Here is a 110,720-nt window from a genome sequence, read left to right as displayed (position 1 = left end):
GCTGCACACCACACACTGTACGGCAAAAAAGGTTAGACCCGTGATTTTTTATCGCCGTGTGTGGGGTCTCTCAGGTATGGAAAATCGGCCGACAATTTTAAAATCGTCCCGTGTGAACCAGGCATTAGTCATGACTCGCGCGCTCTCCGCGCCTCTGCCAAACAGTTTGGATCAGACTCAGAGAAATCAATGCGAGAGAGAGAGAGAGAGAGAGAATAGAGTGGACTGTGGAAGCGCACAGCTGGAGCAGAGAAGCAGAACTACTGTTCAGGGTTTCAGGTCAGTTTCATCTGTTAAGATGCTTTTTTGTCTTTGTTTTTTTATTTAATTAATCAAGCAGCAGCACGTTGCTCATCAGTCATCACTCAAAATACTATATAATGGACATCATTATTATCTGTTGTAATGTTACAGTAGGAATTTATCTGAAAAAAAAATCCGATTTTTTTATAGGTTTAGGGGGAGCTACGACAGACAACAACACAACCCTTACGAAAATTAACATTTTAATATTTAACTATAAATCCAGAGAAAATGGTTACTATTGTTTAACTGTGATCACCAAAAATGTAAAATTATTTTACAAATGTATTTATTCAAAAATAAATACAAATCCATTTGCAAAAAAAAAAAACAAGGTTATTTAACTTTTATATAGGCTAATAAAAGCATGGTAATTTTTTTGTAAGGGAAAAACATGACTCGTGTTACAGTATTAGGATTTTTCTATAAAGATATTGTAGTATTGTAGAGTATTGTATTGTAAAGTATAGTTTTGTTTTGTTCAATCTTGAGTATTAAAGTCATGAGAGAGAGGGATAACAGGGCAAAATAAAGAGACTGAAGAGAAAAATGGAAGTGAAGGTGCAGTTCAGGAGAGAACTTTTAATTATTTAGCATGTCCCCAAATTAAAGATTTGAACCTTTTTCATGTCAGGTCCATACAAAAAAATAGTTTTGTCCATGAATTTGTTTGTATGAGTTTGAATTTTCCAGTCTGAATTTTTTTCCCAGTCCGCCCCTCCTGTAAATTAATGGCAAAGACATGGTTTCATTTACTACACATATATAGGCCTACTGAAGCTCGCAGTTTTACTTATTTTGAGAAAACTATCATCATATACAGAGACAGCAGTTTCAAAAAAACACCAATGTTTCAGGAGTTTAGTACACAGAATACGTCACATGCTTATTAGATAACTGTATTTAAGTTGATGTATATGCTTTTATTTATTATTCTTTAAATTTCACAAATTTAGAAAAGTAATCAAAAAGTACTCAAAAGTAATTAGTTACATTACTTTAATAAAGTAATTGAAAAAGTTACACTACTATTACATTTTAAACAGGGTAACTTGTAATCTGTAACCTATTACATTTCCAAAGTAACCTTCCCAACACTGTGAACAACAGGGCCACAGGGTCCACATAAAGAGCCACAGCTCCTAGATGCTTTGCAGAAATATCTTGTGTATAAAACCACATTATTTCAGTGCAAGTGTTCTTTGTGCATTTAGTCGGTATCTCCTTCAGATTAAAAGTCACACATTTAGGTCATTTTGACATTATCAACATCCTGAAATCCTGCAGACTGCATGGAAAACTTGCCTTTCATTTAAAGCCTTCAAAAACCGTTTAACACAATCTACCTTTTTGTCCTTCGTGTTTACTCAATCTCTATTCAATGAACAGATGCAAAAAGGGTTTTATAGTTTAATGCATCTGGCAAATTGACTTAGAGTGTGTAGCTTGAAATAAAAGACCCTTTGGGTTCATTTATATGTCCAGACAGATGTGTAATGAAGTTGTTTGCATTGTACATTTCTCTTGGGTGTCTTTATTATTTTACTGCTCTAAAGATATTAGCATAATTCCCATTAGTTCCTATACAAAGTGCATTTAATGTTGACGGCTATTACATCCATTTATATATATATATGTAAATTCTTTGAAAGTAAAAAAAAATTATGAACAAGCAGGAAAAAATATTTTCATTTCGAAAAATTACACATCCTTTTTAAATTGGGTCAACTACACAACTGCCCCTCAGCCTATTCATATGTTGGATATTATTCACATCTCTTGTTCCTCTCATGACATCAACAGGCTGCAACAGCATTTGTTTTCATACATAATGCATGTAAAACATTGATGCATCATGAATGTTAAGACAACTGGAACCATTGAAGCTGACATTATAGTACAGATGTGACCTGTATTATCTCTGGCTGGACACAATAGCTGGGTTGGCCTTTTAATATGTCTGCTGATTTAGACTTTTCACTGAAGCTAGCATTTGGGAGCTCTGATTTATGTGCTGACCCAGAGGGAGAACATAAAGAGATGGTCAGGGTGACCTTTAGCCATCCATTGCTTTCAGTCCAGCACAGAGGATGTGTCATACTCTTGTTGTCTTTTTGTGAATGAACTAATCAGTTATTGTCATCACAAGCAGGTGCATTGTTTTAATAATTAATGATTTGTCAGGCTAATGAATTATATGGGACATTAATGCTATTCAGTACATGTTCAAATAATTTAAATATTGGATTAAAAAAAAGTTTTAAATATGGTAATCTTATGAGTATTCTTTTATCACAATGTGCCAATTAAGTGAACCTGAGGGAATTCCAAATAATTTCATATTCTCACTTTCAAATTAATTCACATTAACTAGATGTGTCTTTCTTCCATTTCTTTAATTTAAATGTTTCAAATAAAACAAGTTTTGTTGTTTGTTGGTTGGCTGATGCTTTTCATAGTTATGGATACTAAATTAAGTCTGCATATTTGCAATTTCTCTTTCTTTAGGTATATTTTTCTGATAACTTGGCAATAAAAAATATCAGTTCAATGGATTTGATAAATTCTGTGATGTTTTGTGGTTTTAGTTAGTTTGTGTCACTCTGAAACATTCCACCCTGATGGGTAAAATTACAAAAGAAAATAATATTAAAAATATTATCAAAATCTGGAAATAGCACAAGCATTTATATTTTTTTAAGTTTAGAGTTCAAAAGGTACTGCAGAGAACTCCATATGCCTACTGTATAATATGATAATATATGTATAATTTGTGTGTGTGTGTGTGTGTGTGTAAATCACGCTCTGTAATTCCCTTGCCTAGTCAATCCTGTTAATCATTCTTTATCAAATGAATGAGATCTAGTATCCCTCCTGTGTTTAAAAGTGGTATTACATTGACAATTCTTACCAGAACCAGTGTAGAGGCTCCGGACCATTCAGCTTTACTTTTATTCATAATGATGGTAACCTAAACCGCACGTTAAGACAGCTTCACATGCTGTACATAAATCTAAAGTATGCTTAAAACAAAGAGATTTAAACTACAGTATGTCATATCTGCTGTGTTCCAGCTGACATGCAGAAACAGGAACTGGACACTGACTCAAATGGGTGTAATGTACTTTGTGTGGACTTATTTATTTATTCATCCATTCATCTCAGTTATTTCTGTCCTGGTCGAGTTGGGCTTATGGTTTTGAGTTGTATTATTCATTCAAGCATAGCTTCAGGCAGTGTAATCTAGATAGTGGGCTTACCCTTCATACTTCACGTCAATGCATATTTCAGCAGCAATACAAGTGTGTAACTTGGAGAGTCCAGATAAAAGTTGACCCTTTACAGATTCGATTGATGTATTGCTCTTATCTGTACAATCAAAATTGAATAAATTTGTATAATTTAAGAGTTTTTTTTTTTTTTTTTTTTAGTATCATATTTGATCTATAGTGTTCAAATTTTTGCTCATATAATGAGAATATGGAGCTTGAGTAGGGAAAAAAAAGAAAACAGATTTTATTCAGAGGTCCAAACTGAGTAAAATATACAATTTGGTGCAGTTGCTGATATTTCTATAGCCAAAAAGTACTTGTATTGGAAAACAATGAGATATTTATGAAAATATAGCAAACTACTTAGATAAAATGCATACAAATATCAGTCATCACTCCATAATTCCCAATAACATATCAAATACACATTCCTCAAAGGCCCGATTTAAATCACATTTTAACAGCTTTTTCTAAAAATGATATATGGATAATTAAGTAAACCTAAGTTGCTACAGTGTAGTGTGTTCATCTTAAAACATTACTAAAAATATAAAAGTTATTCTTACACAGCAAAAAGACACATGAACCTGACCTGAAGGGGGACATTTTTACAATTACTAAATGGCCTTTTAATTGCTGAAAAGATTCAAAACTTTCAATCAGACAACAGAAGGCATGCAGTAGATTGTGTACAACATGTTTTTCAGCAAAGTTTTGATCATGTTGATAATTTAGAGGGCTTTTGCGTATCAAATATGACACTGTAAGTTTACAGGGTTGAAACTGACTCAGTCTACTAGATGTGTTTGTCGCTGTAAGTGTAAGTCGCTTTGGATAAAAGCATCTGCTAAAGGATTAAATGTAAATGCTATGTACTGTAAATGTTTGCATTATACCCATCTAGGTTATGCACATTACTAAGTAAACTGATTAAAGTAACAGAACATATTGTTTCTTTGGTTTATTTTGCTTCTTTGCCTCCTCTGATAGACTGTTATTTCTTTTTAAGATTTTTTCCCATGGTCAATATGTTGATTGTGGTGAGAAGCATGCCCATTTTCTGATTAAATTGAAATACGGGCTTCAGCAAACTAGTGATAACTGCAAAGCCACCACACTGTATTCATCTCCACTGCGTGAATTCAACAGCATGTTAATCTTTTATAATTAGAACGTGCAAGATAGCTAAATCAAAACATGCCTGCTAGGCCACACTCCACTTTTTCACTGGATCACTTTTCTTTTTTTTTTTTTTGACTTGACACATCTTCACTCCAGAGTGCTTTTATGTAATTTTACGCGGCTCTTCTGACATGCTTTTTCTGTAGGTGCTAATTATGCCAGATTTTATTGAACCCTTGTTATTTTTCTCACCTTTCCTCACACCCAACATGGATTTGCCCAGGGATAGAGCAGCTTTCGTTTAGAGCACCTTTCGTTTCAGTGACAGATCCAATCTGGCTTTTGTGTTCAGCTGAGTTCACATGATGCACCTGTGCAACATAAAAAAGGTCCCTATTTGCTTCTATTCCACACATCTCAGGGTTTTATGAATTATAAATTCAAGGCAAGAGAGAGAGTACTGTATCTTAAATGTTGTGTATCCAAGTTGGTAGCCTACTGTATTTAAATTTGAACTATTCCCTGAAATGTAGAATGCATTTTAATTAGACATATTCCTTTAAACTAAGTACTGTCAGTGATTCTTTAGGGAATGCAAAATGTTTATTCCTTGGCATCACTCAAAACCATTTAATTACCACCATCAATGTTTATTATTATCATCTAACGTTTCTGGAAGTACATGTACCACATGTTGTATGATATAATGGTGGGTTATTAATAATGAAATTTATTAATGTGAATAAAATGTAGGACGGGACTTGATGTTATCCATTACAAATTGGTTTTTCTATCATTAAAAGTTGGTGTTAAACAGTATACCAGAAAAGAGCTAGTAAACATTATGAAATAGCCCATGTGGACAAAGTGAAATCAGCAGTCAAGGAAAGTCATTTCAGAACCATGGAAGAACACAGAAGACATAGAAGAACAAATTTTGGTTCTCTAAAGCAACTTTCAGTGACTACACTCTTTAAAAAAAAGGTGCTTCAAAAGGTTCTTCACAGTGATGCCATAGAAGAACCATTTTTGGTTCCACAAAGAAAATTCAGTCAAAGGTTCTTTAAAGAACCATCTCTTTCTTACCTTTTTATAATCTGAAGGGGCTTCTTTCAACACAAAGAACCTTTTATGAAACAGAAATGTTCTTCAGACGTTAAAGGTTCTTAATGGAGTTCTGTTAATATGATTGATTTTCATTCCATTTTAATTCTACTTCTTTAAATTTAAATTTGAATTATACTTTTTGTTCAAATTCAGCATTTGAATCTGAATCAAAAAGGCTTTCTCAATTCAATTCTGAATGGCGCACGACCCTGGTGATCAGTAAAGCCTCTCGAAGGCCAGTCACTGAATCAGACTGGTTCAGCAACTCGCTGTATTACAGCAAGGTCTGTCACCAGAATATCACTTAACACAACACACTCCCTCACTTGTGCACATTCACAACAAATACTGCAGATAAAGCAGATAGGAGGAGCATGTTTGACCACACATTATGACATAAAAGATTCATGCTAATGTGAAACATGATATACTTCACTATACACACATCATGACATCACTCTCAGATACTTAATGCTCTGATCCGTAATGTTGTTGCCCAACATAGCCAGTAGCCACCGCTGGGGCTCCACCCCTTGTGGTGACATCATCCATAAGAAAGGATGCTGGGAGATGTCAAAAGACTTCTATGACAGAGTTCATGTATGAGTAAACAAGCTCACTGAGTGTTTCTGTTCTGTTGACAGTACGCTGCTCTGAGTGGGACCATCGAGGTCATAGTTGTACCTCATAGAGGGTGTTGCTCATATACTGCACATAAAATTGTGTTCTGTTGCTTTAAGCACTTTGACAATTAATTATAGCAGTTTATTTCAGATATGAGTTATACAAGAACCTTCTGCATGTTCCAAACTGTTCTTTTGTAATTTAGATGTTTTAAATTTAGATCTAAACAGATAAATTTAGATCCTCATGAAAATATATCATGAAACGACTTTAGAGTCTGGCTTTGAGAGTGTTGACAAGTTTGGTCTGAAAAATCAAGACTGGAGTTTTAACACTTTGTCATTCGGTTCTTTGTGTTTCAGCAGGGACTTTGGATAGACTGTTGTTGACATAGGCCAAAAACAGCAGGCACATTTATAATGGTACTTAATTTAGTTTTGGAAATACTATTTGTTTTCTGTTCATTTATATATATATATATATATATATATATATATATATATATATATATATATATATATATATATAGTCCATTAAAGTCCATAAAAAGATGTATATACTTATAAAGCCTATGCACTTCTAATAGCTGACTGAGCATGTTTCAACGACAGTGTCATGGGTTTAATTCTAAGAGAACACATACTTACAAAATGTATGTACACTGTATGTCTACACTTCTTACAAGACTTCTTAAATATTAACAGTAAATATAGCCTAGCTAGTAATGGAACGTTGATTTTTATTTATAATCTTTCAAGGGGAAAAAAAAACATTTTCCCCAGGCATTTTGTTTTGCATTAGGGATGTATACACCTCCCGATTTATAATTTTTATTAAGATTTTAATGACCATCATCAATATCTGACTGGTTTCAATACATATCTGCGAATTATACACACTTATCATTAAACTTTTTCTGTAATAAACCATGTTTATATTAAACATAACATACTTTCTTGTAGTATTAACACAGATTAAAGCTTCCCTTTCGTGATATCAGAAGTTGTTCGCTACTCTTGACAGTAAACACTGTTTTAGTGTGTTATCATGCAACTCTCTCTCAGGGAACAGTCAGTTAAATCAATGTTTGCCCGTTGGGCGCAACCATTCGATGAGCGGGGGAGAATTATTAATTAAGAAACACGTACATTAAAGATCATTTGAAGCTAACAGACTGAACTGAATTATTATTATTAAACTGTAAACGAGTTGATAATATTATATACATATTCTTTAATTACAAAGCGGGGTTTATATATAAGATGGGCGCGAGCACATGACATCCCTTTCCCGTAATTGGTACAATCGTGAAGTAGGTTGGATCGGGTTGAAAATCGCTCGCAGCAAAAATGTTTCCCAGGCTCTGCTTTCGTGTACTCAGACGCTGAGCACTCCACCAGGAACGATTTCGCAAGGATCTTTTACTCAAAGCCATGCGGAATCCAAAAGACTGACGACAACATCAGATCCGAATTATTGCCATTATTCCAGCGCTGAAGTTTTTTTTTTAAACAAAGAAATCAGGATGCCAGTGAGAGGTGGAGGAAGAGTTGCTTATCCGAATAAAAGCGACAATGTTGTAAGTATCGCTGCCTTGAGGAATGTCATGTAACGTTAAAATTTGTCCGAAACAGTTATTTTATTTGTTTGTGGAATAAACACTTAAGCTTTAAGAATATAAGAATGTTTTAACCCACATTTTATATATTAATTTTGTTTGTGATAATAAGGTTTATTCACGGATACTGGCTTCAACCAGTGGAATGCTGCGCTGTGAGCTTCACCTGTTGAGTTTCCCTCAGGGCAGCACTCTCCTGTCAACTTTATTCCAAATAATTTACTTTTTGAACCGTTTCTAATGGACTTTAGATGTGTGTCCTTGACATTTAGAGACGCCCACGTCTAAATACAATTTCATAGAAACAAAACGGGTATTGTTGTACATTTTTAGTGCTTTCGATTTGCGAGTTGCTGACATGTTTGACCAGAAAGTCAGGATTTAACTTTACTTTGACGCTTTGTCGTTTGGTCTCTTGTGTTCCTGTGAGGACTTGAGAGAGATTGTTGTTATATGCCAAAAAAACATTACAGGCACAGGTGTTGTGTTAACGTTCTTTTCTTAATTACAGGTTTAGCTCATTTTTATTCCGTTTCAAACAGCACAATTTGGTATTGAGCGTTTTATACCTCTAAACTATACATTATTAAGCAAGTTGTAAAGCACTATGCATTTTTAGTATTTGGTTTTGGACAACATGAGTCAAAATTTTGGACACACCTACAGTATTTTTTATTATTATCCACATTTTGTATAACCATAAAGTTTAAGTAATGAAATAACACAAAACAAAGTAAAGGAAGTATATACCTTCTACAAAATGATAAACAAATGGAAATTATCTTACAAGTAATTTCTTTAGGATGCTTTTTAAACCGTATTAGAGTTTGAAAGTATGCCAGACACTTGTTGATTGCTTTTCCTTCACTTTCTCCAATATTCAGTATATATTTACATATTTATTTGCATTTTTCACCATGAAAAAGGCATGATCTGGATAAAAAAGCTGTTGTTACTGAGCACATAATGGTCTACAGAAAAATCAATATGGTTATAAAAAATAAATATCTATAGATACAGTGACCACTTATTGCTTTAAATGAAATTAACCCAAAAGGTATAATAAAATCCTGTTTTATATTGGCAGCAAAATTATCACAAGCATAAGGCCTCTGCTCTGTAGCCAAAAAAACACGAGATTTACATTAAGTAAAATTTCTTAATTTTTTTAAAATATAAGGATAAAGATGAAATCATTCAGTCAAGTCTGTCCAAACTTCTGACTGACTGTGAACTTTCCAATAACTCAGTTTTTGCATCAGCTCTAGTATATATGATTTCATATGAGCTCAACTACTATTGCATCAGAAAATAATGTCTTTAAACTGTTAGTGATGCAGAAACTATTCCCGGAGCTCTCTGTGAGTGTGTGCTGGGACCGGGTCACCTTGAATCGCTTTGAGTAAAATTATGGCTGTCTCTCATTACCTATATAGTGTGCTGCCTACGTAGAATGCATTTTGGGGCAAAAATGCAGTCTGTGTAGGCAGCGCACTACATTTTACAACTTAAACTATCTTGCTTCTTATTGCTTTCTTCATCCGAGTGGGCAGCTGATGTTGTCGCCTCAGTGTGGAGGTGTTGTATTCGCCCCAGTGGCCCCCTCATTTGGCTTGGTATTTTCTGTCTGGTTTGGCCCAGCGGGAGACCAGATTATCAGACCTCATTATTTAGGAGTGAAGTGGCCCGATTCTGATGTTAGGATGAGAAGAGTTGTTATAATCACACCCAGACTTATAGCTTCTCAAGAGCCAATCTTCTTATACTCACTCTCACAAACCTGATTTAAAGTCTTCTACTGTTTCTGTGAGCAATATTCAAGTTCACGTAATGAAAGTTTTAGGCCTCGTTTGTCTGTAGAATGTGCACAAAAGCAATTATGCATAACATTTAGATGCATTCAGATGCAATATTAATGTTCTTACGCATGCAAGTTTTTCTAAAAACCCTTGTTATTCCCAAATGTGTGTATATGCTGTAATTTTTTCTCACTGTAATACAAAAGGTCAATTTTTAATCAGTCTTCACAAAGCTTCATTTATAATGACCTTTCAAGCTTTCAAGGACAAAAAAAGTAGTCTTTGAGACTTGTATACTAAATTTCAAATCTTGCTAATTAGTTTGATATCTTTGATCATTCTGCACATTTGAACTGAGGTGAATCATTCTGTGACAAACACATCTACCTGATTTGCATCCATCTTCAGATTATAAATAGACATGGCAATGTATTATTGTATCGTCACCAGTGTTGGGGGTAATGCATTACAAGTAACGCGAGTTACGTAATCATATTACTTTTTTCAAGTAACTAGTAAAGTAACGCATTACTTTTTAACTTACAAGAAAATATCTGAGTTACTTTTTCAAAAAAGTAACGCCAGTTACTTTGTATTCCCATTTTTTGACTGACAAGCCTCCTGTTCCCATATTGGGAGAAATCGGAAGTATGGAGGCGTTGTGTGCGCTTTGTAAACATGATGTTACTGTTGTTCTAGAATAAATGTGAATGTGCATTAATTCATCCCACTCACAAAAAAACAAAAAACAAAACAGATTTAGTATTCATCAAAATTAATCAAAACAGTGAAATGCAAACTCAGAATATGACGCAAACCTGCTATACCTAAATATATTAAATAACACAAATGTATCTATTCCCATTTTATTAACAGTGTCTTTGCTGCTGACCTTTAATGATCCAGTTCAACCATACTAATAATTAAAAAATGACTTTAGATAAACTAACAATTGTGCTTCATTGTTTTTTTATTGCTAAAGAGTGTTGAACCTTCTTCTCCTGTGTTCTACTGTACAGACGTGAATTTACTTTTCCTTCAGCCTGAGGTTTATTCATTACAGTTTTTGGTGTGAAAGGGCTTTTACATTTGCTGTAAATAGAACTTCTTATATTAAAAACAATCAAGCCCTGCTCATATTTAAAAAGTAACGTGAAAGTAACGCAAAAGTAATGTAACACATTAGGGCTGGGCGATATATCGAATATTAGCGATAATATCGGAATAATTTTGACGACGATGTACAATTTGAATATATCGGGAATATCGAATATTTCAAATTCAAGCATACTTTCCCAAAAGAACGCGCCGAATGTCCAAAAAAGGAACCTGTAACTGCTGACTGCTCTACGCCCCTCTACTACGAGAGCTGTAATGATAGCGGTTGCCAGATAACAAGAGTTTAAATCTCCGAATCAGAGCTCCACTGTTACAAGGATACATTTTCTGCCCGGTGTTTGCTTATTTTAAGCAATCTGGCAACCATGCGAAAGTGCTCACTCCTCATTGCGGAAGAGCCGCTGACGATAATCTGAAAACACTAACAAGCTGGAATTGAGCGATCTAATGAAAGCGTCGTTCAGCCGGTCTGTGTTCTGTCGTGAGATCTCAACTGTATTGTTTGCATTTGTGATCGCAAAATAAATGCACTTACTCGACCGCTGATGTTTGAATAGAGAAACATAGGCTATGGCCATTTGGAATTACTATTGGGGAATTTCACTATGTTTACCAGTTTCCATAATATAGACAGAGAAAATGCAAAAGTCTTTGGTATTCATTTATATATATTTATATATAAGAAATAGCTATGTGCTTCAGCAACTAGCTCCCCATCTAAGAGGGTTTTTAGTGTCAGTAGGAACATAGTTTCATGCCACAGAGCTTCTCTTAAAACCACAGACAGTTGACAGACTTGTTCTTAGCTTAAAAACTTGTTAAAAAATTAAAATAAAGTACTTATCCCAGTTGCATAGTTTAAATTGTGAATTGCATGCACTAAAAAGTTGACAGAATGCACTTTCTGTAACTGTTACTTAATTTGCACTGCTTCAGTTACATATAGGCTTACATGTATTCATTTAATAAAAAGCAGTGATCTCTTGGTCTAGATTTTTTAACTGCTTAAATTAGCTGTTTAATCTAAATGTTTTTGTTTTGTTTTTATTTTAATGGGCAAAAGAAAATCATGTTTTATTTTTTATTATTTAAATGCAAATGCAAACATATCGAGATATATATCGAATACCGAAAAAACGTTGACAATATCGAGATATCATTTTTTTTTTGTATATCGCCCAGCCCTATAACACATTACTTTCCATAAAAAGTAACTAAGTAACGTATTTAGTTCCTTTTAAGGGAGTAACGCAATATTGTAAGGCATTACTTTTAAAAGTAACTTTCCCCAACACTGATCGTCACTGATTATTTCATTTGCTGTAGCAGAACGTGACTTGTCAAATGAGATTTGAGAGATGCTGTGTAGGGAAATCATTTCTGCAGGTTTGTCAAATTACTTCTAAATCTGAATATAGTGCAATATAGACTTATACAAACTACTTTTTGTAGTTTATACAAACTACTTTTTAACTTGTTTGTTTGTTTTAACTAAAAAGCTATTGGTCACCATGAACACTGTCATTCCTGACCAAGCTCATTTGTGGGAAAGCTTCTGTCTCTCAACTGAAAATACAGTTACAACCTGAATAAATGCTCCCTCTAGCAGCTTATTTAAATTTGCCATACTCTTTTGGTAAAATGCATTTGCTAGCTAGAAAACTGTAGGCTGTAGTAACTAACGGTAATGACAGTAACTCGCAATTGAGTGTGTGAACCATTGATTCTGATGGTCTCTAGTTATTTATTGTGTTCAAATTCAAGCTGTGCTGCGCAGAGAGATCGGTGTACGACATCAAAGTACCGCGAGAGCTATAAGAGAGCAGACAGTAGTACTTTTGACATCCCACAGTACTTTGATGTCATACACCGATCAATCTGCACAGTGCCGCTTCAAGCTGAAAACAACATGTTAGGGGATGGGCCATGCTCAGTGGCTCCACTGCCAGATAGTTTACTGATGCTAGATAGAGTTTATTGTGTAACCAAAATTCCAATTATAATAAAAAAAACGTCATGCATACTGAGGGTGTTTAAATTATAAACAGCCCTGAAATATACCAAGACTCTTATTTTAAAATGTCTATGCTTTACTATTGCCGGCAGCTCATTCAAGAAGATAAATTATGCTCTCTTATAACCATCTACAATATAGTACAATATAAACACTAAACGCTGTCATAATTTATCTGTATTCACTGACTGATTGCCATGCTGTTACCTTAAAACATGCAACACTCATATTTATTTGATTAAATCGTACTTTTAAAGTTTAACAATCACATTATTCAATTTTATTTTATTTTTATAGCGCTTTTTTATGATACAAATCATTGCAAAGCAACTTTACAGAAAATTAATGCCTATAATATTTAGTAGTAGCTTATCAGTGGTGACTAAGTTTATGTACATATGGCAGAAATGTACAGAAAAATCAATTAAAAACGTAATCAAACAGACAACGGACACTATTAACAGCAATTATTATGATGCAATCAAACTTATACCAAATTTTGCTATAAATTAGGCTGTGTTGCAATTCCTGAGGACCTTTTTTCACACCCATGTTCCTAAATACATGAAATATGTGAAAAGCTCATGCTATCGAGTCCTGATTACTGTTGAAATTCTTTTGTATTGTTTTTAGCATTTTACTGTAGTTTCTAACCGGACACGTCTGGGGCAGCTTGCTCCCCGTGACCAAACATGTGGAGCAACATACTTGAATCCGGCTTAATCCACTAGAAGGCTTTTAATTCTGCATAGTTGCCTCTAATCTCCCACGAGGCCGCTTGGCTTTGGTTTTTCTGCTTCAATCATACCTTTTAATTAGGATTCTCTGTTTGCAGGTATTCATATTCAGACATAATTTCCTCTGATAATAGACAAGCACGTCCTGAACGAGGACAAAAACAACACACAAAGTACTGTAGTCTTGTTGTGTTTGCGCATTATTTTGAAAGACATCCTGATGTTGTTTACGTCTGCACATACACCAGTGCATGTCATATCACAGCTGGTTTATTGCAAACGCTTTGTGTCAGGCACTCGGCACTTCCTCCTGCACAGGCTGCACTGCCGTAGTGGTTCAGACTCAATAATGGTTCCACCTGTCTCTCACATTCACTTCAAAAGATTAAATTAATTAAATATGTGTTAATAATCAGTTTTGATGCCAAAACTGCCATCTCACTATAAATCTAAATGGGGTGTGTGGCAAACAGTGATTGTGTCCAATGTTTCTTGGAGGGGAAGAGCTGTAATTTGCTTCTGCTTGAAGATAAACTATAACTCTGTAATAAAATAACTTTTGTTATTTCAAATAATATTTTTATTTTAAAATATGGACACACAAAATGGCTAAATATTTCTCGTCTCATCAAATTTAGTTATGAATTACGCAAATGATTCATCCTATATTTTTTAATTTTAAGAAGTATTTAAATAAGTTAAAGTAGTTTGTCACTGAATATTACTGTTGGTTTTTTAACATATTATAAAACAGTATTCAAATATTAAATGTTTAGCTACTTAAATATAAAAAATATAATATCTCACACTGAATAAAAAAAAGCATTTCGCTAGGATTTGTGTTTGAACCTGCCTTCTTTGATTTGATTGGCCATCTCAAACATTTTGACATTGACGATCGCTGTTAGACCAATGGCCAGCCTAAAATTGTAACTTTAAAACTTGTTCATCCTGCTAACAAACAGAACTGCATTAAAAATATCAAATATTGAGGTAGACAATCTGGCCATTTTTGATTATTGGGGATGATTTGTCCCCCCTCAATGTTTATGGTGGTTATGGCCTTGTTCAGAATGTCCAGCCATTCTAAATATAAAGGAATTGCAAGAAGAGTTCACACCAGAACTATAACCATAGAGGAATGATATTGTTGGAACCACTTTAAAATGATTTTTTATTTGCCAGCTGATGAATGATCAAAACATTGACAAATAAAAAGAAGCATTAACCGGAATCCATCCTGAAGGATGGCAAAACTGCAGCGCACGTTTATAATTAGAGCTGAAACAACGAATCGATTTAATCGATTAAAATCGATTATTAAAATAGTTGTCAACTAATTTAGTCATCGATTCGTTGCTAAATAACTTTTATTTGCCGTAAGCGGCTCATTTCGTGCATATTTCAAATCTGCGGTGACCAAAGTGTGGCAGTAATGAGCCACCGGAGGTTTTACTCAGCCAGTACAACAGGAGAAGTAGCGAATAGCCAATAGCTGGCCTTGTTTTATGTCACGTGCTTCCCGAACAGCGTCTCTGCAGCCATAGACATCATATGATGTCTATGTCTGCAGCATTCAGCGTGATGTGGGAGTACTTTACATTGAGCCTTTAAAAAAAGAAGAGTAACCTGCACTACTGCACTGTTTAAGGGGACGTTCACATATCGCGTCTTTTGCGCGCTCAAGTTCGTTATTTCCAACACCGCACCGCATCGAGTTAAAAACATCTCAACTTTTCAGAATGCAGCAACCGCACCGCGGGTCATGTGACAAGAACTAACCAATCAGCTTCATCCTTTCCCGTAACAACGTTAAAAGCTCAGTCAAGATGAAAGGAACAGCTGATCATAGTTGTATATGGATTTCCATTTTGAAATAAATTTAGTAGCAGAGCTACTGCAAGCGATTTTTTGAGCTGCAAATCCATTTATCCTTTGCTGAAATTTCCGCGTCTTCAAGGAGAGAGCACGTCATGGTTGCTTAGCAAAGGCAGACGCCTCAGGGGCGCTTCTGCGCGAGCGCTTTGGAAAGAAGGAGAAAGCGGTGCGCCTAGCGTTTTCCACGCGTTTTTAGGCGCGATTTGTGAACGGCCCCTAAGACTTTCATTTGTGCAGATTCTCCAGTACAATGTTGTTTGCAAATGTTTAGTCATAAAAGCTGATAACATTGCTTTTTAACAGTTAACATTTAAAGCTTTACAAACATGTTCTGTGATCAGTTTGTCATTCAACAGTTCAAAATTCAGTCGTGCAGCCTAATTATGACTGAATGAGAGAGGTAAATGTAGATATTTGAAATACACTTTTTTTCTAAATATTATTCACTGCTCTTTTTCACACAGCAGGTTTTTTGTGTGTGTCCTATTTTTTTTTTCTGGACAACCTTCTGATGGATTTTACTTTAAATTGTGAGTTCCATTCAGGTTTCATGCCATTGGCACTTTTTTTGAAGGATTGTTTACAATTTCACAGCAAAAGCTATAAAGCTTTTTCCCAGTAAATAATAAAATACAATGTACTGCAATTTTATTCTGTTTTATCCTTATTCTTCGTGAAAATATGTTCGGAAAGATTCCTTAATAAGCTTTGTTCGGGATGTTAAACTACTTTAGGAGGTCTAAGGACTGCCATGGTGAAAACATTATTTGAAATCTCCTTGTGAAATTTGCTAGAGTATGGGTCAGTGTTCTGATTGCAGAAGAGTTCGACAAAGGATTACTAACACAATAAAACAACTCCAGGTATATTTTTGATGAGGATATGACAGTGCAAAATGGTTAAAATCTCTTAAATCTATGCTGAATGATAAAGGCCATTTATTAATAATTTACTTGGGGGAAAAATGGAAAAAACTAAAATATAAGTACATAAACCGATTAATCGATTAATCGTAAAAATAATCGACAGATTAATCGATTATCAAAATAATCGTTAGTTGCAGCCCTATTTATAATAAACAGAACGTAATCGTGCATCGGTGTGGATGCTAATATAGTCATAGATCTCGTTCTTGTTTTGAAGCTTAGGCGCTTTTTCAAAATTTTAGCCTGAAATAGTACTGTTTTTCTTTGTAGTTTTTGGCAGGAAATGCTTCTAAATGACATGGAACAGTTTGAGCCTCTGTGTTGAATATTTTAGGCCTTTTGCCCTTCTCTCTCAGGGTGTACATCCTGTATACATCCACATTTATCAGTAGTTCAGTTCATGCAAGCTGTGTGATTGTTTGATCTCAGTAGGACACACAGAGTAATGTCAAGATCAGTTCTCATGTACTGTTGTTTCCTTTCTTCTCATCAAAATTTAGTTTAAAAGAAAAAGGTCCACTTGTTTTCTTTCAGATTGACTTGTAAGACATACTTTCCAGAAGTTATTTCCTCCCTGGCCGCAAGGAATAAGATTGGGCTTATCTAGGAACATACAGGATGAGGACAGTTTACAGTTTGCTTCCTCTGGTGCATTGCTTGAACTGTACCACACCCTAAAGATTGCTGACCCTGTGCACAGAGAAAACTCATTACATCCCTACGGCTCTCCAGACGTTGGGCTAATCACTACGCTGATGACAGAGACAGGAAGTGCATCTCTGTTCTCCTCTATCAAATTTGACATGAGTCATGTGTTGTGGATGCAATAACTGTTTTGTAATCCCAGGTCATGCTTATTTTAATTTAAGTTCCATAACCTTGTGATGGAAAGTTTTCCCTCCCATTAAGGGTTTCATCGGTTTGGGGTGTTACTTTAATTTATGGTTTAATTGAATGTACCTTAGTGTCAATTTGAAGCAGATATTATTGCAATTACTTAGTCATAAAACTATGCTTTTTTTTTTAGCTGGAGGGCAAATGTGTTGTCTAGAAGGCCTATTTTGATTTCCCCTGAGAATATGATTCATTAGCGATTGCTTGGTGAGATTACTTAACAGGGCCGCCAGCATGTAACTGTTTTTGAAAAAACAATGATAGAGGACAAACATTTATATAGGCTATTCTTTTTAGTCTTTCAGTTGCATTTTATGATAATTATTTTCATTCGTTAGTAAAGTACTAGTGCTATTCAGAAGTTCAAGTTCTGAATGCATGTATATAGATCTTATTGTGAATGATTCATCCATTTTATGTTTCAGGAAAAAAAAATATATATAAAAATTGATCACGGAATGTTTAATCAAAATGTCATAACTCAATCTGCTGGTGAACAGTATAAATAATGTTAAAGGTAATTTTATAGTTTTTAAAAATGCTGAATACATTTTTATTTGTACATTTTCAATTTTTCATTTTAATTTTAGTTAGTTTTAGTAATAGTAACTTTTTTTTCAGTGTCTGTATAGTTTTTATTAATTTTATTTCTTTTTCTTTATTGTTATTTTAGTTAACGTTAAAACGAAAGTGTTTTTTAATTGGTATTTTATTGTTTTGTTTTGGTTATAAATGTTTGTTTTTATATAGTTAACTACTGTAAAATAACCTTGATGGCAAAAATGACAAACGTCTCTCCTTTGATCTATGCCAGACATCTCCAGTTATTCAGTTTAAAGAAAATTTTAAAACCATTAAAATAAATCATATTATATCTAAATATTTAAATGTATTTAGCAAAAACAATTAAATATTGAATCTGAACTTAGTACATTAATGTATTTTGATCCTCAATTAACCCAATTAGATCTTTTGCATTTATCTATAAAAACAAAAACAAACACTAATGCTTTGGGGATTACAAATATTTGCACAAATCCATTTATAGAGCAATTAGTGTGTGTCAGAGATGTGACCTCAGACAGACAGCAAAAGAGGGGAGGACAGGAGCGGGCCGGTGGAGAACGTGGGATGGTGGATGAATAAAGAGTTGTTTACACTAGTGCACCGAGACACAGGCAGTGAAAGCAGATCATTGTTCCTCCGTAAATGCTCTCCAAAACAATGAAGCTCTCATGCTGGAGAGACCCTCAGAGGAAGAGGGGGAGATTGAGGACTGGAAAACTGTTAAGCCTGCTTACTGTATGTGACATAAAGGTGATCCAAGATCTAAGGGGCTGTTTACACCTGGCCACTTCATGCGTTTTCTCAGATCGGATAGCTATCTGATTTATCAAAACGGTTCCATTTACACCTGGTCACATGAATGTGTTTTTGCAAAAACGGATTTAAATCCGATCTTCAATTCCCGCGCTATATGCAGATTTAATGGAGTGTACGTCACCGAAAGCAACAGATATGAGCTGCATTTTATTGATCATCAGCTAAAATTTCAAAATCAAAGACCGCAATAAGAGAGAGCGGCAACAGCACTGGTAAGATCATTTCGTTTCTCTACTATTAATGATGATGATTGTGTGTTAAGCGTTCGCGACTTACTTTCACTTTGATTTGCGATAGTTTGCACGTTGGTTTAATGAATATATGCTCAGCTTCTCATCTGGTGGTGCGTGTTCCAGTAGCGTCGTCATATCTGGCTATAACATTACATATAGCCTATAACACGCCCTCACACGTTTATTGTTTTTAGCATTTTGGGGAGGAGTACAATTTACATATGTGGTTTTAACAACCAGATGCATTTACACTTGTCTAGTTTTGTCTGGAATGCGGCCCAGACCACCTCCTGAAGTGGTTTGAGCGATCGGATTCAAATCAGTCTCAAATGCATTTCGGAGGGCATTTACACCTGGTCTTTTCACGATCGGATAGCTATCCGATCTGAGAAAACGCATGAAGTGGCCAGGTGTAAACGGCCCCAAAATGTCCACTTGTGGGAAGAAAACTAGTCTTCCTGGTACCCTTATACTATGTGTGTATATGGTGTTATTTTAAACATTGAGTGTATTTTGTCAATTAATGCCTCAAACCAAGAGCGCTACATTATTTTCATGGATTTAATGCAGAGAGCTTGAGAGACATGTTTCCTCCGTGCATAAACTGCATTTTACAAGAATATCCTTCTGTAAATGTTAGGTATTCACGTGAATGTTTCTATTTTGCATGAAGGCTTGTCCTGACAGTCTGCATTAAACTTCAGACTTCACTGAATGAGTGACGGTGCATCCTTGTGCATTAAACAGACAGAACTCAGTAAAGAGGGAGAAAATGTATATTCTGCAATGATATTAATTTAGCTGATATATCTGTTATTAGACGTTAAATTTAAGTTTAAAAGTCAACATGCAATTCAAGCATTTTATGAGAACTGTAAAGGGATAACCGAGTGTGATTTGAATATAATTGTAAGACATTTTTTTACATTTACAGAATAAAGAAATGACCGTAACAGATACTGTGTTCAGAGTGAATGTGTGCGTTTATGCAGAACATTCCTCTATATCTGATAATACTGAGTTTGTGTTTTTACATTTTTAATATTGGGAATTAAACTGGCCTTTCTCCATTAGTCTGTTTAAAATGTCCGTTTAAACTGTGCTTTATTACTTTTTTACACATAATTTACAGCATAGAGATATATTCAACATATTCAACAGGATGGGGAAAATTGTGTTTTGTCAATAAAAAAAAGAAAAAAAAAAAGAGGCTTTTTATCTGATTAATTAATTTTTCTTAAAATCTCTTAATTCAAATACAGTTTGTTATTTTACTTTTATTATTATTTTTTATTTATTAATATTTAATTATTTTACTTTTATTATTATTTTTTTATTTTTTTATTTATTAATATTTAATGTATTACTATATATATATATATATATATATATATATATATATATATATATATATATATATATATATATATATATATAATTTTTTTTTTTTTTTAGTTGATTTAAATTTAATTATTACTTTATCTTGTATTAATTTGAAACTGTGTAAATACATATTTTAATTGTTGTATTGAAGTGCTGCTTCTATGACATCCCTGTTGTCCCTAAACTCACATTATCTGGAACATGAAATGGCTTTGGTGCTCATATATTCCTACACCATAAGCTCAAATACCTCCCTTTCTCAGAAAGCGTCGTGATCCGTCAGCACGTTAGCTGAGAGAAAACAAGAATAAGACCACAAGGTTTGAAATGTCAATAAGAATCCACTGTCCTTAAAAGGACACAAACGTTCCCTTCCCCACCATCCCCTCGCTGGCCTGCAGCCTGTTGGCATTCGACATGCTTTGGTTTTGAGGTTTCTTTTATTTAGTGACCGCTCTCAAATTCCCAGTGGAGCTCTACTCAGTCATTCGGAAACGTCTTGGTATCCCTCATGGAAAACAAAGAGAGGGAGTGTTGGTTTCCTGAGCGGCAGATTTGTGTCATCTGCTGTGAGTAAGAGACTCTCCTGTGTTCATCATATTACCTTTCAGCTCATCATCAGAAAGCCTCGACCTCATTGGCTGAAACCTGCAGTGTGGGCAGAGCCAAGTGCCCTCATATGTCCCTGAGGGCAGATCCATTTTTTTCCCCCTATGCAAAGCATTATGGGAAGTATACAGGTGTAATCTGCTACCTTCTTATCTTTCCTCATTTGTTTGTTTTATTTGAATGCGTTTACTCGGCAAAGCAAAGGAATGTGGATAGCTGAGGATCTCGGATCCACTTGAGAATTGCTGCGCAGGATGGCTGTTAGGTTTCTGCATCAGGTAACCTCTGCAGGGCTGTAGGTGTGCACCTGACACCTAAAGGAAAAGCTTACAGTGCACCTGCTCGTTCTGTGCTGTTTGAAAGCTGTTGTGTAATGGTGCTTTTTCATAGCTGGACATTTGACCTGTTGTAAAGCTCGTCCTGAGCTGCGTGAGATGCAAGCATTCATAGCTGATGCTGGTGTGTGACTATAATTACTGAATCAAGTGAAGCAAAATTCACTTTTGCAAATAAACTAAAACCTGAATCTACTAGATGACTGCATCTGCTAAAGCTTACCATTCTTTTATTATGAATCAATTTTTAAAGGTTTTACATTAGATCGATAGGACTATCCATCTATCTGTCTGTTGTTCAATTGTTTTATTTCATTCTGTCATTCTTTTGCTCTATCTATAATTATATAGACGGTTTCATCGGGGGCACGCGCCTGGACCTAAGTTAACTTCCGGTCTGTGTTGTGTATATCGGTCTGGCTGCAGTGCCTTCTACAAACGCAGTTAAAGTCAAGGTGATGAGTAGACTGAAGTTGGGCTCAGGTGGTTGTGCTGCGGGATGTGTTTCCAATACATTTATTTATTTTTGGAGACTCGCCACAATTTTAAAACTGATCGATTTTCAAAAAGGCTTCGTTGACTAAACATGAGTAACGTTACGTACTGCACGTTTAATAATAATAATTCTTTACATTTATATGTTTAAATATCAAAACGAGGCACAGGTGTTTTTATATCGCTGTATTTCTGAAGGAAGACTTGCATGTTATATGCCTGATAAAGCAGCGTGTGAGCGTACCAGCTCTGCTTTGTTTACAGCTGTTACTGGGGAAACCTCTATTTCTCGCGCTTTATGTCTATGCTTTAAAACGTCTCCTGCTGGCAAAGAATGAATTTGCATTTTCATTAAGTCCGCCTGATCCAAGCGGCAAACATTTTGTTTGTTATCAAAAAATATCTACTCTAGAGGGACTTGGCTGTTGTTATTGATTCTATTTCGAAGTCTACCGGAAGTTAAGTTAGGTCCACAAAAGCGCGCATGCGCAATAACGTTTGTTTATGTTGTTGCCGTTGTAACCGTCTATAATTTATACAACTATGTTGTTCTATAGTTCTGTCGCTCTGTGTATCGTTCTAACATTCTGTCGTTCTGTCTGTCTGTCTCATTCTAGCTGTCTTTCTATCTGTCTGTTGTTCTATTCTTTAGGGAAAAGTTGTATCTTTTGTTCTTTTCTGCTTTAACAATTATATTAAATATATAAAAAATAAAGTTTTAGTTCTTGGTAATTAATAACAGGTGTCATTATTCATAAAATTGCAGTTTTCTTTTATAACGCATTGATGTTTGGGCTTATTATATGTTGTTTGATGGCTTGTTTGGGGTTTCTTTGCTTGCTTTTACCGTCAGCTAATTAAATAACCAGATTGCACGTATCAGTTTACCAAACACAGAGGACCATAAACAACAAATGTTTTGGCAAACAAATTATCTTTCTCGGCACAGCCTTGTTTTTGTTTGTACTTTTTAAATTTATTTCTTTCGTTTCATTTTGAACTAGAGCTTTTCTTTTGGCATTAGCAAATGTGTTGGCACGTTGGAATATACGGAAAACTCTGGAAATCCTGGCAGAATGTTTCAGTAACACATTGCCATTAAAAACAAGTGAGTGTCACATGGTATCCTGAGTGACTCAATTGTACACAATTATAACTGCCCATGAAACAATACAATTGGTTTAGTTTGATGTGCTTGATGGATTTAGTTGCAACCAAACAGAATATACATGAAAACTTGGTTTCTGTAGTTTTGGTCTTTGATTAATGACTAAGTAGAGTCTTACACATACATGTTTGTGGAATGTACACTGTTAGACATTTTTACAATAACTTTTGTTACTGTTATTGTAATTAAGATTAACAGTAGCAAACTGTATTTAATTTACAGTAGCAAATTGTACCGTTTTAAAGTGGATTACTATAATAAATCTAATTCATCAGTATATTACTGTAGTTCATTTATTTTAATATAGATTTAATTTGATTTTATATATTTTTTTAAATAAAGAATTTTATTTGTATCCTATAATGTATGTACTACTGGCATTCAGTTAAAACAGACACAATAATTACAAAAATTAAATTCTTTATTTAAAACATTTAAAAATAATAGTCTTCCAATGCTGAAACCGTTCAAAAACAAGAAGTAGAAATAACACACTTCTAAAAGGCAAACCCCACACAGAATAAACAAACCTCTCAAAACCATAACTTGTTCTCTTACCTGAATTATCAGTCTCCGAGGGGTTGGCATGCTCATGTACGTCTTGATTCTTCATTGCGGTTGCTTTTAAAACACAAATACAAAAAAAAAAAATGCAGTAAAACTTAAATTCCATTATATGTTATTATAAGATAAGCATTGCTCATTAAAAATAATTTTAATTCGGTACGTTAATTAATATGCTGACAAAGTCATTCGAAAGGACAATGCAGATTAACTTGGTAAAGCTAACTCAATGTTAACTGGTAATTTGTTTGTTAGCTGTTTTTGTTTGTCAAAAATCTGACAAAACACACACACAGAGACATACATACATATATTTTTACCTTGCATGCTGGTTATTTTTCTTTCGTAACGTGCATCGATACACAGCGCAGATGTTCTCCGGAACTCTTCCACTCCTGAGGGTTCATCAAACAATTACAGAAATGTCTCACAGTGAAGGGTCAGGTCAGATGGGAAGTGGGTAAAATTAGTCTGTGCTCTAAACATGCCTGGGAGTCTGTCACTTTGAATAGATGTTTGGGTGTGCGTCAAGCGTGGCTTCCTAATGAGCTCTGTTTTCATGATGAGCAGGCTTTGCACATCATCTTCTAACTAATAGTTAGACAACTATTGTTTTGCTCTCATTGCGTACATTAAAGCGTGACCTCTTTCTCAGTGCTGCGAGTTATTTTAGAAAAGGCTCTACAGATTATGCATCAGTGTAAAACTCATTATAATAAGATTATGTGAGCACTGGTTTACATGAACCCTGCAATCCCACGCCGAGATCATGGGAAACATGCCGCTGTTCTGGATTAGATGCCTCCTTGTTCCAGGGATGTAAAATCACTGTGGCAGAATAACTGGCCCATTTTCTTTTGAAAATTTTAGTGAGTGGCATCAGATTGCACAGCAGCAATGCTCTATATAAGGTGGTGAGGTTGGAAACCCTCACAGAGGATGACACTGTGACCTTCAGATCTCCTTACAGCATGTTCTTCAGTGTCAGTATTGTTTAGGGCTGTGCAGTTAATCGAAAAAAATTATTCGATTTCGATTTTGGCCTCCAACGATTATGAAAATACAATAATCGAGATGAAATGATTATTGCGCCCCATTCCGCTCTCTTTTACAGCGCTGCGATTTCGTTCAAGCATAAAAGCCCAATTTCCCGTGCAAATCAGTAAAATCATGTAACGTGACATTTGCAAAATAGGACGTGCTTGATTTATCAAAGTATATTTATTCATGTTTTTAAAAGTTTGAAAGAGAACTTGCGGTGCTCCTCAGGAAGAGATATAGCCTAAGCCCAGAGGCGGAACACAACTCGGACATTTTTCATATATACCTTTGTTTGTCATGTAATAAATGAACATTAAGACTTGAGAATGAAAATACGTGTGTAATGGTAATTTGGATCCATGCGGCTCTTAAAGTGACAGCGGGCTAGGTTTTATTTTACATTTGATTATTCATTTCTGTAGGAGGTTGTACCACGCTACATGAACCTTTTCATATTAACTGCAATAAATACACATCAGAGCCAAACTAAAACTGAAATGAGACATTAAATAGTATAGTGAATAAATGAAATAATCATACTGCTTGATACTTAAAGCACAGTTTGTTTCATTTGTATCTTTTTATTCTGTTGTATTTGTCTTTGTTTTTATTACTGACAGTTTAATTATTTTCAATAATTTTTTGCTTGTTTGAAATTCCACTGGCCTCTGTAATGTATATGTCATAGCAACCTTATTTACAGGAAACAGATATTTGATATTTATCACTATATTTTAAATAAATCACTCGTATAAAGTTTTCGTCATATGACGCCCTCATAATCGTGTTAAATAATCATGATTACAACATGACCAAAATAATCATGATTATGATTTTTGCCATAATTGAGCAGCCCTAGTATTGTTGTGATGTTTGTGTGCTTTAGGATATTTGGCATGCAGGGATGCTGAGATTGTGTCACCAGCAGCCTTCGCTATAACCCTGACCTGCCCTAAAAATACCAGAGCTCCTTGAGCTTCATGCCTCCTGTCCATCTCGGTTTCTTTGAAACTCTTCACTTGCATGATGATGCCTCTTGTTTAAGAATGCTTGTATATACTTGAGCACTAGAGGTCAAAGCAACCCTCTACATTGCTAGGCTAAATTATGTCTAATATTAGCTAATGACTAATAAATTCTCAGATTTTATTCGCCAGTGTGGGAGTTGGAGGATAAGTGAAAGTTTAGCACAGATATATTTTCAGTCACCAAACACTCTCTGACTAGTGTAAACGTAGCCTTAGGGTTGCATTCAAAGGGTCTAATTCTTGTAAATTGAAAAACTAAAAGCTTAAATGAGCCCAATTTTCTTAAAGCTAATTTTAAAGTCGATTTTATTTATTTAGTAATACTTTCATTGTGTTTTATTAGGGTTATTTCAGTAATAATAAATACATGTTTTTCTTTCTTTCTTTTATTTTTAATTTTTAACTTTATTAAAATTTTGTCATAAAAATTTTACTTTGAGTAATTTTATTATGTGGTTTTGTCATTTTTATAGTTTTAACTGAAATTTGTTTTATTACTGTTAGTAACAAACATTTGTAATTTTTTTTTTTATACTTTGTTTTTCATCTAATAATTATGATTTAAGTCAGCTATATTTCAAATAACGAATAATATTTTTTTCTTTTTTAATTTGTAGTATTAGTTATCAAGGACAACACTGCTCTTCGCAGCCCAATTATAGGCTAGGCTATAGTTTTATTAATTCTTAGGGTGTGTTTAAACAACTGAATTAAAAGGAATAAAATTATATATTGTTTTGCGATATTTTATTTTTCTGCGATTTATATATTGCGATCTATGAAATCTAATCCAATTTTTTCTTACAAACAAAAATGGGGTGAGCACACTTACATTCTCATTTTAAATGATTTAAACATCGAAACCATGGTGTCAATTGATTAATATGCTCAAGGGAGAGAGAGCAAGACAGCGCTCGTGTTGTTTGAAGACGGTGAGCGTGCGGCCGGGGCTCTCTCGCTCTCTCGCTCTCTCTCTCTCTCTCTCTCTCTCTCTCTCTCTCTCTCTCTCGCGCGCTCTCTCTCTCTCTCTCTCTCTCTCTCTCTCTCTCTCTCATGCGCGCTTTCTCTTGCGCTCTCTCTCTCTCGCGCGCGCTCTCTCTTTCTCTCTCTCACGCTCTCTCTCTCTCGCGCGCGCTCTCTCTTTCTCTCTCTCACGCTCTCTCTGCCCCTGTTAAACTGACAGGACTTAAAACACATGCAAATGATAAACTTTCACTCTATGATGGTTAAGCTGTGCAATTAATCCACGAATCACATTCGTCAAGGGCCGGGGAGCAGCTGGCCCGTACAGTTAATGAATAACAGATTAACTACGACAGCCTACATCGCACATCCTGCGATGTGACTATCGTTGATTCGTACATCGCGATATCGATGCTTAAACGACACATCGTGCCGCCCTAATATATATATATATATATATATATATATATATATATATATATATATTAGTTTATAAAAATAATGTAATCTTTGTTAGTTAACATTGATTTATTTAATTAATTAATTTTTGGTATGGTATTGGTTTTAGTTCACTGATAACCCTGTTTGACTATTTGTGTTCTCTGTTTGCTTGTCTTGAATAATTGCTTGACAAGAAATACTTCTAGGACTTAATCTAGGATGCATTCATTTAGATAATTGGTGTTCATGCTGTTTATTTATTTATTTTTTGATTACCCTTACATCCTTCAACTGTGGATCTACAATAACACAGGCTCTATTCTAGAAAAGGGGGCGGGGAGTAGCAGCTCATTTGAATTTAAAGGCACAGGCCCAAAAAAAAACAGCGCGTTTCTGTTTCCACTCAAAATAGGCATTTTCTAAATTATATAATGAATGATCAGTGGGGTATTTTAAGCTGAAACTTCACAGACACATTCTGGCAACACCAGAGACTTGTATTACATATTGTAAAAAGGGGCATAATATATATGTCTCCTTTAAATAAATGGGCAGCTGCATACTGTAAAAGAAACAGTGCAGTTGTGAATGTCATTGTTGATCAGTATAATATTGACTCGAAACAAACTTCAACCCAAATAGAGATCGACACACACTGTTATGATGTGCAGAAAGCAAACGCCAACCTCAAAATGACCCTCAGACTGATTATTGGATACCCAAGAACATATTTACCCACAAATGTACTACTTGAGAGACTTTAATCTTTTAAATTTCACTTTTGGTCCTTCACATTCATACCAGGACCCTGCAGGACCCAGCTTGAGGATCGTAAGCACAGATAACAAACACTCGCGATAGGCGTTCGGCCCAGTTTCCACTTCTGCTTAGAGGCTTTAGCCTGGACTCAGATGAGCTTCATGAGGACACGACTGATAAACGTCCAGGAGAAGCTTCCCCTGCATGGGCTGATTTTAATTTTACCCACTTTACATGCGCTTTTTTTTTTTTCAGTGTCCACCATTTAACATGCCTCCAGCTGCATAGTAGGCAATTACTGAGTGTAGTGGAGTTGCTATTCTGAGATGCTAAGTCTCTCTCTTTATGTGTGTGTGTATAATGTTTCAACATCCAATGCCAGAAAGCAGTTCATGGTATCGTTTACATCACATAGCAGGAGGGTAGATGGCTAAGTGAGGTGTCATCCCTGGGAGCACGGAGGAAACGCTAGCTGTTTTAATATTAGCAGAAGGAGTGGCGCTAGAAGAATTCGCCTCATCTCTTGTAGCCTTTTGAACGTGTTTTTATGTCCGACAGCCCTCAACCAGCCACTTGAAGAAATTCAATGTGATATACTGATGAGCCTGGGCCATCCACACATTTATCTCACACCATGCATTTAAATGTGCCAGCCGTCTCATGCCCTACTACAGAACGCCTGATCCCTATCTAAAATGCACGCTGACCCTCTTTATAAACATAAATTATCTAATTTAATACATCTGTAGACAATACTGTTAAAGCCTCATAAAAGGATGGGAAATAATTGGGCATCGGTTAGTTTTGTACCCTAGGTTGGCGGTGTTGGATAATCTGGCAGTTGCTTCTGAAATGGCACAATTTGTTTCTCTTTGAAGATGAAACAGAGCTTCAAATGAGTTGGAATAGAACAGGGTCACCTGGTTTAGGATGCTGGAAAAGGATGTAAACTTGGGTAATGCACTTGTGTTTCTGTACTTTCATTTTGATTTATTGTCTAATAGAAGTGTCACTGGTAATATGGACTTTCTGAAGTGTCTCTTAAGAGCATGCCAAAGTATTCAGACAGTTTTTCTATCAATTTTTTAATGCTTAACTTTGATGACGTTGATGTAAAAGTGCTGACACTTTTACATAATTTCTAATGGCATGATTTTTTTATTTGTGGGAAAAGAACTGTTTAATATTTTAGAGTGGTTAGAGACAACTTTTAATAAGACATGAACATGGCGTAGGTTTAATGCGTTAGTTTCTCAGATCAGTACTGATTCACTTCATGTCAACTGATCCAATTCTTTCTTAATCATGCTTTGTATTACATTTTGAGTTCAGTTTTATTCTTGCTGAATAAAAGTATTAATATCTTTTTTTTTTTTACTAATCTCAAACTTCTGAACGGCATGGTTTTTAGATGGTTTAGATTTATCACAATGTGCCATAACTGTTTTAAGCATTAATTGTAAAATTCATTTGTTATGGGCTGTTATTTGCTAAAATAGGAAGTGTCTATTATTTAAGGAAACATGCAGAAAGGGGGAAATGTTTCATTACAGCAGGAGGCATATGGAAAGTGACAATGAATTTCAAGGAGACCCTTAATCATGTGCTAACAGTTCGCTCACAGCTTGAGCAGAATTCTCTCTGAATTCACAGAGGAACGCAGGCTGTTTCTCTGAGCTTGTTATATTTCATGGTATATGCAGAGAGGACTGTGTATGTGGTGTTGAAAAAGTATTTGTTAAATTGCAAGGTAGAAGTGGTAAAGGGCATTTGCAGCCATTTACATCGTGATTTATCTTAATTTTTGAAATCACACATGAAATGTTTTGCTTCCTGACAGATATCACTGAAATGGCTGTCTACACAAATCACATTTGTCTCTGTGACAGCATTATAGAGTCTAATGCAGCCTCTGTTTGTCATGCTAACTCTGCTAATCTTTTTTGGAGGCTGGGTTTTGTAGAGAAGCGGTGTTGTTTAAGGATGCGTTCACACTTGTAGTTCGGCTGTCAACAAAGTAGCGCTAGAGTGATTGGAGAGCAGAACACTCTTTATTAAATAATTTAAGAATCTCTAATAGGATATCTTTATAGTATTTGATCTCACTTTTATTATATTGCATCTTATGTTGTTTTTTTTTTTTAATACCACAACACCTAGATTATATTGATTTGAATGGCTTCAACAAACAGTGTTTGTACATGAATTTTGCTGGGGTTTTTGTTTGTAATTTATTTATTTATTTGTTCTCATTTAGAAAAAAAATATTACTGCTATAGGTACTTATTTTCACTTTGTTTTCAGAGTATTTATTCTTCCAAAAGACACACTGATTTCTGGATTACATTTTCCAGTGTCACTCCCCAGAGATACTTGTTAAAAGTGTCTAGATTATAAAGACTTTCTTTCTCCATCAATTGTTGGAGTTGTTATCTGAGACAGTACTTTATTTTGGAGGACTGCCTGTCCAGTGGAGCAAACAAAGAGCATCAGTCTGATGATGTCTGTCCCTGTGCTGCTTTCTCTGGAAGTGTAAGCATTCACTTTGCTCTATTTTTACACCCCAGTGTTCTGAGGAAAGAGTAGCTGTGGTCCAGTAAGTTTTTTTTTTTTTCTGTTGGGGATTTATTGTTTTCTCATAGGAAATAATGTCAAGCCTTTTTGCTTTTTGGTCACATGTTAAATTAGTGTCTGTTTCAGTGTCAGTACTAAATAATAGAATCAACCACTTATATCATGTTTGTCATGGAACAGCTTGTGAAGACACATTGTTGCTGTTATTGTTAGACATTATGACATTCCCGTAGTGCTAGCAACAACAAGGTCATGGTATTTTTTTTTTTAAGAAACTAATATTTTCATTCAGTAAGGATGCATTAAACTTATCAAAATATTTATGTCACAAAAGATTATTTCAAATTTTCCAAAATACTGAATTAATCAAAATTGTGTTTTTTACAAAATTATTAAGCAGCACAACTGTTTTTAAAATGTATCATAAGAAGACATTTGTTTATTTGTATATATTTGTTGCAAATCAGCATATAAGAATGATTTCTGAAGGATCATGTGCCACTGAGTAATGGTGATGAAAATTCAGCTTTGCCCCCACAGGAATAACATGCAGGTCTTTTTTCACAATATTACCGTGAAATAAGGTAACATTTGTAAGGTTATGTGTAAATTCATAATCGATCATTACATCTGTCTGATTCGAAAATGCCTAGGCCTGTATAATTAAATTGTACAGTGATGTCAAGCATGTGTGTATTAGCTGCTAGGTGCATCAACAGGTCGTCATCATCTAATAAGTTACTCGTTAAAGACTAGTGCTCGTGCAAATATGGACAGGGACGGCAAGAGATTGTTAGTGGGCGTAAAAACATCTAATCTTCTTTTCACCGCTAACAGAGATAGTGTGGTGAGTGCTTGTTTTATGACCCATGATCTCTTATTGTCTTATGTTTACAAATCCATCTGTCTCTTTCAGGTTTGAGTGACATCAAGCCTACGTCATTAAGAGAATGCTGGGAAATACATAAAAAAGGGGGCGTTTCCACAGTTTCCTCAATTAGTTAGTCTTGTTTCTGCCTCATAAGTGCTTCGTTCAGTAACAAGGAAGTGATTAATCACCCAGCTGAACGTTTTCTTCCTGAAATGTATTATGTAAGAAGTAATAATCAATATTTTTAGAGTTGCAACATAAGTTTGCAAGAGGTTTTGGTTTTGTATCCCATTTAGAACAACTAAATGCAATAAGCCATATTTTGTTATGAGACATAAAAAATATATAAAAAAAATTCTTAAATGTTGTATTTATAGTAAGTTGTTTTTTTTTTTTTTTTTTTTTTTTTAAATAAACTACTTTCAGTTTCGGTTTTCAGCTAAATGAAATGGATCACTGATAAATACTAATAGATAACACTAAAATACTTGTATGCTATGAATACATGTGCAAGTGAGAGCTACCCTGCTAAAGCATTTTTAAAAACGTTGTAAAGTTTCCTCAGCGGTACACAATGTTGAAATATTAAAGTGAATGCTGTTGTCCTGCAGATCGCTGCAGTCTCTTGGGATTTCTTGAGAGAGTGTGTGTGTGCATAGGCTAATACACTTCGTCTGTACACACAAATATGCAGGTATTGATCTGTGTGTGTGTGTGTGTGTGTATGTAAATGTAGGCCAGTTGTGTATTAGGATTACATAAGAAGAGACCCGGCAGAATCATAGTGAGAGTATGAGAGAGAGAGCAGACATGAAAACGGTGCTGTGCCGAAAGTGGGCACGCGCTGTGCAGTCGTTCAGGACTCGCCGTGGCTCCGTGAGTCTTATTTATAGTCCCTCTCTCTCCCTCTCCCTCTCTTTCCTGGCACCTAATCTTCTCCGCCTCAGAGCTTAATTAGATTGGAGGTTGGGTGGCCATGGGGAGAGATGAGTGTGAACTGGCTCCCCTTTGGTTGCTGCGTGCGCCTGCAGAGAGCCCAGAGATGGAGGCGGCGCGGAGGGGCACGAATCGAGGTGCGGGGGGAGACCGAGGAGCTAAGGAACAGCTTCATCATCCTCTTCTCACCCAGGCATGCGTCATGCCTGCTCAGACTGCTGGTGGGGATGGAAAAAAGGCGTTTGCGGTGGCTTGATCCTCCAGGGATAAAACCTTCCATCAGCTGCCACCTTAGAGAGAAGATTGTCGTGTTTGATTTGTACGGAGTTGGTTTGTATCGTGTTAGTAGGCGTGTTTTGTGATTGTGTGCAAAGTTTCGTGTTGTTGTATGTCAGCGAAGCGTTTGGGTTTGTGGATTGTTTGTGCTTGGGGAAATTTGTGGTTTTGTGTTGCGTCCGTTTGATGTTGCTTGTTGAAATAAAACTTTGCGAATTAATGATATGATTGAATGTTTGAATGAAGCATCCTAGTTGGTGTGCTTGAGCCGGTAATGCAGGTGCAGGTGTGTGCGTGTGGACTTCACAGGCTCCTGTCGCATAGCGTAGCTTTTGCTGGCAGTGGCTGCATTACCTCTGTTAATCCATCTGTTTAAACTCTTTCTCTGACTGGGGTTTCTGCTTCGGTCATTACCGTGAGAGGCAGAGGGGAGCAGGTGTTTGGGTCTCTGTATCCCTCAGGTGTGAGGAGTATTTTTGGAGTGACTGGCAAAGCAGTGTTTGTGGATTGATGTGTATGAGTGCGTGTGCTTGGGATTGAATATATATTCACAGTGATTTAGCAATGAAGTTAAGCTACGTTATGTATATAGCTATTTATTTATTGCATTTTTCATTAAGTGGACTAAAGTCATTCGACTAATTTCACAATCCCTCAAGGATTTAAAGGAGTGGGTGACTTTTTTTTTTTTTTTTTTTTTTCTAGGCTTGATTGTGTTTATGGGGTTTAACGTGTTAATGCGTGAAAAAAAAAAAAAGAACCTTATTTTTCACATGATTTACCTTTATTCCACTCCGCTCTATCCCATTTACTATAAATTTGCTGATCATTTCCTGCTTTTATGAAGATGGAGATAGGAAATTGAGCGGAAGTACAAAGTCTGACGTAGTCGGGCTAACATTACACACTAATGGTAAAAAAGTGAAATCGCAATCAACCACCCCTTTAAGTATTTAGACAGATGTCTCATTAGCACCTCTGTTCTTTAACTCTTTTAAACCTAAGTAAATGCTAAATTGGCAATAGAGTTTGTATGTTATTTTTTGTGAATCTGTTCAAACTGTTAGTTTAAATCTGTTCATCAAAACTGCAGTCGTTCATTTGTGCCGTGAGTCAGTGTTTTGTTTTTTGGTAAAATACATATAAACCATATGTTTATTACTAGGTGTAGTTATATTGGTGTAATTAATATATATAATTTTTTTTGTGTTAATTTAGTTTAGAAAACATGCCTTGATTATTAACAAATGCATTTTAGTTGCATTTAAGCCATTTTAATTTTAACAATTTCTACTTATCAGATCTATAAATACCCTTTTAAGCCTAAAATGTTTTTTTTTTTTAAATAGATATAAATGTAAGGATATATGTGTATTATCTCTGAAATGGCTTAAAAAGGTCTTAACAGATCTGTTGGACATATATATATATATAAATATATATATATATATATATATATATATATATATATATATGTCCAAAAAAATAAAAAAGAATCGTTTATCCCAGCCCTAATATATATATATATTAGGGCTGGGATAAACGATTATTTTTTAAACGATTAATCTAACTATTAATTTTTCCAGACCGATTCGATTTCGATTATCTCCCCATTAATTGACTACTAACAATTTATACATGTTGATTTACATATCTGAATGAAAAAAACATGAATTCCTTAACATTGCAATATATGTTTATTGCTCTTAAAATTACAAAATAAAAGACTGACTAAGAATGCATTACTTTGCACTTGTATAGAGATAGCATTCAATAAAACCTTGAAGCCTTGAAAACACATAGCTTACTGAAACAAACTTACTGAACACATAGGGCCTAGCTTACTGAAAAAAAGTTCTTCTTTCAGATGAAAATAACAACAACTTGATGTCTAGCATTCAATAAAAAAGGTCACCCAAAATACTTGTTTAGAGCAATTAAAAGAATACAGTAACCAATGTAAACTTGAGGGCTTTAAGCTAATACAGAGAGTGCTTTTCCAAAAAAAAAAAAAAAAAAAAAAAAAATTAACAGGGGTGGGGTTTGGCGCAGTGGATAAAACGCATGCCTTTGGTGTGAGAGACCCGGGTTCGAATCCACTGTGAGACACCAATGTGTCCCTGAGCAAAGACACTTAACCCCTAGTTGCTCCAGAGGCGTGTGACCTCTGACATATATAGCAATTGTAAGTCGCTTTGGATAAAAGCGTCAGCTAAATGAATAAATGTAAATGTAAATGTAACAGTGGGAGCCAGCAGCCTGTCATGGAGAAAAAACAATCTCCGAATGCTCCACGTGAAACTTTGCCGTTCCGCCCTTTTTCTATCGTGTCTAATGATTTTGGTTAATATGCACGAAGGAGAGGGAGGGAGAGAGAGCGAGAGAGCGAGAGAGCAAGACAGCACTCGTGTAGTTTTAAGACTGTGAGTGCGCGAGCGCACGTGAAACTTTGGTGTTTCGCCCTTTTTCTATCGTGTTTAATTATTTTGATTAATATGCACAAGGGAGAGATTGAGCAAGAAGCGCTCGTGTTGTTTGAAGACTGTGAGTGCGCGCGCAGCCGGGGCTCTCTCTCGTACGTGCCCTGTCACTGTCACTCACTGATCAAATAAGGCTTTGACAGCCGCTAAAAAAAAAAGATCAATGCAGAAAAACCCCTGGATTGGTTATATAATGTTGGACAGAATGTTGATCCAGCCATCGCGTATATTCAGCGCACATAAGGTAAACGTTTTGCGAACGTTTTTTAGAGAAATAAAAACAGGTCGACGAATCGATGCGCATATTTTGCGTCGACGTATTTTTTGCGTTGACGTCATCGATGACCTCGACGCGTTGTCCCAGCCCTAATATATATATATATATATATATATATATATATTAAGCTTTGATGTCTAAATACTGTATTTTTATCTTATCTTATACCACACATCCCTAGTATGTACTGCACACTCTAAAACAAATCTGTAAAAAATAGGGCACAATGCACTGTAATTTAAAGGAATTTTTCTTTATTTATTTTTTAAAGGTGTACACACTATTTTCTATTTTCAGTGTTTTTAATTTGACACTGTATAGCGTTGTGTTTTAGAGTTTACAGAAATGTCATGTGTAATGAGCTGCCAGTACCTTTTCGGTTATTTTATAGAATTTTTTTTTTCTTTGTTCAAAAATCTACCTATTAATCTATTAGCTTTGTCAATTAAGTAGTGTATTTTATATCAATAAAAATACATTTTCAGTGAACGTTGTGTTAAAAAAAAAAGTGTACGTTTGATTTTACAATTCTGTTAACATTTGCATTTGTAATAATAATAATTAATTTGATTAATTTATTAAAAGTTAAAGTATTTTAACTGATCACCCTGCTTTATTGATATCAGCATCAGCTATTAAAAACCCATAGGGGTGGACTGCTAATAAATATGAACCAGGACATTCCTATCATATGGAGGGGAGTTTTATTATACAGTTTTGTTTTTCTTTGCTCAGGTGTTCTGTTGACAAGTGTGGCAGAGGATTTAATGCTTGTGTGTGTGTGTGTGTGTGTGTGTGTGTATGCGTCACATACCCTCCTCCTTGTCACACGTCTAACCTGTTGTATCTGCTTGTGTGGACAGACAGTTCAGACATGTTAGCGTGACGGCCCGTCACAGGGTGTGGTCTTCAGGTTGAGTTTACATGCTGTCCCGGCGGCCCTGTTCCCTCAGGTCTGTGTGGTGTGGACTGCTTCATGCTGATGGGCCTGTTGACAGGAAACAGTGTTGCAGAAACATCTCGGCTTATTGGGACCCGCAGAGTCCTCCTCACAGGCTGCTCTCAGGGTCCTGTTCCTCTGAGACTGAGCCAGGCCAGAGAGAGATGAGAGTCTTGACCTTGTTGTGAGGAGTTTACTAAATAAGACTGGAGAAAGAGATAGTTTTATTTTATTTTTTTTAGGTTAGTTCTCAGGAGGGGGTTGGGTGTTGGTTTCCTGCAGAGATGTCTTAAGTATTGCAGTCAGAATGTTCTTTCAATGTTTGAATTTGAATTCAAATAGTGTGCAAGAGTACGATTATAAAGACTTTGATAAGACCCGTTTAATGTCACTGACAACTCCTGTATTTCCATTTAGCCACATGTTAGCGATCGCCTTTTTCAAGACAAATAAATGCTTTTAAAAATCTCAAGGGGGTATTACTGCTGTATTTTGTGTTGTAGAATAAAACATGAAAATATCTTGAGCTTGTGTTCACCACAGACCTTACTTCAAGGGATGGCTCACCCAAAAATTAAAATTACCCAATGATTTACTCACTCTCAAGTCATCCGAGGTGTGTATGACTTTCTTCTTTCAGACTAATACTATCACCGAGTTATATAAAAAAGTCCTGGCTCTTCCAAGCTTTATAATGGCAGTGAATGGGTGGTATTTTTCAATAGTCCAAAAGAAATCCAATAAACTGCATCCATCCATCATAAGAAGTGTCCCACACAGCTCTGAGGGTTGAATAAATGCCTCCTGAAGCGAATCAATGTGTTTTTGTAAAAAATATCCATATTTAAAACTTTATGAACAATAGGCCTAATCTCTAGCATCCCCTTACTGTTGTAGATGCATACACGAGAGAGTTGCGTTCCAGCGTATGACATAGGAGTAGTGTGAGAAGTGACGAACATGGAAGCGCAGAGGAGAGAGAAAAAACAATATTAAAAATACGAGGTACGAGGAAAAAAATCAGAAGATTTTGATATAAGCCAAGAGGAGACCTGGCTCCTTTGCTCCTGAAAACAAAATCTTGTTTTTTGCATCCCATGTAAAGCGCTGGAACGTGACGCTCTCGCGCACACAAAAGTTAGTGGAAGCTAATAGCACTCTATAGGCCTGTCCAGCTTTAACAAGGACTTTATAAATGTCATAAAAACAGTCCATTCGATTGCATTCCTCTAAATAACTCATCTGAAGCCATGCAATGGTACAATATGAAACTGAAATGTAATGTTTTGTTTGTTGAAAACCTTCCCCACCTTCGTAGCTCTTTAATCCTGTCATGCGAGTTCAGACAAGTTTTGATGTTAGTGACGATTGAGCAGTGATATTTTATGATTTTCATTGACATCAAACCTGATGGTGAATAAAGAAAAATATGGTTTTGAAACAACATGAGGGTGAATTAAAATTTTTGGGGTGAACTGTTAATTAATGCTCATAAATGCATATTTGTTTATTAACTTGCGCAGGCAAACTAGATATAGAGAAAATGCTCAGAATCGTTGTTCATGTTAATATTTGGAAAGTCCTCAGGACATTCCAGTGGCGTTCTCTGATTTATGAAGCGAGCAGTTTTGTGATTTTTTCATATAGCTATGAAACTTTCCATCATTTTTCCAGAACAAGGAGTTGAGTGCTTCATAGAAGCAGCCTGAACTGCCTTCAAATGATGCAGCATCTTTAGCTCTCTCGCTATCTGTCTTTCTCATCACCATCTTATGAACAATATCTCCACTAGCCACCAACAGAAAACAGCCCAGCGCAGGAGGAGAGGAGGATAGCTGTCTAAGCTTATCAGCATAAGGCCCTTTATTCACTTTATCTCTCTGGATTGGTTTTATTTGCTGCATAGCGCATTCTCTGAGCGATTGTGGAGAGCCAAACAAATGCACATGTCCACACTAATTGTATGCTTCTGTAGTAGTTTGAGGGCAGATATCTGCAGGCACAATCCTCCAATTAGACCCACATGCCAACGGGGATGAGGGGAAGTGTGGGTTTGTAAGGAAAAGCTAAAGAGAAGTGCAGAACATTAAAACCAAAATGTAAATAATGTACATTTTACTTAACATGGAGAGGAGAATCAGGTGTAGAAAAGGATATTGTTTAGATTAAACAGAAACTTATTTAATTAAAGGCATCTATTTTAAGAAACTTAAACGGGACCTGTTGTCAAAGTCACTGTGGTTTAACCTTGTGTCGTTATGGTTTAGTTGAGGTTGGGTGGTATTTTAACTGTTTCCAGTTAATCATCAATATTGATGGATATGTCACACCCTTGAGCTGTGTGTGTATGTGTGAGGCTGGTTGTTTATATGTGTCCTAAAGAGGGATATGCAGACCCTGGCGTTGTGTTTAAGGACATTGGCTTGCATAGAGCTGTGAGTTGATATGGATTCAGTCCTCATATGTCTTTATTATTCTTAAGAATAAAAAATTGTGCTTTCGCCCTTGTGAACTGTGGAAATGACAGGCCCATCCTTCATACACACTCTTCTGCCGTATGTGGTAGACCCTGAGTTTGATGCAGTGACGTTATGAGTCGTACCAAATAATGAGGTGTTCACAGGTATTTCTGGATGATACCATATAGCCGGGGGAGGGTCTTCATTTATTGATTTATTGATCGAATAATATTCATTTTCATAATCTCATTTTAAGGAATATACTGGGTTATTTACAACTTTATGGTGAAGTGTGTAGAATATTATAATGTGATAAAAAATAAAATGTACACTACTGTTCAAAAGTTTATGGTTGGATAGATTTGTAAATGTATTTAAAAGCGTCTTGGGCACAAGAAAGCTGTATTGATCAAAAAAACAGTAAAAACTGTAATATAATTTTTCAGTTTCATATATTGTAAAATGACAAAGCTGAATTTTAAGCATCATTTCTCCAATCTTCAGTGTCACATGATCCATGAAATTATTCTAATGTGCTGATTTGCTGCCCAAGAAACATTTCTTATTATTGTGTTGGTTAATATTTTCGTGGAAATTGTTATACATTTTTTCAGGATTCTTTTTTAAATAAAAAAGTCAAAAGGACAGCATTTAAAAAAAAAAAAGAAAAAAAAAAGGAAATATTTGTAACCTTATAAACATTTTTACGCATCGATATTAATGCGTCTTTGCGGAGTAAAAATATTAGGTTCTTTTAATAAAAAAAAAATGTACTGACCCCAAAAAACTGATAAAAATAAAATATTTCTTTTTTTAACCCTAAAATATTATGCACTTCACCTTTAAACTGTATAGATAGAATCTGTGGTATGCTGTTGATTTTAGATAAAATAACAAAGTAATTTGGACTTGCTAATTATGTGTTTCCAATGTAATTGCCACAGATGCTGTCATGCTTAAGTTGTACTTGACCAGGAATATTCCTTTAATGTTATGTGTGCATCCATGTAAATATGAAATAATTCATCCAAGACACTTCGAGGACCAATTTGTGCATGAGCCACTCAACCCTGCATGTCTCTCCACACAGCATCCTGACATTAGTGAAGCCTGTCTGGTGATTAATGGTGCTTTCTTTCTCTTTTCCTCGCAGAGCTCAGGAATGGAGGAGACTGTTTGGGAGCAGTACACTGTGACTTTACAGCGGGTATGCAACTCTTTTACATGAACTAACTCAAACTAGCTCACTCAGTGCAGGTTTAGGAGTTTTACTCTCTAACACAAGTCCCTGCTTTAATTTGTCAATGCTGGATAACAGTATTGATTTCAGTCCAAAAAAAAAAAAAAAAAAGAAATACTTACTGACCCCAAACTTGAACAGTAATGTGTAATCACTTGCACGTTCTTTCCCCCATTTTCTCTTATGGAAATACTGTAGGTGCTCGTTATTTATTGCAGTTCATTTTATTAATTCTGTACCATAGTTACATTTTTCATTCATGTTTTTGATAACTTCTTCTAACCATCATATTATGTCCATATGGACACATGCATGTATAAATGATCACTGGATATTCCAAATAAGGTGTTTTCGTGAAACCTAGTTGTCAATTTACCAACAGCTTATGTGCATCAAAATGTTTTGTTCTTGGGTTCTCTTTGTACATGTACTTCTGTCCATCAGATAAAGTAACCCCCCCCCCCCCCTCTCTTCTCATCTTCTCCTTCTTTTTACTCAAGCACAACAGGATGTGCATCTTTGTGTTCACACACGCTATCCAAACACACGTTGATGCTATCACCAACATCTACATCAGACTCATCCTGGGAAAACATCCCAGTGCTTTGGCATGTCAGATCTCTGGGTTCAGATAAGAATAGACTCATCCCATCTCTGCAACATAAAAGGAAAGATATAAGCTATAAGCTTTGGAAAATATGGGACAAAATGGTACTTAGAAGTTTATGTGGCATATCATGATCTATATCGTTTCTGTGATATTCAGTTACTCAGAAACACAATATAAGCTTTTGTAATATTTCCACACAGATTACATTTTGGCCAGTGATTCAAATACATTTTATGTGCATTGCCGCACAATTTCAGAGCACAGATCAACCAAAAATGCCCGCATAAAATGGTTTTGATTGAGGATCGGTTGACCAGTGTATCTCTAGATAAATCCCTCCAACACTGTACCACTCCGAAATCTCGGTTCTGTCAGGTTTTATCTCTTGAATATATTTGGAGCAGACTGCATCAAGCCTGTGATACCTGCTCATTAGACTCTATTTGTTCAGTTTTCCTCTGAGGCAGGTACACCAGGTTGTTATTTGGCCAAGCACTGAGGTGGAACCATGTCTCCATTAGCTTTGGTATGCAATAGCTTTATGAAAAACTGCACTTTGTTGGCACACAGTCACTGATTATGAAAGATAAATCTTATAAGCACATGGATGTGATTGTGTAACACCAGTGGCCATTTGTGCGTTTCTATGAAGCGATATTAAACACTCCAGCTCTGGGCAGGCTAGCTGTGATGTATTACTGCGCAAATGCGCTATTTTCGCACTGAAAGCGATTTCTCTCTCTTTCTTTTGCAGGACTCTAAGATGGGCTTTGGAATTGCTGTGTCCGGCGGCCGGGACAATCCAAACGTGGAGACCGGAGAGACGTCCATCATTGTGTCAGACGTGCTGCCAGGAGGACCGGCCGATGGGCTGCTCTTGTATGTAACACTCACCATGCTAATGCATACGTGTTTAGCATATTGGTAAACCATTATTTTACACTAGCATAGGGAGGTTGATAAGCATTGAGTTTGCATGTAGAGCTCTTCAAAACAACATGAAATCAAATATAACCATGTTTATGGTCCTTATAAATGTCCTTGGTGTTTTAGTGCATGCTTTATTAATGCATGTTATTCAATTATATATTTAAATAATTGAAAATTGCAGTGCTTACATATTTTTGTAGGCCGACCCCAAAGTTTGTATCACCCTGGTTTCATTGACAAAAACCTGATAAGATTTTTTTTTTATTGGCTTTTGGATAATTGTAGAAAAAAATAAGCTCTATGACCAACAAAAGTTTATGATTCTTTCAAGTTTTGTTTATTATGGCAGTCTTCACAATTTAACACCACACAATTCTGAAGCCTAAATCCAATAGTCAGAAGTCAAAAGCTAAACGTTGGCTGTAAACTAGCATCACCACCACTGAGCTTCTCACAATTCTCTCAGTCTTTCTTTAAAAACATAATTTCTAAAAGTTTAAGTTTTTATTATGCAGAATTTAAAAGACATTATGGAGGTGAAATGCATTGCAAGTGCTAAGTGTTTTAACAATGAATGTGTCAGTATTTAGTTGTTTTGGTTTTCTTTGTGGACAGTGAGAATGACCGTGTGATGCAGGTCAACACCGTCACCATGGATAATGTGCCTCATTCATTTGCTGTGCAGTCACTTCGGAAATGTGGGAAATTGGCCAAAATAGTAAGTATTTTTCAAGTTGACCTTTATGAGAGGCATTCTGGAATATTTCTTACTTTGGATACTAGCATTGGTTAGCAGTGTCAGATATTAACTTTTTTAATATGTGAGGGCCAGTATGTGCCTCCTGGAATGGATTATTCAGGGTAATTGTTTTACGTTTATGAACATATTTTTTAAAACCTATTTTTAACCATCAATTTATGTCAAATATGTGAATTTCAAGAAAATTAATATGAATAATTTTTGTAATTAAAATTGAGCTGAAATAAATAATAGATGAAAAACTAAAAGGTAGAAATTAAAAAAAGAATAAATAATAAAAGGGGGAAAACATACAGAATTAATCAAACTTATATAAAACTATGATATTATATAAATAATGTTAAATTAATATTATATTAATAATATATAAATTAAATTAATGTAATTGATGTTACCTATGAATTAACATTAGATAAAAAAAGTAATGCAAGATATCACAAATGCATAATGTAAAATCATAAATTCTCTACTCAAATACATTTTAAATATTCAGCATGTACATAATGACAGTATTATCTCAGGCTAAATTATTTTAAATTTATATTTTATGAATATTAAGAAATCTATTAAAAGTTCAATAACACATTTTTTTACTACTACTAATAAAAAAATAAAAAAACATGAATTTTTCCTCCCAAACTGTTTTAGCCGTTTTTTTTTTTTTAACACTTTTGGTTGCTTTTTTGCTCTGCTACTTGCTGTATATGTAGTTTAGTGATTTCTGTCTGTTTTAAAACATGTTAATTCAGCCTTCAAATGTATGTACTGCAAGTGATCCAAGATTAAGTAATGATCATACAGTAAGAGAAATGTTTGCTTTTAGATATGGTCCTTTTGATAACAGTGGGCTGAATGGAAGACTAATTTTATCCATCGCTCCCCACAGACTGTAAAGAGGCCTCGCAAGGTGCCTGTTCTCAAGCTTCCACCATCCCCCAGCGCGGATAGCCGCGATTACAACATATCCAGCTATTATCCCGAGGACAACCGCAGCGTCCACAGTGACCCGGACTCTGATTACCCTCGGGGAAACGGCGGCCTGGGCTACCCCCGTGAAAGAGAGCACGACCGCGGCCTCGACAAGAGACGGATAGACTACCTGGAGCCGGATTACCGTAGCCAGGACTACGACACCCGGCGGGAATTGAGCAGAGGCAGGAGCGCGGAGAGATCGCCCAGCTCTGACAGCGGCTATCGCAGGGACGGTAGCCGGGGCCGGACACTGGAGCGTGGATCCAGCCCAGAGCCTCGCTATCACAGGCAGCACAGTAGAGGCCGCGGCGGAGGAGGAAGCCCTGCCGGAAGCTACGGGAGGGAAAAGGGCTATGACACGCAGAAGTATGACACCCGTTCGGATGATAAGATGATCAGGAGTCACAGCAGGGACCGGCTGCAGGATCGCTCACCTTCACCCAGCAGAGAGCGAGCCAGGGGAAAAGACAACTATGAGCCCCTGGAGCCACCCATCAATGTGATGCTGGTGAAAAACAGACCCAATGAAGGTGAGAGTTGTGGGACCTTGTCACTTATAGCATATTTTGATATTAAAGTTAGGTGACTGATAAAAAAAAAAAAAAAAAATTCTAACTGTTTAGAAGGGGCATATCATTCCTTTTTTTATTACTTTTTTCTTATTACGGTTTTCTTTCCACTGAGGTCCGAGGTTTCTTTGCACCAAAAACCCTTTCCACTCTTTCCAGACTCTTTGGTTTCATGTAAATGAATTATTATTTGGATGTATATCTTATTGCCTTATCCATGTAAATTTGATTTCTTGACAGTCAAGTGTAAATAGCTCAGTCCCAATAACAAGTTTATCATTTATGGGCTTTATTAAAGAAAATACTCAAAGTTGGAACAATATTTATGACAAACACTGACAAAAAATTAGCAATCAAATCAATTGATCAAAAGTGACAGTAAATCACTTTTTAAAAAGTAAAAAAAAATACAATATTTGAAATAAATGCTGTTCTTTTAAACTTTGTTTTTATCACAGAATCCTGAAAAAAAATCACAGTTATCACAAACATTTAAAGCAGCACAACTGTTTTTAACTTAATAATAATAATAATAACAACAACAACAACAATAATAATAAATATTTCTTGATCAGCATATTAGAATGATTTCTGAAGGATCATGTGACACTGAAGACTGGAGTATTGATGCTGACATCAGCTTTGACATCACAGGAAAAAAAAAACGTTTTAAAATAAAAGAAGTTATTTTAAACATAACAGCATACTTCCATACTACATCAATCATTTTTATCTCAAAAGAGTAAAATATGGCTTGATATGACAGTTTTACAAGAGCAGAGCTTTTCTTCCTGCTCTAGAGATCAGGTCAGATGCTGTGGAAATAATACACAATATAAAAGGACCATATGATCTTTTTCTCGGTTTCTTTTTTCACTCTCTCGTGTCCTTTCACAAGGTTTCCTCTGGACCTCCACACATCCATCCTAAGACAGTTTGTCCTCAGTGGAGTTTGATGATATTTAAATCTGATTTATTTTTGAAGGCCCTGACAGATTTCAGAAGAAATATATTCCTGTGACTCAACATAAAGCGACCCGTCTCTTTTGATTTTCTCACCAGCCCTTCATAATTCACAGCCTTGAAGGGCAAAGTGGGTAGCACAGTTTATTACCAGATTATCTTGCCTAGGGTTGAGAAATTGGAATCGGTTGTTGTTTGAGAACTGGGTTTAGTTTTTAGAACAAAATTGGAACTGAAAGAGTTTCATCATGTTCAGTTCTGTAAGTGATTCTTGTATGTTCAGCAGTGAGCTCTGATTCTGCTCATAAGGTCAATACTCCACATGTTCAGTTTCCATTTAAATTGTTTGTGGTGTTTGATCCATTTTGAGACCATTAAACTAACAGCTGGAGGGATTGCTGTGTACTTAAAGGGTCAATGTCATCATGGCTGTTAGGCTCATGTTAGGCTCATGTTCGGGTCATGATAGAGGTGCTGCACAGAACCAATGTTTCGTTCTGATTCGCTGTAGAGTACGGCCTCCGGCTGGGCAGCCAGATCTTCATCAAAGAGATGACCAGCACTGGATTGGCTGCCAGAGACGGAAATCTCCAAGAGGGCGACATCATTCTCAAGGTGCCTATCAGACCCTCCACACAACAGCCATATTAACGCATCAATTCTGTGAAATTGTCATAAAATAGCTGGATTTACTCGTGCTTTCTTTAAATACATATATTTAATGGCAGATTCATGTGGATGATGACAATATCTAGAGCACTATTCACAATCAGTTTGCTTAACTAAAGCTGAAAAAACCCCTATATAAATATTACATTTAAATGGACAAAATAAGCATAAATAATATATACATATACATAATATTGGCTGATGGCTAATGTAATGCAGATACATTAAAGATATCACACAATTTAAAGACGAATTACATACAAACAATTCATAAAATACAATATATTTACATTAATTGACAATACTTTTTTAATTTAATATTACATAATATTTACAGAAAACTAAACTTTGTAAAAAAAAAAAAAAAAAAAAAAAGATAATATAAAATAAAAATATAAATAATTAAAATATTATAAAAATATAAATGTGTAACTTGTTCACACATATTCTGAATATTATATTTTTATATAATTTTTTTTTTTTAATGTTGAGAACTGTTTTTTAGATATTGTTATTTAAGTTAACATTTAAGGAACATTTCATTTTAATTAGTAATATTATTTGAAATGACAGTATCAGGGGAAGTTTATCAGTAATTATGATTTATTTTGTTGAATTGAATTAATATCAGAGTTGTTAATGTAAATGTCCATCAACCATTCAAGCATCTCAACTCAAACTCCTTAACATCAGACTTAAACCAATAATGATATGTCTTTTTTTTATTTTTCAGATCAATGGGACGGTGACGGAGAACCTCTCTCTGAGTGATGCTGGAAGGCTGATTGAGAAATCACGGGGCAGGCTGCAACTGGTGGTCCAGAGAGACCACCGACAGATCCTGGTGCGCATTCCTGCCCTGGCAGACAGCGACTCGGAGCCTGATGGTAAGTTCCTCCTATCACACTGCATTTGTTAATAGACTAGTCTTCATTACAGCGTTTCCTGAGCCGTGGTGCTCACCCTCTGGCTGTTTGCTCTTCAACACCACACTTTAATTAAAAGCAAGTAGCAAGAATTGGACCTGATAAATCAGATTAGCAATATCATGTACACATTCGCTAGGCGCTTAGGCTGTAATAAATTACCAGTAATTATGCATGTCACTATTAATAGACTTGAAATGAGTGTTGAAGCACAAAACCCAATTTGTCACTGTCTGTGTCAGAGCAGGGTTATCATCCAGCGGCACAATTACAGATGTGTGTCATGGATTTAATGAGTCTGGTCATCTATAGAGGTGATACAGCGTTAATGCTTTCAGACACGGGTTATAAAACTTCCTCTGGCTGTAGAGTTATAGATTAATAGTATATTTAACAGGAACGCATATAGTCATTTAGAAATTACAAGACTGTATTGTCAGATGTAGACTCTGTCTTTTTAGCCAAGAGCTGAGATTTACAGCCCCCATTTATATCTGCTATTAACATCCGTCTTGGGTGATCTGCCCACTATTGGACCACATCAAAGACAATATAGTGAGACAAACCATTTATAGAAAAAAGAATGGGAGGAATCGTAACACTATATACACAATATAGCAGCTGTGTTAAAGTCTTATAATTCACATCATCTAAATGGATTCAAATAGTTTGTAAAAAAAAAAAAAAATGTATATATATATATATATATATATATATATATATATATATATATAAAATTAGTTTTCAAATATTTGTATTTATTTTTTTAAACAATGTTAGTAAAAAATAAATGTAAATTGATTTAAATAAAATCAATGTTCCATTTTAATTGTAGTTGAATCATTGTTTTTCTATTTTTACTAGTGTTTTATGTATGTTCATATAGTTTATTACTTTTTATTTCAGTTTTAGTTATTTTGTTACATAAAGTTAAACTAAATTAAAATGAGAAACGTAGCTGAAATAGTTTTTTAGTATTTTATTTTATTTAATTAAAAAAAATTATGGTTTTAGTTTCAGTTTTAGCTTACTATATTAACCCTAATTTATTTATTTGTTTAATTTATTGTTATTGTTTTGAAAATACATGGACATGTATGCATGTTAATAGCAGTTATCTTAACCCTGCTTTCAGATACATAGACACCATTGTTTACACTTGCACATAATTAATATTTTAAGGCCAGAAAGATGCGCTTAAATGAGAAAAAAGCTAACTGCATTCTTACAACAGAACTGTTATTTTTGTGTTCTCTTTTTACAGATAATACAGTTATGTCATACTTTTAGCTGATGGACCGCAGAGACACAACAAGTCTGGTTGCCTTTGACTTTTAATAATGACTGTGCCTCAACAAACCTGTAAAACTTTCACACTGTGCTCTTATATTTTTATGCTAACCTCCTTTTTAAATACCTTCTTTAATCAATAAATAAGTCTACTGAATGTTATGTCTGTGTGGTGGTGACTTATTTAATCTTGGTGGAGAAGCTGTGTCTGGAAGGGTGTCACAGTCTCTCAGATGCTATTTCATACTCTTCAGCTGTTGTTAGGGTGGGACAGCTGGATATCGTATGGCTTTTTCTGACCTACCATCTTCGAGGTATTAATTGCAGGTGGAAGGAAGTACATTTCAGTACAGAAAAATTATCTGCTTGTCGAGTGGGGCTGTGTGGTACAGATTAATGCATTTCCACTGTACGGCACATTCAAAGACGTTGGAAAATGAGTCACTGTAGGCAGTGTGTGTGCTGCTTTGAGCCGGTTGGAGAAGTAGAATCAAGATGAGATTTACACCCTGCCATAAAAATGCAGCACGTACTGTTCATTTCCTTCGTACGCGCCATTGTGCACTACTTTTTGACTAGATGATGTGATTGCCGGCTTTCAGCTATTTCCTAATTTTTATTGTTCATTGTATTCAAGAAGCCTTGACTTTGGTAGCATTCATAGATAGCAGACAGCACTGATTTACAAAAGTATGAAGTACTATGAAGGGGAAGAAGTTTTTTTTTTTTTTTTAAATTTAGTTAGACATTTATTAGAAATAAAAATGTGGTTTCTTTTAAGGAAATAAAATAATACCAAGGACATGTTACAAAAATATATAGGTAAATTTTGATTTCATGTTGTCATTTGTGTGGTATTTTTATTATCAGTCACTACAAAGTCTGGGAAATAAAAGGAATATTTACAATATATATCACTATTATTATACTGGTACAGCTTTTTCAAATAATGCTTTTAGCTTTTTTTTGAGGGTGTGATTTAAAAAAAAAAAAATTACATTTCCTTCATATTTAGTAATAAATATGAATACCAATACATTAATATTTATATATTCTTTAAGTTTAATGTTTTATTTAATATATAATATTTATAAATTTTATAGTCTGTGTTTGTGTGTGTGTGTGTGTGTGTGTGTGTGTGTGTGTGTGTGTGTGTGTGTGTATGTATATGTATATACACACACACACACACACACATTTTAATGAAACTCCTTTTTAGAAACTCCTTTTTAGATATAATTTTTTTTTTTCATTTATTTAGTCATTTTTTTATGGAGTCCCTCTGGGGAAAAATTGTGACATTTAAAGCAAATACATAAATATAGAGGTATCAGATGATAATTTTTTCCAAATAATATCACCCAGCCCTTACCTTTTCTGTGTGTATGTGTGTGTATCATACTCTTTGTCAGTCTCTCGGTTATATTGTGTGTGGGTGTGGGTGTGTGTGTGTTGTCACAGTAGTGCTCTGAACTAAATCAATGATGGTGGTTGTAGCTGAAGCAGAGGTCCTGGCTGTGCTGTATTTGGTTGTATTCAGGGAATGTACACACAGCTGTCTCAACTCTGTGGTTTGTTCTCCCCTTTTTAAGAGGCAGACTGTAATTTCATCCACCCACCAAACAGATGGAAACACACCTCTCTACCCCACAGCCTGGAAAACACCAGCTCCCTGCTCCTCCCTGATAGTCCTCAGAAACTACTTTTACATGCAGCCTGTAAAAAATCAAAATGAAAAGCCTTCAAGCAAACCATAAAAATAAAAATAAAATTGCAGCTTTATCTAAATAAATTAAGAATTTAATTTAGCAACATGAAAACATGAAACTTTTTTGGGATCATTATAGATAATTTATAAAAACAAACATTCAGAAGTGATGCTGACTGTCTTCTTTGCAGGAGTCAAGCCTCTCTCTTTTATAGTAACATGACACTTAATGCCTCTTTTGCACCACATTGTCAATAATTTAGTTAGAATATATATCTCACACATGTAAACATATGTTTTCATCATATTGCAGATTTGAAGGTACATATAAATAGTACAGTTAAATTGAATTTAATGAGGAACCAAGGAAATGTTGTGCATGAAAACAAAGTAGAAAAAAAATTATATATATATATATATATATATATATATATATATATATATATATATATATATATATATATAATATCTTATTGAATGCATTTTTAAAAAATTATAAATAATGTAGCATATATATATATATATTGGATTTGTGATCCCAGATTTTCATTTATCAAAAAAAAAAAAAAAAGTTGTGCATTATACTGTATCTTTATCTCCAGACAGTGCTATGAGCATATTTATCACTGTTAGCTCTGAGCATTAACCCCCTGAGTTCTGAAGCAGGTGGGCGGCAGTGTCCTTTTGCTCTGTTATAGATGGAGAGTGTTGTAGATTTGGAGAACACTCGGCACTCAGAAGAGCAGAGGAGTTCTGTTAATGCACTGGACATGTACTTAGATCACCAGCAGACCACAAAGTAACTCTTTTCTTCTTCCCTGGCCGTCACTACTTCTGTCTTGCTTTCTCTTTCAGGGCGATACTTCATTTTCCTTGCTCTGCTTCTTGTTAGTTTTACTTGTAATCGAATAACTTTCAACAATCCTGGACAAAGTAAAGCTCTAGAATGAGAAGTTAAAGGAATAGTTCACCCTCATGTTGTTACAAAACCTGTGATACTACTTTTCTTTTGTGTAGCAAAAATTTTAATATTAAGTAGAATATTCATGCAGGAAAATGGTGAGTATGGTCTGAAAATGAAATGAAACTCAAGAAATGCTGCAATTGATTCACTCAGTTGAACTTGAGAAGGTCTGATTCATATGTAAGTCATTCTTTTGAGGTGATTATTTAAAGAAGAACAGGTCAAAAATAATGTAGAAGTAAGACAGCATGATTCGTTCTTGAATCGTAGTGATCACATCCTCAGTTGTTTTACTGACTCTTAACTGCTAAAAAATTAGTTGGTAAAGGCTTCTTCAGTTTCTTAAAATTTTATGTTTCACAGTAGAAAAAGTCAGCTTTGGAAATGACATGAGGGTGAATAATGCTGACCCAATTTTTTTTGTGAACTATTCCTTTAACTGTCAATATAGTGTAGGTGTATGCAAGCACTAGCTGCTTTTGAATACAAATCTGCTTTCCAAGACATTTTCTATAGATGTCACTTCCTGTATTCCTTTTTTCTCTGCCTCTCTCAGGGTGTTTTGTTCCTAAAGATTAATCACACCTGTCCGACACACCTTCTGCCTCTGTATAACGCTCTATTAGTCTCTCCACAACAGCTTTATGAAATTCTGGGTACTTGAGTCACGTAGGCATTGTAAATCAGCGCGATTTGGGTTGTGTGTTTGGTCAAACCGCATGGATATGCTGTGGTCAGAACCACAGTATACAGTATATAAACATAAGTGATTGTTATAACGGGGCAGATCTTGGCAAATTAACACCAAGTCATCAGTAACATGGTGGTCTGTTCTCTGTGGTTGTGGGTCCATTTACTTTTGTCTCTTCTGGGCCTCTTCTCTTTTCTGTCCTAGAGGTTGAAGGAAAGTCCATTGCTTCTCATTGTAGACTCTGATTTCTTTCAGATATTTCTGAGATGGAGTCGTACCATTCCTACTCACCTCAAGATGACCAAAGGTCACGCCAGTCTGACCTCTCCTCACACTCTTCCAATGAAATAGCGCGAGAGAACGCCAGGTGAGGACCGCTTGGAGATCAGCTCCTGATATGTTCAACACGTAATGGGGATGCATTATACAATGGCTAAAAAAGTCTTTGGACATTTAGATAAGTAGTTCACAGAAAAAATTTACATTTTCTGCACAAAGATAAAAAACTAATGTTTTGTCCATGCAATGAAAGTCAGTGAGGTCCAGTGTGTGATCTGGATGAATATCTTTGCATTAAATAACAAAACATCAAACTAAGTGGTACTTAAAGAAAACAACACAAGCACACCTTTCAGTCAGTATATTTAAAAAATAGTTTAAGATATTCAAAAACTGGTTGTCAAATGTTAGTGGAACATGCATGCATCGTGTTCAATCTAAACTGTTATATTTTCAGGGAAGATCCGCAAAGCAGATTGGCAAAGAGTGCTGTAACTTCCTCTCCTTATAAAACTCAAGAGAAGCCACTTCCAGCCAAGCAGGAGAGAGTAGAACCACAGGAAGAAGAACCATCACCATGTAAGAACATGAATCTCTATATACCCCGTAGTCAAACTGGTAGATAAAGACCCGCACTGTTGATTAATTGATGAAGCAGAGGATTGACAGAAACTGCAGCGTTGCATAGGTTAAAAACAATGGTTAAAAACGACTTTTACCTCAGTGGAACATGAGGTAAACAAGTTTATGTAGGTTCCCCAAATTTGTCACTAAAACTGTCATTGTTAAAGAAAATAATAACTACATAAACCTATAGTAACACAACTAATTTATTTATAATATATATAAAAAAAAATAATAAAAAAGATTAATGAAAAATTATTTTAAAAATTTAAGTTTTCTATTTTAATATATTTAAAAATGTAAAATATTCCTGTGATCATTTATTTTGTGTCACATGATCCTTTAGGAATCATTTTCTGCACAAAAAACATTTCTTATTATCAATGTTGAAAACAGTTGAGTTACTAAATATTTTTTGTGAAAACTTTTACATTTTGTTAATAAAATAAATGTCACATAAATGTATTTACTGTTTGATCAATTTAATGCATACTTGCTGAAAAAAAATAATTTCTTTTCTTTTTTTTAAATCTTACTGACCCCAAAAATTTGATCAGTGTATTTCTTTGTTAACTTGCCATCGGCAGGTGTGATTTAAAAGAAAAATTGTCTGCTTTCAGTTGTTTCAGAATTAAACTGATATTAGACCATTTTATTATTCAATGTGCAGCTGCAATAAAGACGACACCCAAGATCCTGCTCAGACCGAGCCCTGAAGATGAGGCCATTTACGGGTGAGTGGATCCTGTTAATATCCCACAGGTTCAGCCCTCCTCACACATGATCCTATTCACTGAACTAAGATCTTATTCACTAACCAAACAGTTCTTATTTTCATTTAGTTTAACTTAAAGGGACAGTTCACCTTCAGTTGCTGGTCCTCATTGACTTCCATGTTATGGGGGGGGGGGGGGAAACACAATGCAAGTCAATGGCAAGTGAAGATGAACTATCCTTTTAAGTACTAAAATAACCAAAACTTAAACTAACAAATGAAAGGTAGACATAAAAAATAAAAAACTAAAACTAGTTTGAAAACTTGAAAATATGAAAATAAAATCTTATTCAGAATACCATCTCAAGCTAATAAAAAATAATATTTTGAGCCTAATGGGAACATTGTGACTTTGCTATAATTCCTATATATTCAATAATCAAAACAGATAAATTATCCAAATTGATTCTATATTTATATGCACACATTATGCAATGGTATATTTTTAAAAGTTTACATTTTTGCATAATATTTTTTTTTAGGATTGGTGTGTTTTTGTCACATTTTTTAAAACCTTTCTAAAATGATGTCACAGGAAAACCTTCTCAGTTAAGATTTGAGCAAATCCCCAACTCTCGCTCTCTTTCGAAGGCCTAACACAGTGATGGTGAGCTTTCAGAAAGGAGAGAGTGTTGGCCTGAGGTTGGCTGGAGGAAATGATGTGGGAATATTCATAGCTGGAGTTCAGGAGGGCAGTCCGGCCGAAGAAGAGGGTCTTTGTGTAGGGGATCAGATCATGAAGGTACTGCTCTGATCATTTTGGGTTATCTTGTTTCTGACGTTATAATAATCAAGCTGTTTTTATTACTTTATCTTTCAATCTTCTGTATGTAAGTGACAACTCTTATGATTATATAACCTTATTATGCTTATTATTTTGGCTTCATAATTATTCAGAAATAACCCAAAATGGGTGGACTGGGTAGGGATGGAGCTTTAAGTTAACATTACGTCAACATACTAGTGCAGTGTTCCATGTTATGATCCCTTTAGGAGGAGAGAACATGCTTTGAATTTGATTTGCATTTGCCACATTTTCTTTTCAACGGTGTGTGCGTTTGTGTGCGTTTGTGTGTGTGTGTGTGTGTGTGTGTGTGTGTGTGTGTGTGTTTGTGTGTGTTTGTGTGTGTTTGTGTGTGTTTGTGTGTGTTTGTGTGTTTTCTGTCTCTCCCTAAAGGTGAATAACGTTGACTTTCGGGGCATTGTGCGAGAGGAGGCCGTGATGTTCCTGCTGGAGATCCCACGGGGTGAGGTCGTGACCATTTTGGCACAGAATAAGACTGAGGGTGAGAGCAAGAATACATGAGCCAACAACAAAACGCACAAATCTGCGGTTGCTTCACTCAGGAAACACACAAATATTTTGTACGTAGTTATCACTTGGCACACCTGTATAATTCTATGCCTATGTACCATTATTATTATTATTTTTTTTTTATATGAGTTCATTTATTTTTATATTTGTATCTTTATTTACAGCACCTTTAGTTTTTTTCATATCATAGTTTATTTTTATTATATATTTTTCATATATTTATGTATTTTTTACAGACCCTTTTGATTTTTATAATAATGTGTTCATGTGTTGTTCTTTATAATTTTATATGTGCAGCTAGATTTTATTGTAATTAGGTATTTTATTTATTGTTATATTTATTAGTTTATATTTTTAATTTTTCTGTTTATTTATTGTTTATTTGTTTAAACACCTTTTGTTTTTATTATAATTAAATATTAATTTATTTATTACCGTGTATCTTTTAAAAAATATTATATTTTTATTTGTTTGTAATACCTTCTGCTTTTATTATAATTAAATATAATTTTATTTATTATCTTTTTTAAGCACCTTTTTAATAATAATAATAACAGCAATGAATTGAATTATTAATAATAATATTTTCCACATTTTTCGAAATAATAATAAAAAATAATAATAATACTTTTTTTAGATTTTTTTTTTTGCTTTAGTACAATGACAATATAAATACCAATTATTTTATTCTTATACAACATGTTGTCATGATAGCTCACGCAGTATAAACAGGTCTTAAAATGTATAGCTACTATTATTTTAAGAAGGAGGTCCTTTTGCAACAGGATTGTCATACTTGGGGGTCTTTGGCATTAAAAAGTATAAAAACAGCAGTAGAACTAGTTACCAATATTACATCACTGTATGTGTGAATGTGAATGTGTCCGGAACTGTTCGCTCTTCCCCTCCCCCTATACACACAGAGGCCTCGGCTTGTTGCTCATCACTACAAAACCAGTTGTAACCAGTTTTGGCTCTTCCAGGGACTGCCGTGTCAAGTGCCGTCATGCGAACATGTGCACAAACATACCAAAATCCAGTTTTTCATGTTTGTGAGCTTTGTTTTCTCTTGCCTGTTATGTGAGGAACTGAATGTCTGGCATGAAAACCCCATGCTGATGTTTATTGGGTCAATCCTGATAAAAACACATCTCTCGAAGTCTTTTGGATTTGGAGTCCAACCAAAAACAAGTTCCTAACCTCATCACAAGACAGCAGGACGTCAGCACTGACGCGGCTTTCTCTGCTCTATCCCTCTTTTTCTGCTGTCATGCCATCCTTTCATCGCTCTCTCTCCCTGGCTTCATCTCTATTCCTCTTACTCCATCTCCTCTCGGTGTGGGTGTCTCATGCGAAAGCGAGGTCTGGCGCTGTCAGGGGTTGAAGCTCTTTTGTTGTGAGCTGAGACAGATGTGGTGTCAGAGCTTTAATCAAGAGGGTGACGGCACCACTGTAGAAAATCTGGCCGCTGAAACTTTTATCCTTGACACCGTAAATCCTAAGTCAGATAACATTAAAGTTCACAAATTATAAAATTACATCAACCATGGAAATCTTACATCATATTATGATAAATTATTGAATCGGATTGGAGAATTTAATTAAATGCCATCAATTGAAAATTCATTAACAGAATTATCAGCATTGGTTTGGAGAAGGAGAAAGATTGAAAATCACTTACAGCATAGAATAAATATTATATATAAATATTAATAAAAATTACTTTGTTTACCAATGCATTTATATGTTTTTATTTATTATAATGTATATATTTATTTGTTATTTATTATTTTATATTTATAGTAAGATTTAATTATAATGATGCATTTTATGTATTGTTATATTTACTTATTTATTTGTTTAACTGTTATGTTTAACTATTTAATTGTTTATCCATTTTTTGTATTTTATTTTTGTCTATGCATTTAATTATTTTTACAGAACTTTTTAAATTCTATTATAATTAATATATTTATTTTTATTTTGTCTACTTATTTTTTCATTAAGCGTTTTAATTATTTTTTTATTTACATCATACTTAGATTTTTTTATAGTAATGATGCTTTTAATTTTTTTATATTTTATATTTATTACATTTTTTATATTATTTTTTATTTATGTTTAAAGCATTATTTTTTCTATATATATTTATTTTTTAAATGATAGTGCTATTAATTTTAGTCTTGTTTCACATAGTCTCTGTCTCATCCTACAGATATATATTGCACAAAGAACTGAAATGCATTTTCAGTTGACCCTAAAACATTGGCATTGCTTGCATCATGCTCTACTAGTTAATGCTAAGTTTAGGAGTTTATGCTTCTGTTTTGTGTCCTAGTTTATAAAGACATCTTGGTGTCCGGTCGAGGGGACTCATTTTTTATCCGGACTCATTTTGAGTATGAGAAGGAGCTGCCTCACTGTCTTGCCTTCTCCCGGGGAGAGATCGTCAAGGTGGTGGACACCTTATACGACGGCAAGCTGGGAAACTGGCTGGCCATCCGCTTGGGCAAAGACAACAAGCTGCTGGAGAAAGGCATCATTCCCAGCAAGAGCAGGTGAGAATGGAGAGGGGTGGAAAGTCTTTGCATGAGATTAAATGACATGTACAAGCTAAATGCCTTTAACATCAAATGGAATATGAAGTTGTATTTATACTGGACATAAGCAGAAAGCGGACTCTGCTCTATAATGACTTATCGCTTTCTTTGCATAACCCTGCTGCTGCATAACCCCTGGTCCTGTACTGATCAGAGCGGAGCAGATGGCAAACGTCCAGAACACACATAAGGGCTCAGGAAGTGACAGGGCAGACTTCTGGAGGCTACGTGGTCAGAGGGCGTCCAAGAAGAAAGATATGCGGAAGAGCCGAGAGGAAAGTTCTGCGGCCGTCTCCACCCGCTTCCCTGCCTATGAAAGGGTGGTGCTGAGAGAAGGTGGGTGCTACAAACCAAAAAGAGAGTATGTTACAATCACCCAACAGTGTGTGTGTGTGTGTATTGGAGATGTTCTGTGGTCCATTATGGCTTCGACACGTCCAACGGATCATGTTTCAGAAACGGCTCTCTGTGCTGCTTCGCTAAAAATAGGCGCTTAGTCTATTTTTGACTGACTATTTTTGAGGATCTATTTTAAACGATGAAGAAACAGCTACAAATCTTTTATCCCTGTCATTCATAACTGGACTTGTCATTCATAAGTGTATTAACTTTGCCTGTAGGATACAGAATGCTAATTAATGCTAGCTAATTATATAAATAACAAGTGTGTAGGGAGCCTTAAACACTGTGTAGGGACCCTGTTAATCGGAAAACAGCCAGAAAATACATCTTGAACAACTGATGCATTGGATGGCAAACATTGTAATCTACTTATCACAGTACCTGTATCATTAACACAGCTTACACACAACATTAGTTACATGTCTGAGTGGCTCGGCCTAACAGCACTAATGAAAGTCTCTGCTTACCCACACAGACAGCTGAGGCATTTTTAATACTTTTGAAAAATGGGCTCATCACTGAGAAAGATTGCTCTCTACACACTGTTCAAGAAAAATTACACAAAAAAATCATCATGATTTATGTGACCAAAACCACAGTCAAGAATTTGAAAATGTCTGTTTCGAATCGTCAGTCAAAACTCTCCTCTCAATTAATCCTTTCTAAACCCTATTAACATGAAGTGTTTATTACCATTAATATAAACCATTTAGTATTTTAGTAAGGCTAAAACATATTTCCTCTGCTGTGAAACCTTGTTCGTAAGCTTTGTCTTCTCCCATAGCGGGCTTCCGAAGGCCGGTTGTGCTGTTTGGACCAATCGCTGATGCTGCCGGTGAAAAACTGTCTGAAGAGCATCCAGACGAGTTTGTTATTGCCAGTGAGTTCATGCTACTGTCTCTGTGATACCATCAATAATGTCTGAAGGGATGCTCACAGATTGTTTTAGACTCTTTAATTAATTAAAGAGTAATTAATTAATATTAGCAACATGATGTGATGCTTTTGAAATTCTGTTTGGAATAATAATAAATTATAATTTTTCATATATATATATATATATATATATATATATATAATCATAATAATAACAACAATTATACATTTTTATTGCTAAGTTATTTTATAAAATTTTATTTATATCGCTTTTTGGGTCAATCCTGTTAAGTAGTACCTCTATCATTTATAATCTAAAAATATAGTTAATGTGTCTATAAATATATATATATATATTTATATATATATATATATATATATATATATATTTGGGATCCGTAAGATTTGTAATGTTATTGAAGAATTATCTTATGCTCATTCATTTGATCAAAAATACAGAAAATATAAAATGTATTTCTGTGTTGCACAGCTGAATTTCCAACAGCCATTACTCCAGTATAAAGCGTCACATGATCCTTAAGAAATCATTCTAATATGCTGATTTATTATTAGAATTATCAATGCTGGCAACAGTTGTGCTGCCGAATATTTTTTTGGAAACTGCGATACTGCGAAAGAGCAATTATTCAAAATATAAATCTTTTCTAACAAAATAAATCTTTGCTATCACTTCTTAAAACTAAATAAAAATTAATTTCTTAAAAAAAAAAAAGAAGAAAAATGTACTGATCCCAAACTTGAACTGTAGTGTATATTGTTAGAAATAAATGCTCTTCTTTTTATCTTTTTATTCTTCAAAGAATCCTGAAAGAAAAGTATCCCAGTTTCCAAAAAAATATATTAAGCAGGACAACAGTTTACAACATTGATAATAAATCAGCATACTAGAATTATTTCTGAAGGATCATGTGACACTGAAGACTGGAGAAATGATGCTGAAAATCCAGCTTTAAGCCAAAAGCCAGTGCTTTAGCTAGCATTACAATAAAAAGTTACATTGTACATGTTGAGTAAGTTTTCTTAGTTGTAGTTTAATAATACTCATTGTTTGTGTTCAATGGCACACCAGAAACTGAACCAAAAGATGCAGGGTCAGAAAAATCCTCCGGGGTGGTTCGTCTCAACACTATTCGACAGATCATTGAACAGGTAACGGAGTATACACACACAAATTACTAATCAAAACTTACTGCATTCTTTTGTTTCACTCAAAGTCAATAACATAAATGTCCATTTAAGCTGTGCATATTTTACCTACGTTCAGCAATGACATATTCTTTCACTGATGCAGGACAAGCATGCTCTCCTGGATGTCACCCCTAAAGCTGTGGACACCCTGAACTACACACAGTGGTACCCAATAGTCATCTTCTTCAGCCCGGACAGCAAACATGGGGTGAAGGCGATGAGACAGAGGATCATCCCCAACTCGAACCGCAGTGCCCGCAAACTTTATGACCAGGCTCTGAAGCTCAGGAAAACCTGCTCACACCTGTTTACCGGTCAGTCCTGGGGGGTCCAGACACCACATAAAAAATAAAACGCTCATTATTTTCGCAACCCTGTATTGTCTCAAACAGTGTTTGGTTAAGTTACTCAAAAAAAGTAATCCACTACAAATTACTAATTACTTAATTAAAATTGTAATTTGGTTACATTACTGATTACTGCATTTAATTAATTTAACTAATTTACTTTTAAGTTACTTTTTCAAGTTTACTTTACATTATCAAACCTAGAAAATACACTATAAAGTGTAACTCATAGTTCTTTCATTAATTTAATAATGACTGATAAAATACACAAGCCTATTATTTTTATAGCCTACACTCCCAATATCTACAAAACTTTTTTTTTTTGCTTTGTAAAATATGTAAAACAAATACGGTGCGCTTTCTGCATTGAGTCTCTGTGAATATCTTCCTGAAACGAGTCACTAAAATGAATGAAAATGACCTGAGAATTACACTATATCTAAAGAAAGCTTGAAGTGTCTATTATTAAATTAAGTCATGTCGAAAACAAATATTCTCTGTTAAAATAATCCATATGAAGCCAACGCGAGGTACAGTTTTCCCGTCTGAGCTCACCTTTAATGTGTCCATGCACATTGCGCACTATAAGATAATCATCTATGTGAAACCAGGCTTGGTCACAGCACATCTGTATACAAAGAAAGTTAATCTCAGCTACTTTTCGTTTTTGGAAGAAGATGCGTTGTGAGGAATAAGCCTTGAATTGTAGCAGATGATCTCATTCTAAAGAGTCATTTATTTACTTTTATTATTGTTACTGTGACAAACTTGTGCACTTTCACTTTTTTTTTTTTTTTTTTTACCAAACTATAATGCCAGAATGAAATATGTCGAGTGCAACATTTTAAAATATGATAGATACAAATTGAAATACGACCTTTCATTGCATCTAATTGTTGTAATTCTCTGGTGATTTATTAAAGGGCATACTGACATGCAAAGCATAATTTTTACTTTTCATAATTTTTAACACTGTATTTGTAACTTAAGTAACATAATTTTATTGGCATAAGTAACTGTAATCATAAATTAAAAATGAAACGCATTTACTTTACTGTGTTACCAGGAAAAGTAATTAAATTACAGTACTGGCATTACTCTGTAATGCGTTATACCCAACTCTGGTCTCAAACCTGTATGACTTTCTTTCTGGAACATTAAAGTCTTATAATTAGCTTAAAATTGTAATTATTTTATTATTAACTTATTTTAATGAAAGATCATAGCATTATAGAAGTAAGTTTTGCTTGACTAAGCATGTACATTTGTTTAAAGAAAATATAAAAATGGACTATTAAATGATTCTCTTTAATAAAATGCTTAAGAACTGAATCCAGGGAAAGTGCAGTAAAGAGAAGCTATGGTGTATTGTGATTGGCACATATCAATATAAACTGACTTTGATACAGATTCCAATTTGAAAATCTCCAAATGATTAAAGCAGCTGATGGGAACACGGTGAGATAAATAGATCAGGCTGAATCTAGAGAACAGCTGACCCAAACCTAAAGGTTTTGATTTCCTCTCTCTTTCTCCCTCCATCCATCCCCCATCGGTCTGTTAGCTGTTATCGATCTGAACTCGGCTAATGATGCCTGGTACGGCAGTTTGAAGGAGACCATACGAGTCCAGCAGACCCACGCTGTGTGGGTCTCAGAGGGGAAGGTAAAAACAATGGACGATGTAGTTCTTCACCACCTTCTATCCACTCTTCAACCAAACCTCTTCTTAAAGGCAACATCAAACACTGTTTACAAACCATTGTGCTTCTGCCATCTGAAGCTTGAGATGAATCACTCATATTCCTCAATTGTATGTCACTTTGGATAAAAGCATATAATAATTGAATAGATGTAAATGTGAATAATTAAAAGTAGATATGCAGCAAGATTATCCCAATATTAATTAAACTAGGGATAAAGCGATTACTGGTTTGGTGATAAATCATGATAAAATTCCCCACGGTTAGTTTTACCGTTTCATATTTTAATAATCATTAAAACCGTATTCGATTACCATGTTTTGAACAACTCGGAATAAATAAAAAGTGTCCAGCATGAAGCAGAGTTTTATTCAAGTCCCACGTGCGCAGAGCAGGCCGAGTAGTTTCGTTTTGTGTGAAAACATTGAATATGCATAACCTGAAGTAAATTTGGATCAGTTGATGGAAAAACAAGTTTATGTGGATTATGCATTTAAACAATTTAGATAAGGAATCTAGAATAATTTATGGAGCAGATAAAATACAGTTAATCATTTAAACTACAGTACTACTACTACAAAACTACAGTAAAAATATTGGAAAATTCCCCTATGATTACTGAATTATGTTGTCAAGACAAAAGGTTTTCATCTTATACAAATATGAAATATTTAATTAAATGAAAAATTAATGAAATGCATCTAAAATATTAACACGTGATGAATCATGTACAGTACAGAAACATGTAGATAGATCAGGAATGCGCATTAAAAAATAAATGTTTTTTACGTTGACTTTAATGCAACATTTTACACCATCTCTTTACTTTAAGACTCATTCAATCACATTTTCCCACTTTATCTTTCCCAGTATTCCTGAATGTTTTCCTTACAGTTAAGCCCATAGATAACCTGCTAATGCATGCCTTCCTTTTCTGAAAGTCACGATAGTCAATCCTCCTGTTTTTCTGTGCTTTTACTGTTCATCATTCTTCGGTGGTGCTCTACAGCTTTCGTTCTATTTTGTTTTTGTGTTTTCTTTTGTTTTCACTCCTCTCTGTACACAAGATCCATCATGTGTCTCTTTTAGCGTGACGGGACGGAGGGGGACCTTGACGTTCATGACGATCGCATGTCATATCTCTCAGCCATGAGCGCAGACTATCTCAGCATGGACAGCCGGCTGACCAGCGACTATGACGACACGGCGGATGAGGGCGGAACTTACACGGATAACGAAACAGACGAGCCGCTCGATCGCCAGCGCGTGTCGGCCATTAGCCGCTCCTCTGAGCCAGTCATGCCAGAGGAGGTTAGAGCACACATGCACACATTTAACATGTATATAGGTTTCCCACTGCCATGAAAACCTGGGAATATCAGAGAAATTCACTCATATGCATGCATACTAATTCCAAAACATTGTTGGCTATTTATAATGCCCAAAAACACATATGGACACATGCATATTTCACACTGATTTGTCGAACTGCATGCAAATGCATTGACATCCACACACTTAAACATGCTTGCTGCAATAGCATCCCTCACAGTTGCCTAGATCAGCACTAAGTCAGCTATGTATTCAAGGAAAAAGGTCGAGCCGGCAGGGAAATTCATTTTCATATTGAGAACAAGACATCAGCAAACACTTGTCATGCATGCATTACATGCTGCAAATGCAAGAAGTGTATGATAATGAGTTTACATGGCTAATCACATGGATTTCATGCTTTCCCAAAACAGCTAAACATTCAGTGCGTCTATAAATGCAAAGAGCAGACTCTTCTGCCCTCTTCTGTTAGATTTTGGTAGTACAAAATTCTTGATCACTAAATATTACTGAATAGAGTAATATAAATGATGATTAATCTAGCAAATATCATTATAAGGGTGTCTGTTGTTATGAAAAACCTGAAAATATCAGGGAATCAGTGTTTTAATTGTTAAATAAAACTAATTTTTTTTTAATTGAAATGTAATAAATAACAAAAAGCTATTTTTAAGTTTAAACTGAAGTACTAAAATAACTAAAACCTAAGTAAAAATAAAGTTAAAAAATATATATTTATTCGTAATATGTTTTTTATATTTTTTTGGATATGATTACATTTTATTAGATATATCAAATAAAAATGACCAAGGTGCATAATAAAATTAATAACAAATGTTTAGGCTAAATAGAGATATTTTAAAAAAACTAATAAAAATTTAAAAAACACATAAAATAATTATAACTAACTAAAATTAAAAAAAAAATAAATAAAATGAGCTTTTATAGTAGCAAATATTATAATAAATAGTAAAAAAATACTTAAAATATATACTATAACAGTAGAGAAGTAATGCTAAAGGTTTGTATAAAGGGCATTAGAAAACATAATTAATAAGTTGTTTTAAAAATGCTTATAAAATAAAAAATCGAATAATAATAAAAACATATTTTTAAAGCCTTTTAAAGAAATCACAAAGAACTGGAAAAGTAAAGAAAATGAATTGGTCAAAACAAAAGTGTGGCAGCCTTTTGGATGGATGTTAAGTCAGAAGCATACTATACTGTTGGCCCAAGACAAACTGACTGTTTGTTTGCTGTAGTGTGTGTGCATGCATGAATACATTCCCCAGCCTAGATGTCTTGCTATGATATCTGAATACTTTCTTGCTTTCCCAGATCCTCAGGAAGTCCAGCCCAGAGATTCGAGGTCGTATTCCGCGAATGGAAAGCAGAGAGATGCTGACTGAGGCTAGTCCACCCTTAATGTCCACCTTCCTGTCTGACCCTGCAAAGGTGAGCTCATGTCATGCTCCCCAGTGGCTTTCCTTTCTTAAAAACAGCATTCATCAAGATATTACAATAGTGTCAAAAATACCAGACTAGGAAGACTAGAAATTTGCTGACAGTGGATAAAGAACATATTTGGACACTTAAGCTGCACTTTAAACGGATGGATTGCATTGATATTTTATTATGTGACATGTATCCATTAAGTTTACCGATACTTCACAGAGACTCTTTGCAGTAAAGATTATAAACTGACCCTTACTAACACAACTCTTCCCCTGACTGCACCTGTATTCATGCAGAAGAACAGCCCGATTTGGTGCAGCCATTTTTCCAGCAGTTCAGAATCGTCTCGCAGCAGCTCATTGACACATTGTGGTACGCTGTAGAGCCAAGCTGTGATCGCTGTTGTGCCAAATGATTGGTTAAATAACTAGTATAGTGTATTTGAAAGCAGCTGTTAGAATCTAGTTCATTTTGAACAAACTGTACCAGACACGTAAAAGAAGTTAACTGGAGGTAAAGTAGTTTGGTTAAGCATTTAAAATAAGGTTCAACTCTGTAACAATAGTTAATTAAAATGTTATTTTTATAGTTTTTTTTAATCTCAGTTTGTATAAATCTTTTTATTTTTTTCATAATACATTAAGTCATGATTTAACTTTAAATATGGTGCAAAATGTATTAATATATGTAGAAAATAAAAGCATGGATCAACTAAATAAATAATAGTTAATATTTTATGTTAACTGTATTTTATAATCTAGTGATGATTTATATTATATCTTAAATCCAAGATGGCGCCGCACATGGCTGCTTCAGTGCTTGGCTCTCCAGTGTTTGTACTGTTTTTGTTCGTTTTTCCTGTTTTTTGTTTAACAAACACGATCAGTTTCACCAGGGATGAACTGCTGAACATTCGACAGAACACACCACATGATATTTTTCCGGATTTCTATTATACAGACGTTTTACTGAACATTGTTATCGGAGGAGCAGCGGCGCTGATCAAGCGCTTCAGGACGCGCAGACGGGGAAAGCGAGCGGGAGCGCTCGTCAGACTCAGGAAGCGCGGATTTCGAACGCCGTTGCCTAGCATCCATCTCGCAAATCTCCGCTCTCTACCCAACAAAACGGACGAACTCCTTCTGCTCTTTCGGACAAATAAGGATTTCTCTCACTCTGCTGCTCTGTGTTTCACGGAAACCTGGCTGAATGACGCCATACCGGACAGCGCACTCCATCTGCCGGACTTTCAGCTGTTTAGAGCGGATCGCGACGCAGAATCAACGGGGAAATCGCGCGGCGGCGGGACATGCTTTTACATCAATGAACGGTGGTGTACAGATGTTACTGTGTTAAAGAAGATGTGCTGTCCTGATCTAGAAACGCAGTTTATCAACTGCAAGCCGTTCTATTCGCCGCGGGAGTTTCACTCGTTCATTCTGGTTAGTGTTTACATCCCTCCTCAAGCGCATGTGAGCTCAGCTTTACAGAAACTCGCTGATCAGATCACAGACACAGAACAACAACACCCGGACTCTGTTTTAATCATTCTTGGGGACTTTAATAAAGCCAATCTTTCCCGTGAACTGCCAAAATACAGACAGCATGTTACCTGTCCCACAAGAGACAGTAATATATTGGATCACTGTTACACCACAATAAAGGATGCATATCACTCTGTTCCACGAGCAGCTTTGGGACGTTCTGATCACTGTCTGGTTCATCTTATACCGACCTACAAGCAGAAACTTAAATCTGCTAAACCTGTAGTAAAGACTGTGAAGAGATGGACCAGCGAAACAGAGCAGGATTTACAATCTTGTTTTGACATCACAGACTGGAGCGTTTTTGAAGCTGCTACCACCGATCTGGACGAACTCACAGAGACTGTAACATCCTATATTAGTTTCTGTGAGGATATATGCATTCCTACCAGGACTTATTTAACATTCAACAATGTTAAGCCATGGTTTACAGTAAAACTCAGACACCTTCGTCAGGCCAAAGAGGATGCCTACAGAAATGGGGACAGGGTCTTGTACAATCAGGCCAGGAACACACTGAACAAAGAGATTAGAGCGGCTAAAAAGACCTATGCTAAAAAGTTGGAAGACCAATTTACTTCCAACGACTCAACTTCAGTTTGGAGAGGACTGAGAGCCATCACAAACTACAAGACACCATCCCCTTGCACTGAGGCTAATCAACGACTTGCTAACGACCTGAATGAGTTTTATTGTAGATTTGAAACCCCCAACACCCACTCTGACCATCTCCCTACACAACCATTAACACCTCCTGCAATCCCCCTCTCCATACCTCCTGCTCTTCAAATCTGTGAAGATGATGTGCGCCAGGTCTTCAAGAAAAACAAAAGAAGAAAAGCACCAGGCCCAGATGGCGTTACACCAGCCTGTCTGAAAATCTGTGCTGACCAGCTGGCCCCCATCTTTTCACAGATCTTCAACAGATCTCTGGAGTTGTGTGAAGTGCCTTCCTGCTTCAAACGCTCCACCATAATCCCCATTCCAAAGAAACTCAAGATAACAGGACTTAACGACTACAGACCTGTGGCTCTAACGTCTGTCGTCATGAAGTCGTTTGAAAAACTGGTTCTGGCTTATCTGAAGGACATCACTGGACCCTTACTGGACCCCCTGCAGTTTGCGTACCGAGCAAACAGGTCCGTGGATGATGCAATCAACATGGCATTGCACTTCATCCTGCAACATCTGGACAAAACAGGGACTTATGTGAGGATCCTGTTTGTGGACTTTAGTTCGGCTTTCAACACCATCATCCCAACAACCCTCCAGACCAAACTGACCCAGCTCTCTGTTCCTAGCTCTATCTGTCAGTGGATCACCAGCTTTCTGACAGATAGGCAACAGTTAGTGAGACTGGGGAAATTCATGTCAAACAGCTGCTCCACCAACACTGGTGCCCCTCAGGGATGTGTTCTCTCCCCTCTGCTCTTCTCCCTGTACACCAACGACTGCACCTCTAAACACCCTTCTGTCAAGCTCCTGAAGTTTGCAGACGACACTACAGTCATCGGCCTCATCCAGGACGGTGACGAGTCTGCTTACAGACAGGAGGTTGAGCAGCTGGCTGTCTGGTGCAGTCTTAACAACCTGGAGCTGAACACGCTCAAAACAGTGGAGATGACTGTGGACTTTAGGAGAAACCCCCCTGCACTTTCCCCACTCACCATCATGAACAGCACTGTGGCTGCAGTGGAGTCATTCAGATTCCTGGGAACCACCATCTCTCAGGACCTGAAGTGGGACAATCACATTGGCTCCATTGTGAAAAAGGCCCAACAAAGGTTGTACTTCCTTCGCCAGCTGAGGAAGTTTAACCTGCCACAGGAGCTGCTGAAACAGTTCTACTCAGCCGTCATTGAGTCAGTCCTGTGTACTTCAATTACTGTCTGGTTTGGTTCAGCTACAAAATCAGATATCAGAAGACTACAGAGAACTGTTCGGACTGCTGAAAGGATTATTGGTGCTCCCCTGCCCACCCTCCAAGAACTGTACACATCCAGAGTGAGGAAAAGGACTCAGAAAATCACTCTGGATCCCTCACATCCAATTCACCCCATCTTTGAACTTTTGCCATCTGGCCGGCGCCTCAAAGCCGCAAATACAAGAACAGCAAGGCACAAGAATAGTTTCTTCCCCCAGGCAATCTACCTCATGAACAGTTAAATGTTTCCCACTTAAACTTATGCTTATGCAAAAATGTGCAATATCCTTATATTTATTTGTTACCCCTCCATCCTAGAACATTCCTGCATCTCACTCAATCCTATTCCATTATCATTTATAGCACAATTGTTTATACACTTATTTATTTGCCAATTTGTAATTCTCCCGTAAATTTTGTTTTTTGTTTTTTGTTTTTTTTTGTTTTTTTTTTTTTTCCTCTGTGTGTTGTTGTGTGTCTGTTTACTGGAAGCTTATGTCACTAAAACAAATTCCTTGTATGCGCAAGCATACTTGGCAATAAAGCTCTTTCTGATTTCTGATTCTGATTCTGATTCTATATTATAATTGGTTGTTTGTTTTTTAAATACATTAGCTCGTGAATAAACTTTAAATGTAAAAAATATTCATACAGTATATGTAGAAATTAACAGCTAACATCTAACTTAGATAAATAAATGTTATAAAATTGTTGTTTATTGTTAATTTATGACAGGATATTTAGTACTAATTATATACTTCTGTAGTTGTTTTGCAATAAATTACTAAAACTGAAAAAAGATCAATAGAATTTTTTTTTTTTTTTTTTAATTTTAATTTATTTAATCTTTATTGCAATTATCAAAAAAAACAACATTTAGTTTTAGTTAATTGAAACTGTTACTTGATAATACATTAACTCATGGTAACGAAATTGAACCTTATTATAAAGTGTTACTAGTAGTTTTTAGTTTTTTGGCAGAGTTTATAGAAAACCAGGCGCAATTAGTAAGTGTTTGAGATTTTTCTAGTGGGTAGTGTTGCGTTAGTAGGTTTTGTGTTTGGAATGATGGAGTTCAGTGTGAAAAATGCTGTGGTGACGGCTTTATCCAGTGCTAAAACTGGCCTTCACCTTTGGTTTAGGGAAAGGTTAACCCATGGTTGAATGTAGTGGGAACCGACCCTTTGATACAATTCAGTAGTGCTGTTCTCCAACACACGTTGAACTGTCTTTCAGGTAAAACTGCTGTCTCAGTTGGAGGTGTCGCGGGGGCAGTACGACCCCTCTCGAAACTACGACTCTCATTCAAGCAGCCCTGCGAGCAGCGAGCACCCGCGAAGCCAGGACTCTCCCGCAAAAACCAAGCCCACACCTCCCCCCACTCCTCTCAAACCTACCTACGTGTCCCACACCTCCAGGGGCCTCTTAAACAGCCCCCCGGTACGGGACAGTGAACCCCTGGAGGTCAGTCCTGGCGATCCCTCTAAGAGGTCTTTCCTGGGCAAAGTGAAGGCCTTTGAGCAGATGGATCATTTGGCCCGGACACAGAAAGTCCTGGAGATCCAACAGGCTCAGAACGCCAGGGTGAGTATTCACCAGCTTTAGGCTTCTAGACAGTATGTCCCTTGTACACTTCAGCCAGTAACTTCATTCCAGAATCCTGCACTACATGTCATTTTAATTGGTCAAAAAAAAAATTGACCTAAATAAAAAGAGCATCACTTTTTTTACAATATATGTGAAAGAGCCAATAGGAATAGATTTAATTTTTCAGTCATTGTCTAATTAAATTTTTTTATTATTAATTATGCATTTTATTTTGCATTTATTTTGTATCTCTTGTATTTTTGTCTAGTTTGTAAAGATGCTTTGGAACAGTTTTAAAGATATATATATATTTTTTTATATATATATATATTTTTTACGTACTGTACACTATACAACAGAATATTGAGTGCTATACAAATAAACTGAATGAAATTTTTACAAAATTGTATTGCATTTTTATTGAAGATTTTGAGTTTTCGTGCCTTATCGATGTGTGTTAACTGTGCAATAATCTATATGCTAGGTAGCTTGACAAACACAACTTAAAATTAATATATAGTTAGAGAGAGAAACAATAAAAATTCTATATTAAACAAAATTATATATTCAAATTTACACCCTTTCTCTTCTGGAAAAAACATCAGAAATATTGATGATTCATTTTGCATATAGAAATGTTTTCCAATAAAATGCACTCTTCAAAATGCAGCAAATTGTTGTTCTTACTCATTTTCTGCCAAAGTATTCATATAATATTCTGATGTGAATTTTTTTTATTTCCAGTTGGAGATTGCTCAGAAACATCCAGACATCTATGCCGTCCCTATGAAGTCTCAGAAACTGGATCACAGCAGGCCTCAACCTATTGGGTAAGAGTCTGGAGCAGTATTGTTTATCGTCAGTGGTGTAGCAATGTATGAAGCACTGCTCGCACAGAAGTTACTTTCAAACCACAGCTTTTTTTGTTGGTTAATGTGGCAAATTGGCATGACCAACTCAAAATTGTTGTGAAATCATACACCCTCACGTAAAAATCCCAATTGCATGGGTTCCGACTAGATTTCCCCTGCAAAAATTTTCTTCATAAATGTGACTGTACCTTAAAGGTTAAGTTACCCAAAAATGAAAATTGTGTCACCTTAACTCCTCCTCAAGGTGTTCCAAACCTGTATGAATTTATTTTCTCCGCTGTACACATGAGAAGATATTTTGAAAAACTTTGCTTACCAAATGGTGGTTGGTTGCCATTGACTTGTATAGTATGCAAAAGAATATGGAAGTCAATGGCTACTAACAACTCAGTGGGCAAGTAAATGACAGAATTTTCATTTTTGCTTCCTGTCCCTTTAAGTGTGAAAAAGTGCACTCACTTATCTTTCACTTATCTCATTGCATTTGCTTTGTGTGTAGCTCAAGTGCGCGACCAGAGCCCCAGACGCCTCCTTGCAGGCTGCCATACACAGAGAGCCGCCCGCTTGGCCTCGGCCAGGAGCCCGGAGAGGAATTTCAACATCAGCTGGCAGAGCAGACCAAGCGTGGCTATTACACCACCACACAAAAATATCAGGACACTGAGCTGTAGAGTTGCTCTGCTTCGGCTCATCGCACAGCTTTACCATTCCACCGGGATGCCGCCCTGCACCAAAACTGCTGCTGACTTGAAAGTCCCATTTGCTTTTAAGTTTCCCACGCATATATTTTTCTTTTTCACTTCAAAGAAATTAAATTTTCTGTCCATGAGGACAGAATCTTATTGTTTTTATATATATCTATATATATTAGCATTAGTTTTGTTTCCCTCCTGGTGATCCGAGAACCATGTTTTCTTGCCTATGCAATTTTTTAAGTTTCTGCCACGCAACAGAAACGTCTCGCCACGAGTCTCTCTCCCTCTCTTCGCTCCATGAAAACCTTAAACCTGTCGTGTGCTACAGACACGCTTTTTGTTACTTTCTTTTTATAAGCCTGATGAAGCAAAACTGTTTTAAAACGTCACTCTCTTTAAGGTTTATACTGTCTTTGCATTCCTTCATTTCTGATCATGTGTGTATATGATGTTAGACAATACACTGGATTTTGTTACAACATTTTGAAGTGCCTTTTACTTTGTGAATAACATTGGAGGTTTGTGGACTTGACAATCCAGCCCTCTGGACAATATTTTTGCTGCTTAGAGCTCCAAGGAAAAACAGGGAAAAGTTAACACCAAAACCCTTAACACCATCCGCCCGTATGCTCAGTGTAGCGACAGCAATGACAGACGAGTTTCTAAAGGGACGCTTCACGAGTCCGGTAGATGCTGGTTGGTTCAAATGATTGAAATTGCTGTCGTCACGGTTTTTCTTATATCAACCCTACTGCATTGTTTTTAACACGCTTGATTGTACGTTGGTCCATTTTACCTCCACACACTGATTCAAAGTGCTTCTAAAACTCGTGGATTATATTTTGATGGCTTGAGAGAATATTCCCTGGACATTTACGTTCAGGTCTACTGTGGAATCTCACTCTACTACACCAAATAAAATACTATATTGACATTCTTGACGTAGTTGTATTATTAATTGGATGGGAAGTGTCTTGGAATCCATTATCAAGTGTTGTTCCAAACAAGGTATTTTGGAGAACGTTGGGAACCAAAGAACATTTGAACCCACTGACATAAAACATAAAATATCTTTTATGTTTCAGTTTCAAAGTCATATACTGTAGGTTTGGAACAACATGCAGGGAAGTAACTATCCTTGTAAACACCCCAATAACAGAAAGTGACGACAAGCAAAACATTACTAGTGTCAGTATACATCACAATTTAGCTTGACTTGTTTATTACTGTACATACAGTACAAAATGGAGATTGTATCTACTGAGATTTCCCATCTGTGTGGTATAAGTAATGGAAATTGATTCTGTCGTGAAACGCAGTGGTTGCATCGGGTCCAGTGAGTCGGCTCTTGTCCACTGCCGTGTTGAAGCCGTTATCCTTGTACATGCCACTTCTCAGAAGATGCTCAGAAAACTTCCGACGACTTCCGCTGAAGGTCGTCTGAAAAATGTGTGTGTAAATACTATTGTCCGAACAGTCTTAATGATAGGGCAGTGTGTGCTGCACACTCACCGGCATTTCATGAACTGTTGGTTTTTTGCTTCCATATGTTTGATTTGTTGTTTGGTATAAAGGGTTGGTCATTTTTTGTCTGGAAAGCATAATGAGGCTTATTATCATCACGTCTTTATCATATTTATATTTCATAATGATGGTATCAACAACCTACATATATATACACACACAGACACACACAAACACACTCGCACGCATACAAATACACACTTGTATTAAAAAATAGCCTGCCTCTCTCTCTCTCTCTCTCTCTCTCTCTCTCTCTCTATATATATATATATAGGTCACACATGATGCACCGCGGCTGAACGACTCTTCTCACCTGTATCCTCTGAAACACTCCGGATTATTAAAGCGAGCTGGCAAGTTTTTATCCACTTTATACACATCGCTCGTCTTTATTTCAGTTGTATTAGACAATGGTTCAGGCTCCATTCTTGTTCCTTCATCTGCGGAGTGATCGTCCATGTTTTCCGTTGGCTTCAAGCCCTCAGTTAATATTTGGCCATTCCGTACGCTTGGTTGCTATCAACATTGTAACTAAGTGACGTGTTGAGCCATGCTCTGATCTCGCCGCCCACCGGTCACGTGGTTCATGGAGCTCTCAATATTTTCAAACCACCTCGCGCTGTCAGTATATTTGAATGGGTTTACTTGGGACAGACAGCAGTTCCACTATGTTACTTGGCAACACCTAATGTGAATTGATTGTGCATTAATAACTACGCTTTACAAAATGCCACATTCGACCGCTCCAGTCCATTACAGATTCCTATACCTGAACTGTTTATCTATCTATCTATCTATCTATCTATCTATCTATCTATCTATCTATCTATCTATCTATCTATCTATCTATCTATCTATCTATCTATCTATCACATATATATTGTTTGTGTGTATAAAGTAAAGAGAAAAAAGTATTGTAGACAAATAGTATGTCATTTTTATTTAGTTAAAAAAACATTTAATCATGATTTACACTTTTATGAAGAATAAGATGAAGGAAGAAAGTTCAGCACTCTTAAGCAATAAATAATTAATAAATAAACAAAAAGATTCAAACCCAAATGTTGTTTATCTAAAATAATTTTTGCTTATTAGTATGGTTTAATTGGATCATCAAAGGTCAGCAGCAAAGACATTGGTTAATAAAATGGTATTAAATACATACAGAAAAAGGATATTTGTATTATTTGACATTTAATTATTGCAGGTTTGCATCATATTCTGATATTGCATGTCAATGTTTTTATTGTTTTTGTGCAAGTGAGATATAAATGCACATTCACATTTAACTACAGTAACCATCCTGTTTCCACAGCGCACACAACTCTCAGTATGGGGACAGGAGAGCTGTCACAGTAAATGGGAAAACATAGAAACTGTATTATTTAAAAAAAAAAAAAAATAACTTGAATATTATATTGTAAATTAAAAAGTAATACACTTACTAGTTACCTGAAAATGTTATATGATTACCGGTATGTAACTCTCGTTACTTGTAATGCATTACCCCAACACTGTAATGCACTGTGCTGAAATTTGTTTTATTACAAAGGCAAATAGATACCAATGCACACTGAAGTTAATATGTCTGTCAGACATCCACAGACCTATAGAGACAACAAAAGAACATCCGATTCAACCATTATTGCTTCTTTACAAAATAAATTATTATTAGATTCATTTAGACATCATGCAACCACTTCTACATGACCCTATAATACATTTCTTACATTTGCATTACATCAAGTAGTTTTCTTCTACATAGAAAATAATAGTAAAACCCAGATTTAGGGCCTCTTGATTTCAGTTGGAACTGATGTTTAGCTTTTCCAGCTGCTTGACTGTTTTAAATGCTGCATAGAGAAATGTCATGCTGCATACACTTTACAAACATTTTGAGTTGTCATCCAGAATTTCCACTCCTTCGATTGTATGCAGTTTACGTCATTTCAAACCTAAAATGAAAACAGTACAGATTTTAGAGGGCCTGTCATCAAGTCTCAAATGGCACAGCACAGGGAAGTAGGTGTGGACATGGTTTGCTTTTTATGCAAGTGTAAAGAGTGTATTTATGCAAGTGAAACATATTGAAATGTTTCCTCTTCATGCATTTGCTTCCAAACCTGTTTTGAGTTTCTCCACGCTGATAAACAAACTGCCACAGTGCATTATTACTCACGGTACGAGTTTGAGTCTGGCCTAGCGCGTACCAAAAGTAATAATGGACTGTGAAGCAGTTAAAAAGGGCTCCTTTCTTCTCATCAAGGCACAACTTTGTCAAATTAAACGGCGTATATGGTTTTAAAACATGCAGAATGTAAACATATTTAAGATTTGCTACAAATTTCTGTACTTTACCTTACGCAGACTAAAATTACATCTAGTCTTCACTTTTCTCCATTAGTGATCCTCAGAAGTTCCTGAATAATTCTGAGAAGTTAAGTCCATCCATTGCTGCAGTGCTGGTGTAGAAAAACATGATGTAATGCTTCAAACAATGCAGTATTGTTAGACTAATTAAAAAGAGGCTTCTCTATCAGAAATGACATTGTTCAGAATAATGTTTAACAGTTCCAGTTTAACAAGGCCTTATAATGGTTATAAACATGCAGTACGCAAACCATTCTATATAAATATAAATTCACGCAGGAAACAAATCATTTAAAAATTCAACGCCCTGCTTAATATTACTATTTGCCAACAGGGGGCGCAAAAATACAAACAAATTAGGCTACAAAATTAGTTTTCTACAATGTTCAAACTAATGTTTTATTAAGTAAAACCGTTCTAAATGCTCTAAATTATTGTACAATACTTTTTCAGTAAAAATCAGGTGATCTAATAAAAAGGGAAAAGTCTTTCACATAATCCATAGCATTTTATACTGCTAACAAGACATCTAGATTGTGCATTAGGACAACTTTGGGAGTAACGCCAACGTCCGACTGAAACATACTGCAATACTTATCATTGCTGTGTTCGTATACATATTAAATATTACTGTAATTAACTAAAATATTAACAATAACTTTGCGTAATTGAAGTAATCCAAAAGCAGTGACTTATTGTTTACAATCCCAAAGTAGCATGTCATGTAAAGTGTGTCCCCAAATGTTAGTTCCATAAACTCTACCTGGAAATTATGGATCTGTTTCCAAATATGTGCTGGTCCAGGTCCATAGATGATGAACGTTTGAGCTCCAGAAACAGGACTTTAGTGATGTGGTCATTGTAGCCTATACAGCTCTGTCCGGATATGTGAGAAATGAAATGCCTTTGTCCTGTTAGAGGTTCTTTTTATTTAACCTTCCTGTGGAAGAGTGGAATCAGGATGGTCAGTCCCCAAACCGGAATTCCTGTGTGTGTTTGGAACTGATAAAACAGCTGTAAAGAACAAGCTCCATCCTTCTAGAACCGCTGGAGTCAGTGAACTCTGAGAAGAATTGAGCATTCTTTTGAAGTGGAAAGTTCGGCAAACTAAAGAAAAAAGTAGAATTAAATAATAAAAAAAATAAAATTACTGCATTATTTTATTATGAATTTTACATAGGCTTCATGTAGTCCTGCTTGGGGTTGCTGTAATATGGCAAATTGAAAACCTGTCCTCCAAAATAAGCGTTATGCAAATTTTATATTTTCAGTGTTCTTTTTAAATTGAGTTCAAATAATTTCTATTTAGCTTTATTTTTAAGTTTCTGTTTTAGTCATTCAAATTTTAAGGAAACAGACAACAACAAAATCAGAAGCCAGGGCGGTAACTATCCATTTAATAAAAAAAAAATCACAAAACATTAACACAAAGTAAGCCGTTGTAAATCAAGTAAAAACAAGAGGCCAACAGGTTTTAATTTATGCCTGAAAGTTAGCAAGAGGAGGGGGAAAGAAATGCAGCATTTCCAGTGACGGAGGAAACAGGAAGCTGCTGGTGGATGAAGATAGCAGGGTCTGCTTCATCCAAACAATAAAAATCTCACCCGCTCAGGAAAAGGATCTGCGTCAGCAGTGAGTGACAGATTTTAGATAGACCAAATGGTGCCAAATCCAAAGTGGCGGGAGAAAATCAGGGTTTTGCTTAAAGACCTCAAAAGTACAATAGTGTGTTCCTTATGTTTCATCGAAAGTAAATTCCACGTTGCTCTGGAATTCTGGTAATGAAACACTTCAGTGGGCAAGGTCAAACATTATTTCACAAATACAATCCCTTCCCTTAAAAATTTAACACACTTCTTAGGCATCCAAATATGTGGATACTTAAACCTGGCTTAAAATAGATGTCACTGCATTAGATTACAAAACATCAAACCATTTTTAATGCAAAACATTTCACAAAAGTATGTTTGTTTATTTATTTATTTATTTTATATTAACAATACCATTCAACATTTCAGAGAAATGTAATTTATTATAAAGCACTTAAAATTATAGTAAACCCAAAGTGCTGAAAAATCGACACAAACAGCAGCTAAAAAACAAACAAAACAAAAACACAATGAGACAGCAGTTAAAACACCAAAGAGCACAGATGTGACGTTAAATTTCAAAACATAATTCTATAGTCTCAGACCTGACACAAAAAACTCAGATCCCTTTTAAGTTTCCGTTGCAACCGGGGAATGTTTAAGAGCAGATTATTTATTATGTAATATAGTAGGCTGATGAAAATGTTCTGTGCATATACCTGCACGACCTGTATTATATTACTAAAAGGCAGAGCACACAGCTGTGTACTTTATCCCACAATGCGCTGTGCTTGACATTTACAGTGTGATTAATTAATCAGTAGTGTAAGTTGTGATTAGTCATCATCGTCTTCTTTCAGCTTTTTAGGGGTCACCACAGTGGATCATCCATCTCCATTTTTACTCTGTCCTCTGTCTTCCTCCGTCACCCCAACCATCACATGTCCTCCATCACCACATCCATGAACCTCTTCTTTATAAGCTGTGATTTATACCATTTATAACTAGCAAGAGTTAAGACTAAATTTGATTAAAAGGCAAAATATCCATTTGTATTTCTGAGATGCCAATCGTGAAATTAAACATGCAAGTAATGAAGCATATTACAGCTTGGAATATTTATAGTCCCGTAATGCACACTGTTCCACATAAGTCTTCTTCAAATTTCAGATTTATTTGTATAGATATTTTCAGAATACACATTGTTTCAAAGCAGCTTTACAGATGTTTTTAATATCACGCCCGTTTGCATTTTGTTGATACAAGCAATCAAGCAGTTGAGGAAAGGTGCTGGGCATATAATTAGAATATCATCAAAAAGTTGATTTATTTCACAAATTCCATTCAAAAAGTGAAACTTGTATATTATATTCATTCATTACACACAGACTGATATATTTAAAATCTTTATTTCTTTTAATTGTGATGATTATAACTAAGGAACAACTAAGGAAAATCCCAAACTCAGTAACTTAGAAAATTAGAATATAACTTAAGACCAATACAAAGAAAGGATTTTTTAGAAATCTTGGCCAACTAAAAAGTATAAAAATGAAAAGTATGAGCATGTACAGCATTACTGAATTATTGCAGCAATGGAGTCAATCAGTCTGTGGCACTGCTCAGATGTTATGAGAGCCCAGGTTGCTCTGATAGTGGCCTTCAGCACTTCTGCATTCTTGGGTCTGGCATATTGCATCTTCCTCTTCACAATACCCCATAGTTTTTTATGGGGTTAAGGTCAGGCGAGTTTGCTGGCGAATTAAGAACAGGGATACCATGGTCCTTAAACCAGGTACTGGTAACTTTGGCACGGTGTGCAGGGGCCAAGTCCTGTTGGAAAATTAAATCTGCATCTACATAAAGTTGGTCAACAGCAGGAAGCATGAAGTGCTCTAAAACTTCCTGGTATACAGCTGTGTTGACCTTGGACCTCAGAAAACACAGTGGACCAACACCAGCAGATGACATGGCACCGCAAACCATCACTGACTGTGGAAACTTTACACTGGACCCTTAAGGAAACATGGACTGTGTGCCTCTCCTCTCTTCCTCCAGACTCTGGGACCCTGATTTCCAAAGGAAATGCAAAATTTACTTTCATCAGCGAACATATTTTTGGACCACTCAGCAGCAGTCCAGTCATTTTTGAAGCGAGACGCTTCTGACACTGTCTGTTGTTCAAGAGTGGCTTGACACAAGGAATGCGACAGCTAAAACCCATGTCTTGCATACGTCTGTGCGTAGTGGTTCTTGAAGCACTGACTCCAGCTGCAGTCCACTCTTTGTGAGTCTTCCCCAAATTTTTTAATGGGTTTTGTTTAACAATCCTCTCCAGGGTGCGGTTATCCCTATTGCTTGTACACTTTTTTTCTACCACATCTTTACCTTCCCTTCGCCTCTCTATTAATGTGCTTGGACACAGCTCTGTGAACAGCCAGCCTCTTTTGCAATGACCTTTTGTGTCTTGCCCTCCTTGTGCAAGGTGTCAATGGTTGTCTTTTGGACAACTGCCAAGTCAGCAGTCTTCCCCATGATTTTGTAGCTTACAGAACTAGACTGAGAGACCATTTAAAGGCCTTTGCAGGGTTTTTGAGTTAATTAGTTGATTAGAGTGTGGCACCAGGTGTCTTCAATATTGAACCTTTTCACAGTATTCTAATTTTCTGAGATAATGAATTTGGGATTTTCCTTAGTTGTCAATTATAATCATCAAAATTAAAAGTAATAAACATTTGAAATATATCAGTCTGTGTGTAATGAATGGATATAATATACAAGTTTCACTTTTTAATGGAATTAGTGAAATAAATAAACTTTTTGATGATATTTTAATTATATGACCAGCACCTGTATAGTACAAATTGTATGGTTGGATATACTTATAATAGTTATATAATTATGTGATATTGAGAATAATGAAATTAGTATTATTTATATACTATTATAGTATTCATATTTTGAGTTAGCTTCTATTTTCAGTATATTTTCTATTTAGCCTTAGTTCTTTTTTTTGTGATTTAAAAGGGTCATATGATGTTGCTAAAAAAAAACATGATTTTCCACATACTGTATATTATTGTTTCTCCTCTATGCACCACCTTTCTGAAATGTGATTAACCAGCTGTCTAATGCGTTGTGATTGGCTAAATACCTCAAGCATGTGAATGAAATGTTACAAGTGACATTTACTGTGATGCCGTGTGTCCCAGCGAGACGAGACAAAACCAATGAAACCCATTACAAACCAGATATTTGTTGCATCCAGTGGGGACATAATACAAATGACAAACCACAAGCGCTACTCTACACTGCTCAAAAGTCAGTGGAAAATCCTTTAAATATAAAAAAACAACTTACAGGCTGTGAGTCAGAAGCGCCAGACTGTCTTTGCAAAGTTGGAACTGCCCCATTTTATAGAAACAGCCTTTGATCACACACCCATTGTAGGCTACTCTGCAGGTTCAGGAAACAGTCCTCCATAAAATGTGTGTGAACGGCGCGGCCAGTGGGCTTGTGGAAACCATACGTGACCGCCCTGGGCTGGACTCCGCTTCGTCCATGATGAAAGCCGATCCGGCATGACCAGCATGGATCAGCTCTAGGCATGACGAAGCAGATATCGTCCTCTTTTGGAAGGCCAAACAAAGTAGTTTCACTTTCACAATGAAGCACATGGTGGCGGCAACAACAATACTACAGAGAGAGAGTTCCGGCTTCTTTCTTTGCGTGAAAATTTGAGTGATGTTATGCAAATCTTCCCACACAGTGATGTAGACGTGGGGGCATGTCTAAACCATAGACTGTATAAAAACATGGAAGTAGTGTCCATGACATCACCCGTATATTTCTGAAGAGCATTTTTGAAGCTCAAAGTGGGTGGGGCAGGATAATTGAAAATGGCCAAAGGGCGGGAGCTAGTTGCTGAAACCACACCCACCTAGCTCGACAGCGGTGACAGCAGTGGCAATCCACCTGTCACACAAGTGGCCACGCCCTTAATTATGCAGAACCTTAAGGCTTAATATAATGAAAATGGATGAGTTATAAAATAATTCACCCCCCTCACAGTTGTCATGAAGGGCAAAATTAGCAATTTAGACGAAAATAATTTTTGAACCAGACTGTAAACGTTGTTTTTCTGCTGTAAAGTTGGGTATTTTAATATGGGGAGTCTATGGGATTGACTCCTTTTGCAGCCAGCCTCTAGCGGCCAGTCGACGAATTACAGTTTAAGTCTCTTCCATATGAGCTTCACGAGAGAGAGCGTGAAGTTGCCAATTGACAAGTCTTAACTTTGATAAAGTATATCTTTTGTATTTGAGACCTTAGTCTTCGCAACTTTACAGATCTTCTTCATGCACCAAGATCTTGTCACAGTCCATAGAGAAAGGGAAAATTGAAATCGCATCATATGAGCCTTTTAAGTAACTTAAACTTTATTTCAGTTGTTTTTAGTTCAGATAGTTGTTTTTCAGATTTAAGCTTTATTTCAATTAATGAAAGATATGTGTAATAGTTTAACAATCTTTCATTAAGAACACTTACACATAAGACATTTTCAAAAAAATAAATAAAACTATTCTAAACAGGACAATAGTATCTTCGTATAAAAAAAGTACTTTTTCCTCCAGAACAGCAGAGGCGCTAAGTAGATGTATATTTATCCTCAGTATGGCTGTTGTACATGTCTGGCCACTTGTCAGTGCCACTTCCTTTTACTCACCCCACCTATTTACAGTAAATGTTAACAAATCCCACAACAGACACTTAAGCAAAAGTGAATCTTACTTTGAGAGATCCAAATGAAGAGGGGTTTCAGGGCAGGAAATCAGTTCTTGGAGGCTTAAGGATGTGTATTGTTGAAAGGCCTTTGTGGTATTAGGGTGGGGTGGTCAAACACGGCTTTAAAAAGAAGACGCTATTCAAACTCAATGAACTTGTTTTGAATTCCTCGCCTCCTGAATGGCAAAGCATTCCATCACTTGGAAATAGAGAGAAGAACAAACAGCGGAAGTGATGCAAGAAATTCTGTTCTTTATCTGGCATTCCCAGCCCTCACCTGCTGAACCAATCACACCCCCCCTTCCCTCCTGAAGCCTCCTAAACTTTGATCTTAAGACCGCTGGGTACATTTTTAGGAGCGAGAGGAAGCCATTCATCTGAAGCTCTGGGTTCCCGTTAGAGTGGTCAGGGAAAAAATGGCTTCGCAATCCACGTTCCCACACAGGACGATCGAGGATATGACCTGTTACACGGTGTACAAGTTTCTCTAAAGAGTTCTGAGAAGAGACTGAGATCTCCTGAGATTTGATGTAATGGTGCAACCAATCCAGTCAAATTAATGGTCTTTATATTACACAGGCGACTCAACTGAGACTTTTTACACTCACTTTAAGTTGTTCTTCGTATCTTCATTTCCCATCCATTTATTTAAACTTTGCATTGGTTTAATAAACTCCCCACATAACAGATCTTTAAAAAACCTCTACAGTCTCGTTGTCTCACAAAATCTCATCTATATCTTTGTTCTTACTCATTCTGTGGAACATACTGTGGCATTATTCAGTACTTAAAATTAGTAAATGCACCTAGACTTCAGAAAAATGAGAACTTGCAGAGGTCAGGATGCTGAAAGACATTGGATTTTTTTTAATTTTTTAAATAATGCACTGTAGGTCAAACACACTTCACTGGGATCTGAGGCCCACTTGTGGTCACATTTACAAACAGCGGTTCTCAACTGGTGGGTCATCACTTGAAAAAAAGTGTCCGGTCTGTTTGCAGAATTGCAGACAGCAGGTTAAAAATTATGCTTATACTAGAGTTATTTATTTATTTGATAAGATTATAATATTTATTAATATTTGAAATGGCTTTTATTTTTATATTTTAAGTTTTAGTTTGAATTTGAGTAATTTTAAGTGCTTTTTCTCATTTTAATTTTCTTTAAACATATGTATGTATATATATATATATATATATATATGCACACACACTTAGTTTTTAATTAATATTGTTTAATTTTTAGTTAGAGCAATTTTAGTACTCCAAGTTATACCAGTAAGTTGCAAAGGCAACATTTATTATTTATTTTTAATTAGTTATTGTGATGTAAAAAATGTAAGTTTTTTATTCCAACTAATATTTATTTCAATTACAAAAAAGAATGTTTAATAGTTTCAGGTAATAATTACAATAGCCTACCTGCTAATACAAATAATAAGATGCATATAATTTAGTTAAGGTGACAAAATAAAAGGAGAAAACATTCCTCTTGTGTTTTAAAGTTAACTATGATATACACAGTAGATGTTAAATTAGGTACATAAACTGGTTGAGTGACATGCACTAATTTAAGAAAGGCTACATTAATTACAGGTTCAGTTGCACTGACCTTATATGCTTTGTGTTCAAATATTGCCAACATTCATGGTGTTTTTAAGATTTAATTTAGATTTTGTTGTATTAATATTATTAATACATGTACATTAATTGATTTTAGGGATATTGTTTACTTACAATTAACAATTTTGCTACTGGATTGCCTTTAATTTCAACCTAGAGTCAGTAAGTACAACTAGTAGCTGATCTAGATAATGTTGCAAAGTCAGTCATGCAGTTAGACGATAAACAGGACAAATACACACATTCTTAAATGACCTTTAATTTGTTAAACTTCTACATAAAAACTGCCCCATTTGACAGACATACAATGTCGACTTTTACAATATGAATGATCTGATAACTAAAATAAAACTCAACTCAATGTCTACTATACTGGTTAGCATTTGCAAAAAGTCACAAGCCTCTCACACTTGATTTGGCAGTTTTATGTTCATGAGGTCTTCAAAGGAAGGGATCCAGCAAGTCAAAATCACAATATACAGAAAAACAGCCATTTCAGCTCTGCAGTAGTGTTTCTTTATGAATGGATGTGACAGTATTTGTCATGTTCAGAACCTATTATTGAAGAGCAGCTCAAAACTATGCTGAATGAGGTAAATACTTGTGTTTAACATCAAAAATGAAATCAGAATGATACTGACAGGGTCCAAAATTAACCAGCTATACATATTTCTTATGCACTAACAAACTCTATTTTGTGATATTTTTTATTCAACATACATGACAGTTTAATTATGTAAGATGTTCTTCCCCACTGTATTTTATATTGGTAGAAAGTGCAGGTAAAAACTAAAACGAGCATTTTTTTTTTTTTTTTTACAGTATTTTGGTGCAAGAAATATAAGACATACAGTTCCAGAAGAAAATAAAAATCTTGTTAATAGTGTTATATATTTAAGCATTTTGTCTTTGAATGACAAATAAATCACTTAAAACCAGCAGGTTTTATAGACCTAACCCATTTATTGTCACATTTCTTAATAGTTACAAGCCAGCTGGCAAGTTACATTTTATTTTACTCACCAAAGACATTTTTTTTACTTGGTTACTGTTAATCTTGGACCCTGGATTGCAATCATTCAGAGAGATTTAACAAAATAATCTAAAACAATGTAAAACAATTGAAAAGAATAACTTAGGGGGATGTGTAGACGCAAGACCATGCATATATTTTCCAAAAGAAATAAAACACTCAAGAAGATAAAAGTAGAGAAGAAAAAACAGGCACAAACACAATTGAAAAAGCTTAAGTTCAACCATCAGAAACCGAAGGCTTGAACTTTATGGAGAACTGGACCCCTTAAGACTGGCACACACACAGAGACAGGGCAAGCATGCATGCGTCCAAACACAGCACTAGCTGAGGACCACCATCAACATCTATTGCACCACTACAGCTACACCATACACAGCCACATCCACCGCGCTGAGAGAGAGAGAGAGACAGAGAGAGAGGCTGAAGCCTAAATGCTAATTAAGTTGCATCTATTAATAGAGGACGTCTGGGATTTCATCAGCTGATTATGATGGAGTCCAATTCTATGAGTATGCAACAGATGGTTGCAGCCCTCTAATCTGATTGGCTGAGAGACATTCAAAAATAAAATAGCAGTGAGACTCAAGAGTTTTTCATGTTTGTCTGTTTGCAGGCTTTCAGCAGGGCCACAACCGCCATAGACAAGTTTTCCTGCCCAATAATTAGAAATGGCCAATATATGATATTGACGCTGCTGTTTGTTGTTAGCATGACAAAAGCCTTAAAATGTAAATGTTTAGGCCAGTCAACCTCAGCAGTCTAACAGCACTCATCGATGTCAAAATGAGTGAGCTGGCCAATTAAATCAAAGAAGACGGGCTTTACTGCTCACAGTACACCAGCACAATGTTTTATTGATTTTATTTCACAACTGTTTCACAATAGAAATGCAAAATGACCAGCAGCAATATCCTGCGATGCAAACTACTTGAATTGTGTTTGTCAAATTTCAAACGTCAAATTTCCAAGTTTCATAGCTGAATGTGACGAAACAAGAAATGTTTTGCCGTTTTGCATTATCAACATTACGCACACATTTATTCTTATGTGTATTCTAAAATACAAATATTAGTTACAAATAATTACGCTTACTGTGAATTATATTTTTTGTACTGTTCTTCTTTCCCCTTACATCAGTTTTAATTCAATCCTTAATTCCTTTAATACGGAGCCCCGCACATACTGTAACATGCAAGAAAACAAATTCTCTCGATTTACTATTGCATTACCTCGATTTGCTAAATCGTGCGCACAATTTGGCAAATCGAGGGAACAAATTAGTAAATTGTGTGCACAAAGTAAACAAAATAGTAAATCAAGGGAACGCTATAGTAATCATGTTGTGTGCACGTTTTAGTACATTGAGGGAACGAATTAATAAATTGTACACACGATTTAGCCTACTATTTTAAATGAATCTGTGAAATACTAATATACTTGACTAACTCCGGTAAAACCAGCCTGACACAACAGGGCAGACACAGAAAAACAGCTCAAGAGAAAAAAGCAGAGGAGAAAGAGAAAATCTGCCTGAGAGCGCCGAGGGGAAAAGCGAGAGTTTGAGACAGCGAGAGTGAGAGAAACAGAAGAGGAGGTGAGAAAGAGAGCGAGAGGAAGAAGGGAGTAGCTGTGCGCACATTGCAGGAAGAAAGTGTGAATGAGTGAGTGAGGTGACACTTCTTTCTTCACTGGGAGGAAAGAGTAAGAGAGCCAGAAAAGATGCTTACCGCTTCACCTGCCATAGAGAACTATACATCTACAACAGCACCTCACACAAAATGTAGGGGATGATTATGCATTCATCATCATATTAATAATAATCGCTAGATTTGCATTTCCTGATGGAAATATCAGTGCTTGCAAGACAGCAAAAGTGTTAAGGCAAAATTATAGCTTGAAAGGAAAGAATTCAGTATGCAGATATTACAATGACTGTCTGTTATTATAACACTGTCTGTTCATTTTTATAAAACAGTCAGTTTAAAGATCTTATTATTAATGTTGAAAACTTTTTTTTTGTGGAAACCATGGTACTTTTTTTCGGGATTCTTAAACTCCAAAAGAACAACATTTATTATTTTGTCGTAACTGTCCCTTTTTTGATCAATTTGAAGCATTGCCTTAATGCCTGCTGTGTAAAGTATTATTTTTATTTATTTATTCAATCTTACTGACCCCGAACTTTTGAAAAGTAGTGTACCTAAGGGCAAAAAGACAAAGCTTTTAATATGTCCATCCCTGACTTTAATAGGAGACACATAATCATAGGAAAGAAAACTGTATTCATCAGTCCATTTAAAAAAAAAAAAAAAAAAAGCTTAATCTTAAATTTCCATGAACTAATCATGAACTTCAGAAAATTGGGCAGAAGATTAAAATAAACTGCCGCCTTGCAAACACTGTATTAATAACTGTAAAAACAACTCTAGTATATAATGTATAAAATGAGTCCCATATATCCCCCACATTTTTATAGTTTTCACATAACTAAACATTCTGCACTGACAAATATTCATCAAGTCTAATGTCTTCATGAGAAACTCCTCTTGGCTCTGAAGCAAGCCAGGCAATAAGACATGAACACGGCACTTACTCTGTGCCTCAGCAAACAAACCTAAAGGCTCGGCTCTGACGGCAAGCAGCTACAGCACAAGGCTAAATACTCTAGGTCCATACGAGAAGCAAGCTTTTGCAAATAATCAGCACGCTAGTCATGAAAAAGATCAGTTTGCGTTCTTATGGCCGACGAGAGGGTTCAGTGAAAGAGGTTGCGTTAAATGGAATATCCTTTCAGTTAGTCCCCCATTTGCCAGCTCTCTGACTACAGTTACAAGAGGAGGACGTTTCACGCAAGGACGCTTGCCCTGCCACTCCTGTGCCAGCCAAACACTTTTAGGGATCTGCAAAGAAAGGAACAGAAACAAAAAGCAAAAAACAAACAAACAAAACAAAAAACAAAATCACACAAGACATGTTAGAACAAGAACTCCTGTACAATCGTTGATTCACAGACAGCAATGGGTTAAAAACATTCAATAAACCTTGGAAGCTCGACTTCAGAGTGCAACCCCACTATGAAGTGTGAATTAAAGACAGGAACAGTATAAAACCATACAAAATGCGACACTTTCAAGCCTATTTAACAGCTGCTGATAAAGCTATGGACAAATTAATTATTAAAGCATTTTATTAAGCAGCAATTAATAGTCTTTCTGGTTTTAAAGCATGCACATAGAGCGGTATTCCTCACACACGGCGATGACCTTCTGGAAAAATGTCTGTTTAACTTCATGTTAACTGTTAGTTTTCCATGCTGGTCAGTGTACGAATAACATGCATCTTTTCAATTATTGCTTCAACGCTCACAACACCGAAAGGCGTCGCGTTAACTATGGGTCCATGAGTATATATCTTTTATCTTTTTTTTTTTTGTACAGCAGTAAATGCAAAGCTAGCAAAAGTCTCACGGATGCATGCATTAACTACTTAAGATCTTCACATTTAACGATATGCTTTTAACAGAGCTGGGTAGAAATGGATTACATGTAATCTGGATTACGTAATCATATTACAAAACTCAAGTACTTACTAGAGTAAACTACTTTTTAAAAAACTCGTAATCAGACTACAGTTACTTTTGTATGGATCACATGATTACATTTTATTTACACAATTGTAATAAGTTGTTCACAATTCATAGATTCTCCTAAATTTCCTTTTTTCCCCTTCCTTTTTTAGTCTTTTCAAAAATTGTTTTTCATTCATACATTCATATGCACTTCTAGTGTTTTATTAGATTACATATTTAACCTGGCAGTGATATTGCTGTGAATTTCATGTTTTTCAATATTGTTTTTTGTAGTGTAGCTGTTTTCCAAATTTACTTAATTATAAGTAATTAATTATAAGTTTTATTCAGTGTTACTAGCAAACACTAACAGCAAGGCACATTAATGTTAGTATTTTGTAAGTATTAACTGTCCACACATTGCACTTGAAAAAGAAGCAATTGTGGCTCTTGTTGGTGAATTAAATATATTTTTTCTTTGTATATGTCAAAATAGTACAAGATTAGGCTAATTCAATATATGTGCTATCAAATGAGGGTTAGCACAAATGTAATCTAAATGTAATCCAATCTAAGAGATTATATTACAGACTACAAATTTTGTCATGTAATCTGTAATTAGTAACTGATTACAATTCATAAGTAATCTACCCAGCTCTGGCTTTTAAATAGAATGTGATTTGCCAATGGAGAAAGAAAAAAATCCCGTACATTCCGGATTTTTTGAGGTACAAGGATGTACACCAAAGTAAACACCTGAGAAAATATTCTATTCCATCTCTCAAGGCAGATATTTTTGACGTCTTAAAAAATTATTCTAATTAAAAACACAGTTTGACTATAGTTAAAATGCAGGATTGCTGCATATCAGTAAATAATTATCTTTATTGCCAGAAGGATTCAGAATATTTGCTTTTGACATTTTCTAATAATTTAATTCTTACTTAAAGTATCTGATTGCTTGCAGTTCATTAAAAATATGAACATGTACACGAGTATCTACATATCTTGGTTATAGCTTTAAACCACCATAATGCCAAGCTATAAAGCTAAATATGAAAATGATATGTTGGTAAAGCAGCCATTTCCATCAATTATGTCAAAATTACACAGCAGCTGTGTCTTTATTGCCTAATCTCACTACTCTTATGGCTCTGCTGTCTGCTCCTCTGTTCAATAAGAACACTTTCATGATGTTTTACTGTATGTACAGTTAAACAGCGTTCAGTTATGGCGCTTTCCGGGGGATTATATGTATGTCATAGCACCTTTGGCATTCGTGTCCAAAAAGAGTTTGATATAGGATGTGGGCACGTATCCTTCCTCGTCCTCGTTTCTGCGGACACGGGTCCATCCGTCCCCCTTATCCTCCTCGATTACGTACAGCATCTCACCCTCGGCCATGGATATGGTACCTTCGTTCTGACCTAAAGACACAAAAACACACAATGTGAGTTTGATTCCAAAACAAGCATGACAACTTAATAATAATAATAATAATACAAAATAATAATAATAATAATTTTTACATTTTATTATTATATCAGTCTCGTCTAATAACCAATTTGACTCCATTTTTTAATTTTGAGTACATTTAATAATTTAGCAGATATTTCATGGTAAATGAAGTAAATAATAACAGTGTGAATTTTTTTTTATTGATTTTTAGTAATTTGTTTAGATTTTTACTTTTGATTGTGAAGTTGAATTAATTTATTATTGCCAATTAAATGTTATATATTAATTAATTTTTCTTTCTTTTTTTTTGTTTACAATTTTATTCATTCCATTTTCAGTTTTATCAGGATTTTTGGCATTTATTCATTATAAAATCATTATATAACTTTAGCACCAATCAAAAGGTTAAGATACACTTGACTAAATATATTTCTCAAGTTAGTTTTGTAAACAAATCGAACTGAAAACCCCATTTTGATTGATAGTAGTTAAAACGTCTGATTGCAAAAACTGCAAATAGGCTCTGTAACTATTTTATAATCATAATTATTAACACATTTTCCTTCTGGAAGATGATCCAGTTAGTGTTTTCCTGATACCTTCAAATGGATAAAGTGCTTTGCATGTTCCAATGGTGGGTAAAGGCTCCTCCTCGTCAAATTCCTCATCAAACTCAGTGCTGCGAGATTTGATCTGCATGGTGGACTCTGTGCTGGGGTCTTCCGTGTAGCTGCCATCCGGACTATGTGCAGAAGACATGCAATACGTAAAACAGACCAAATTACCTTTGACGTTATAGTCAGACTATACAGTTAATCTTAAAGCGTCTCATATGAGGGTGTCAAAATAAGATCAAGTATTAATAGCATTAAACGCCATGAACAGCATTAAACATCAAGTTTGTTTTTTTATTTTTGCCACAAGTCCACTTGTAATGTTAGTTGTTGTTTTTTTTGCGCTAATGTCAAAAAGTTCAGAAATGCATCCATATCCATTCTGAACTGGGCTGGAAGTTAAGCTTTCATAATCAACATAAATGATCTTTTCATTAATGTCTATTATAAAAATGTCTATTATATTTATCTAATCTCATTCAGTGCATCATGCTTGGTAGCCCTGCTGTCTAGAGACTGAAGTACCTCTCTCGGCTTTGACCGTAGTTGTTTGTAAGTGGCGTGTTGCCCTGCGAGTCAAAATGACTGCTCTGTCTTCTCTGAGACTCAGATCCCTTTTCAAGTAGCTTCCTCTCCACCTCTGTCAGCCAGCCCTGAAAAGACACAAACCACAGGTCTTTTCGTTTTTTTTTTGTAATCGTTAATCACTCCACTGACTGAATAGCATAATTTACTTTCATTGTAAGACTCCTGGATCTCGATATCTATATTTTAAACCAACTTTTGAAGGTATCTGAGGACTGAACTTGTGAGGGCCTCACCTCAAATTTCTGTGCCTCAAGCTGCAGTTTTTCCAAGCTTTGTGTGATTTCCTCTAACCGTGGATCTATACTATCTGGATCCCCCAAGTGAGGATTCTTAATGTAAACATCTTTCATTTTAGTCAGGGCATCCCTGCAAACAATTTTAAGCAGAAGAGTTAGCAAAACCAAGAAGCGTGTGCATATGAACTGAATATGACAGTGTGTTGCATCATGTCTGGTCATGTATATTACATAAAGTGCACTATCATTCTAAAGTTTGGGGATAGTACGTGTTTTTTGTAAATGTTTTTGAAAATTATCTTATGCTTGCCAAAGTTTCATTTATTTGATCAGAAATACAGTAAAAACAGAAATATATTGTGAAATATTATTACAATTTGAAATAACCATTTTCTATCTTCATATATTTTCAAATGTATTTTATTCCTGTGATCAAATCTGAATCTTCAGCAGCTGATTCTCCAGCCTTCAGTGTCACATGATCCTTCAGAAATCATTCTATTATGTGACCCTGGACCACAAAACCAGTCTTAAGTGTCAATTTTTCAAAATTATGATTTATACAACATCTGAAAGCTGAATAAATAGGCTTTCCATTTATGTGTGGTGTATTAGGATAGGATAATGTTTGGTTGAGATACAACTATTTGAAAATCTGGAATCTGAAGGTGCAAAAAAATTACCTTTAATTTTAATGATTTGGTGCACAGAAGCATTCCTTCTTATTATTATTATTATCGATGTTAAAAACACTTTTGTTATAATCATTATACAATGTTTCAGCGGGATTTTTTTAATAGAAAGTTCGGTAACACTTTATTTTAAGGTCCAGTTCTTACTATTAACTAATTATTAACTATCAACTTTAGCCTCAATAAGATGCTAATTTGCTACTTATTAATAGTAAGGTAGTTGGGTATTAGGTAGGATTAGGGATGTAGAATATTGTCATGCAGAAAATGTGCTTAATAAGTACTAATTAACAGTCAATATGCTAGTAATATGCACGCTAATAAGCAACTAGATAATAGTGAGAATTGGTCCATATACTAAATTGTTACCGAAAGTTTAAAATAACAGTTTGTATATGAAATTGCAATCATATAAATCTTGTAAAATTTGAAATGTCTTTACTGTCACTTTTGATCAATTTAAGGCATCCTTGCTGAATAAAGGTAAAAAAAAGTATTGCCCCCAAACTTTTGAGCTGTAAAGTCGTGGCCAAAAGTTTTGAGAATTACATAAAAATTGGAAATTGGAAAAGTTGCTGCTTAAGTTTTATAATAGCAATTTGCATATACTCCAGAATGTTATGAAGAGTGATCAGATGAATTGCATAGTCCTTCTTTGCCATGAAAATTAACTTAATCCCAAAAAAACCTTTCCACTGCATTTCATTGCAGTCATTAAAGGACCTGCTGAGATCATTTCAGTAATCGTCTTGTTAACTCAGGTGAGAATGTTGACGAGCACAAGGCTGGAGATCATTATGTCAGGCTGATTGGGTTAGAATGGCAGACTTGACATGTTAAAAGGAGAGGGATGCTTGAAATCATTGTTCTTCCATTGTTAACCATGGTGACCTGCAAAGAAACGCGTGCAGCCATCATTGTGTTGCATAAAAATGGCTTCACAGGCAAGGATATTGTGGCTACTAAGATTGCACCTAAATCAACAATTTATAGGATCATCAAGAACTTCAAGGAAAGAGGTTCAATTCTTGTAAAGAAGGCTTCAGGGCGTCCAAGAAAGTCCAGCAAGCGCCAGGATCGTCTCCTAAAGAGGATTCAGCTGCGGGATCGGAGTGCCACCAGTGCAGAGCTTGCTCAGGAATGGCAGCAGGCAGGTGTGAGCGCATCTGCACGCACAGTGAGGCCAAGACTTTTGGAAGATGGCCTGGTGTCAAGAAGGGCAGCAAAGAAGCCACTTCTCTCCAAAAAAAACATCAGGGACAGATTGATCTTCTGCAGAAAGTATAGTGAATGGACTGCTGAGGACTGGGGCAAAGTCATATTCTCCGATGAAGCCCCTTTCCGATTGTTTGGGGCATCTGGAAAAAGGCTTGTCCGGAGTAGAAAAGGTGAGCGCTACCAACAGTCCTGTGTCATGCCAACAGTAAAGCATCCTGACACCATTCATGTGTGGGGTTGTTTCTCATCCAAGGGAGTGGGCTCACTCACAATTCTGCCCAAAAACACAGCCATGAATAAAGAATGGTACCAAAACACCCTCCAACAGCAACTTCTTCCAACAATCCAACAACAGTTTGGTGAAGAACAATGCATTTTCCAGCACGATGGAGCACCGTGCCGTAAGGCAAAAGTGATAACTAAGTGGCTCGGGGACCAGAATGTTGACATTTTGGGTCCATGGCCTGGAAACTCCCCAGATCTTAATCCCATTGAGAACTTGTGGTCAATCCTCAAGAGGCGGGTTGACAAACAAAAACCCACTAATTCTGACAAACTGCAAGAAGTGATTATGAAAGAATGGGTTGCTATCAGTCAGGATTTGGCCCAGAAGTTGATTGAGAGCATGCCCAGTCGAATTGCAGAGGTCCTGAAAAAGAAGGGCCAACACTGCAAATACTGACTCTTTGCATAAATGTCATGTAATTGTTGATAAAAGCCTTTGAAACGTATGAAGTGCTTGTAATTATATTTCAGTACATCACAGAAACAACTGAAACAAATATCTAAAAGCAGTTTAGCAGCAAACTTTTTGAAAACTAATATTTATGTAATTCTCAAAACTTTTGGCCACGACTGTAGTACTTCTTATGAACAGTTTGTTACATGATGATTAGGAATTTGGCTGATATTATAACCAGCATGGCAGCTATTGGATGATTTACCTCTGATCCATCTCTTTCTGGATGTCCTTGTTGATGTCATTGAGCTTAGCTTGTAGTTTCTTCCTCCTCTGCTCGGGGGGCAGATGACTGTAGTCCTCCTGACCTGTTCCCTGCAGAGAGACAGAAAGTTAATAACTAACAAAAAACAAATAGATTCAAACACTGCATAAACAAGATAAATAAGAACCTAGTCTCAGACCTAGAAAACACATCCACTGACCGCCCAGGACATACTGCATTTAAAAAAATGGAAAATTGGCAGGCTTCATGCCAAAAGTTTGTCTCTCGTACCTAATTTGCTTATTTTTATAACTTATGAAAGCAGTTAAAGCCAAAGTTTTGGGGATTTTATAGCAAGTTAGACTTACCAGCTTTAGAGAAAGCTGTGAAAGTTAAGACAAGAAAAAAGTGTTAATACACACACTTATGTAGCTGTTAAGACAGATATGTTTAGGATGGTGCATGAGAATGAGACATGTTACACATCCACACATCACTTGATAACCAAACTGAGCTGATGGTGCTTTAGTCTTTGGAGTCGTCCAATCAGATCCAATCGGTAGACACAGAGGTGACGTGGCGGCTCGTGAACTTACCCCACGTTTCAGGCTCCGCAGGCAGTGCATTTTGTGTTTGGTGCCCATGAAGTCGTTGAGGCGCTGACTGAGGGGCTCCTTGGGCTGCTGTGGGGACTGGGGGCCGTTGGGGAGGCCGTCCGGGGACGGGGATGTGGGGGGAGGGGGAGGGGGCTGGCGGGGTGACGCTAACAAAGACATAAGCTACAGATGAAGGTGTGATGGAGCACATTGAGAAATGGAATGGAGGAAGACAGAAAGAGAAAGTATGAGGGGAGAGAAACTTTCAAGGGCAAAGCAAATGTTCAGAACTTCTCACGTTGCGACAAACTTGCCGCAGACTTTATTAAAGGGGATGCATGTCAGAAATATGTTCTCTAATCCAATCATAACATTTATACATTTAAAAACTAGTGCCATAAAAAAATAAGTTAATATACTTTTTCCTATCTCATTAATATTATCAAAATTTAAATACAATTGCACTATTAAAATGCATAAACAGATAATACGTCTTGTTAATCATCAGAACTACAAGATTCCAATATAACAAACTGCATGAAACTAGTTGTGTAAAATAACCACTGCAAACGTTCTTAAATGGCATTAAATTTACTTGAATATGAATAGCACAAATCATTTATTCAGCTTTTCTCGGACATAAAATCATATTTTGCATCTCAATTGACCATTAATGAGCAGCATAGTTTTCTGCTCTTTTATTTGCTTATTTAGGCTTCAGAAGATGTTGTCTGATGCCGCACCTTATTCCTCTTGAGTAAAGGCCACAGTTTGCTCCTGCTCCGGCGTCTGCTCTCTCCACGAGCGTTCAGGAAGCTGGATTCAGACACCGCCCTCTTCATCGACACGCTGTAGTCCTCGAACTCCACATCACCCGGCGGCTCAAAGCCCGACTTATACGATTCTACAACTTGCTTGCTGTCCTGAGATTAAAAACAGCAATACAAAAAAATGTCAGGCTTTGTGCCATAACCAAATAAGAGATAGATTAGGTTGAAATCTAGCCCTACTTTTTGTAGTCATTGTTAGTTACACTTAAATCTCTTTTCTAAGTCTATTCAAATTAGTAGTAGACACATCATGTGTGTGTGTACATATAATTAAATTAATAATATTACTATTTTCTAATTATTTATAAAAAATAAAATCTTTATTAATAAAATGATTAGATCTATTTAGGTATTCAACTACTTCCAAAGTGTAAATATTAATGTGAAAATGAAGACCGTACCTTCAAACTGACATCATAATTGCAGCAATTATATACTACAGACTATGAGATGCACATCCACCATAGAAATAAGACAAATCCCCTCCATATAATCCCTCTAGTGCTGTTCAGCTCAGAACAAGAGACTATTTTTAGCATTTATATGAGGCATCCACAACCCTACTATGTAAACAAATAACTTTCTACAGGAGGATGTTTTTATGGAGGTCTGCTTCAAATGGCCAGCACACTATTTCTGAAAGGACACACACACACACACACACACACACACACACTCACACACACACACACACACACACACACACACACACACACACACACGCGCGCAGTACAGAAGTCACAGGGAAGCTTAAGTCTTTTTTACTAAATCTGCTGCAAAACCCAGCTTGTATGAGTCAATTAGTGCTGCTGTGGAAATTAGACTCCCCATCTGCCCTATTAGGACAGGATGGCGACGGCCACATGAGCGCTGGAACAGCATTTAGCAGATGAGACAAACAAAGAGCACATCAGCCCCGTTAGCTGCCAGAGATCCCCCCGCAGCTGTAAATTATTAATGATAAATGATGCTCCGTGACGATCACTACTCGTTAGCATTTTGAACTGCTATATTATTCATCTGTTGGCTTCATTTGGAAAAAATAATCAAGAAAACTCTGCTTTTACAAATCATAGTCCTATCTGTGACGCAGTAAATCAATATGTCATTGTATTGAATCTTTATTATTTTCCCCGTTTCACTTTTATTTTTGCTCTTATTGGTTATCTTTTTTTTCAGTGTTGAGCTGAATTTTACATATACTACTGTTGAAAAGTTTACTTTATTTGATAGAAATTATCACTTTTATTCAGCAAAACTGCATTAAAAATCATAAGTGATGGTAAAGACATTTACAATTTTACAAAAGATTTCTTTTCAATTTAGCATTTTATTCAGAAAAGAATGTATCATGGTTTCAGCAAAAATAGCAGCACAACTAATAGAATGATTTCTGAAGGATCATGTGACTCTGAAGACTGGAGTGATGATGCTGAAAATTCAGCTTTGCATCACAGGAATAAATTACATTTTCAAATATATTCAAATAGAAAACAGTTATTTTAAATTCTTGCAATATTTCACAGCATTACTGTATTTTTGATCAAGTAAACTCAGCCTTGGTGTGCATAAAATATTAAAAAACATTTTACTGACCGCACATTTTGAACAGTAGTGACTGAAAAAGTCCAATTAAAATAGTTTATTACACGTTCCAAGAAACAGCAGATTTTTATTCGATTTTTTATTTTTTATAGATTTTTTATTTTTTATATTATTTATTTTTATAGATTTAAGTAGTACCGTATTTTTCACATTATAAGTCGCACGTAAGTATAAGTCGCATCAGTCCAAAAATACGTCATGACGAGGAAAAAAACATATATAAATCGCACTGGACTATAAAGGCCCGTTCACACCAAGCACGATAACTATAAAGATAACGATAAAGATATAGTTCTAAAAATCGTTCTCAATATTAAAGAATAGCAGAGTCCACACTACAACTATAACGATAAAGGCATAGAGAAACGGTATCGTTGGAATCATTTTCAGAACGATTTTTTTCCAGCTGATGAACCATACAAACATTGACATCCAATCAGAATTCACCCTGCTATAAACGAGCTCGAGGATTTAAAGCGGCAGACGCACGTGCGCTCAGAATAAACAGACGATATCGTTCGCTGGTGTGGACGCTAATATCGTTATCTTTATAGTTATCTTTATAGTTATCATTCTTGGTGTGAATGGGGCTTTAGTAGCATTTATTTAGAACCAAGAACCAAGAGAAAACATTACCGTCTACAGCCGCAAGAGGGCGCTCTATGTTTTCAGTATAGACTACAGGAGCACGGAGCAGCATTAGAGTGCTCTCTCGCGGCTGTAGACGGTAATGTTTTCTCTTGGTTCATTTCTCTCGATTCATGTTAAATTAGTTTTGATAAGTCGCACCTGACTTTAAGTCGCAGGACCAGCCAAACTATGAAAAAAAAGTGCGACTTATAGTCCAGAAAATACGGTAGATCTGAGTCTACAATCTTATTGACTGGTTCATTAAAAGAATTGACTCAGAAGAGTAATTAGTTCTTGAAACAAACAATCACGGATTGGGCACTGTGTAAGTGTGTGTGTGTGTTTTTATAAATAAAAAACAATTCTAAACAAGAACCTTCATTCTCAAACACTGATAAAAAAAAGTATTGTATGGCTTAATAAAAGACTTTCACTGAATGGGATTTTCCAGCAGTAGGCTGATCAACAGATGGCTATGTAATCCGGAACCATGCTGCATTTTCAGCACAAAGCAGTCGCAGCACTTAACATACCATTTTAGGCTCGATGGATTCAGCTGCTTTGGTCATGCCGTCCAGACACTTGCTGACGATGGGCAATACTTTACGCTCGACCTCCGTGTACACCCGCATGCTCTCCCTCACCCTGCCCACCCGCCTCTCCTCCATCTCCTGTATCCTCTGCAAGACAGAAAACACTACGTTATGAACACTCAATATGCCATTCATGGTTCATCTGGCATAAAAATAAACACATCTGTCATTTATCAGAGAGAGATTCTCACCTGAAAGATATGTGGTATAAGCGTGTAGTAGTGCTCATGTTGGTCCTTGTTGAACTTCTGCAGGTAGGTCAGGTACTCGTTTTTACTGTCCTCTGCTACCTGATGCCTCATCTGAGCTTGCTGTTTCGCCTAGATAGACAGAAAACACAAAACAGACAGAGAGCAGAAAAGACATTAAGATCCTTTCTACAAGGATGACATCAGAACGTAAAGGGCAAGGACTGACAAATAAAACGATCACCTTTATGACATGACAAGTCAACAAACACTGAGAGTCAATTAGCAGATTACAGAAAGATTGGTCAACTTCAGATCGATAGTCAGTGATCTACACACTTAATCAAACGCTCTGTGCAAGAGTGAGAGAGGACAAACAACGCAAACATCACAAATCAAACATAGAAATATAATCAAGTGATGTACTCTGGGAAAATAACACAGCTTAAAGATCTGAGTTTATCAGTAATTCATTCAGCAGATTTGTGGGTCATAGTATCTTTTATAGAGTTTAATTGATATATGAATGATTTTTTTAGTAGACAATTCCACAGAGATGTATGAGATGTAAATAATTTACTTGACATAATATTCACGGAGCGTCCACTCAGAAAATGTGCATTATCCAAAAACAAGGCTGTTAGTTCATTTACAACTGAACTGATACATGGTGCCATTAGTACATTTATTCCGTTGAGCAGAAACTGTTGAATACTTATAAAAGACTATATAAAAGACATTTATACTGTGATAAAAATAAGAAAATAATTAGTCTAATAATCTTGTCTAATCTCGTTTTCATGAACCCAGTCTCGTGGGATAAGTCTCATCACAACCCTAGAAGGAACATATTCTTAAATATATAATATATATATTTTGACCTCATCTCATATGTGGAGCTCTGTAGAAATGGAAGGTCAAGCTCATTATGCTCTGCTTGTACTGTATACAGCACATTTTGGGAACTGTACTGTAGGTTGAGTACTCTATTACACATAAACATATACCAGAAGTAGTATGAGTAGTGTGGTAGTGTGTTATTGATGAAGAAGACTTTGACAAGAAGAACATGATGGCGAACCAACAGTGAATGAGGAAACAAATACACATAAACACACACACACACACACACACACACACACACACAAATGACAATGAATGTTTGAAAACAAAATGTCGAAGTGCTCCAAATGAACCGCACCAGACATCCATTCATCATGCTTACTAACTAAACCCATACAGCAGACCAAAAAAGCATTTTGACACTTAAGTCACCCAAACAAATTTGTGAGTATCATTGCGGTAAACAAAATATAGTCCAAATTCAAGTTGCATATGCAAAACAATTAAGCTACCATTTTTGCTTTCAGTCAACTGGTGCTTTTTTTTTTTTTTACTGAAAGTCCTAGCTTAACCACAGAGACAGCTAATTATGAAAATGTTCTGCTAAACTTTTACATCCACAAAGTGTCACACAATTTTTTAATTGTAAACAATATTTATATAGTTAATTATATAAATCTTAATAAACTGAAACCTTTTGCTTGAAAAAAATTTTTCTGCAACTGAAAACTAATGCAATGAAATTCATTCAGTTTTAAGTGTCTAAATGATTTTTGGGGCCACTGTACATAAACAACTGCATGTACATGAACCAGACAGTGTGCACAGACTCTCAGACTCAGGACTTTTTGTAGTCGACAGTAAATTGTGCAGTAAATAGCTATTGATTTTGTGAAATCGGTCTCTGCTGTAACCCTTACAACGTAGCCCATTTTCGCAAATCGAAATCCATTTTAACGTCTTCCATGACAAGCCTTATTCTGTACATTTGTTCAAGGTGAATACAGGAAAGATTCTCTGTAATCATACACGTGAATGTAACAAAAGCTAAAACTGAAAAAACAACAAAAATTACGACAAACACTCTTTGCTGATAATACACCGAACAAGTTAACAAACTCCTCACTGACAAAGACGACTCTTGGATCAAACCTACCTTGAGAGAACACCGCTTTAAGACATGTTAAAAAACAAAGACAGAGTCGATTAGTGTCACAGACACACTAATAACAGAAGGTACTTAAGAAGACATCTACACATGGGCAAAACCAAATCCAAATCAACCAAATGTTAATTAAGTCTTACTGTGTGTTCACACCAGACATGACTTGCGCGAATAATATAATATATAATATTATATTATAAATATAATAATACTCGCTATTCGCGTGTAGTTGGACGCTTAAACATTTTTAGTTCATTCGCTTCAGACGCAAATTCGCATCATGGGGGGCTTCTTTGAGTTCACGCAGAATTGTGATTTCAACCACCATTTTTATTCGGATAATTCTCAAAATATTACTATTATCGTGTCATGAAGTTTTAAAAGTATTTCAGGTGAGAATGTAGTTGTTGTAAACTCAAAATATGTGGTTTATTTATAAAGACAGCGTCTTTTTAAAAATGTGTTTCGCCGATTTTCGGAGACAAGCTCCATGCGATCATGTATCTGCCTACAGCATTCTCAACTCGGCTAGACCTTCTGAAATTTGCCGCTGGCACTGATGTCTCTTTAGTGGTTCAAGATAAAATATAATTTGTTTGGGGTAAATCAAATTTTTGGTCTTTATTCAATTAATCTATTAATATGTTATATATAGAAGCAAGATACTTTTTATTCCTGTTTCTGTAAAAGTATGAAGAATAATCATACAGCTCCGGGTATCCACTTACAGCGATGATGACTTTGTCCTCCATTGTTGTTTTGTCACGTCACTACTAAGAGCAAGCTCCAGATTGGTTAATGCGGCACGAAATTTCGCCAAAGTTCAGATTTTTCAACTCGCGCGTTTCACCAGATCACGCGTTTCACGCGGCAAAACGGCCGAAACGCTCAATTCGCGCCACATCACTCTCGCTAGACACTCTATTCGCATCTGTTGTGAACGCACCATTAGATTCAAAACAAACAGGCCTCTGCCATATTAGTTGTCTTTGTTTCTTATCGTTAAAACTACCTTCTTTTTTGCGGCATGTGAGCTTATTTTCATTATTGAACATTTAAATATAAATTTCCTAATGTTGTTGATTTTGAAATAGCATTTTTAGATACATTTTTTAATTGTCATTGAAATAGTTTTAAAAAATTAGTCAATTTTAGGTGGTTGAAAATCGATTCAAACATTTATATAATATTACAATTTTGTTTTTTAGTAGACGCTTTTATTTGTCTTAAATCTCATTTTGTAAAAAAAATTGTGAATCAAATCGAATTGTGAGTCAAACTGAATCGTGAGTTGAGGGAATCGTTACATCCCTATTCACAGTGTTACTTAATTTTATTAATTAAATTCAGCACTGATGTTCATACTAAAGCTTCAGTTAATAATTTTGCGCATGTATTTCAGTAGAAAAGATGGTACACTGTTTGCATTTTAAAAACCTGGAATTTAACTAGATATTATTTGGTTTGTTTAAATTGGAAAAAAATACATATGATCTGTTTTAAATCACCCAATGCCAAAAAAACTAAAAAACTAAAAAAAAAACACAAAAACCTTTAAATGTTAGCAGGTACTAATATGGTCACAGGTTTATTGTGCTTACTGTCCCTTTGAGAAAAAGGTAATTTTCTGCAATTTCAGGCAAGGTACAAGGTAGCAGTAGGTGAGGAATAAGGTATGAGCAGGCCAGATTCACTCTAACTTTCAGAAAGTTGAACTTGACATCAGTTTTATCAGCATCCATCACCACCGCCCCATTTCAAAGAGGGATCATTCACACAGACTCACAGAAAAGCATGAAAGCAGTCATGGAGAATGAGGGGCTTGTGACAGGATCTATCTCTTCTCACGCACACACGTGATCCACATACCTTTTCCACATCTGCTTTAGTCACGTTAATGTCTGCGTCCATCTTGTCGAAGTAATGCTGGGCGCGATCCGCTTCCTTACAGTCTCTCTCAAATCTTCTCTTACTCTGAAAGAGACAAAAAGAAAAAAATTTACATTAAAATGAGAAATTAATATTTTAGATTATAGCACTACTCAATGCTGAAACAAAATGTATGCCACTGTCATGTGACTGGAAAATGTAGTCCAGCTTTTAATTAGGTACTCTTTATGTACCATTAGTTTTATATTTTATGTATTAAAACCTGTAGCTGTAGGTTATAGTTTATTTTGAAAGATATTTTTTTACAGGCACCTGTGGCTGATTTCACACAAGTGTTAATTGTGCAAGGCGGCCCAGCTCTAGCTCATATCTTAGACAGGTGATGACAGAGAGACCAGTATCAGGACAAATTTGAATATTCAAACTATGTTCTGTTTAGTTAAACTGACTCACCGATTCCAGCTGCTTCCAGGAATTCTCAATGTGTTGCTGCGCTCTGCGGCCATCATGGAAATGCTTGAGGAAAGAAAAGACAAGAAATTGATCTAAAATTAAGAATACTACTGTTCAAAAGTTTGAAGTTGGATTTTTTTGTTTGCATGTCTCTTATGCTCACCAAGGCTGTATTTATTTTATATACAAATATAGTGATATTGTAAAACATTGTTACGATTTAAAATGTTTTCTATTTGAATGTATGATAAAATATAATTTATTCCTGTGATGCTAAGCTGAATTGTCAGCATCATTACTCCAGTCTTCAGTGTCACATGAACATGATCCTTCAGAAATCATTTTAATATACTGATTTGCTGCATTATTATCTATGTTGAAAACAGCTGTGCTGCTTAATATCTTTGTGAAAACTAATACATTTTAGGATTCTTTGATGGATAGAAAATTGAAAAGAACAGCATTTTTTTACATTTACATTTCTCTGAAGAAAATGCAATGAAAATGTGCAAAACTCACTGCCACAGTTCTGTAAAAAGAAAAATAGCACATAAAACAAAGTTGCAGTGAAGTGTGAACCTATAATAATAAAAACAGTACAGGATAATAAAATCAGTGCAGAACATTAGATAAATTAGGATAATATTAGTTATAACACAGTTACTGCTCGAAACTTTGATCCAATGAGATGCATTCAAAGCCAATATATACATATTTGACAGCAATTATATTAACAGCTCATCCAAAAATTACAATTTTCATGAACTCTTAAAGGAGATACAAAGCAAAGCAGTTCTTTACCACACAAATTGGACAGTGAAGTGTCATAAAAGTAGCTTGTACACTATATTCCAAAATGTCAATTTTTTAGGTAAACTGATTTTTGTTCCTTTAAAGCACCAAGTAGATTAATTAACTGTATTACCTGGAAATAAAATAGTTTAATCTGATTATTATAAATATGTACAAAATATCAATATTGCCGTTAAATATTTGCCTAGTCATATTGGAAACCAACCGTGAGAGACTGTATTTTTAACAAATAAGGCACTCCATTTTAGGTAAAAAAAAAAAAAAAGAAGATATTTCGGTTCTTGCACAGTCATGACAACTACCTCATTATTGTGTTACTGACATCTCCTTTTAAAATATTATCCTGAAAAGACATTTAATTGGAATTTAAGCTGATTAAATGAAATATGACACATTCAGCCAGACAGCAGCTGCTAGGAAGATTATATTCCAGAGCTCTTGCTGAATCCAAATCCCTCGTCATTCCATAAAGAATTTAATTACGGAAGCAAAGATATACTCATGTACAGTAAATGGAACACAAATAGTTTATTTAGGGGCTCTCATTATCATAAACGTCGCTGACAAACCAGCACAGGCCATGGCTTGTGTCACGGCGCACCACGACTCTCTATATAAAAAATACATAAAGACCACTTTCTCTCGGCATGACATTTGAACACAAAAGGAAGACAAAATGCATCAACGGAGCCTCCCTCAGCTCGAGTGTGGTGGTGTTTTACTCCACTGTCATATTACTTCCAGCAAGTAGCCTCAGACAGAGGCCTTCTGAACCTGTAGACAAGAGAGGCCGAGAGCGGGGGGTGTTCGACCCTCTCAACTCTACTGACCTGAATACATGACCCACATGGGTCCTGGCTTCACTCCAAAGAGCTGGGAGAAATCATAAACAAAATAATACTATATTCCTATGTGATTAACCCTGAGAGCAGAGAAGGAATTACTTTTGTGGTTTCACGCGTCTTCAACTGGTGATTTACATTATTGAGGGATTTGATTCTTTTTAAACGATCTCTAGAAAGCTGAAATCTGGATTTTGTTGCCGTCGTCATAAGAAAAGCGAAGAAAAGTCCTGTTCTTACCGATTTTCGCTCAGCCTTCAGTTCTTGAGTGTAGCGGCTCAACTCTGCGATTATCTGAGTGGACAGGTTTTCGGCGATGACCTCGTGTTGACCCGAGTAGTCGTTCAGCTCATTTAAGGTCATCAGAAATGCTCTACTTGTGGTGTACCTGATGGTAAATGTGAAAAATGTATACATTAATACATCATCAAGAAACAAGATGAAGTAGTGTAGTTTCTTTTGATTCATTTGAAAAGTAAAATAAATTCTAAAGCAAAATCAACACAATAGTGGTCAACTTAATTCAAGTTTTTTAATGTCTGGTACTGGTGTTGATATGAATGCTGGCCGATATAATTACAAAATACATAGTGGCCCCAAAATATGAACATCTTTGGACCCTCAAGTCTCATTAAAAATGTCTGATGGTAAAATGATCACTTTTACCCAATTAGTGTCAACTCGTAACATAATAGATTTCTTTTTGTGAAAGATTTGTCTCGAAAAGGGTGTTATTTTTCTTTTAAATAATATTTTTAAAAGTTTGATATTTTGATAAGAGCCTTCGCTCAAAAACACTGGAATCCTACCCCAAACTTTTCAACAGTAGTAAGGCATAAACTGTTTTGTGTAAGTAAATCCGAAACATCATTAGTAAATAGCTACGTTAACATTTCAATGGATGTGAATGATTTATGTATGCCAAACTGTTCTCACTCACTTGAATTCTTCCTCCTCTTTGGAATTCTTCTTGAGCTGATACTTTTTGGACAGATTCCTATAAGAAGACAGATTAAAGTAGGTCTTCTTAACAGACAGTTGGTCAAAATGTTAAAAACACTTTATTCTTTAAAGCAACTATAAACAAGAAATTTGTACATTATGCCTGTTTGAACCAACCTGATATTGGCTCAACCAATGGTGTGAGATTTAGGGTGAGACTATCTGTTTGTGTTTACTCCTTATCTTTGCAATCAAGTTTGGTGAAGCTAGTGGTGCATAAATTGCACATTTTAAATAGTAATTAAAAAATAATAATTTGTTTCTTAACTTGCATACTCCCAGTTACCCTAAAATTAAAAACAGCAATTTAGCATTTCTTCCACTAAAAAAATATCTGTTTTGCAGCAAGCAATGCAAACCAAGACATTTCACTGATTTCAAAGGTGTCTTTGTCTCCCAGAAATTTGAATGAGTGCAATTGTGCACGTCAATGACAAATAAGGTCTAATGGTGCATGTGGGGCAATGCGAGGCTGCGGCGCAAACAAAAGCTAATATTGTCCTCATTAAAATAATTGAACGAGGCGTCCGACTCACGAGGCTGACCTTTGTCAATCAGAGTGGAAATCTGAGCACAGGAAAACGACAAATGATACACTGAAAACGTGAAAATCACTGCTTTATACATATTATGTGATCAATTTCAAGAGGGCCTATAAATGGCTTAAAATCAATTATGATGGTGAGAGCGCATGCTGATGGTGCCGCCCCCTCGATGCTTTTTCCTCTCCCTCTCTCCGCACACACCCAACAGTACCTCCCAGGAGTCTGACGTGTTGCTAGGCAGATCACCATCTTGCAGTTTCTTGACAAGACCAGACTGATGCAGTTGCTTTTTTTGTCTGCTAGTTTCCCCGCGGTCGGCCTAAATGGGCCGCCCTATGCGTCAATATGCAACTGCAAATGGTAAAAAGGTTGACAAAGCCATAAATAAATCCTCATTAGAATAACCCAACCCAGCGGTTTTTATAGGACTATTATTCTTCAGCCAGACAGATCCATGTCGATGCCGTTTATCTGCTAACATGTGCTTAGCGCTTAATAAATCTTTTACCCATGGCTGCGATTTAAAAAAAAAAAAAAAAAGCCTCTGGGAGATGTTGTGAATTAAAGACTCTTTCTTGAGAGCAGAATACAGTATGACACGGTTCTCAAAAATAACAACAATGCACGGATTGAGCGAACGGCTGCAAAAAGAGGATTTTCTCTTATTTGATCAGAAAATACAAACAGGAAGGAGCTGTTTGTTGTACGTCTGGTCATATCGGCGAGTGGTGCCGATGTGAGCTCCAGCTGTGGGGTTTATTAATAAATGCGGAGGTTTCTCTGCATATGTCTTTGAGCAGGAGCGCAGATGACGCTGGTTAGTCATCCGGTGTCATCGGGGTCAACATCTCCAGTGGAAACTGCTGTTCAATAAACTTCCAAAATGCAACCAGCAAGAAATATTACAGAAGCAGTGGTAGATAATAAAATGTGAGTCAGAGCCGTGGAAACCCGGTATCCATGGTAATACATGTTGGACATGTGACCTGTTTTATGTTTGTTTTTCACTGACATTTTTATGAACATTTGTATGCTACAATTATCATTTACTGTGAATCATAAGTTATGCAGGTATTTTGGTATATTCAGACTTAAAAAATACTTTCTGAATGTCTGAGAAAATATTTTCTCTGCTTTAAAACAATCTATACTGAATAAAGTGCTACTGACTATAGACTTCAAATGACAAAATATGAGCATCTAATTCATCATGACTTCATCCTATCCTTATAAGAAAATAAAAAATACATATTTGAGACATCAAATCTGTCTTTATCTTACCTGATCTGTTTAGCATAGCTCTGTTCAATTTCAGACCGTTCCTTCACAAACTTGGTGTAGCGCTCCAAAAACTCAATGCCCCACTGAGTGTGTTTCTCTAGATTATCAAACTGATCCTGCAAAGGACAGAAAAACATCAGACTGAAAGTTAACCAATGAAGGACTAACCATTTAGTGTGTCTCATGTTCATATAACATTGACAAAAAAATGAACCAGCAAAGAAGGTACAGTGCCAACAGAACACTTTAGGAGATCAAAACTATAGATTTTGCTTTGATGGATTTGATATAACTGTGAAAGAGGGCCCAAAGGAGAGATATCAAAATACCATCAGAATGAAAGTCATCCCATATAATTTGATGAGTTTGTAGTATTCTCTGACATTGGCAATGTGTCAGATCCATTATTCAGCACTGCTGGCCCTGCAGCCGTAACATGCCTAATGCTTATCGCTATATACACAGTACAAACTTCATCCATCACAGAGCATTTAACTTGTTCTGAAACCTATTAACCACTAAGTTACTGTTACAAAACATATTGATCTGAATCTCCTGGTTTTCAGTAGCTTTTAGAGTATCTGCCCATTTAAATAGTCAATTTGAATAATGCCCTATTACTTATTAACTGATGTCTTTTTACCCACAGCAACAGTTTCAGTGTCTATAATTTGGTGCACAATATGTCTTAAAAGTTAATACAATATCTCCATATTTGTTTGCTACAGATTAAAGTATTTTTAAAATAACTTGAATTCTTGTCAACTACAAGGAGCATTGTTGTCTTAACCTACTAATGGATGAATGCATTAATTTACTGTGGTTGTCAAATGTACATGTTCAAATAACTTTAACCCTTCTCTTACCAACCCTGATATATATTTTAAACACTTTGATGGAAGGCTTTTGATTAAATTAAATTAAAACGTGCTGATTCGGATGATATGAGTTCTGTCACTTAATATCCGTTAACATGACCACAAATCAAATTATAAACTTGGTTTTAGTTCTATAAGTACTTTTAAAATATTTAAGTCTTACTTCTGTCACCAGAAGAGGGTGGTTGCCCTGTAGGCAAGGCAAGGCAAGGCAAGGCAAGGCAAGGCAAGGCAAGGCAAGTTTATTTATATAGCACTTTTCATACACAATGGTAATTAAAATAAATGAAGAAAAATAATACAAAAATAAAAACAAGCAATTTTAAAACTTTGGAAATGATTTAAAATTGACTTATTTAAAATGAATTTAAAATAGTTAAAAAAATAAAAAATGATTTTACATAAAATGTAAGATGATTTCACCCCATAACTAATTTCTAATTGGTTGAACTGATGATGTTACCCCATGTTTCCACGTTCCCTGGTCTCATCCACACTTAGAACAACAAATTGAGATTAAGTGGAACCTTGCCAGGTTTAAACTTTTTGGTTAGCAGCCTGGATGTTTAACCACAGGCTACACAACCATTTATTTTATCCTACATTATGGTGTTGTTTCTAGGTTAAGGTTGTAATGTTACAGCAAAAAAGGGACAGTCTTGAAAATTAAGTATTTTAAATCATAATAGAAGCTGTAACGTGTGGAGCAACAATATTAGACAGTTACTTTATTACATACACATTGCAACATCAAAGCTGAAAAGGACATGCATGGGAATAACCTGTGCACCTGCTCCAGCCTCGTTCACTTTCATGTGGTTAACGACAGCATTAGGCCAGGATTATTGCCATCCAGGGTACTTAGTCAATGCTGATGGCTAATAACTGCATTAAATGAGCTTTAGTGAGCATGCATTTGCTTGCATTAAAATAAAAAAATAAAAACTCTGGACGTGCATGCATAAAATCCAGGGCTAAAATCGTGAAAGGAAAGATTCCTGTAACAGTAGCTAGAATTTGCGGTCGGCAACACTCAAAATGGGCGGTGCGGTGGGCTACTTATCCGTCACTAATGGGCAAATGCATGTTACTAATAGAGATCTTAATTATTTTGTGCATTATATTGCATAATATCTTGCCGATAGATTCGCCTCAGTGTCTCGCAGCTGTACTCACCCACAGCTCCGTCCCCCAACTGCAGCTCATGGTGTCGAGGCAGTTCCTCCGCGATAATCCTCTGTTTGAATGCATGCGTGATATTCTCTCCCAGGATCGGCTTCCAGACAATAAATATAATACTAACTGGTGTGATACAAAAGTATACCGTCAAGGATTTGTACCTCGATCGGCGAGTGCGGCCGTTTTCACCTCTGCATTCTGTAAATTGCCGATGAAACTGGAAATGAAGATAATGCCTATGCACTCGTGCATTCACGCGCCTCAGACAGAACTAGACGGCCACGCGCAGAGCAGCACGCAGCGCCACATCCACCTCACGAATATACAGTCCATATGCATTGCTCACAACACCAGTTACTCACCAGTTAGTGGAATCAGTGAAAGATACGGACTCAAAGGAAAATTAGTGGAAAATGATTTTTTTTCTTTTTTTCGTTCTTTCTTATTTTGTCCCATTCCAGCTGTGAAAAATACTTAAGTTATTAAGTTATTTACTAGTTGTTCTCTAGTTAGTTTATCTAGTGGCTCTATAAAGTGTATAAAAGTTCAAGAAAAAATGAAAGAAAATATTTTAAACAGTATTTAGATTCCAGATTAAAAAATAATTTCACAACATAGTTATATGATAATGTGTAACCTATAACAAGTAAATAGTAATCATTTTATAACGTAGTTTTATTATAATGTGTAATTTATAACATGTAAATAATAATAATAATAACAACGTACAATTATTATTATATAATTATATTATTAATAATGATGATGATGCTAAAAATTGGGATAACATAAAAAAGATAGCTTTCCTCTATAGGGCCACCTTATTAATAAAAACGTTAACATTTTAAAATCATAGTATACAATATGCAGATCAGATCATGTAGTGTTCATTTGAAATTAGAAATGTCATATATATATATACATATATAATCTTCTCCACGGCCGCCTGAAGTACAGATCCCTAACTAAAAACCCTGGTTCTAAATAAAATATTTTAAATACTACCTGGCATGCCATTGCAGGTATTTAGTTATAAGTTATGTCTTTGTAAACCAAGTTTGCTTAGTAATCATTGGGTATTTGGCAACTTAATAAAATAACACCCTATATAAAATTAAATAAAATGCATAACTATTCACTGACAAATTCCTGTCACTCACAGAGATTGATAGTATATATCACCTTTATCCAATAATTGATTTGTGTATCTAGTAATTATCTTTATTTTTTGTCAACCAATTACTAAACGGAATTTTAATTATATATATATATATATATATATATATATATATATATATATATATATATATATATAAATTCCGTTTAGTAATTGGTTGTTTATTATTTTTATATTATTATTATATTAATAAATAATTAATATAATAATAATAATAATTATTATTATTATTTATTTATTTTTTGCAGTGCAGAAACCATTGAAAGTCTTTTAAAGAGACTTTTATTTTAAAAGACAATAAATCTCTTTAGATGACCAACTTCCTGTTAGCAACCAGGCCTGTGTGGCAACCATAGACATGTATAGAAAGGCTAGATAGCTTACCGGCGCTGAGAGCCAATGGGACCCGACGACGTCACACGGCGGCCATCTTAGGACAGGACCGCTCGTCCAGTTATAACATTAAAGTCTATTGTGCATGTAGTGCTGAAATAACTATATTTTCAACCGATTTTCAAACGGCTTGGTGTGTCATAAACTTCAGGGATGCGGCTATTTAACTGCATACTTGTGAAAAATTATAGCCACGGAGTTTATTAAGAAAATAGTATATTAAGTAGAGTAGACAGGTAAAGTACTAGGTATACCCATACACACACACAGTAATGATGTCAATATTTATAAGGTACATGAAACATGAAATAGTGCAATTTAGTTTATTACTAATATTTACATTATTAAATACATGTGTAAATTTATGTATAATATAAATCTGTCTCAAGTTGCCATTCTGTAAAATAAAGAGAAAAGAGATGGGTCTTTGTTTTTTGTTTTTTTACTTAGGTCCAAAGGCACACAATTAGAAAAAACTTACAAAAAAAAAATACAAAATATACAAAAAAAAAAAAAAACATTAAGACACAATTGGACACAAAACTCTTTCCATCAATACAATATAATCAATACAGCTCCCTCCCTCTCCTCCTCTCATTTTCCACAAGCGTAATCAGAAGTTCTGTAAACAAAAAACCAACAAAGCAATCCAAATGTAAAGATGTGTTTAAGAAACCAAACCACTTGGAAATCATGTGTAACTCAAAGCTATGTTGAAACGAAAGACTAACCCTGCCTCTCCCACCAATTTACAATTGCTTGGTGACTCACTTACGACCTCTTCACTGCTAGCCAGCAAATAAATACAACCACATCCACAAAATGACATTTAGACAAAAGATTAGGTTGTCAAGAAACGTTGTTGGTCTCAGGAAACCTGTTAATAATTGAAAATGTCGACTGTGGGATCACTTTAGAGTAGAGGGCAGCCATGAAACACACAGCTACGCTGCAATGTTAAGCGTTTCTCAAAACGTGAAGCTACAATTTAAACATCGGCATCAGCACAAATCATAGCCACGTTAATAAGGTTTGTAATAAACCAAACCGTTTGTAAATCCGTCAAGAATTCAGCAAGTTACGAGCATTTTAGTTGGCGTATGTCACTCACCTT

At 35.6% G+C, this 110,720-nt stretch overlaps 3 protein-coding genes and 1 long non-coding RNA gene across 10 annotated transcripts; 1 reads left to right on the top strand and 3 right to left on the bottom strand.

Moving 5' to 3' along the window:
- The first annotated feature begins 7,780 nt into the window (after window positions 1-7,780).
- On the top strand, window positions 7,781-71,399 carry LOC132114842 (tight junction protein ZO-2-like). Its single transcript, XM_059523199.1, has 23 exons — window positions 7,781-8,007; window positions 39,782-39,835; window positions 41,233-41,357; window positions 42,024-42,126; window positions 43,055-43,670; window positions 45,184-45,287; window positions 46,075-46,228; window positions 51,176-51,287; window positions 51,657-51,778; window positions 52,494-52,557; window positions 53,190-53,340; window positions 53,776-53,884; window positions 56,252-56,471; window positions 56,668-56,849; window positions 57,700-57,795; window positions 58,882-58,961; window positions 59,104-59,314; window positions 60,912-61,012; window positions 62,139-62,360; window positions 63,720-63,836; window positions 68,541-68,888; window positions 69,636-69,721; window positions 70,263-71,399. The coding sequence occupies exons 1-23, from the start codon at window positions 7,954-7,956 to the stop codon at window positions 70,432-70,434; spliced, it is 3,603 nt and encodes a 1,200-aa protein (XP_059379182.1). The 5' UTR covers window positions 7,781-7,953; the 3' UTR covers window positions 70,435-71,399.
- Window positions 71,400-71,663: 264 nt separating this feature from the next.
- Window positions 71,664-72,564, bottom strand: pierce1 (piercer of microtubule wall 1). The gene is made up of 3 exons (XM_059523200.1): window positions 72,296-72,564; window positions 71,971-72,049; window positions 71,664-71,898 (listed from the first exon to the last, which is right to left on the bottom strand). Exons 1-3 carry the CDS (start codon window positions 72,439-72,441, stop codon window positions 71,716-71,718), a joined length of 408 nt encoding a protein of 135 aa, XP_059379183.1. The 5' UTR covers window positions 72,442-72,564; the 3' UTR covers window positions 71,664-71,715.
- Window positions 72,565-73,512: 948 nt separating this feature from the next.
- On the bottom strand, window positions 73,513-75,276 carry LOC132115243 (uncharacterized). Its single transcript, XR_009425452.1, has 3 exons — window positions 75,116-75,276; window positions 74,341-74,436; window positions 73,513-73,937 (listed from the first exon to the last, which is right to left on the bottom strand). It is a non-coding gene; the product is annotated as an uncharacterized LOC132115243 (long non-coding RNA).
- Window positions 75,277-85,467: 10,191 nt separating this feature from the next.
- Window positions 85,468-108,348, bottom strand: LOC132114841 (formin-binding protein 1-like). 7 transcript variants are annotated; one of them, XM_059523192.1, is made up of 18 exons: window positions 108,034-108,348; window positions 105,980-106,095; window positions 104,092-104,148; window positions 103,392-103,539; window positions 101,497-101,559; window positions 101,023-101,127; window positions 99,145-99,159; window positions 97,149-97,277; window positions 96,898-97,044; window positions 94,043-94,222; window positions 93,300-93,482; window positions 93,072-93,086; window positions 92,704-92,813; window positions 89,847-89,979; window positions 89,551-89,678; window positions 89,011-89,153; window positions 88,222-88,380; window positions 85,468-86,285 (listed from the first exon to the last, which is right to left on the bottom strand). In XM_059523192.1, exons 1-18 carry the CDS (start codon window positions 108,106-108,108, stop codon window positions 86,278-86,280), a joined length of 1,914 nt encoding a protein of 637 aa, XP_059379175.1. In that variant the 5' UTR covers window positions 108,109-108,348; the 3' UTR covers window positions 85,468-86,277. The 7 variants fall into 7 exon arrangements, with proteins under 7 accessions (XP_059379175.1, XP_059379174.1, XP_059379177.1 ...); XM_059523191.1 differs by lacking the exon at window positions 85,468-86,285 and having other exon boundaries at window positions 88,005-88,380; XM_059523194.1 differs by lacking the exons at window positions 85,468-86,285; window positions 93,072-93,086 and having other exon boundaries at window positions 88,005-88,380.
- Window positions 108,349-110,720: the final 2,372 nt, after the last annotated feature.

This window comes from Carassius carassius, chromosome 34, assembly GCF_963082965.1.
Source record: "Carassius carassius chromosome 34, fCarCar2.1, whole genome shotgun sequence".
NCBI classification, from domain to species: domain Eukaryota; kingdom Metazoa; phylum Chordata; class Actinopteri; order Cypriniformes; family Cyprinidae; genus Carassius; species Carassius carassius.
This window is presented reverse-complemented; position numbering and strand designations above follow the sequence as displayed.

What these genes read in the sequence shown, in the direction of transcription:
- LOC132114842 (XM_059523199.1), top strand. Translation starts at nt 7,954, where the DNA reads ATGCCAGTGAGAGGTGGAGGAAGAGTTGCTTATCCGAATAAAAGCGAC. An exon ending in GAAAAACAGACCCAATGAAG is followed by an intron (nt 43,671 to 45,183) that starts GTGAGAGTTGTG and finishes GATTCGCTGTAG; the next exon opens with AGTACGGCCTCCGGCTGGGC. An exon ending in AAGGGTGGTGCTGAGAGAAG is followed by an intron (nt 56,850 to 57,699) that starts GTGGGTGCTACA and finishes CTTCTCCCATAG; the next exon opens with CGGGCTTCCGAAGGCCGGTT.
- pierce1 (XM_059523200.1), bottom strand. Translation starts at nt 72,441, where the DNA reads ATGGACGATCACTCCGCAGATGAAGGAACAAGAATGGAGCCTGAACCA. An exon ending in GAGTGTTTCAGAGGATACAG is followed by an intron (nt 72,050 to 72,295) that starts GTGAGAAGAGTC and finishes TATGCTTTCCAG; the next exon opens with ACAAAAAATGACCAACCCTT. An exon ending in CAACAGTTCATGAAATGCCG is followed by an intron (nt 71,899 to 71,970) that starts GTGAGTGTGCAG and finishes CACATTTTTCAG; the next exon opens with ACGACCTTCAGCGGAAGTCG.
- LOC132114841 (XM_059523191.1), bottom strand. Translation starts at nt 108,108, where the DNA reads ATGCATTCAAACAGAGGATTATCGCGGAGGAACTGCCTCGACACCATG. An exon ending in CCTGGAAGCAGCTGGAATCG is followed by an intron (nt 101,128 to 101,496) that starts GTGAGTCAGTTT and finishes TGTCTCTTTCAG; the next exon opens with AGTAAGAGAAGATTTGAGAG. An exon ending in TTGAGGCACAGAAATTTGAG is followed by an intron (nt 89,679 to 89,846) that starts GTGAGGCCCTCA and finishes GTGTCTTTTCAG; the next exon opens with GGCTGGCTGACAGAGGTGGA.